Below are 144,179 nucleotides of genomic sequence, written 5' to 3' on the forward strand. Positions count from 1 at the left end.
TACATGCCCTTGCATTACAACAAAACAAAGCAGATGCTAACTTCTATCATCCTCATCATGCTCCTCACCTTGGCACTCTCAACTCCCCTGATGGAGAAGCCAGGGCCCCCGGAGGAGTCTGATAGTCCGGTGGGCTCGGCCAATGCTGCCCTAAAGCAGGCCAGGCTAAGAAAAGTGTGGGAAAGGTTACCAGGACAAATAGGGGTGGCTGGGGACCGAGTATGGACACCCGGCCACCCCTGGAGGCTGGGGAGCAAGTGGGGACACCCGGCCACCAGGCGGCTGGGGACTGAGTATGAATACCAGGCCGCCGACACAGCCATGGCGTGGTGGCCAAATTCCGCCTCCACATGCCTAAAAGGCCCAATTTAAAGTGCAAGCAAGCAAGCAGTATGGTATTGCAGCCTGGGGGTGGGTGGGTGGCAGGCTGCATACTTGCGCTTGCATTGCAAGGAATGGGAGAGGTACAATTGAACACTGCCCTGGGACAAGGACTTCAATGGGGATAGCTGCAAGTCTGCAACGACAGGTGCAAGGTGGGAGGCATCTTCGCATGTAGCATGAACAGGGGTTTGGCATGCACACACTACAGCGGAATAGGCTCTCCTTCCCATTAAATGCACTGGGGAGGGCACAGGTAATGTTTTGGTATACGCGCTTAATCTTATGTATAAGGCACACCAGGACAAATATGGGCTGCTGGGGACTGAGTATGGATACCTCGCTGCCGATGCAGCCATGAGGTAGTGGCCAGCTTCGGCCTCCTCCAAACTAAAAGGCCCCATTTTAATGCACACTTACACTTGCATTAAAAGAAAACATAGCAGATGCTAACTTCTGTCATCATCATCATGCTCCTCACCTTGGCACTCTCAACTCCACCGATGGAGAAGTCAGGGCCCACTGGAGGAGTCTGGTTCTCTGGTGGGCTCGTCCAATGCTGCCTAAAGCAGGCCAGGCTAAGAAAAGTGTGTGGGGGGATGTTCCAAGGAGAAATAGGGGCGGCTGGGGACCGTGTGTGGAAGCCCGGCCGCGGGGCGGCTGAGGACCGAGTATGGACACCCAGCCGCCGGGCGGCTGGGGACTGAGTATGGATTCCAGGCCACCAACACAGCCATGACGTGGTGGCCAGATTCCGCCTCCACATGCCTAAAAGGCCCAATTTCAAGTTCAAGCAAGCAAGCAGTATGGTATTGCAGCCTGGGGGTGGGTGGGTGGCAGGCTGCATACTTGAGCTTGTATTGCAAGGAATGGGGGAGGTACAATTGAACACTGCCCTGGGACTAGAACTTGCATCGGGATAGTTGCAAATCTGCATCTTCTGATGCGGTAAGGATCACTTATGATGGGCACACTTTTAGACAGTGACCTGGGAGTCAGAGATGCTTCCAGGGGTCTTCCCCATGCTGTTCCCTTGTCTTTTCAGCACTTTATGCATGTGTCACACAGCACATGGCCAGATAAGGTTGTAAAATGTTAAAATGACATTTCACGGTGAATGCATTTGTCATAGTTGAAAGCAATACAAAAGTGCAAAAACGCATAAAAAATGCTACTTGTGAACATAGCCGAAGGTGTGGAGGAGTATTTTTGTTGTTTTCGGTCATTTATTTTAACTTATACACAAGTCTTTATCCTGGAAAGGATGTTCCTTAACATATTTCACAGGAAAAAAGTTTCACTTTCGTTTTTGAACGTTTTATTGTGAGCCCGTAAAAGTGGCTTAATACCTCTGACCACGTTGTTGACAACAGTGACCTGGGGGTCAGAAATGCTTTCTGGGGCGATCCCCATGCTGTCCCCATGTCATTTGAGCACTGTCACTATCGTTTTGGGCACTTGTTAGGCTTTTAAAAGACTGCCGGGGGTGCCACCGCAAAAATGCTCGAGTCTCCCATAGACTAACATTGGGCACGTTGCTCGGGTCGAGCACCCGAGTATCACAGTGAGCTCGGCCCGAGCTTCGAGCACCTGAGCATTTTAGTGCTCGCTCAACACTACTAGTGATGTATTGGAGTCTTCTTTTGTGTGTTTGTTTTTCATGATTCCATAATTTTTTCCTCAGAATTGAGTGATTCCATAATTTTTTCCCTCTGCTTAGTCTGAAAAAATTACCCTTACTGAGTACCACATTTTTAATCTTGATTTCTTTTAGTGTTTCTTAAAGCCCTAAAGTTGCCATTTGAAATGACTTTAGTTTTGTGCCATGTCTGTGATCTGCTTTTTTTCAACAACATTAAACAACGGAATGAACATCCTCCGAGCCCGGTGATTCCATAATTTTTGCCAGGGGTTGTAGTACTGGTGGATAAAACAAGACTGAACACAAGACCTTCACAGCCGTCTACACATCATAGGGGAGATCTCATGACACCTTCTCTCCATCTACCTGATGATCCTGAGAAACATTGGGATCTTCTTGTTTATAGTCATGTCAGCACTCACTAGAGGTCTTCACTACTGTGTAATCCTGGTTATGGAGAGACACACTATCTAATCTATCTCTATAGCCAATAGACAACTTCATCCAGCACCATGACAACCAGCACAGCAGAGTCCTGCATCCACTGAGGCCCCTGATCATGTGACCCCTGACTCCTCCCCTCCTGTGACCTCATCAAAGGTCCTGTGCGCACACAACAGCCATATATGTGGTGGCGGCTCTGCAGGTGGAGGTATGTGGAGACCCCCATTACTGGGCGCAGGGGGCATTAACCCCTTTAGCACCGAGGCTCTTTTGGGGTCTTGTGTTGCCGCTTTATAAGAATCATAAGGTTTCTGTTCTGTTTCCTGTAATAGATACATACGACCCAACTATGGAGACAGGAAGGGAGGAAACATATTGTTCTCAGAGTACAGGACCCCCACAGTGTAATGCCCCCATTATTCCCCTTATGTAGTATGTATGATGCCCCCACACAGTGTAATGCCCCCATTATGCCCCTTATGCAGGATGTATGATGCCCCCACACAGTGTAATTCCCCCATTATACCCCTTATGCAGGATGTATGATGCCCCCACACAGTGTAATGCCCCCATTATGACCCTTATGTAGGATGTATGATGCCCTCACACAGTGTAATGCCCCCTTTATGCCCCTTATGCAGTATGTATGATGCCCCCATACAATGTAATGCCCCCATTATGCCCCTGTAATCAGGTAACCGGATGCAACGCACAGACAAACACCAGGCTGAAGTAACCAATATAATTATTTATGTCCCTGATATGGGGGACTTGTAATAATTATAGCAACATAATGCAGAACAGGGAGATTACAAGGTGAAATCTACAGTATGAGATACTGTATACAATGAATTCTCCGGCTCACTCTAACTGTAATTGCAGCCTATGTTACTTTATCTACTGACAAGGGTGATGATCCGGACACATATAGGCCATTATGATCTCCGGCGTGGAACATGTAACTACAGGCATGCTCAGTCTAGGGTACGAGTGGTGCAGCGTTAATCCGTTTACCGGCGTTTCAGTGTGAAGCGCGTCACTTCAGGACATGCACACTAGAGGATGGATATTGTCGGACCTCTAGCGCTTGAGAAGTAGCGCAGGCGCAGTACATTTTTGTAGACAGACTCCATTCTATATATCCTATGACAATTCACCTTTAGGAATGGGAATGGGTCTCCTAGTCTGGGGAGGGGTTTGGATGCAGTGAGATATTTATACATGGACACCTGGCTATTAGGCACACTATGCTGAACATCATGGATTATCATCCCTGTTTCAAGCCTGCTGATGAAGCTGTTGGGGATACGCATTGAGGCAGATTATTGAACCATTCTCTGATGAGTACCAAACCCTTTCTTTTATATATACCTTGAGACATATCTGGTTCTATTTAATGTATCCGTGCACTTTTTAATATATATATCAGAATTAACTAGGGTTTCTGAGGGACACTCACCGGTGAGTGGCGGCACCATTGGCATTCCTTGGGGTGCCAACATCCGTGACTAGGCAGTATCAGCTTTGTTTAGGTACAGGATTGGATACAGTAGTGACTGTATCAATTTTTCAGCAGCATCATTGTTTAGATCTGTTTATATACTTCTATGACAAGCCATTCAGCTTGTAATTTTGCTAGTTTTAAGTGTCACCATTTCCGGTGACTACCTCTTGAAGCTGTGCAAAGCAGTCATCAAAGCAAAAGGTGGCTACTCTGAAGAACCTAGAATATAAGACATATTTTCAGTTGTTTCATTCTTTTTTGTTAAGTATATAATTCCACATGTGTTAATTCATAGTTTTGATGCCTTCAGTGTGAATGTACAATTTTCAGTCACGAAAATACAGAAAAATCTTTAAATGAGAAGGTGTGTCCAAACTTTTGGTCTGTACTGTATATATCATTCATTTCCTAAGATCCACAAAAACATATTTCCACCACCACTCAGACCAATATTAGCGGGCATAGGTTCTATGGGAGAGAGACTGGGTGCATGGATAGATTTCTATCTACAACCACTAATGCAAGACTAAAACTGGAAGAGAAAAGGTTTCAGCACCAGCATAGGAAGGGGTTCTTTACGGTAAGAGCAGTGAGAATATGGAATTCACTGAGTGAGGAGACGGTAATGTCGGATTCACTAAACCAGTTCAAGCGGGGACTGGATGCATTTCTAGATACCAGGCAGATTTCAGCATATACTTAAAAATAAAATAAAATAGTAGGTTGATACAGGGATTTATTCTGACTGCTGGTTTCAGAGTCGGGAGGGAATTTTTCCTCAGGTGAAGATTGGCCAAATCATTTGGGGTTTTTGCCCTCCTCTGGATCAACTTTAGCAATTACAGAACTAACAGGTCGAACTTGATGGACGCAAGTCTTTATTCGGCTTTACTAACTATAAGACATCCCCAGCTACATTAGGGACTCTAAATTTTTGGCTACTGTATATGAAGACTTTTCTATAGCAAGAAAATTATCACTGGCTATCATGCGATGTTATAGCTCTATATCCATCCATACCACACAGTGTATCATTAACTAGCCTGAGCTATCACTTGGATACCAATGCTACGTATACAGTAGGAATTAAAGATTTCATTATCATGTCAGTTAAATTTCTTCTGGATCATAATTATTTCTGCTTTGACAATCAGTTTTTTTTTTACAAACGAGGGGAGTAAGTATGGGTAGCAAATTTTCACCGTCATTGGCTAATGTAATAATATCCAAATGGGAGGAGCAACACATTTACAATGAGAGCAATATTTACAGCCCCAAAATCATATGGTACAGTCGATTTATCGACGACCTCCTCCTTGTGTGGGGAGGCACACAGGAGGAGGCATTGAAATTTGCAGAAAATCTCAACAATGTTTTCAATTTGAGATTCACACTTTAGTTTGATCCTAGAGAAATACATTTTTTGGAACTTAAATTGAACGGTGATAAATATCTCAATACAGTAAAAATAATACCCTATAGAAAAGAGACTGCCAGTAATAGTATTCTGCAGGCCAATTCTTGCCACCCCCTGCATATCAAGCGCAATATTCCATATGGGGAATTAATTAGGGCTAAACAAAATTGTACGGATAATACTGCCTTTGATATGGAGGCCAGAGAAGTTTGTGACAGATTGGCAAAAAGAGGTTATCCTGATTGGAATCTTAAAAAAGCATACAAAATGGTATTGAGCCTAGAGCGTAAGGATCTTCTCAAAAATAAGGGACGAAAAAAAATATTTGGGATGTGAAACTTCCAGTGTGACATTCTCTACAACTTATAGTCCACCGTAAAACAAAGTGGTGTCCATTATAGAGAAAAAAACTAATGCTACACCAGGATATGGGGCTTAATAAAATTCTTACCAAGGATATTTGGTTTGTGGCTAATAAAGCACCCACGGTGGGTACCATCCTGTCCCCCTGTCTTTTCCTGAAAAGTGAAAAGCACACTCTGAATCTACTACCTGGTTAAACCTTAGTGTTTTTTTCAAATGCGGAGCGAACCGCTGTAAAACCAGGGCTGTGGAGTCGGTAAGCCAAACCTCCGACTCCTCAATTTCCATGTCTCCGACTCCCTCATACCCGGCTCATGTTTAAGTGATAAATTTACTGTAGCACAGATTAATCTCAGCTAAAAGTCTAGAACCTTTGATCAGGAATAGGACAGATATTTATAGCACATTTCATTTCTTTCCCAAAGTCTTATGAAAAAAATTCCCCACAAACTGCATTGAACTACTGCATTGAACTACTACTACGGTCCATTTTATACCGACTCCGACTCCACCAAAATGGGCTCCGACTCCACGACTCCGACTCCACAGCCCTGTGTAAAATGCAGTGAAAAGGATTTTTATCTCACTGCATAATAATCGTATGTACAAAATACATGACTTTATTAATTGCAGCACACCCTTGGTTATATACCTTGTTGAATGTATTACATGTAACATCCAATACATTGGTTGTACTACCGTCCCTTTAAAACTTCGGATTAGAAGACATACCTGATGCGGTTAATCCTTTGGCCACAAATATTTCAGCAGTGTCGAAACTTCCAAATGTTCCATAAAGGGGAAGATTCAGCACTGAAATTTCAAGGCATAGAAAAAGTATATAGACCTATCCAAGGAGGGAGACCATAGACGCAAACTGCTAAATAGGGATCATATTGCATTTTTATGTTAGAAACCCGAGTACCCTTTAGATAGGATCTAATACTACAATATTAAAGACAGTTTTGTTTACAGCTTGGACATGGTATATCTCTAGTATTTATATTTATTCTATATTTGTATCACAAATATTTTTATTTTTTCTACATATCAATGATATTAATTTTAGAGGATAATAATATATGTGTGTCACTAACGTTTTTATTTAACTTTTGTCTATGCCAATCATACTGACCTCCGAGACTAGTGAGCACATGATAACTTTTCTTTAATTACAACCTACCTTTATATGCTCACTAGTAGTGTTGAGCGAACATGCTCGACACTGCTCCGTACTCGCCCGAGCATCACGCTACTCGGGATGTTCGGCGAGCACCGAGCACTTCCGGGTTACTCGGGCGGGAGCTCGGGTCTCTGCCCTGCATGTTTGGCGCTCTTTACAGAGCCAATGAACATGCAGGGACTGCCAGCCAGTCACTGTAATGCCGCAGTCATGTTGGTTGTGGGCATTACATTGATTGGCTGGCCGCACAGCGCCACCTCGAGTATTTAAAACCGGGTGCCGCCATCTTGGACACGAACGGCTGGGATCAGACAGTGTAGGGACAGCGCTGCTGATTTAGGGAGAGATATATACTGCGAAATAGTTAGTGTAGGGTCTGTAAAGGCTGCCAGATCAAACAAACAGTCCTTCTCAGGACTAATATCCATCCCAGATATCAGGCAGGCAGGCAGGCTGTATAGGAGACGCAGTGGTTATACCAGCAAACGCTGTATTACAGTCCTGTGTGCTCCTGTTGCTGAAATTGCTGGACTTAACTCCAGGTCTCGGGGGCCAGGAAAAATCCATTTTTTTTCATCTAAGTCCTCTTTTTTTTTTCCTCCTTCACACTGTACAAATACCCGTCTTATTAACCTTTTGGTGTCCTCCCCCCCCCCCAAAAAAAATAAAATAAAAAAAGTGTCTCCCTGATTTTTCAGACACAAATATATCTGTTGAAAATAGTCTGGTGTAGGCCAGAGAAACAGAAGTGTGGTTTTGCAGTTCCACGGTTCAAACCTCTGTATTATCCACTTTTGGGCCATTTGTATCTAAAAAAAAACAGTTTGAGTGTGTCGCTCACTGTTCAACCGCAAATATATATATTTTAAAAAGTCTGGTATACACCAGTAAATTATAACTGTGGTTTTGCTGTTCCACGGTAAAAAAATCTCTATTATCTTGCTCTTGGCATTTTATGCCGTAAAAAAAAAACTAATAGTGTCTCCCTGATTTTTCAGATTGTTTAAAAGAGTCGGGTGTAGGCTAGAGAAATAGAACTGTGGTTTTCCTCTTCCACGGTTCTAATCTACTTTTTATTACCCTTTTTCCATTGATAGTGCGAGTGTAAGCTATTTTACTTCCTTTACAATGGGCAAGGCACGTGGCAAGGGACGTGGAACTGGACGTTCTGGTGATGGTGCGTGCAGAGGATGGGGCTGTGGCCAAGGTGAAAATGTGCCACAACCAACAGCCACATCTTCTCGCTCCCACTTCTTGACCGAATTACTAGGGAAGCACAGAACAACACCAGTATTGCGAACTGATCAGTGTGAACAGGTTATTAATTGGATAGCAGATAATACTTCCAGTTACCTGGGCACCACCACCTCCGGTCTGTCTTCCACATGGTCAACTCTTAGTAGCCGTGAGTCTCAACCGCATACTCCTCCTCACCCTGATGCTCCTTCCTCCCACCATGCCGAGTGTCATTAGACAGCAACTGATCCCACACTTGGACACTCTGAAGAGCTGTTCACTGGTCCATTTCCAGATTTGTGCCCCTTGCCTGCTCCGCTTGAAGTGGTGGAAGAGGAGATCCCATGTAGTGATGCCCAAATAGTTACATAGTTACATAGTTTATAAGGCCGAAAAAAGACAAGCGTCCATCCAGTTCAGCCTATTTCTTGTGCACTGCAGCTATTCCGCAGCATTGATCCAGGGAAAGGCAACAAAAAAACATGCGGCATAGGCCAATTTACATCATTGAGGAAAAATTCACTTTCCGACACCAATCTGGCAGTCAGATTAAATCCCTGGATTAATTAACTAAGCATAAGATGTAATTTTATTGTTCTCAAGAAAGGCGTCCAGGCCTCTCTTGAACTCTTTAAGTGAGTTGGACATCACCACTTCCTCTCCCAGAGAGTTCCAGAGTCTCACGGCTCTGACCGTAAAGAATCCCCTTCTATGATGGTGCAGGAACCTCCTTTCCTCCAGACGCATAGTGTGCCCCCTCGTCTTTGTCACCATCCTTGGTATAAACAGGTCATGGGAGAGATCTCTGTACTGCCCCCTGATGTATTTATACATGTTTATGAGGTCTCCCCTAAGCCTTCTCTTTTCCAATGTAAATAGGCCTAATTTTGACAACCTCTCTGGGTATTCTAGTCCCTCCATTCCCTTTATTACCTTAGTCGCCCTCCTTTGTACCCTCTCTAGCTCCAATATGTCTTTCCTGAGCACAGGAGCCCAGAACTGTGCACAATATTCTAAGTGCGGCCTTACCAGCGCTTTATACAGAGGAAGAACAATGTTCTCATCATATGCCCCTATTCCTCTTCTGATGCATGCCATGACTCTATTTGCCTTCGCAGCTGCTGCCTGACACTGGGCACTCCAATTTAATTTGCTATTAACCAAGACGCCCAGGTCCTTCTCCATGTCAGATTTCCCCAACGGTTTCCCATTTAATATGTATGGGTGACTGCTGTTTTTCTTTCCCATGTGCATGACCTTACATTAATCGGCATTGAACCCCATTTGCCATTTTTTGGCCCAACTCCCCAATTTATCTAAATCCTCCTGTAGCTGTGCCCTATCCTCATCTGTATTAACTACTTTACAAAGTTTAGTATCATCTGCAAATATTGCTATTTTACTATGCAACCCTTCCACTAGATCATTAATAAATATATTAAATAATATAGGGCCCAAGACAGACCCTTGAGGCACCCCGCTAGTAACCCTGACACACCCTGAGCTTACTCCATTGATAACCACCCTCTGCTTTCTATCACTCAGCCAGCTATTTACCCACTTGCACACATTATCCCCCAGACCAAGCATTCTCATTTTATATACCAACCTTTTGTGTGGCACGGTATCAAACGCTTTGGAGAAGTCAAGGTATACAACATCCACTGACTCTCCCCGGTCCAGCTGTGAGCTCACCTCCTCGTAGAAGGCCATCAGGTTTGTTTGGCAGGAGCGATCCCTCATGAATCCATGTTGATATGGAGTTAGACAGTTATTATCATTAAGATATTCTACAATAGCATCTCTAAGAAATCCTTCAAACAATTTACCCACAACAGACGTTAAGCTTACTGGTCTATAGTTCCCAGGGTCACTTTTAGACCCCTTTTTGAATATTGGTACCACATTTGCTTGGCGCCAGTCTAGTGGGACAGTCCCTGTCCATAAAGAGTGCTTGAATATAAGATACAGCGGTCTGTCTATCACATTACTTAATTCTTTTAGTACCCGGGGGTGTATGCCATCTGGGCCTGGTGACTTGTCTATTTTGATATTATTTAGGTGGGTGATATTTAGCGGAGGGTTTACTTTATCACTCTGCATTTCCTCCGATAAATTGTTTTCTTTTGTGAAAACAGTGGAGAAGAAGCTATTGAGTAGGTTTGCTTTACCCTCATCGCCCTCTATGATTTTACCCAGGTTATTTTTCAATGGGCCAACTCCATCAGTTTTAATCCTTTTACTGTTTATATAGTTAAAGAACAGTTTGGGATTCGTTTTACTTTCCTTGGCAATTAGTCTCTCTGTCTCCTCTTTTGCTATTCTTATTTGTTTCTTACAGATTTTGCTTTTTTCCCTATAAGATATTAGCGCTTCCTCGCTGCCTTCTTGTTTAAGTTTACCGAAAGCCCTTTTTTTGTTTTTCATTGCCCTCTTGACTTCCTTATTTAGCCACATTGGCTTCCTCCTATTCCTAGCCCTTTTATTCCCATAAGGTATGTACCTTCTACAGTGACTATGTAGGACTGTTTTGAAAATTTCCCATTTTCTATCCGTGCTCCTATTACTAAAGATACTATCCCAGTCTATAAGGTGAAGGGCATCTCTTAGCTGATCAAACTTTGCCCTCCTGAAGTTCAGTGTTTTTGTGACTCCCTTGCTGGGCACCCTACTGAAGCACATATGGAATTGTATAATGTTGTGGTCACTATTTCCCAGGTGCCCCCCGACCTGCACCTCAGTTATTCTGTCTGGCCTGTTAGTTAATATTAAGTCTAAAAGGGCCGTCCCTCTAGTTGGTTCCTGCACAAGTTGTGACAAATAATTGTCTTTGATAATTGACAGAAACCTGTTTCCTTTCTGAGATCTACAGCTTTCGGTTTCCCAGTCTATATCGGGGTAGTTGAAGTCCCCCATAATAATCACCTCGTTATTTTTTGCTACTTCGTCTATTTGTCTCATTAATAGACTTTCCGTGGCTTCTGCTATATTTGGTGGTTTATAACAGACTCCTATGATAATTTTATTATTGTTTTTTGCCCCATGTATCTCCACCCATAAGGACTCGACCTCCTCATTTCCCTCCCATACATCCTCCCGTATTGTAGGCTTTAGACACGTCTTTACATATAGACAGACTCCACCCCCTTTCCGACTTCTTCGATCCCTTCTAAACAGACTGTAACCCTGTAAGTTAACTGCCCAGTCATAGCTTTCATCTAACCATGTCTCGGTTATTCCCACTATGTCATAGTTACCTGTAGATATTTCTGCTTCCAGTTCATCCATCTTGTTTGTCAGGCTCCTGGCATTTGCTAGCACGCAGTTTACACAATTTTGTTTTGTTCCAATCTTCTCCCTGTGGATTGTATTAGAAATTTTCTTACCGCCCTTCCAAGCATCTTGTCTTGGACCTTCTTTGTCGCGCTTCATATCTTTCATTAGTATGTTCTCTGGTTTCATGTTCGTGTCCGGCGTTTTTCTTCCCATCCCCTCTTCTTCTAGTTTAACGCCCTCCTGATGAGTGTTGCGAGTCTCCTGGCGACGTAAATATTTGAACAGCCACGGCCACAGGAAGTCGACGCTGGCAATTTGTCACAAGAGGTGGACGATGACGAGACACAATTGCCAGGAAGTGAGGAGGAGGATCGTGGTGCGCAAGTGGAAAAGGAGGAGGTGGTGGATGATCTAGTAACTGACCCAACGTGTCAGGAGGACACGCAGAGCGAGGCCAGCAGCACACAGGGTGATGGAGCCAGAGTACCCCAACAGGCAGGAAGAAGCAGTGTGGTGGCCGCACACAGAAGGCAGGCAACAGTTCCCCGTAACAACAACACGATGGACGTTGCCAGTACAACCTGTAGGTCTTCCAGAGTCTGGAATTTTTTTAAAGACTCTGCTGATAACCCCAAAAAGGCCATTTGTACCACCTGGCAGGCCAGCATCAGCAGGGGTGACAAAACTACAAGCTTGACCACCACCAGCATGATCAGGCACATGGCAGCAAAGCACCTGACTATGTGGAGCGAACCCCAGGGTCCACGACCAGTGTCAGCGGGTGTCACCACTGCTTCTTCCGCTGTTGTGCGTGCAATAGAACCCCCTGTTGTGTGTGCAAGGCAATCCCCTGTCCATACTGCATGCAAAGATGCCCCCTCCTCTCAGTCTTCACTTGTTATGGCAGTTTCTCAAGAAACAGCATCAACGTCCACGTCTACGTCCCACCGCAGCGTTCAATTGTCCATATCCCAGACCTTTGAACGAAAGCGGAAATTCGCAGCTAACGCCCCACAGGCCAGAGTCCTAAATTCGCACATTTCACGACTGCTTGCGTTGGAAATGCTGCCTTTTAGGCTGGTGGAGACGGAATCCTTCCGCAACCTTATGGCGGTGGCCGTCCCTCGGTACTCGGTCCCCAGCCGACACTATATTGCCCGGTGTGCCATCCCTTCACTACACAAGCACGTGTCCCAAAACATCTGCCGTGCCCTCAACAACGCAGTTACTGGGAGAGTCCACCTGACAACGGACACGTGGACAAGTGCTTGTGGCCAGGGACGGTACATCTCCCTGACGGCACACTGGGTAAACATAGTGGAAGCCGGGACCCAGTCGGACCTTGGGACAGAACACATCCTCCCTACACCGAGGATTGCGGGCCCTATGTCAGTCAGAGTTGACCCCACAGTGTACAGCTCCTGCGCATCATCCTCCTCCTCCTCCTCATGTTCAGCCTCCATCTCAGATATCACCACATCAGTTACAAGCTGGAAGCACTGCAGTACTGCCTCCGCCAAGCGGCAACAGGCTGTGCTGAAACTCATAAGCTTAGGTGAGAAACCTCACACTGCTTGTGAGTTGTGGACAGCTGTGAAAGAGCAGGCAGATCTGTGGCTGACACCGCTGAACCTACATCCAGGCATGCTCGTGTGTGACAATGGCCGTAACCTGGTGGCGGCTCTGAGGCGAGGCGAGATCACACACGTACCATGCCTGGCTCATGTGCTCAACCTCGTGGTTCAGCGGTTTCTTAAATCGTACCCCGAGTTGCCAGATCTGCTCATCAAAGTACGCCGCCTGTCAGCTCATTTTCGCAAGTCGGCTACAGCTTCCGCCGCCCTTGCTGTGTTGCAGCAGCGTTTGCAGCTTCCGTCGCACCGACTGGTGTGTGATGTCCCCACACGTTGGAACTCTACCCTCCACATGTTGCAAAGGATTTGTGAGCAGAAGAGAGCAGTTGTGGAGTACCAGCTGCAACAAGGCCGTCGATATTCAGGTCAGACTCCACACATAAGACCTCAGGAGTGGACCTGGATGTCTGACTTATGTACCATCTTGACAAACTTTGAGGAGTCCACCAAGATGGTGAGTGGCGATGACGCCATCATTAGCGTCAGCATTCCACTTGTCTGTCTTGTGCAACGCTCTCTGCAGAGAATTAAAGAGAAGGCATTGCAGCCAGAGTGTGATGGGATGGATCAAGAAGCCATATCGGTCGAACTTTCACTCTCTTATTCCTGAGGTGGAGAGGTCTATAAAAATGGGGTAGTACCAGAAGGCCCCTGCTGCAGAACTGTTAAAAAAATTCCCATCTGAACACGCTAGCGGCAGAGGTCACAGTTCGTTGCCCAACCAAGGCGTACAAGCGAGAGAGAGGCAACTCCAATCCAGCAGAGGCAGGGGAACACTGTCAACGTTCTGGGACAGTTTTCTCAGACCCTCCCTTCGGACAGACCCTGAGGCGCGGGGTACTCTCACAAGGAGTGGAAAGTTTCAAAAGATGGTGAGGGAGTACCTTGCCGACCGTACCAGCGTCCCCTGTGATTCATCTGTGCCTTTTAATTATTGGGTATCCAAGCAGGACACTTGGAATGAACTCGCTCTGTATAGCTTGGAGGTCCTGGCCTGCCCTGCCGCTAGCGTGTTATCGGAGCGTGTTTTTAGTGCCTCTGGGGGAATTATAACTGATAAGTGAACTCGCCTGTCAACTGATAATGCTGACAAGCTGACCCTTATCAAAATGAACAAGGGCTGGATTGGGCCAGACTTCTCATCACCACCAAATGACAGCAGAGTAACATAAAGTCAAATCCACTGTGTTATTTCGGGAGGTGTATTCACATGCACCGCTTCATACCCACACATGGGTATACGCTTCCTCATTTCGGCTGTTTTATGTTCTTCTCCTTATCCTCAGCCTCCACCACCACTATACCACCAGGGTGACCGTGGTCTGTGTTGCCATTAGTGAAAATTCCTCCGTCTTCATTTTTGTCTTCTTTTGCTTGGAAGGCATAAGCAAAGACTGTGGGAGACCCACTCCCCAATAATGGGAATAATATTCTCGAGATGCTGTACTGTATGGCTCTTGTAAGGGGCATTAAAACCGTCTTGTTAAGCTACTGTGACCTCCACCACTTTTCCGAGGGGCATTAAAACCGTCTTATTAAGCTACTGTGACCTCCACGTCTCTTCCAAGGGGCATTAAAACCGTCTTGTTAAGCTACTGTGACCTCCACTACTTTTCCAAGGGGCATTAAAACCGTCTTGTTAAGCTACTGGGACCTCCACGTCTCTTCTGAGGGGCATTAAAAGCGCCTTGTTAAACCACTCTGAACTCCACGGCTCTTCCAAGGGGCATTGAAATGTTGTTTTTAATTACCTCTAACCTCCACGACTCTTCGAACGGGCATTGCATTTCCTCCTAATTTTTGGCAGCTTTTGCTTGGAAGGCATAAGCAAAGACTATGGGGGACCCACTCCCCAATAATGGGAATAATGTTTGTAATATGCTGTACTGCATGGCTCTTGTAAGGGGCATTGCAAGTTCCTCCGTCCTAATTTTTGGCAGCTTTTGCTTGGAAGGCTTAAGCAAAGACTATGGGAGACCCACTCCCCAATAATGGGAATAATGTTTTTAAGATGCTGTACTGTATGGCTCTTGTAAGGGGCATTAAAACCGTCTTGTTAAGCTACTGCGACCTCCACCACTTTTCCGAGGGGCATTAAAACCGTCTTGTTAAGCTACTGTGACCTCCACGTCTCTTTCGAGGGGCATTAAAACCGTCTTGTTAAGCTACTGCGACCACCACTTTTCCAAGGGGCATTAAAACCATCTTGTTAAGCTACTGTGACCTCCACCACTTTTCCAAGGGGCATTAAAACCATTTTGTTAAGCTACTGTGACCTCCACGTCTCTTCCGAGGGGCATTAAAACCGTCTTGTTAGGCTACTGTGACCTCCACATCTCTTCCGAGGGGCATTAAAACCATCTTGTTAAGCTACTGTGACCTCCATGTCCCTTCAAATGGGCATTAAAAGCATCTTCTTAAGCCACTCTGAACTCCACAGCTCTTCCAAAGGGCATTGAAATGTTGTTTTTAATTACCTCTAACCTCCACGACTCTTCCAACGGGCATTGCATTTCCTCCTAATTTTAGTCAGCTTTTGCTTTTCAATGCAAAGGCGAAAACTAAGGGAGACCCACTCCCCAATAATGGGTAGAAGGTTTTTAGTATGCTGTAATCCACGTCTGTTTCAAGGGGCATTGCAGTTCCTCATAATTTTTGGAAAGCCTTCCATTCATTGCTTAGGCCAACAGTGTACAGGAGACCCAGTTGCTATAAATGGAAAAAACAGTTTAGTTAAGGCCCTCTGACCTCCATGTCATTTCCAAGGGGCATTTGAGTGCCTCGAAATTTTTGGTAGGCATTGCACTCACTGTATGCCCTATAACTGTGTAGCCGAACCGCTCCTTTTGTTACAGAAACATATCCTACAAGACATATGTGGTTGACTGGCCTGATATTGATGTGAATGGTCCCTGTTCCTCCTGCTCTTTCTCCTTTGCCACCACCTCATCCATCATTTATCACCTGAAGCTTTGTTTTAACGGGAGTCATAGAACTGGGATAGTAGCAGGAAAACATCTAGCAATCCTCGGAGGAGGTAGGATATGCGCCAAAACGCTGACCACCTCAGGCCTAGCCGCTACTACATACATGTGCTTGCATTCCAAGAAAACAAAGCAGATGCTAACTTCTATCATCATCATCATGCTTCTCACCATGGCACTCTCAACTCCCCTGATGGAGAAGCCAGGGCCCACCGGAGGAGTCTGGTTCTCTGGTGGGCTCATCCAATGCTGCCCTATAGCAGGCCAGGCTAAGAAAAGTGTGTGGGGGGAAGTTGACAGGAGAAATAGGGGCGGCTGGGGACCGTGTGTGGACAACCGGACGAGGGGCGGCTGGGGACCGAGTATGGACACCCGGGCCCCCCCTGGTGGCTGGGGACTGAGTGTGGACATCCGGCCGCCGGGCGGCTGGAGACTGAGTATGGATACCAGGCCGCCAACGCAGCCATGACTTGGTGGCCAGATTCCGCCTCCACATGCCTAAAAGGCCTAATTTCAAGTGCAAGCATGCAGTATGGTATTGCAGCCTAGGGGTGGGTGGGTGGCAGGCTGCATACTTGCGCTTGCATTGCAAGGAATGGGAGAGGTACAATTGAACACTGCCCTGGGACAAGGACTTGAACGGGGATAGTTGCAAGTCTGCAACGACAGGTGAAGGGTGGGAGGCATCTTCGCATGTACCATGAACAGGGGTTTGGCATGCACACACTACAGCGGAATAGGCTGTCCTTCCCACTAAATGCCCTGGGGAGGGCACAGGTAATGTTTTGGTATGCGCGCTTAATCTTATGTATAAGGCACACCGGGACAAATAGGGGCGGCTGGGGACTGAGTATGGATACCTCGCTGCCAAAGCAGCCATGAGGTAGTGGCCAGCTTCGGCCTCCTCCAAACTAAAAGGCCCCATTTCAAGTGCAAGCAAGCAGTATGGTATAACAGCCTGGGGGTGGGTGGGTGGCAGGCTGCACACTTACGCTTGCATTCCAAGAAAACAAAGCAGATGCTAACTTCTATCATCATCATCATGCTGGTTCTCTGGTGGGCTCGTCCAATGCTGCCCTAAAGCAGGCAAGGGTAAGAAAAGTGTGTGGGAAGGTGACAGGAGAAATAGGGGTGGCTGGGGACCGTTTATGGACACCCGGCCGCCCCCTGGCGGCTGGGGATCGAGCATGGACACCCGGCCGCCGGGCGGCTGGGAACTGAGTATGGATACCTCGCTGCCGAAGCAGCCATGAGGTAGTGACCAGCCTCGGCCTCCTGCAAACTAAAAGGCCCCATTTCAAGTGCAAGCTAGCAGCATAGTATTTCAGCCTGCTGGTGGGTGGGTGGTTGGCTGCATATTTGCGCTTGCATTGCAAGGAATGGGGGAGGTACAATTGAACACTGCCCTGGGACAAGGACTTGCACGGGGATAGTTGCAAGTCTGCATCTTCTGATGCGGCAAGGATGACTTCTGATGGGCACACTTTTAGGCAGTGACCTGGGTGTCAGAGATGCTTCCAGGGGTCTTCCCCATGCTGTTCCCATGTCTTTTCAGCACTGTATGCATGTGTCACATAGCACATGGCCATATGAGGTTGTAAAATGTTAAAATGACATTTCCCTGTGAATGCATTTGTAACGGTTGAAAGCAATACAAAAGTGCAAAAACACATAAAAAATGCTACTTGTCAACATAGCCCAAGGTGTGGAGGAGTATTTTTTTGGGGTTATTTATTTTACCTTATACACAAGTCTTTACTCTGGAAAGGAACTTCCTTAACATATTTCACAGGAAAGCAGTTTCAGTTTCGTTTTTGAACGTTTTATTGTGAGCCCTTAAAAGTGGCTTAATACCTCTGACCATGTTGTTGATAGCAGTGACCTGGGGGTCAGAAATGCTTCCTGGGGCGATCCGCATGCTGTCCCCATGTAATTTGAGCACTGTCACTATCGTTTTCGGCACTTGTTAGGCTTTTAAAAGACTGCCGGGGGTGCCGCCGCAAAAATGCTCGGGTCTCCCATAGACTAACATTGGGCTCGTTGCTCGGGTCGAGCACCCGAGTATCACGGCGAGCTCGGCCCGAGCTTCGAGCACCCGAGCATTTTAGTGCTCGCTCAACACTACTCACTAGTCCACAGTTCAAACAGACCATGATTAAGACTGCACGTCGAAACACGCAGGTCGAGACAGCTGTGATCCTTCTGTGCACTAAGACTTATTATGGTGCTAGCAGCATATTTTAATGGCTCAATAAAAGCTATGTTTTACTCAAGTTTATAGCCTCATACGCCGGATCATTCCTGCTATTTCTGATTTTAATATCTGCTTTTTTATGGAGTTTTTCTTGTCATATAGGAAATCCTAAGGCCAGAAATAAACCCCATAAAACACTGTACATGGAGACTTTGGTATCAAATAACTCCTATCTTGGTGTTCTTCCAAACAAGCTTTTATAAATGCCTCAAACTTTTGTGTGTCAATCAGACCTGAGATCTAACGTTATAGAAATTGACAGTCTGGTGAAGACGGGAAACATATAGTGATGTAGTCAGTGGCCGACTCTGGCCAAATACGTTTATAGAGCCGTAGTTGAAGATGAAGATTTCGTCCTCAACATGAAGTAGTTATTTCTCATGTCACGTGTAATGAATTTCTCCTGCAGTATTGCTAATGCCGATTCCAGTGTCGGTAAATTAGATAAGAATTAAAAATAAGGAAGATGAGTCTATGAGAAAGGTATTCACCTGCAGATTCTGTGGAAGAAACTGCTTGTTGTCTGTGGCCTAAAATATATAGGTTTTATTAGTAGATGTAAAGAAGAAAACTAGATACTGTAAAACATAAATCTCCTCAAATGTTTCCCTTATTATCTCCAGTAATTGTATTATTACACAGGATATTTATGACGTTACATCAGTTCAACTTCTCATTCAGGTCTCTACAATATCGGATCCTCTCAGTGAATATCTTCTATGTAAGAGAATTTTCCTTATTTACCCATCAAAGATGAATATGGACAGAGACAAAATGGCGGAGCAGATATTACACCTCACCCTAGAGATCCTCTTCTGGTTTACTGGAGAGGTGAGAGATTCTGATGACGTCACATTACATCATTCTTATCTATAGGAATAACAGATGGACAGAACTGGAGAGGTGAGGACTCTGGAAATGTCTATAGTGAGATGTATTAATGTGTCTCTCTATAACCAGGATTACATAGTAGTGAAGAAGACCTCTAGTGAGCGCTGTCAGGACTTTTTGTCTGAGGGATGGGAAAGAACCCTGAGCCCAATCACGGAGCTTTCACCTCACCCCCTGATGCATGAGGACATCAATGACCAGAAGATCCTAGATCTCACCTACAAGATGATTGAGCTGCTGACTGGAGAGGTGACACTGCTAGGAATGCTGGGACATTTTACAGTAAAGCTATGAAGGGATCGGAGGGATAACTCTATCATTGTATGTGTCAGGTTCCTATAAGGTGTCAGGACGTCACCGTCTATTTCTCCATGGAGGAGTGGGAGTATTTAAAAGGACACAAAGATCTGTACAATGACATCATGATGGAGGTTCCCCAGCCCCTCACATCACCAGGTAATAGACAGGACTGAATACACACGGCCTATAATTATCCATATTTAAAGAATGAATTCAGTCCCTGTATGTGTTTTCTCCAGATCTATCCAGTAAGAGGACAACACCAGAGAGATGTCCACGTCCTCTTTTACAACAGGACTGTAAACAAGAAGATCCCAATATTCCTCAGGATCATCAGGTAGATGGAGAGAAGGTTTCATGAGATCTCCCCTATGATGTGTATACGGCTGTGAAGGTCTTGTGTTCGTTCTTGGTTTATCCACCAGTATTATATGGTTTATACTTGTGCAATGCGAACGGTGGATTAGAGCTGATCATAGGTGTGACTTCTCCATCTGTCTGTGACTTGTACAATATTTGTTTCAGGGTGAAGATCTGACCCATATTAATACTACAGAAACATATGTGAGGGGTGATGAGCGGTCTAAAGAGGAGATCCCTACAGATAGCAGTCCAGGTGAGTAGTAACCACTAAATGCAGAGAAGTCACAGATTCTTCTCAGTCACAGGCTCATTTACCGGTCATGTAGTCAGGCCATATCACAATCGTGTGATCACCATTTTGCATCTAGACCAATACATTGTCCTCCACCAAAAACTGTTCAAATGACTTTGGGCATTGAAACCCCTTTTCTATAGAACTTACAACCTGGAAGATCCACCTACCAACTGAAATGAGAAGATCCTGACTCTTATCTGCCCAGATCTGTAAATTACCAATCCAAATGACAGCATATGTAGAAAGTGCTAACAAGTTAGAAAATCACTTGAAGATATATATTATGATGGGCCTGTGAGAGAAAGCGGAGTGTAATGATGCTGTTGGCTTCCTAGAATCCTGATATCTTATTGGATGAATCTACCTTCTCTCCCTTCTGTGCCGCTGAATGTGCTCATATGGTCCCTACAAGACCAGGTCCAGGCTTTGTAACCAAACCTTGCTTTTGCGATTGACAACTTTAAACATGCAGTGAGGGCCAAGTGTGAATTTCTGTACAATAACAACAGAGTTTCCCTTTATCCTGACTTTTCAATTTAATTTTAAACCAAATAAATTCAAATAGAATCGCGATGAAGTATACAAAAAACATTACACCTGTACCATAATATATCTCTAAACTGTGCATGGCTGATGGCTGTAATATACATTTATTCATGCCTGTAGGAGATAATTTAGCATGAGTTGAGCCCTGGTTTCATGGATTCACTCCACGTCATAAATTATATTATCAATCCTAAAGAATTCAGATACAATCTATCCTGAAATGGGGAGCACTAATACTTTCTCTACTCTTCTGGTCAGGACTCATAGTAGCTCCAATGGTCCACCATAAATAAGTGCAACTCTGGTTTAGTGTTGGAGTTTTCCCCCCTAAACATACGTTCTTGTTGGGGATGTAACGTGTTTTTGTTTTTTTTTTATTCTGTCTTTTTTTTACAGGTTCATTCTCCATGGTAGTTTGATTATGGTCGGATAGGCCTGCCTCACTTATGTGAGTTTGTAACTCCCTGGTAGTCTTTAAAAAAAAAAGGTCTCCATTGTCTCTTCCAAATGCCCAAGATCTAAATTTAAGACACCTCAGCTCTGCACTATTATAAAAAGTTCTCATTAAATGTATATTTCTTCTTGAAACTCATCTGATAGAAAATATTGGCCCTTACTATAGTTCAAAATGCCAGGAGCTACCAAGAAACATACTCTATTTACCCCAGAGAGGTTTCACCACTAGTTACTCTTTTTTTTTTTTTTTCATTAGATGTGTTATTATCTATAGTCAAAGTTTTGCCCATCACCCTTTAACCCCTCTACATGGATCTGTACTTGCACAAAGACCCCTAGGCTTTGGCTACAGTGTAGCCTGCTGTTTTGTGAGATGACAAGAAGTCTAGTCAGGTGGCCGGATCAGAACCAGGAGGGCAGAGAAAATACAAAATCTGAAGACACAATAGGAGTCAGTAAACAGGCTGGGATCACAAGAAGAAACTAAGAAGAAAATACACAACACGGGAGCTGCACAGAGAGAACTTAACCAGCAGAGAGCAAGGCTGTATCTGGCAGCTTCCGGCATTATGCATGAGCTTTAGTAGGGTGTAGTGCTTTACATTTGAGTTAAGTAGGAAGTATATTTGATTTTGGAAGAGCGGATTTTGCTGGATTGGTTTCTTGAAGCCATGTTGCTTTTCAAGAGCCTTTGAGCCACTAATGATGTGGAAACCTCTGTTTTTCCATTGACAGATGATGGACCTGAGTGGGAGCTTGTGTTTTTGTGAGAGGACTAGAAATTTTTATTGGCATCATTTTCGCATATTTCATATTTGGGAGGCAGAATGAACAAACAGTTGAGCACCGCTGTTTGTTCATTCACAGTTTAGACTGTGAACTGTCATTGTCTAGGTGAATAATTCAATATTTTTACATAACTTGCCATTTGTACCAACAGTTTATGTAGAAATATTCAAAAATATAAATTTCAAGAATATTTTATTCAAATATAATATTTTTTTTTACTTAGATGACTGTACCAGGAGATCAGAGGGACAGCTGACATCTTCAATTTTCAAATCAGATGAGCTTGAGATCCCACAGGATACAATTGAAGGAAATGCCATTACTCCAGATATACCATCATCCCTTCACAGCAAAGATGTGTCATCTGATCCTTTGAAACAGGTCCGGTCTTCTGATTCATTACCGACTACTAAAAAAAATCAAAGTCACAAAATAAGCATTAAAAAACTAACTGCTCCTAAAGCTAAGAAGCCATTTTCATGTTCAGAGTATGGAAATAGTTTTCCCCTCAAAAACTTTTTTCTTAAACATCAAAGAATTCACACAGCAAAGAATAGATTTTCTTGTTCCAAGTGTATGAAATGTTTTAACAAGAAATCAGATCTTGTTAAGCACCAGAGAACTCACACAGGTGAGAAGCCTTTTTCTTGTTCAGAATGTGGGAAATGTTTTAACCAGAAATCACATCTTGTTACACATCAGAGAATTCACACAGGGGAGAAGCCTTTTTACTGTTCAGAATGTGGGAAATGTTTTAACCAGAAATTGAATCTTGTTACACATAAGAGAACTCATACAGGGGAGAAGCCTTTTTCCTGTTCAGAATGTGGGAAATGTTTTAACAAGAAATCAAATCTTCTTAGTCACCAGAGAACTCACACAGGGAAGATGCCTTTTTCCTGTTCAGAATGTGGTAAATGTTTTAACAAGAAATCAAATCTTCTTAGTCACCAGAGAACTCACACAGGGGAGAAGCCTTTTTCCTGTTCAGAATGTGGGAAATGTTTTAACCAGAAATCAGATGTTATTAGACATAAGAGAATTCACACCGGGGAGAAACCTTTTTCCTGTTCAGAATGTGGGAAATGTTTTAACCAGAAATCAGGTCTTGTTATTCATCAGAGAAGTCACACAGGGGAGCAGCCTTTTTCATGTTCAGAATGTGGGAAATGTTTTAACCAGAAATCAGGTCTTGTTATACATCAGAGAAGTCACACAGGGGAGCAGCCTTTTTCCTGTTCAGAATGTGGGAAATGTTTTAAACAGAAATCAGCTGTTGTTAGACATCAGAGAAGTCACACAGGGGAGAAGCCTTTTTCCTGTTCAGAATGTGGTAAATGTTTTAACCAGAAATCAGCTGCTGTTAGACATCAGAGAAGTCACACAGGGGAGAAGCCTTTTTTATATCCTAATTTGGAAAATGTTTTACTTGAAAAGACACACTTTTAGCAAGAAAAAATATTGCTAATAAGTGAGTGTGTCCTATAGACTGGGGGTAGCTTCATGTGACCGAGAACAATGAGACAGTGTCCTTACTGATCAGTGAGAGAACTGCTCTCTCCTCCAGCTCTGCACTTATCTAACTGATTGGTGCAGAGCAGGAGAGGAAGGTACCGGGACTTGTACAGAGGCTGCACGTCCTGACTGAGCAGCTGAAGAACCTTCCACCCGACTAGCTCAAGGACCTTTCAGATCATGTAACACTGTTTTACATATTTTTAAAAGTCGTTAGGTTCTTTTATGAACTGAACCATTTCTTAATGAGTTTGACCTCCTGAATTCAAATTGGACAATGAGTTTTCCTTTTACTGCTACATATAATTAATGATAAAAGTTTCAGTACCTTGAGACATTATTCTTTTTGTAAATATACAGATGCAGAATATTTTGTTATGACAATTTTCTGATATTTATTTAGAGAAAACTTAGCAACAATTCAAATAACTAAAACCTGTCTAAACACTATTGCAAATTATAAACAGTTACAGAAATTGCACTACAAAACTTGGTCCTCGTTCAGTGACAACTGTTTTTTGCTTGTTTCTTGTATTGCTGCATTGGATCATCTCTTAAAATTATGCAACAGTAATCTGCAAGCATTGATGGATTCCATTTTCCTTGATATATTTTCTCCATAGCTTCAATATCTTGGTTACATCATCACCATCCTCATCTCACTACTCCGCAGTTTGATGGAAGAAAGTCTAGAATGTAAGAAATTAATCGTTAAGGACATGTTACTGCCAAGATCCTTATATGTTTTGAGGAGAAATAACACCAACTCTGCTCTTGAGTTTCCCAAAAAGTTAGTTACCACAAATGAAAATGTAAACCATACAGCCTTTTCCTTGCCCTGCAACAAACGAAGAAGATGGCCAGTCCCTTTTATTGTAGCAATATTCTCTTGCGCGACTACCCCACTCACACAGTAAGTTGGTGTCCAGTGTATCCACCCTGGAGACCAAATAAGAGGGCAACAACCGTAACGACATGTGTGAACAAGCACATGTAGGAGCTCCTGCAGAGCATCTAGCTATTTATCCGATATTGGACCTGATGACCATCCTGAAAATTGTCATACATCTACCAGATAACTTTCTGAGTGTGGAGGTGCTTTGCTCCAGGGGAAAAAATGACCAAGAAAAGCCACAGAGACTGTGGGAGAAGCAGGCTCTCAGCTCCAAGATGACACCACAGTCATCACACTGGAGACAGATTGAGCAGGGAAGATTAGCAGGAGGGAAGTGGTGGCGAGGCTGGAACAGTTTGCCTACACAGAAAGGCAGGTCTCAGCAGGTGACAGTGGCCATCTTATAACAGCTACCTTGCACCTGTGCATGGGCTCCAGAGTGGAGGAGTTGGGTGAGCAGGAGATGGGAGAGGCAGCCGCGTTGAAGGGGGCAAAAAGACTACAAAATTACATGTGGCACAATACTTACTGCCTCACTGCCTAATCTGCACCAATGGGACATACAGGTACCTGAGGAACCTACTTTAAAAGACGTTTTCATTGCAGTGGTACATTGTAAATTCTCTTTCTGCTTTGAATGTACATTTTGGTGGTCTTAACCCCTTTAAAGCCTGGGGTGTATTAGTACGCCCCAGGCCATCACCCCTGGTTCAGTGAGGGCTCTGGCGGTGAGCCCGGACTAAACCGAGCACATGTCTGCTGAGTATTACAGCTGACGTGTGCCCACAACAGCCGCGGGTGGAATCATGATCCAACCGCAGCTGTTAACCAGTTAAATGCCACTGTCAATCTATGACAGCGGCATTTAACAGCGCCGCACCGGAAGCGCGTCACTTACCCCGCCCATCGGTAACCCGTCATGTGATTGCGGGTCACTGATAGGTGGGCATGACAACCCTGGGTCTGCAGCAGACCCCAGTGGTTGTCATGTAATGATCGCTATGAGCGCCACCTAGTGGTTGGCAGTCATAGCACAGGAGCATTTCTGCTACATAAAGGTGATCTGTTCATCACCTCTATGTAGCAGAGGCGATCGGACAGTTGCTGCTTCTAGTCTCTTATGGAGACTATAAAAGCAAGCAAAAAGTGTAAAAAAAAATGTTTTTAAAAAAATTAAAAAAATATAAAAGTTTAAATCACCCCCCTTTCGCCCCATTCAAAATAAAATAATAATAAAAAACAACCCACATACACATATTTGGTATCGCCGCGTTCAGAATTGCCCGATCTATCAATATAAAAAAAAGAATTAATCCGAACAGTAAACGGCGTAACAAGAAAAAAATTCTAAATGCCAGAATTACGTTTTTTGGTTGCTGCAACATTGCAATAAAATGCAATAAGGGGCGATCAAAACATCGGATCTACCCCAAAATGGGGCCCCAGATTCCTAAAAATGGAGATGCTATGGGTCTCGGAAAATGGTGCCATTTTTTTTTTTTTTTACCAAACTTTGGATTTTTTTTCACCACTTAAATAAAAAAGAACCTATACATGTTTGGTATCTACAAACTCGTAATGAGCTGGAGAATAAGAATGATGGCAGGTCAGTTTTAGCATTCAGTGAACGTGGTAAAAAAAACAAAAAAACATCTGTGGTATTGCAATTTTTTTGCAATTTCACCGCACTTGGAAAATAAGCCCTCACACGGCCATATTGACCAAAAAATAAAAACGCTATGGCTCTGGGAACAAGGAGAGCAAAAAACGAAAATGCAAAAACAGAAAATCCCAGGGTCTTTAAGGGGTTAAAGATGAGATAGCAGGTATATGACACAAACTGCAGAAAATAGAGCAGGGGCAGTGGAAGTCAGAGTCAGCACCATTGATGATCAGATAGCCGATACAAGCAATGAGAGCTGGCTTGCAGCACAGCAAATATCAGCACTGCTGGCAGAAACAGATGATCTTGAAAATAGGTCAAGGCTCAATGATATACCACTTATTGGTGTGCCTGGAAAAATAGAAGGCTCCTTTCCTACTGAATTCTTTGAAAACTGGCTGAAATTAATAATCAGGCTTGAAACCTTAACCCCTTATAAGCTGTAGAACAAGCTCACAGGATGCCTACCCATCCTCTTCCTCCTGGGCTTCCACAAAGACCTGCGCTGGCTAAAGTTTTACCGGGACAGAGATATTATCCTGCGACAGGCAAGGGATCACCCAGATGTAACTATCAATGGGTCCAAAATCTCGATCTTTCCAGATTATTCTATAGAAGTGCAGAGACAAAGAGCCAGATTCATTGATATCAAAAAACATCTGAGAGATCTGCATGTTCCATATTCAATTATTATATTTAATAAACCTTTCTGAATTGACGTCTTCAATAAACCAGCAGCGCGGGAAGTATCCACAAATTTCTCCAGATCCTGATATTCATCAATTTTGACAAACCTATGGATCCGCAGCAACTGAACATCAAACTTAAAACACCAAAGAAAAGAATATGGATCAGGTTAGCACAATCTGATACAAATACTCTTAAATGTTTGTTGGATAAGACCCTATTTGCGCTACCTTCCTCTTTGTGTTTTTTCTTGGATACAGCAGCAATACCTTGGAACCGTCTCCCGGTCTGGCAATTGTCAAATGAGAGCCCGGCAGCAGAGGGAATTATCTATATATCTACATCATGGAATATTTTTACAATCGACTATCATCAAGGGAACGGCTCATGTTAGAAACTATTGGACAAACAGGTGGATTCATTATGGACATGGACAGTTCTACAAACTCATTTAGTGAGGAGGACACAAATGTTTTAAGAAACACTTTTTATCACTTCAAAGATGCATTAAAAGAGGAACTTCATTTTGGTCTGGATGCCCGGTTTTTAACTATATGGATGAAAAAATATGTCTGAGGGGCCTCAGGTTGGTACATACCTCTCCATTTCCTAATGACAATACGTTTACACTTGAATGGGACCCTAATTTAAATAATTGTATGCACATTATGTTAACATGTTTCCCTAAAAAGAGAACACAATTGTGTGAAACTGCAACTGAAAAAGTTCTATCTTTAGCTAAGGACTGTGAAGACCCGGTGTCTTCCGTGGGCAAAGAGACAGGGATGATTATCGTATTATAAAAAAGAAAGAAACACAAAGTGTGCCCCGAGTGATAGAGCAAAAATCTAAAAATTCTCTACATATACAACTAAAGGACAAGGCTAATGAATGTATTGATACAAACAAAAAAAAATATTGAAAAAAATGAAAATAAGATTGAACCGAAGATAACAAATAACAAAATAATTGAGATAGTCCTACCACAAAGAATTGAACCTTTATCAATTGCAACAGTTAAATCTACAAAAAGTACAGTGAGCAAGAGCAGAAATTTGACAAACACTCCTCCTATACAAAATTCAAATATACTACTTCCATCTTCTGAATGGAAAACCTCTACCTTCATTTTGGTTTTTAATGCAAAAAAACATCTAGACAACATTAGACTACATATAAATAGAATCAATGAAGAAAGGAAAAGAGCTTGTCTAAGTAAAAATGAAAAACGGAGACAACTAGTGGCAATAAACTAAATAAAAGTCTAATTCCACCTAAGGAAATTGAATCTCTTGCTCTAATCAAATTCTCAGATCCCATTTCTACTCCACTACTGTACCTCTCGATATATGACACTACATCAGACATTGTTTCCTCTACTAAAATAACAAGCAATACTATTTGTGAAGACCCGGGGTCTTCCGTGGGTGTAACGCTACTCAGACAACACAGGGTGATGGTAAAACAGCGTGGCAATACTTTATTGAACCACAAAGTGGACAATAAACACACAGAACAGTCCCAGCATATACCCAAGATGGTACAACATTACACAGTCTCACCCTTCCTTCTCCGCCCGCTTGGGATTGAACAGCTCCCACTTTGGAGACTTCCAGGGCCGACTACCTCAACCAGTTGCCCCCCCCCTGCTTCTGGTGGGTCACCACAGAGAGGAGGTAGCGGCAAGCATAGAAAGCTAGCAGTCCATCGAGGTACAGGACCAGGAGACCCAAGGGTCCCACCCTGGCCTCTCCGAGAGTTTCCATGGGCTCTAAGCGACCGGTGGGTCCCTCTTAGCAACCCCAAAACAACATATCCATGGGGCCAAGTGACTTCTTCGTCCTCTCCCAGACTCCCCAAAAGTATCCATGGTCTCTAATGGTTAATGGAGCAGATCCAAATCTTTTCAGTCAGGGCCAGTACCCTTAGGCTAGAATCATGTAGAATACAAATCTGTGTCTCTTTCGATAATGCCATGCAATCCATCTATTGTCCTGAAGGATGTCTCTCATTCTCCTTCTAAAGTCTTTCTGATGTTCCTTGATTCTCTGTCCCAAGACTCACTGCTACAAAAAACACATGTCCCTTCTGCTTCTCTTTGCTTCTGACTACAGACATCCCTGTTTATATTAATCTCTGTGTGAGGTCATCAGGCACAGGTAAGAGGTAATGGTGCAGGTCTCAGTTATTATTGAGCTAATCTATTTACATAGTTGGTATCACTGGGCTGTTGTAAAAAGCTGGCTTTTAGTACAATTAGCATATTAGCAAACAGCATTGTTTCCAAGAGGAGACCGCAATCAGGGTTAGACAAATACTAATCTGACCTTTAGAAATACACAAACATGTACAAGACAATTTAAACACAATAATGTACTGTAAACACAATAGTGTATTCTCTTGACTTAACAAATCTAATCTGGCTTATTAAGATTTTACTCTGTATCGTCACACTATTAGGCTGTGTGCCCACAATGCGTTTTTTAAGCGTTTCCGCAGCGGCAAAAACGCTTAAAAAATGCATGGTAGAAGGCCTGCCATGTTCCCCAATGATAGTCCGCATGTGCTGTGCACATGCTGTGAAAATTTCCGCTGCGGATTATCATTGCGGAAAAAAACGCAGCACTACCAATTATTTTGCAGAAATGCTGCGTTTTTGCCGCCATTGACTTGCATTAGACCGCATGGATTACGCATCACTGCATAAGTAGATGCGCATTCCATGCGTTCTAATGTGTGGATGGTACCCAGGTCTAGAGAAGAGGAGACTCTCCTCCGGACGTGGGTACCATTGAAAACTGTAAAAAAAAGAATAAAATAAAAAATAATAATATATATACTTACCTTCTGGCGGCCCGCGGTGCGCTCCTCCTTGCTTGGCAGCAGTTCGCGATGGAATGAAGGACCCGCGCTGACGTCAGAGTCATGTGACGGGTCATGCGACGCTGACGTCGGCAGGTCCTTCAGTGTACCGCAGCCGGGACGGTGAAGCAAGCCAGCGCGGGCCATCGGAGGGTAAGTATAGATTTATTTTTTTATTTTTTGACATTCTCTCGGGTCACAGTATATAAATCCATGCTGTTTGTATGGATTTATATAGTGTGACCAAGTTGACAAGCACTTTCCAAGTGATGCTGATCGCTTGGAAAGCGCTTGTCAACCCGCAAGCGGAAATGCAAGTGAAGAACGCTTCACATCCGCATGTCCCTGGCAGGAAAACGCATGTACAATCCGCATGTACAATCCGCATGCACAATCCGCATGTACAATCCGCATGTACAATCTGCATGTACAATCCACATGCACAATCCACATGTACAATCCGCATGCATTTTTTTCTGCCAGGGAGATGCAGAAACGCTCAGGAAAAAATCCTGAGCATTTCTGCATCGTGGGCACATAGCCTTATAGTGGAAAATACCACAACTGGTACTAAAGGTCTGGTATCTTTTTTACCCCGGGCTATATCTCTCAAGAAAGGGCAATTAGCCAATACTTCTCCCCCAAACCAGGGAAAAGAAAAAAAACTACTAGAAGAACGTGAGGAGGAAGAAGAAAAAAAAAGAAAAGAGGGAAAATAAACCTACCCCAAGCCCCAAACAATAATACCCACAAATGTTTTAATCTGTCGACTACCTTTTATCAAATGATGAGAAATTAATATTATCAAAAGAACTTTCCTTTTGTCCCACAAACAAACCCAAAGACTTTGATCTTTTTTTTAAATCTTTAGGTATTTACGAGGAAAATTACACTGAGAAGACATTTTACAATAAAAGTGCGAGAACAGCCTGTTGTTTCTTTATCACAAACTGTTTTCCAATTTCATGTGAATGTAAAAACAAAATCCAATTGTTATCCAATAGAGAGTGAGGGACATCACATTAGCACCTTCCATGATATAGTTCTTGATAAATTAAAAGAACTTACAATTAAAGGAGGTCCACCACAAAAAATAAAAATAATCTTTCAATATCTGAGAAGAAAGCCCTACAATCCTTATGTATTAATGACAACTTAGTCATTAGAGCTGCTGATAAAGGGGGTATAGTAATACAAAACTGCACAGATTATTGCAAAGAAGTATGCAGAATAATATCAGAAGTATAATACTATCGGAAAATTCCTTCAGACCCATTACCTAAAGTGATAGTAATATATAATAATTTGATCAACAGAGCAATGGAGGAAAATATATTAAATCTAAAAGAAAAAAAGTTTCTCAATCAAAAATCCCACTACTCCCTTCTTTTATCACCTTCCAAAAATCCATAAGAGTCTTCCCAGTCCCCCTGGGAGACCTATAGTATAAGGCATTGGATCTCTGACTAGCAATCTGTCAGAATATATTGACAAAATAATGCAGGATCATGTGTCAAAATTACCTAGCCATCTAAAAGATTCTACACATCTAACTCCACTTCTACAAGTGATACAATGGGAACCGAATTATGCTTTTCTCACTTTAGATGTATCATCTTTATATTCAAATATATCATATCAGATTGACATGTTTAAAAAAAAAATTGACGGATGTCAGATTGTCCAGTAGACAAAAATAATTCATCTACACAGGGCTATCCTTTATTTTAAAAAAATAATTATTTTACATTTGAAGGTGAACATTACCATTAGACACGAGGCACTGCGATGGGTTCAAAGGTCGCACCAACCTACGCAAATCTATTCATGGGGGTATTTGAGGAGATGTTTATTAAAAAAAAAAAATTGAAAAAGTATATAACTTTATATAAAAAATAGCAAAAGGCAATGGTACTTACCAGCCAAGATTTCAATAAAAATGCACACCAGCCGGCCCCCTTTTGTTAGAAGTAGGTAGCACAGGTGCGGAATGCTGATGAACAATCACTCTCATCCCCTCTCACTGGAGGAGCAACTGCCTAGCACTAAAACTGCACACAGATGAAACTTGGAGTAGGGTGCAATTCACACACATGCGGCACCGTGCCTAGTCAGCATCCTATTACAAGCCCCTGCTATTCGATTAGGCGGGATGCCCGGCACCCTATCCGTGCATCGCAGAGGTGCAAAGCCCCAACTCACAAGGTCACCATTAATGGGCCTGGCTGCGCCCTGGCAGATAAAAAAAGTGCATTCTACTCTGTGGAGGCCAATGGGGAGTGCATTCTACTCTGTGGAGGTCGAAGGGGAGTGCATTCTACTCTGGAGGCCGATGGGGAGTGCATTCTACTCTGTGGGGGCCGATAGGGAGTGTCGCGCATGATGATGGAATTGGATACATCGGTCTGGGGAACAACGCACATGATGGGATGAGGTACACCGGTCTGGGGAACATCGCACATGATGATGGGATTAGATACACTGGTCTGTGGAGTATCGTGCATGATGATGTGATTAGATACACGGGTCTGGGGAGTATAACACATTCAGGGATTAGATAGTTTTTCACTTTATGCTGTATTTCTTACTTGAAGTTGTGATAATCTGATCTCTACTATACATAGCAAAATACACATGCGCTCATACACACAGGAAAACAGAAAAATTCTCACACACAGGAAAATACGCAGGCTCACACACACCAAAAAATGCACACGCACGCTTGCACACAGAAAAATACACATGCACTCTCATACACACAGGAAAAAACACATGCACGCTCATACACACAGAAAAATACACATGTGGTGTAATACATGACCCCGCTCCGTCCACTTCTATAGGTGCAGGGGTGTAATAAGATAGAATAGATAAATGTCCTGTAAATATATAATTTCACATGCCCCTACATATAATAAACTTACCTTTCATGTGGCACTAAAAGGTGTTTACCCTAATAAATGAAAAAAAACAGCGCCTATTTTTGGTAACCAGCCAAGGTAAAGCAGACAGCTGTGGGTTTATATTATCAGGCTGGAAAGGTACCTGGTTATTGGGCCCTACCCAACCTAAAAATAACAGCCCGCAGTCGCACCAGAAGTGTCGCATCACATTAGATGCGAGAATTCTGGCGCTTTGTCCGCCTCTTCCTGATTGCCATGGTGTGGTGGCAATCAGGGTAATGGTAGTTGGGGTTGATGACAGCTGTGATTTGTCAAAAATCATAGCTGCCATCAACACCAGTAACGGAGAGGCATCTATCAGACACTCCGACTACTAACCCACTAATGGAAAAAAAACCAGAAAGATAAATGTTATTTGAATAAAGACTCCCCGATACTTACCCTGGTTCACCAATTTATTTTTGAAAAAAAAAAAAAATCCCAAGCAGGTCCGACATAGTCCATAGTGTTCCCATGACGATCCCTGAATCCGACGTCAAAAGGCTATGGAGCCTTTTTCAGAGAACGAGGGTTTATAGGCCGTAGCAGCAGCCCATCTGAGGCCCACTGCGCTCCACAAGACCCGACGGCTGTGATGAGCAGTGGCGTCAGTAACTACACCGCTCATCAGAGTCGCAGAGCCCTTTGCAAAATGGCCCCATATAGTGCCCCACAGTATAATGGCCCCTTACAGTGCCCCACAGTCTAATGGCACCATATAGTCCTCTATACAGTATAATGGCCCCATATAGTGCCCTACATAATAATGGCGCCATATAGTGACCTACACTATAATGGCCCCATATAGTGCACTACAGTATAATGGCCCCATATAGTGCACCATACTATAATGTGCCTCACATATTGCTCCACAGTGTAATGTTGTCATATAGTGCCCCACAGTAGAATGTGCCCCATAAAGTGCATCCTGGTGTATATGGCCCCCATCATCTTTCTCCCAGCATGTGTGGCCCCCATCATCCACCTCCCTGCGTGTATGGCCCCCACCATCCACCTCCCGGTGTGTATGGCCCCCATCATCCTCCTCCCTGCGTGTATGGCCTCCATCCTCCTCCTCCCTGCGTGTATGGCCCCCATCCTCCTCTTCCCTGCGTGTATGGCCTCCATCCTCCTCCTCCCTGCGTGTATGGCCTCCATTTTCCACCCAGCATGTATGGCCACCATCCTCTTCCCCCGGGCGTGCATGGCCTCCATCATCATCCTCCCGGCGTCCATGGCCCCAATCATCCTCCTCTGTGTCTTCCTAAACTTAATCTCCCAATGCAGTACAGACCCACAGGGAAATTAAAACCCTTTTGGTTGCAGGTTATAGATCTTAAGGGGAAAATTGAAGGGGAACTAAAGGAGTATCTTGTGATTAATAAAAATACAATTTATTTTTTATATGTATGGGAAGCCATGAAGGCCGACCTTAGAGGAATATTTATAAAAGAAATCTCAGCAGCTAAATCCCGGACTAAGCAGCAGGATCAGTTGGTGTTTCAGGAATTGGGAGCTGCAGAGAGTGCGATGATTACAGATCCAACGCCGGCTGCGCAAAACAGAAAGCAGCTCAGGACCTGCTGAATCAGGGAACATTGCAGCTGCAGGAAGGAAGAAGCTGTTTCACAAGGTGCAATAACGTGAAGAGGGGGAAAAGCAGGTTAATTATATCTGTGATAGCTGCTGCCCAGAGGGACTCGGCCTTTATATCCAGTCTGGAGACTAGGGAGGATAATGTGTACAGTCCACAGTGGACATACTGAAAGTGTTGGAGGAATACTATGCAAAGTTGTATACTTCTCAGGCTCAACTCTCAGAAGAACAGACCCTGACCTTCCTAGATAAAGCTCAGCTCCCGCTCCTTTCCTTAGACTCTCAGAATTTATTAGATGAACTACTTGATATAGAAGAGTTAGAATGGGCACTGAGCTCAATGGCCAACGATAAAGCACCGGGAATGGACAGTCTTCCAGTGGAAGTATATAAGAGATATAAGGAAGTATTACTACCAGTATTATTGGAGGTATACAATTCGAAGGAGGATCATTGCCACATCCATGCATGAAGCCATAATTACAGTGTTACCTAAATAAGGCAAGGCCCCAGCATGCCGGCATCCTATAGACTCATCTCTCTTTTAACAGTAGACGTCAAACTTCTTGCTAACAGACTCTCAAAAGTAATCTCAATAATACACCCCGATCAGTCTGGGTTTATGCCTGATATGTCCACCACAATCAATCTCAGAAGGCTTTATATTAATATACAAGCAAGGGCTGATAATATTGGTCAAAGGGGGATCCTGTCTTTGGACGCAGCTAAGGCCTTAGACCAGGGGTCTCAAACACGCGGCCCGCGGGCCGCATGCGGCCCCTGAGGCTGCTTTATGCGGCCCGCAGGCACAGACCCCTTGACGATCCCGACCAGGTCCAGGAGGAGCCGCCGACAGCAGCGCTGCATTGCCGCACAGAGACTGTTTCCCAGCACTGCATTTCCAATGCCAGCCGCTGGCCAATCAGAGGCCAGCAGCTGATATCTGCGTGTCGGCGCAGCGAGTATGACGTCATTGCCATACGCAGCTATCAGCTGCTGGCCTCTGATTGGCCGGCGGCTGGCATTGGAAATGCAGTGCTGGGAAACAGTCTCTGTGCGGCAATGCAGCGCTGCTGTCGGCGGCTCCTCCTGGACCAGGTCGGGATCGTCAAGGGGTCGGACTCTGTGGTGCCTGCGGGCCACATCTGCAGGAAGGCCGCCGAGGGAACGGAGGACAGGTGAGAATCCATCTTTTTTTTTTTTTTCTATTTTATGTGTGTGAAGAACAGGGGGCACATAGCCACAAGAGGGGACCTGAATGGGCCACATAGCCACAAGATGGGGACCTGGATGGGGCACATAGCCACAAGAGGGGACCTGGATGGGGCACATAGCCACAAGATGGGACCTGAATGGGGCACATAGCCACAAGATGGGGACCTGGATGGGGCACATAGCCACAGGATGGGGACCTGGATGGGGCACATAGCCACAGGATCGGGACCTGGATGGGGCACATAGCCACAAGATGTGGACCTGGATGGGGCACATAGCCACAGGATGGGGACCTGGATGGGGCACATAGCCACAGGATGGGGACCTGGATGGGGCACATAGCCACAGGATGGGGACCTGGATGGGGCACATAGCCACAGGATGGGGACCTGGATGGGGCACATAGCCACAGGATGGGGACCTGGATGGGGCACATAGCCACAGGATGGGGACCTGGATGGGGCACATAGCCACAGGATGTTTGCCATTATTACTATATGATGCTAATTGTAAGACAATATTACTGAATGTGGCCAATTGGGGGAAACAAAATTGTAAAAATCAAAAAAATAAAAATAAAGCATGAAAAAATATTGGGCACTAAAAATGCTGTTTTATATGTAAACTAAAGTAAACACAAAAAAGTGCACGTTTATTATCACCACATCCATAACGACCCAAGCTATAAAAAAAATAAACACGGAAAAAATGTTCAAAAGGTGTATACAAAAAAAAATGGTGTCACATTGAACAAAGAATGCGGCCCCCCAAATTCAAATTTTTTCCATGTGCGGCCCATATACCCAGCCGAGTTTGAGACCCCTGCCTTAGACAGTGTAGAATGGCAATATTTGTGAGCTACATTGCGGCAGATGGACAAATTTATATGATGGGTGCAACTGCTTTATTCGGACTCAAAGGCCAAAATACGGGCGAATGGCTCTATGGCTAATCGATTTTTTGTTGCACAGAAGTAAAAGACAAGGGTGCCCCCTGTCTATCATTGTTTTCAATAGCAACTGAACCTCTTGCGGCAGAAATTAGTAAAATGTCTGAGATAAATGGATTTAAATATGGGACCAAGGAAGAGAAGGTGGCATTGTTTGCCGATGATTTACGATTATTCCTTGGGGATGCTCGGAGGTCTCTGGAGAGCATGATGGCAACTATCTCTAGCTGACTTATTCCTTCCAAAGACCATACTAAGGACTAGGGAGCAATTAATACGGGTGGAGAAATGGCCATTCGGGCAAACAGGAAAGAGAAAGGAAAATTCAAAAAAATGGGGATGATCACGATAATTACAATAAAATGGCGAAGTTCCAGCAGACTGACTGATACGACTGTTAGGCCACAACTCCACTGTCAGTATTTGGTCAGTATTTTTCCTCGGGAGTGGAAGCCAAAACCAGGTGAAGAACAATCAGAGTAAAGGTATAATAGAAAAAAGTCACCAATTCTACATTTATCACCCCCTCCCGGTTTTGGCTACCACTCCTGAGAAAAAATACTGGCCAAATACTAATAGTGGGGCGGTGGCCTTAAAGGCAAACTCAGCAAGAAGTAAGAATGAAGTCACAACAAAACACTGAGCTGCAACAAAACACCTTAAAATTTGTTACAGAGATTGATTAGTCCTTTCTGTCTGACCATTGGTTTCAGGGTGGTAGGCACAGGAAAATAAATGAATTCCCAGTTTATTACAAAAATCTCTGCAGAATTTGGAGACAAATTGAACTCCCCTATCAAACACAGTGTTAAGAGGGATCCCATGTACCCTTACTGTATGAGAAATAAAAAACCTGGAGAACGTCTCTGCATTAGGTAATCCTCTGACAAAGGAATAAAATGAGCCCGTTTAATGAATCAGTCAACGACCACCCAAAGACAATCTTTCCACAAGACAGAGGCAAATCTGTGATGAAATCCATGGACAGATGAGTTCACTGTCTTTCTGGAATTGCAATGGAGCCAATACTCCAACCGGACTGCTATGACAGACTTTAGCGCGTGTGCAAACTTCCCAAGCTGATACAAAATTTTTAATATAATTATAATTATACATAGATGGCCACCAAAAAAGGCTAGTACTAGCTTTCTGCATAGCTGTGAACCGCAGATGACCACTCATGATTAAATCATGAAACTCCTGCAACAGACGCAATCTTAGGTACACAGCTACAAATAATTTGGACCTAGGCGTGGCGAAAAGAGCAAACAATAGTGTTCTGCCTTCCTCCACGTATGATGCTGTGGGGGATTTAGCTTAACCCTCATTCATACTCAATTAAATAGACTGTAGCGTTCTGCAATCTTGATTTAATGGTGATGGTATGAACTTGATAGTGTGGTAAAAACTATAACACAATACAAAATGATGACAGTCAGTACTGGGTACATTAAAGAAACTAGCACTAACATAGTGATAATACAGGTTACAGTAAACAGGAATAAATGAGGTAAAGATCACAGCCACAGGCTCTATTCTATACAGAATGCATCAACCTGAGTACAGTGCAAGAGGCATTAACTAAATGGTATATCTCAGAGCACAATACACTTCACTTTACAGTATTTCACACAAAACATGAAACTGTATTTGCTCTTACCGGAATCATCTGACAAGGGAAAAGTTGTAGAGAGTGTAGAGCCAGTCACACGTCTTATCTGCTTCCCTGAAAGCCAGGAAAACTGATTACAGGAACTCTTTCACCCTGAGGAAGGAGGGGGGCTTTCCCTCAGCACACATTATTCTTAAAGGGGACAGACTCTTGTGACTATAAGAGTATTACTAGATGATGTGCAGCTTCTAAACAACATAAACAGACAACTGGTGACCTCTACAGGTCGCAACTAGAATAACTCTATGAACATTCCCTTAGCTGCTCATGAGTAGACAGAACACTCCCAGCTTGGCATCAATGGATGCCACCATTTGACTCTTTCGGGGAAAGCAGCAGCACGAGTTCAGTAACTGGCCTGAGGAACAGTTAGTTCTCTCCAAGCTTACCCACTCTAACCTCCACTTTGCATACTTTCCCATCCCATCAAAGGATTTGGTGACTAGGCCGAGTGGCCACTCGTTTCGATGCGATTGACTGTTTTTCACGAATACAACATCGCCGGGTTTGATGTTAGGATGGTCTTTCTGCCACTTCTTCCTGGTTTGTAGAGTGGAGAGATACTGTTTTCTCCATCTGTCCCAAAAGGCATTAGACATGCTTTGTACTTGCCTCCATTGTGTTCTGTAGAGGTCTTTGTCGTTGAACTCTCCAAGTGGAGCACTTGGGACACAGGTTTCCTGTGTGAGCAATACTGCAGGAGTAAAGACTATCGGGTCTCCAGAATCGCTGGAAAGTGCTGTCAGCGGCCTGGCATTTATGATATCTGAGACTTCAGCCAAGAATGTAATCAAACTTTCATGTGTGAGTCTCGTGTTCACTTGCAAGAAGATAGCACGCAAAATACTAGACTATCCCTATCATCCTTTCCAAGGCACCTCCCATGTGCGAATAATGTGGTAGGTTGAAAGTCCAAGTGCATCCTTGCTCACCTAAGTACATTTCTACATTAGTAACGTCTAGATTGGAAGGGATTTGGAGTTGTCTGGCTGCTCCAACGAAGTTCGTGCCTCTGTCAGAGCGAATATGCTTCGCAGGGCCTCTGATCGCGATGAAGCTTCGAAGTGCATTTATGAAGCTCGATGTGTCCATAGATTCGATTACTTCAATATGGACAGCTCTGATGGACAGACATGTGAATAGAACTGCCCAACACTTTGCTTCGGCATGGACTTTCCTAGTGCGTCATGTAGCTACGGACCAAGGGCCGAAAACGTCTAGTCTGACGTTGGTGAACGGGGGTTCAGTACTAAGTCTGTCGGGTGGAAGATTGGCCATCTTCTGCTTTTGAAACATGGAGTTTCAATGCCATGCCATGAAGTGTGCGGCACGTAACACAGTTAAAGATGAGTTTGCTTACTCTTCTCTTCGCTCCAATTATCCATAGTCCGGTAGGTAGGTTCACTTCGGTAAACAAACATCCTTGGTGTCTCACTAGGACATGATGATGTTGTATGAGAAGGGTTGTGACATGATGACGTCCCGGAACTATTACCGGGTGTTTCTCTGAAACTTCTATCTTGGCTTCTTGAAGGCAGCCACTTATTCTCAACAGTCCGTTTTGGTCGACTATCGGGTCGAGCTTCTTCAGCACGCTGTCTCTAAAAACAGGTTGTCCCTTGTTGAGGTTGTCTATTTCTTTGTCCTAGACTTCCCTTTGTACTACATGAAGTATTGTAATCTTGGCCTTTTCTAGGCTGGGGGCGGTGAATGCATGTTTGCAGTGATGTTAACCTTTACAAGGTCTCTGACTCGTAGGTATTGCAGACTTGTAGGACTGAGCCACGTGAAGTAGGCAAGTGATGGATTGAATGAGTAACTTCCAGGTTGAGAACCTGCTGAACCGATGAGATTCAAGGCGATGACCTGAAATCACTGTATGTAGGACAGACACTTGAGAACGAAGCTCTTTGTCGGCATCCGGATCCACTAGTTCGATTGTATCAGGCTTGCTGCGATGGGGCATCGAATAGTACAAGGAGGAAAGGCCTGTGAACCACGTAGTGTCCTTAAGATGACTGGGTGCGACGGATCTAGTTGCATAGTCTGCAGGATTGTGGTGAGTAGACACGTAGTGCTACTGATTAGGGCAAATGGATCTTCTTATCCTCAGTACCCGATTGCTAACGTAGACGTAGAAGCATCGCGTCTCGTTGCAGATGTATCCCAGTACCACCTTGCTATCCGTGTAGAATTTGGAATTTTTGATCTGCATATTCAACCCATACGAGATAAGTTTGGCCACCTCAACTGCAAGGATGGCAGCACAGAATTCCAGTCTGGGTATCGTGTGTTCACGGAGTGGCGCCAGCTTTGTCTGACTCAAGACGAACCCGATATGGCTTTGTTCGTTCTCGTCTGTGGTCTTTAGATACCCTACTGCTGCGATCGCTTTGACTGATGTGTCACAGAAGATACAAAGTCTTTGAGTCTTGACTTCTGAGGATGGCACGAGAGCATAGGGCCGTTTCACACGAAGGTCGGTCAAGGCTTCAAGAGACTTCCTCCACTCTGTCCACAAGTCTGCCTTTTCTGCTGGGAGTGGATCATCCCAATCAAACTTCCCTTGGGTGAAGTCTCTCAGCATCATTTTGCCTTGGATAGTTACTGGAGTTACGAACCCCAAGGGGTCGTACAGGTTATTCACGAAGGAAAGAACTCCTCTGCGCATGAAGGGTTTCTTGTCTTTGTTGATCTGAAAGGCGAAGGCATCAGTCTTCAAATCCCAAAGCAATCCTAGGCTCCGCTGCATGGGAAGGGAGTTGATGCTTAGGTCTAAGTCCTTCAGATCACTGGAATAGTCTTGAAAAGGAAAGGCTTCCATCAATTCTCTGCTGTTGGAAGCGATGTTATGTAACCTCAGGTTAGACAGAGCGAGCATTTCTTGAGCCCTCTTCAGGAGGCTGATTGCAACCTCGTTTGTTGGTGTGGACTTCAGACAGTCGTCAACGTAGACGTCATTTTCTACTAAGGATCTGACATCTGATCCGTACCTTTCTTCACCCTCTTTGGCAGAATTTCGAAGGCTGTAGATATCGACTGCTGGGGAGGGACTGTTTCCGAAGATGTGGACCCTCATCCGGTACTCTGTGATGTCCTTATCGGGGTCGTTATCATGGTACCAGAAGAACCTCAAGTAGTTTCTGTGGTCCTCCTTGACAAGGAAACAGTGGAACATCTGTTATATGTCAGCCATAAATGCCATCGTATCTCTGCAGAAACAGAGTAGCACCTCTAGGAGCCTGTTGTTGAGGTCTGAGCCTGACAGTAGGACATCTTTAGACGAGAAGTCTTCTCATTTTGTGCTTTAGTCGAATACCACTCTTATCTGACCTGGCTTCTTAGGATGGTATGCTCCGAAGATGGGTAAGTACCAACACTCCTCTGAATGCCGAAGTGCAGGTGCAATCTCCGCGTGGTTGTTCTGGAATATCTTCCCCATGAAGGTAAAGAAATGTTCCTTCGTCTCAGGCGACTTCTGAAGCTTGTGTCCGAGGGAGATGAATCGACTGTAGGGCAGTTCCCTGTTGTTGGGTAGACGTCTTCTCCGGGGTAAGAATAGTAGAGGTGCGACCCAACTGTTTGACTTGTCTTTGACTATCTCTCGATCCATTATATCCAATAACATCCTGTCTTCTATGGACACCGCTGTCTTGTTGTCTTCCTTTGTCCTGTGGAAAACTGCACATCCTATGTGGTCTTGTTCACCTTCTCAGGCGTGGTCTTCGTTGGAAGGAGATGAGAAAGGGCAAGGCAGGTGAGTGCTGCTTGGTAACTCCTTTACCAGCAGACTATTTGGACATGGCTGGAAGAGAGATGGATGTCCATTTTCTAGCTCGCTGGTGAGCATACTGTTGACTGAGGTCAGCTTGTGTGCTCCTCCTAGACAGACGTCTCCTATTATGACCCAACCAAGGTCAAGCCTCTGTGCGTACAGAGCGTTCTGGAAGCCATTGATAGACTCTAGACTTGTGGACTCTTAGTATATCTCTTCCCAATAGTAAAGCTATTTGAGCTTCTGGGTCCAACTCAGGTATCAGGTGAGCTATACATTTCAGATGGGGGTGATGTATCGCCACCTCCGGTGAAGGTGTCTCAGACCTGTTGTCGGGAATTTGGTTGCACTCCAGGATGGTCGGTAGCGATAGGCAGGTCTGGCCATCTATGCACTCCACTTTGTATCCGGTAGCTTTCCTCCCCGCCGTTTCAACGTTACCTAAATACATGTTTTCAGGGTGTAGGGAGAACCGGGGCCTACAACGCTGAAATTATCAAAGAAGATGGACTTGGCTAAAGACCTGTTACTTTGGTCATCCAGGATCGCGTATATCTTGATCGCTTTGTCCCTGTGGCCTGCTGGGTAGATTCGGACAAGGCAGATTTTTGAACAGGATCTTCCTCCCATGAGCCCTCCGCAGATCTCTGCACATTTAGAGGTGACCTCGGGGGTGCCTTCGTCAGTGTTGTTCTGTCTCCCATCGTGCTCCTCTGGCTGCGACAGCACTCGAGAGGGTTGTCCAGGGTGCAAGGCTGTATTGTGATCCGTGCTGCTGCATTCTGCACATTTCACGCTGGCTTCACAGTTCCTGGCAAGGTGAGAGGTTGTGGCACAACATTTGAAGCAGATGTTATTTTCCTTAAGGAAACCTTTGCGCTCCTCTAAAGACTTCTTACTGAAGGCTCTGCATTTTGGGAGACGATGTGGTTTCCTGTGTAGAAGACACTTCTTACTGACATCTTGAGGTTTATTCTCTTCTGGAGGGGACCTATTCGCCTTGTGAGGAGGACCTGTGGAAGCAATGTTAGTTTTGTGGACTGCCACTGGTGTTCTACTAGCTTTGACACCGGGGGCAGTGGGACATGACAAAGTGAAGTCGAAGCTAGGGTCGTTTCTGATTTTAGCTTGTTGGGCGACAAAATCGACAAACACTGTAAAAGGGGGGAACGGTACATTATGAGTCTGTTTATAACGCGAACCATATGTGACTCACTTATCTTGTAGGTTGTCAGGAAGTTTTTGAACAATCGGATTGACAGCCCTGGTGGTGTCCAGGAATGCCAATCCAGGTAAATCTCCTTCTGCTTGAGCCACCTGTAGCTCTGCTAAAAAATCGCTTAGTTCCCTGAGCTTTTGGTAACCCTTAGACACTATTTTGGGAAAATCATCAATTCTCTTATATAAAGCATTTTCTGTTTCTTCTATTGACCAATAACACTCATCAAGTCTTTCCCACACCTTACGTAGACCTGTGTGTGGATGCTTTATATTAATGTCTCTGATTCTTTTGGCATGTTCAGCGGACTCGCTTCCAAGCCACTTTACTAGTAAGTCTAACTCCTCGCTGTAAGAAAGTTCCAAACCTCTGATGGCATTCTGGAATGAGGCTCGCCATGACCTATAGTTCTCAGCTCGATCGGTGAACTTTACAAGTCCCTGTTTAATCTGCTCCCGGCGAGCAAGGAGCTTTACAAAGTCCATGGTGGCTTGGTTATCACTGATACGAGCTGGTGTGTTATAGTGATGTCTAGTGTGTGGTGTATCACCATACCTGTCGGACGTTTCTGGCTTCGGATAGTCTGTATGATACCTCTCTGGAGAGGAAGGTGTCTCTTTGAGGCGGGATGGGGACTGTACCTTCTGCTCGGCAGAACTGTGGTTGTGGCCGAAATTTCCGTGCTGGACGTCTTCTCGCTTGTAGTAGCAAAGTTCGGGGTTGGATCGCTGGTAATCGGCGTAGGCTGGTCGATGTAATGCGTGAGGGCTGTCATCTCTTCCGTGATGTCGGTTGACGTACTCTGAAACGCTGTACTGGATCCTGCTGATCTAGATCTGGTCCCAGAACATTGCTGTGTTTCTCATAATCAGTAGAGTTGAGCCACCCCCATAGTGTTTGGGTTCGGTTCATCGAACACCGGTATGTTCGCCGAACTGTTCGTCGAACTGTTCGTCGAACACCGTTAAAACCAATGGTAGGCAAACAAAAACACATACAAACACCTTCAAAAGGTGTCCAAAAGCTGACAAACTGCTCAGAGGACACAACTAACACATGGAAAAGTGACAAGTACATATAGTCATGCGAAAAGAAAAGAGGTGGAGGAGTAAAAGGAGGGGGAGACACAGATATAGGCATGTCATGCCCTTCTAAAATCAAGAAAGACTGGAGTAAAAATCTAAAATAAGCCTAACAACACCCAGACGCCGTGACAAGAAAATTAAAAAAAGAAATATCTTTAGGTAGAATGGCGGTTCCATTCAGAACACTTTCCTTACAAGACGTAGTGGTATCCCCGTTGTGAGTTGTGCCAAAAACGGAACCCAATACATTCGGACTAATCCACCATTTGTCATATCCAAGGGGCAGGTCAGTAAACAACAACATCGACGCGGAACCAAGTACAGTAGTATATACTGTACCTCCTTTGACAAGGCAATCAGGCGGGTCAAGAAGTTGGGAAGGGGCACCCTAATGGCCAAAACAGACATTGAAGGGGCGCCTATTGGGCTGCTTCTGGGAAGGAGCATACTATATAGATCGCTGTTTGCCCATGGGGTGGTCCAGATCCTGCTCACTATTTGAGGCGTTTAGTTGCTTCCTCGAATGGGTTGTAATGGACGTTTCTAAGGGAGCACATATTATCCATTACCTCGACAACTTCTTATGCCTGGGCCCAAAAGATTCGCCACAGTGTGAATACACGCGGTAGTCCACATGTGAGAAGGAGAGAGCTGCAGGGAGAGCGGACACCACAGATCCGAGGGGCTAGATGGAGAACGGAAGAAGGAAAGAGGGCGAGGGAGGTAAGGGAGTACGGTGAAAGGCTGACCTGAGCTCCCCCATGTTCCTGCTGGGCGGGGAACAGCCCTGGGAAGAAAAGCTGCTTGCGCATCCCTTTGAGGTTACGGGCGTGAGCGGGCAGAGGGACTACGCTGGAGTGCGAAGCCGACGTGGCCAGTCCGTTCCTGCCCGTGCGACCTCCGTGTCACCGGGTTTGTGCCAGAGCCGTGGTGGACCCTGATGGCGAGCCCCCCTCTCCCAATACTGGTGCCTGTCCGCTGGTGGGTCGAGCCCCCCTGTGGCGGGGGGGGGGGAGTAACATCTGCAGAAGAAAGACCATCTTCCAGCCAAACTAAGATGTCTACTTCTTTTCGTGGTCAATGTGATACGATCCCTTTCTTACGGACATGCCCATCGTTACAAATTCCAGATGAGGCACAAAAACAGCAGGTGCTTCAACGGATATTAAGTGCTCTTTCAAGTGGGCTCTCCTCCACCTCAACTTCAACATCACAAATACTCCAGTCCTCAGAGGTGTCACCCCAATCGCACTTGCTTCCTCACAGCTGCCAAGTAGTGTTGAGCCACCCCCATAGTGTTCGGGTTCGGTTCGGTTCGTCGAACACCGGGATGTTCGAGGAACTGTTCGTCGAACTGTTCGTCGAACACCTTAGAACACCGTCGAACACCGTTAAAACCAATGGCAGGCAAACAAAAACACATAGAAACACATAGAAAACACCTGCAAAGGTGTCCAAAAGCTGACAAACTGCTCAGAAGACACTCTCTTTAAAAAAGCCGGCCGGCAAATTCAGCAGCGGCATACACCGGTACCCGACAATTTAGACAAGAAGGAATAGAGCATCACACATAGATTAGATAGATAGAAACATGTCAGTCACATATATAAGAAGTACAGTGACAGTGTTGGTTACTGTACTTGCCATTTAGTGTAAAGGATTTATAAAAAAAAATAATAGTGTTTTCATGCACTGTCTCTTTAAAAAAGCCGGCCGGCAATTCAGCAGCGGTACCGGACAATTTAGAATGGAAGGAATAGAGCTTCACACATAGATTAGATAGATAGAAACATGTCAGTCACATTTATAATAAGTACAGCGACAGTGTTGGTTACTGTACTTGTCATTTAGTGTTAAAATAAAGGATTTATTAAAATAAAAATTGGCGTGGGGTTCCCTGTAATTTTAGTCTCTAGCGGAGGTTAAGCAGACGGCTGGGGCAGATGTTTGAAGCCTGGGAAGGGGGTAATACCCACGGAGCTTCCCAGGCTACTAATATCAGCCCCCAGCTGAATACCTAGCCTTTACTAGCTATTAAAATGGGGGACCCCCCCAAAAAAAATGACGTGGGGTCCCCCCTATGTTAATAGCTAGCAAAGGCTAGGCAGACAGCTGGGGGCTGATATTAATAGCTCAGGAAGGGTGCCATGAATATTGGCCCCCTCCCAGGCTAGAAACACCAGAAATGGCGCATCCATAGGATGCGCCAATTCTGGCACTTAGCCTCGCTCTTCCCACTGCCCTGTAGCGGTGGCAGTGGGGTAATAGGGTTGGGGTTGATGTCAGCTTATAATGCCAGCTGACATCAAGCCCAGGTTAGTAATGGAGAGGCGTCTATAAGACACCCCCATTACTAACCCCATAGTCAAAGTTAAAAGAAAACACAAACACCCAGAATAAAGTCCTTTAATTGAAATAAAGACACAATCCTTTATTGTTCTAAATTAAACCATACTTACCGTCACGCCCATTCCAGCTGAAGCCAACGATCTCCTGTAATAAAAATAAAATAATAAACCAACATCATCCTTACCTTTCGATGGTTCCCAGGACAGCTCCAGCTCTGCTACATCGAGATGACAGGCTGGACCGCAGGAGAAAGCTGCCATCCAGCCTGTCATCCCGCGGACACTGAGAAGCGCAGGCATGCTTGCGCTCCTCAGTGTCTCGCTGTGACGGCATCCAGATGAGCCGAGGTCATGTCCAAGCCTGTCATCTCGATGTAGCAGAGCTGGAGCCGTCCTGGGAACCATCGAAAGGTAAGGATGATGTTGGTTTATTATTTTTCTTTTATTGCAGGAGATCATTGGCTTCAGCTGGAATGGGCGTGATGGTAAGTATGGTTTAATTTAGAACAATAAAGAATTGTGTGTTTATTTCAATTAAAGGACTTTATTCTGGGTGTTGTGTTTTTTTAAATACTTTACTAGAAATTCATGGCGGTCATGTCTAATACTGGCGTGACCCCATGAATTTTGGGCTTAGGGCCAGCTGATAATACCAAGCTGGCCCTAACCCCTTTATTACCCAGTGAGCCACCGCACCAGGGCCCTGGATGAGTTGGGTACAGCGCCAGAAGATGGCGCTTCTATGAACGCGCCATTTTCTGGGGCGGCTGCAGACTGCAATTTGCAGCGGGGGTGGCCCAGAAAGCTTGGGTCTCCCTGCGCTGCAGATTCCAGCCCCCAGCTGCCTAGTTGTACCTGGCTGGACACAAAAATAGGGCGAAGCCCCACGTATTTTTTTTTTAATTATTTCATGAAATTCATGAAATAATTAAGAAAAAAAGGGCTTCCCTATATTGTTGTGTCCGGCCAGGTACAAATAGGCAGCTGGTGGTTGGGGGCAGCCCGTTCCTGCCTGCTGTACCTGGCTGGACACAAATATAGTGCGAAGCCCCACTTCAATTTTTTTTTATTATTTCATGAAATTCATGAAATAATTAAGAAAAAAAGGCCTTCCCTATATTGTTGTGTCCGGCCAGGTACAAATAGGCAGCTGGTGGTTGGGGGCAGCCCGTTCCTGCCTGCTGTACCTGGCTGGACACAAATATAGTGCGAAGCCCCACATCAATTTTTTTAAATTATTTCAGGAAATTCATGAAATAATTAAAAAAAAATTGACGTGGGGCTTCGCACTATATTTGTGTCCAGTCAGGTGCAGCAGGCAGGAACGGGCTGCCCCCAACCACCAGCTGCCTATTTGTACCTGGCCGGACACAACAATATAGGGAAGCCCTTTTTTTCTTAATTATTTCATGAAATAATTTAAAGAAAATTGACGTGGGGCTTCGCCCTATTTTTGTGTCCAGCCAGGTACAACTAGGCAGCTGGGGGCTGGAATCCGCAGCGCAGGGAGGACCAAGCTTTCTGGGCCACCCCCGCTGCAAATTGCAGTCCGCAGCCACCCTGGAAAATGGCGCGTTCATAGAAGCGCCATCTTCTGGCGCTGTACCCAACTCATCCAGGGCCCTGATGTGGTGGCTCACTGGGTAATAAAGGGGTTAGGGCCAGCTTGGCATTATCAGCTGGCCCTAAGCCCGAAATTCATGGGGTCACGCCAATATTAGACATGACCGCCATGAATTTCTAGTAAAGTATTTAAAAAAAACACAACACCCAGAATAAAGTCCTTTAATTGAAATAAACACACAATTCTTTATTGTTCTAAATTAAACCATACTTACCGTCACGCCCATTCCAGCTGAAGCCAACGATCTCCTGAAATAAAAGAAAAATAATAAAGCAACATCATCCTTACCTTTCCATGGTTCCCAGGACGGCTCCAGCTCTGCTACATCGAGATGACAGGCTGGACCTGCAGAACGCTGCCATCCAGCCTGTCATCCCGCAGACACTGAGAAGCGCAGGCATGCTTGCGCTCCACAGTGTCTCTCTGTGAGGGCATCCAGATGAGCCGAGTTAATGTCCAATGAACTCGGCTCACCTCATGCACGTCACTGACAGCGTGGGAAAATTCTCCTGCACTCAGCGCTTCAGCGTGGGAGAATTCTCACGCTGAAGCGCTGAGTGCAGAAGAATTTTCCCACGCTGTCAGTGACGTGCATGAGGTGAGCTGAGTTCATTGGACATGAGCTCACCTTATGCACGTCACTGACAGCGTGGGAGAATTCTCTTGCACTCAGCGCTTCAGCGTGAGAATTTTCCCACGCTGTCAGTGACGTGCATGAGGTGAGCCGAGTTCATTGGACATGACCTCGGCTCATCTGGATGCCGTCACAGAGAGACGCTGAGGAGCGCAAGCATGCCTGCTCTTCTCAGTGTCCGCGGGATGACAGGCTGGATGGCAGCGTTCTGCTGCGGTCCAGCCTGTCATCTCGATGTAGCAGAGCTGAAGCTGTCGTGGGAACCATGGAAAGGTAAGGATGATGTTGCTTTATTATTTTTCTTTTATTGCAGGGGATCGTTGGCTTCAGCTGGAATTGGCGTGACGGTAAGTATGGTTTAATTTAGAACAATAAAGAATTGTGTCTTTATTTCAATTAAAGGACTTTATTCTGGGTGTTTGTGTTTTTTTTTAACTTTGACTATGGGGTTAGTAATGGGGGTGTCTTATAGACGCCTCTCCATTACTAACCTGGGCTTGATGTCAGCTGGCATTATAAGCTGACATCAACCCCAGCCCTATTACCCCACTGCCACCGCTACAGGGCAGTGGGAAGAGCGAGGTTAAGTGCCAGAATTGGCGCATCCTATGGATGCGCCATTTCTGGGGAGGCTGACGGCTGGTGTTTCTAGCCTGGGAGGGGGCCAATATTCATGGCACCCTTCCTGGGCTATTAATATCAGCCCCCAGCTGTCTGCCTAGCCTTTGCTAGCTATTAAATTACGGGGGACCCCACGTCAATTTTTTGGGGGGTCCCCCATTTTAATAGCTAGTAAAGGCTAGGCATTCAGCTGGGGGCTGATATTAGTAGCCTGGGAAGCTCCATGGGTATTACCTCCTTCCCAGGCTTCAAACATCTGCCCCAGCCGTCTGCTTAACCTCCGCTAGAGCCTAAAATTAAGGGGAACCCCACGCTATTTTTTTTTAAAATAAATCCTTTATTTTAACACTAAATGACAAGTACAGTAATCAACACTGTCACTGTACTTCATATATATGTGACTGACATGTTTCTATCTATCTAATCTATGTGTGATGCTCTATTCCTTCCATTCTAAATTGTCGGGTACCGCTGCTGAATTGCCGGCCGGCTTTTTTAAAGAGACAGTGCATGAAAACACTATTATTTTTTTTAATAAATCCTTTACACTAAATGGCAAGTACAGTAATCAACACTGTCACTGTACTTCTTATATATGTGACTGACATGTTTCTATCTATCTAATTTATGTGTGATTCTCTATTCCTTCTATTCTAAATTGTCGGGTACCGCTGCTGAATTGCCGGCCTGCTTTTTTAAAGAGACGGTGCATGAAAACACTATTATTTTTTTTTATAAATCCTTTACACTAAATGACAAGTACAGTAATCAACACTGTCACTGTACTTCTTATATATGTGACTGACATGTTTCTATCTATCTAATCTATGTGTGATGCTCTATTCTTTCGGTTCTAAATTGTCGGGTACCTGTGTACGCCGCTGCTGAATTGCCGGCTTTTCATGTTTCACTGTGAGCACTGTTCCCATCCATTTGGGCAATCACTCTAATGCCACAACTACCATGGCTGTGGCATTACAGTGAGTGGCAGACAATCCCTGCATGATTGGTGCTCTAAATAGCGCCAGACATGCAGGACACGCTTTTGGTGCACGAACAGTTATCGAACATAACCTCGAACAGCTGAATTTTTTGCAAATCGTTCGGGTTCGTCGAACAACTCGAACACCGCCCAAAACAGCTCGAATTTGAGATTGGCGAACAGTTCTAGTCGAACACCGCTCATCTCTACTCCCAAGTCTCCAGCTGCCCGTCTGAGTATGGGGTAACACAGATGGTTGAGTCTGCAGAGCTGTTTACTCATACTATAGACTGGGAATCAGAGGTCTGCTCCAGAGCTTCTGTGAATCCAAACGAAATTATCTGCACTGAGGCCCAGAATGTTTATGAGTCGGATCCAGGCCCAGATGAAGAATGTTCTGAGCATAATGTAGACCCTCGTTCCAAAACTGTAACTCCTGTTGGTGGAGACAATGAGGAGAACGATGATGAGACTCAGATACCTGATTGGAGCGACAACTTGACATTTCAGTCAGGGCAGGAAGAGGTTGGCTCTGAGGACGACGGGTGTGAGAACACACAGGGTGATGATGATGAGGTTGGAGATCCCACTTACTGTCAACCCACAGTCAGCCAGTCGATGAGGTCAGCTTAGGAGGTGGAGGAGGATGCTATTGACGACGAGGTTAGGTTGCACCTTCCTGGACAGAGACGGAGTACTGGAAGCACGTCAACAATTGCATCCTCAACCACAACTCTGCCTCTGACCACAAGTCGTGGTGGCTCTTCAGGTCACATGGGTTCTAAGCCTTGCATAGCCTGGGCATTTTTGGAGATCGATAAGGATGACCCAACTCATGTTATCTGTAACATTTGTCAACAAAACCTAAGTAGAGGCCAAAAAATACATAGTTTGAGTACTTCATGCATGAACCGTCACATGGATATGAAGCATAAGTTGCAGTGGGAAGCTCACTGTGCTACAATGCGGCCTAGTGGGACGGGCCAACCACCATCTTCCCCATCTGGTGCATCCGCGGCCTCTTCATCCTCTGTGACTGGGGGGACAGCAGTCACACATGTTTTTGGACGCAGACCTGCCACCTCTTTATCCGCAACAGTCAGTGTGATTGGGAGGTCGTCAGTTCATTTGGAAGTGGAAACACCTGCTGGTGTTGAGCGCTCTCCGACATCGAGAGCACCACCTTTGGATCAAGGCAACATAACATGTCCGCCTGCATCTTCCTCACAGACTGGCAGTTTGCCGGGGACACCCTACTCAACCCCATCTAAGCACAACAGCCAGCCCTCGGTCCCTCAGATGTGGACAAGTAAAAGACCATTTCCTCCTAGCCATGACAAAGCTAAGAGGTTGAATTTCACCATCTGCAAGCTGTTGGCTACAGAAATGCTGCCTTTCCACCTGGTGGACACAGAGGATTTTCGAGACCTTATGTCCGTCGCAGTGCCCCAGTACCAGATGCCCAGTCGGCACTACTTCTCAAAGAAATCTGTGCCTGCGCTACACCAGCATCTCGCACACAACATCACCGCTTCTTTGAGAAACTCTGTGTGTGACAGGGTGCATTTCACCACAGACACTTGGACGAGTAGGCATGGACAGGGGCGTTACATGTCGCTGACTGGGCACTGGGTAACTATGGTGACAGCAGGACAAGGGGCTGCTGTCCAAGTCTTGCCGTCCCCACGAGTTGTGCGTCAATCCTCTTTATCTAGAAGTTCCTCCACTGCTTCTGCCTCCTCAACCTCCTCTCGGTCCTCCACCTGCAGCCATAGCCTGTCTGGTAATACCACCCGCTTTCTAACTGCGCAGAAGGAATCCTGCACACCTCCTTACTATGCTGGCAGCAGGGCTCAACGTCATGAGGCGGTTTTTACTTTGAAATGTCTGGGAAATGTGAGTCACACAGCTGAGGAGTTGTGGTCAGCTCTGGAGACCCAGTTTCATGAATGGTTGTCTCCACTGGACCTGCAACCAGGGAAGGCAGTGTGCGACAATGCTGCAAACCTGGGTGCGGCCTTTTGCCGGGGCAATGTCACACACGTGCCTTGTATGGCTCACGTGTTGAACCTGGTTGTCTAGCAATTTTTAGCCCACTATCCCGGACTAGATGGCCTTCTGCAGAGGGCACAGTCACTGTGTGCTCACTTCCGCCATTCGCATCCCGCAGCTCAACGACTTACATCTCTACAGAAGTCGTTGGGCCTGCTAGTTCACCGGCTAAAATGCGATGTGCCGACACGGTGAAATTCAACTCTGCACATGTTGCAGCGACTGTGGCAGCACCGACAAGCCCTGGTGCAATACGTTCTGACGTATAGCCTGGGCCAACGAGATCCAGAGGTGGGGCAAATCACGCTGCAGGAGTGGTCTCAGATCAGGGACCTATGCACCCTTCTACACAGTTTTGAAATGGCGACGAAGATGTTTAGTGCTGACGATGCCATTATCAGCATGACTATTCCCGTGATTTACATGCTGGAGCACACGTTAAACAGAATTCGGAGTCAGGTGGTGGGACAAGAGGAGGTGGAGGAAGTAGAGGAGGAGTCGTATGCGGAAGGGATAACATCTCCAAGGTCCAGACGGTTGGCAGCACCAAGGCGGCAGGCATGGGAGGGTGGGGGAGAGGGATTAACCAGGGCGCATGGTAGCAGCCAAACTGTTGAGGAAGGTGCAGGAGCTGAGGAAGAAATGTAGGACGAACTGGCGATGGGCATGGAAGACTCATCAGATGAGGGAGACCTTGATCACATTTCTGTTGTGCGAGGTTGGGGGGAGAGGGCAGAGGAAGGAAGCATGATTCTTACCTCGCCGCCAACACAACAAGGACTTGGTCCTCCTGGATGCGCAAGACACATGAGTGCCTTCTTGCTGCACTACCTGCAACATGACCCTCGGATTGTCAGAATTCGAAGTAATCCCGACTACTGGGTTGCCACACTCTTAGATCCCCGGTACAAAAGTAAATTTGCCAAAATAATTCCTGCCATAGAAAGGGATTCACGCATGCAGGAGTATCAGTAGAGGCTGTTGCAGAATCTTACATCTGCTTTTCCACAAAACACCAGTGGTGCACGTAGTGAATCTCACAGTTCTAACTTGCCAACCGTGGGACTGTCGAGTCTTCATCACTCAAACCTTAACAGTAACACTGTATCTGCTGGTAACAGCAATTTTGTGGAATCGTTTCACCAATTTTTTAGACCATCCTTTGCAAGGCCACAGGAGACAAGAAGTCTGACACATAGTCAACGCCTAGAGAGGATGGTACAGGAGTATCTCCAAGTGAACATCGAAGCCATGACTGTGTCACTGGACCCTTGCTCATTTTGGGCTTCCAATCTGGAAAAATAGCCGGAGCTCGCCACTCACACCTTGGAGATCTTGTCATGCCCTGCAGCCAGCGTTCTCTCTGCACGTGTATTCAGCGCTGCTGGTGGTGTGCTGACAGATAAGCGCACGTGGCTGTCCACTGAGAATGTAGTCAGACTCACGTTCATAAAGATGAACAAATCATGGATCCGCAAGGACTTTTCTACCCCTGTGTCATCCTGGGGAGACTAAAAGCTTGAGGATTTGGTAAAATCACCTCACCAACCGTTTTAAGCAACTCTGGGGCAATTGATGCCACTTAAGTGGTGTCTGTGCCACAATTTTTGGAAAAAATGGAGACTCTGTTTGGAGTCCCCTTGCTGTGTTTTACTTGACATTGGCATCGTCAATTCCAGGTGGGTTGGGTCGCTCCTCCCCCCTTTTAACCGTAAGAAACTACATACACTACACTGTGTGCCGAATTATTAGGCAAGTTGTATTTTAGAGGATTATTTTTATTATTGATCAACAACTATGTTCTCAATCAACCCAAAAGACTCATAAATATCCAAGCTTAATATTTTTGGAAGTTGGAGTGGTTTTTTTTTTAGATTTGGCTATCTTAGGAGGATATCTGTTTGTGCAGGTAACTATTACTGTGCCAAATTATTAGGCAACTTAATAAAAACCAAATATAATCCCATCTTAGTTGTTTATTTTCACCAGGTAAACCAATATCAGTGCACCAAATTTAGAATTAAACATTTCTGACATGCAAAAACAAAAACCAAAATAATTAGTGATCAATATAGCCACCTTTCTTTATGATGACACTCAACAGCCTTCCATCCATAGATTCTGTCAGTTGCTTGATCAGTTTTCCATCAACATTGCATGCAGCAGCCACCACAGCCTCCCAGACACTGTTCCGAGAGGTGTACTGTTTTCCCTCCCTGTAGATCTCACGTTTTATGATTGACCACAGGTTCTCTATGGGGTTCAGATCAGGTGAACAAGGGGGCAATGTCATTATTTTTTCTTCTTTTAGACCTTTACTGGCCAGCCACGCTGTGGAGCAGTTGGATGCATGTGATGGAGCATTGTCCTGCATGAAAATCATGTTTTTCTTGAACAATACCGACTTCTTCCTGGACCACTGCTTGAAGAAGTTGTCTTCCAGAAGCTGTCAGTATGTCTGGGAGTTGAGCTTCACTCCATCCTCAACCCAAAAAGGTCCCACAAGTTCATCTTTGATGATACCAGCCCATACCAGTACCCCACCCCCACCTTGTTGGCATCTGAGTTGGAGTGGAGCTCTCTGCCCTTTACTGATCCAACCTCTGGCCCATCCATCTGGCCCATCAAGAGTCACTCTCATTTCATAGAACCTTTGAAAAATCAGTCTTAAGATATTTCTTGGCCCATTCTTGACGTTTTATCCTTTGTTTCTTGTTCAAAGGTGGTCGTTTTTCAGCCTTCCTTACCTTGGCCATGTCACTGAGTATCACACACCTTGCGCTTTTTGATACTCCAGTAACGTTGCAGCACTGAAATATGGCAAAACTGGTGGCGAATGGCATCTTGGCAGCTTCACGCTTGATTTTCCTCAATTCATGAGCAGTTATTTTGCGCCTTTTTTGGCCAACACTCTTCTTGTGACCCTGTTGGCTATTTGCCATGAAACGCTTGATTGTTCGGTGATCACGCTTCAAAAGTTTGGGAATTTCAAGACTGCTGCTTCCCTCTGCAAGACATCTCACAATTTTGGACTTTTCAGAGCCCATCAAATCTCTCTTCTGACCTATTTTGCCAAAGGAAAGGAAGTTGCTTAATAATTAGGCACACCTTATATAGGGTGTTGATGTCATTAGTCAACACCCCTCCTCATTACAGAGATGCACATCACCAGATTTACTTAATTGGTAGTTGGCTCTCAAGCCTATGCAGCTTGGAGTAGGACAACATGTATAAAAAGTATCATGTGATCAAAATACTCATTTGCATAATAATTCGGCACACAGTATATGGCTTGGGGTAACAAAGATGGTTGAGTCTGAAGAGCTGTTTACTCAGAGGGCTGCTCCAAAGCTTCAGTGTCTGCTAGTCAGGGTAGTAGCCCAGCTCTGAAGCAAGCTACACCGCCTGTGTATCTAATAAGAATTTTTAACTGCATCTAGCCTAGGCAGACTGTGGGGACCCCAACCAAACCCAGACGCTCAGCCCCCCTACCGCCCCCCTTTCCTTGACAATACAATAATGTAACTCTTACAACTGGATGGGTGAGGATCGGTCACAGCTTTATTAACTCTTTATACTCATTCCATTAGAAAGGCATTTTATTTCTAAAATATTTCAGCTTGTTGCAGCATGCCCTGTGTCTCCACACTGGCAAGTTGGCAGACAAGTGTAACTCTCCAACATGTCCTTTCTATTTCCAGGCCACGGAGGATCCTGCGTACTCTTATGCAGGACTCACCCCCATCCATCACTCTTAACGGTTGTTCCACTCCGTCCTGGAGTCCTGACAGGAATGTGTCCAGTCCAATATCCATTAAGTGAACACAGGCGGGCCGTATGAGGCCTGCTTTATCTCCTTCCAGTTGTCGGTGTCGTATCACTACACCGCCTCTGTCTCTTCTAAATTTTGCCATCCGAATGTTTATTACCTGCCTTGTCCGTTCGATGGCCGGGTACACACGCGGCTCGGCTCCGTACACCTCGTACACACACGGCTCCGCTCACCTCGTACACACACGGCTCTGCTCCGTACGCCTCGTACACACTCGGCTCCGCTCCATACACCTCGTACACACGCGGCTCCACTCCGTACACCTTGCACACATACGGCTCCGCTCCATACGCCTCGTACACACACGGCTTTGCTCCGTACGCCTTGTACATGCGCGGCTCCGTACGCCTCGTACACACGCGGCTCGGCTCCGTACACCTCGTACACACGCGGCTCGGCTCCGTACACCTCGTACACAAGCGGCTCCGCTCGCCTCGTACACGTGCGGCTCCGTACACCTCGTACACATGCGGTTCCGCTCCGTACACCTCATACACACGTGGCTCCGCTCCGTACACCTTGTACACGCGCGGCTCCGCTCACCTCGTACACACGCGGCTCTGCTCCATACACCTCACACACATACGGCTCCGTACACACGCGGCTCCGCTCCGTACACCTCGTACACACACGGCTCTGCTCCCTACGCCTCGTACACACTCGGCTCCGCTCCATACACCTCGTACACACGCGGCTCCACTCCGTACACCTTGCACACATACGGCTCCGCTCCGTACGCCTCGTACACACACGGCTTTGCTCCGTACGCCTTGTACATGCGCGGCTCCGTATGCCTCGTACACACGCGGCTCGGCTCCGTACACCTCGTACACACGCGGCTCGGCTCCGTACACCTCGTACACACGCGGCTCCGCTCGCCTCGTACACGTGCGGCTCCGTACACCTCGTACACACGCGGTTCCGCTCCGTACACCTCATACACACGTGGCTCCGCTCCGTACACCTTGTACACGCGCGACTCCGCTCACCTCGTACACACGCGGCTCTGCTCCATACACCTCACACACATACGGCTCCGTACACACGCGGCTCCGCTCCATACACCTCGTACACACACGGCTCCGCTCCGTACACCTCGTACACACGCGGCTCTGCTCCATACACCTCACACACATACGGCTCCGTACACACGCGGCTCCGCTCCGTACACCTCATACACACGCGGCTCTGCTCCATACACCTCACACACATACGGCTCCGCTCCGTACGCCTCGTACACACACGGTTCCGTTCCGTACGCCTCGTACATGCGCAGCTCCATACACCTCGTACACACTCGGCTCCGCTCCGTACACCTCGGACACACTCGGCTCCGCTCCGTACACCTCGTACACGTGCGGCTCCGCTCCGTACACCTCGTACACACGCGGCTCCGCTCTGTACACCTCGTACACGCGCGGCTCTGCTCCATACACCTCACACACATACGGCTCCGTACACCTCGCACACATACGGCTCCGTACACACGCGGCTCCGCTCCGTACTCCTCATACACATACGGTTTCGCTCCGTACACCTCGTACACGCGCAGCTCCGTACACCTCGTACACACACGGCTCCGCGCCGTACAAATCGCACGCACTCTGCTCTGCTCCGTACACCTCGTACACGTGCGGCTCCGCTCCGTACACCTCGTACACACACGGCTCCGCTCCGTACAACTCGCACACACTCTGCTCTGCTCCGTACACCTCGTACATGTGCGACTCCGCTCCGTACACCTCGTACACATGCGGCTCTGCTTCATACACCTCACACACATACGGCTCCATACACACGGGGCTCCGCTCCGTACACCTCATACACACGGCTCCGCTTCGTACACACTCGGCTCCGCTCCGTACACCTCGTACATACTCGGCTCCGCTCCGTACACCTCGTATACACTCGGCTCTGCTCCGTACACCTCGCACACATACGGCTCCGTACACACGCGGCTCCGCACACCTCGTACACACTCGGCTCCGCTCCGTACGCCTCCTACACGCATGGCAACGCTCCGTACGCCTCGCACACGCGAGGCTCCGCACCGTACGCCTCGTACACGCGCGGCTCCGCACCGTACGCCTCGTACACGCGCGGCTCCGCTCCGTAAGCCTCGTACACGCGCGGCTCCGCTCCGTAAGCCTCGTACACGCTTGGCTCCGCTCCGTAAGCCTCGTACACGCGCGGATCCGCTCCGTAAGCCTCGTACACGCGCGGATCCGCTCCGTAAGCCTCGTACACGCGCGGATCCGCTCCGTAAGCCTCGTACACGCGCGGATCCGCTCCGTACGCCTCGTACACGCGCGGATCCGCTCCGTACGCCTCGTACACGCGCGGATCCGCTCCGTACGCCTCGTACACGCGCGGCTCCGCTCCGTACGCCTCGTACACGCGCGGCTCCGCTCCGTCCGCCTCGTACACGCGCGACTATGCTCCGTACACCTCGTACACGCACGGCTCCGCTCCGTACACCTCGTACACGCGCGGCTCTGCTCCGTACGCCTCGTACACACGCGGCTCCGCTCCGTACACCTCGTACACGCGCGGCTCTGCTCCGTACGCCTCGTACACGCGCGGCTCTGCTCCGTACACCTCGTACACGCGCGGCTCCGCTCCGTACACCTCGTACACACACGGCTCCGCTCCGTACACCTCGTACACGCGCGGCTCTGCTACATCCACACTGTAAACCCCTCCTGACCCCACACATAAACTTCAGCTCATCCAGCACCATGACAACCAGCACAGCAGAGTCCTGCATCCACTGAGGCCCCTGATCATGTGACCCCTGACTCCTCCCCTTCTGTGACCTCATCACAGGTCCTGTGCGCACACAACAGCCATATATGTGGTGGCGACTCTGCAGGTGGAGGTATGTGGAGACCCCATTACTGGGCGCAGGGGGCATTAACCCCTTCAGCACGGAGGCTCTTTGGGGGTCTTGTGTTGCCCCTTTATAAGAATCATAAGGTTTCTGTTCTGTTTCCTGTAATAGATACATACGACCTAACTATGGAGACAGGAAGGGGGGAAACGTATTGTTCTCATAGTACAGGGCCCCGTTCTTGGCCCCACATAGTGTAATTTTCCCATAGTACCGCCATCCCCCCACACAGTACAATCAGAGGCATAACTAGGGTCTGATGGGACCCGTTGCGAGATTTCGACCTCCCCCCATCCTCATACGTGCTGGATTGCAGATCCTAGCAGGATTCTCTGGCCTGTTGATATCCGTTCATTCGACTGAGTCCTGATTTTGCGGATCGTTAGCGTTCTCCGGCTGTGACTGGCTGTACATCTGGAGTCACAGCCAGAGAACGCTACTACAATCCGAAAATCAGGACGCTGCCAGGAACAAAGGGACGGAATTGCTACAACGTGGCCTTCTTTTAAACCAAGGCCGCCCAATCAGAACGCAGTAGCGTCCACCAATCGGAGATGAGGGGGCGCGAAAAAGTGATTTTATGCATGCCTTTGTGACACAGTACAGTCCCTATCAAGGTGTGGATCGTTGAAATAGCTGCTGTGTGAAAGCGTCCCAACGACCGCCGAGATCGTTAGTTAGATCGCTGGGGTGGCCGAAATCGTTGGGAAGTTCTGCATGTTTGACAGCTCCCCAGCGATCCCAAAACCGTGACGTAATAACGATCTCGCTAGCGATCTCGTTATGTGTGATGGGACCTTAAGTCCACTGGTTATTAAATTGAGTAACAAAGTGTGTATATGGGAAACACTACCTGTGTCAGCCTTGGGCAGAGTAAACCTCATTAACATGTGTAGCACCCTGAGGATTCGGCTGCTACAGGGGTATTACACCTCAAGCCAGAGGTGTGGTATTCCACTCCCGGGTAAGGATGGAGTGTGGAACTGAGCTCAGTAGGCTGCATGCACTACATACATCCCATTTCCGGGGGACAGACCAATGGTACTCCCACTAGAGAAATGTGCAGGTACGACAGTGTCTGTCCCTGGCTGGAGTGGGAGGGGGGTGGAACATCCCAGTAGTGTAGGGGCAGATAGGGGGAGCAGTCTGGGTAGTGCTAGGAGCCCATTGGGTGCTGGTCACCTGGGCTCACACATAGAGGGAGTATATAAGGTGGGAACCATCTGAGATCAGAGTCAGTCAGTCTGTCAGTCTTTTGTAGAGTGAGTCAGAGGAAGAGAGCAGAGGAGAAGAGCAGCTCCAAGGCCCAGAGAGAGAGAGGAGAAAGAAGGACCCAGAGGGGGAGAAGAGAGAACTCCAAGAACCCAAGATTAGATCAGCGGGTGAAGAGCTGGCACAAGGGTACCGGATCCCAAGCTGGTGGAGGGCCCTAATCCTTAGCCAGAGACCGGAGGTCGTGGGCAGGATCTGCCACGACCACCCACTAAATCCACCCGGAAGGCAAACCAAGAATAGGGTCAGGGAACCCAGAGACAAGGGTTTACCAACAAGAGGCCCGAGGGAGCCGGACTTAGGTGGATCCCTGGTGGGGAAGGCCAGAGAGAAGGAACGTCAGAAAGGGAGCTCAGGACCACGCTCCAGAATTACTTGGGAGTTGGCCGAGTCCAGGACCTGGTGGACGCAGCACGGCTCGGGCGGTCACTCAAGGCCGGAGTGACCAGCATAACAGCAGTAAGTAAAGACCCTGAACTGCACAGCCCGACTCTGAGTCTCATTACCATCCTCACTGCACCTCCACAACCACCATCCTCTACACCTGACCCCCTGAGGCTATACCCCTCCCGTTGGGGGTTATACTACCTGAGCTGCACACACATCACCAGCCTCAGTGGACCCTGCTGCAGCGGCGGCCGTATTGACCGCAATTCAACGGGTGGCGTAGTCGACACTAAAAGAACATCCAGCAACATCTGTAGGACTGCCACACACTGAGCTTGACACCCTGGGCACGGACCGGGTCACCGCCACTCGGAGACTACAACCCCCATCTGATCCGGCTCCGGGTTTCCCCCAAACAACACTGGCCCAGGGGGCGCGTCAACTTTGGCGTAGTCGGCAGGATTACGTGCCCGCAACAACCGGGTACTGCGTGCCTGAAGAAAAGTTCACCGTTACCTTAAAAAGAAGTCTCCCGCCGGTTCCGGAGGGTCCCCGCCAACGGACCCCATCACAGGTCTTTTCCCGCCGGTTGTCCGCCATTTGCAGCTTTTTCCCGCCATCCATGGAGTTTCCCGCCACTGGGAGACGATTCCCGCCATTTCCAAAGATTTCCCGCCTTGGAAGAGCGGACGCCATTATGGGCGTGCCAGAGGGTGGCAAGAGGTCACCTCCCATCGTGGGCCAGGTCGAAGAATGGCGCCAAAAGCGGAAACCGCGCCCACCAACAGAGACTGTGATGCTGGAAGTGTCCATCAGCGTAAGAGAACTGCCCCTGGAACTGACAATCACAAAGTTGCCCCGGGACCACCTTCAATGTGGGCGGAGACTGAAGAAAAGAACGAAGATGGGTGCAGCCTGGAGGAGTCTGGAGAGAGCGCACCCGGAGACAAGAAGTCTGGAGAGGAGTCCAGAGAAAGCCTACCCGGAGATGGAGGGAGAGTCAGGCAGCACCGACCCAGTGGTCAGGAGCCTGCTACAAGCCACATTCCCCCCGTGGCACCCCAGGGGTCTGGTTTCCACAGTAATGCAATGTTATGTCTGAGAGCAGGTGGGAGGTCTCTTGGTCAGGAATCCTATGCATGCCACACCTCCTGCCCAGTCCTGGGAGGGGAAGGACTTCCCCTGTATAAACCTGCGGCTGAGGCAGGGTTAGGGAGTTCAGAGGGAAAGTTGAGCCAGGAGGGCTGACAGGGAGCTGCGGCTCCGGCTGGGCCCAGCTCCTGGGCCATGCCAGAAGTAGAGACAGAGAAGAGAAGCAGCTATGGGAAGAAACAACAGGAGCTCTGTGGGAGCAGTGTTACAAGGAGTCAGGGGCTGGCAGCTGCAGAGCTCGCCCTGACTGAGAAGATTTCTTACCGGACCCGGAGTCCGAGGCTGTGGGGACTAACTCCTACCCAGCAGCAGAATCCGTCAGGCAGGGGATTTCAGGTCCTCTGGCCAAGAAACCTGAAGGCACGGTCACACGCATGGGACCAGCACCGCCGTCGTGGAGCGGAAGCTACTAGAAGGCCCCGAGTCACCGGCCATACGGGTGAGCACCACACGGTACACTCAGGGACGTGGGCTACTTATACTCGCTTCTAGCAAGGTAGCCAGAAGAGTATCGTTAGTTTGGGAGGCCTACAACTCCGCCTGGCCAGGGGAGATCCCATCTGCTCAAGGACTGACCAGGCCCCAACCGCTAGCCAGTACTCCGGGAGGGTCTATCTTTGTCACCAGTAAAGACCCTGAACTACACCGCATCGTCTCTGAGTGGTTCCTGCTACCCCCATCATCCACGTCGGCTGCCCTGAGGCCATACCCCTCCCGTTGGGGGTTATACTATCACGCTGCACAATCCTACCACCGGCCTCAGCGGTCTGCCCTGCAGCAGCAGCTCCTTAGCTGTACTCAACGGGTGGCGTAGTCGTCCAACATCTACCGCTAATACAGCACCACTTAGTCTGACTCCCTGGGCACGGACCGGATCACCGCCACGAGACTACAACCCTCAAGAGATCCGGCTCCGGGTAAGCTCCCGCATGCGCAACGCAGCGCGACACAGGCCCAGGGGCGCGTCAGCTTTTGGCGTAGTCGGCAGGATTTCGTGCCCGCAACCACCGGGTACTGCGTGCCTGAAAAAGACTGTTCAAACTTACCAGTGGTGAAGATTCCCGCCATCTTCAGCCTTCCTCCCGCCATCGGTGAAGATTCCCGCCATCCGGCGCCATTTTCAGCCTTCTTCCCGCCTTCCGTGGAGTTTTCCCGCCGTTGGACGCCATCTTGAAGACGCCGCGCGGGAAGAAGAGGGGCGTGGACTGCGAAAGCGCGCGAGAACTGAAGCCCCGCCTCACGTCCGGACGTTGCGTAAGGTCCTGGAAGGAGCCCAGCAGATGCCGACGTCACAGGAGCGCGACGGAAGGTCCTCAACCCTGACGATCCACTGCGGAGCCGCGGCCTACGGAAGAGGATCATCGCAAGGTAGGCCACGGTCCACTAGGGGGGAGAAGGATGTCGGATACGGAGGAGAGCTTCACCGCTTCAACCCCCGCCAGCGCCACCGCTGTTGCGGTCATGCCTTTCACCATGCCCTATATCCCGGGGGCAGCCTGGCTACCCCAGTACTCAGGGGAGTCACATACCCTGCATGACTTTAGAGAAAAGCTGGATAGCCTCTTCCAGGTGTACCCCCTCACAGAGGAGCAAAAAGTGAGCATCCTGGTGGCCCAATTAACCGGGGCAGCCCAAAGGGAGGTAAAGTCCTGGCCACCTGGGAGGAGGACTGTCGCAGAGATACTAACCCAGCTAACCGAGGAGGAGCTGCAGTACTACCAATACGAGGAAAGCCAAGAGGACCCGGACGGGTCTGAGGACTACCCTCAGGAGGGAGCACAAAGAGGACATAGCTACTGAAGGGAAGTAGCGTGAATAAAGAGCTTTAAATAGTTACCCGTAAGGGTACAAGGACTGCTGCTAATTAAAATATGGTCCCCGTTGGGATTAGTGAATTGTTCCCCATGTGCCCCTATCTTAAACCAGGCTGAGGACTGTGAGCAGCCATTCCTTATCCCCACTGGCCGAGGACTGAGAGCGGCCATATCCTGTAAATAATTATGTGTTTCTAGTAATTTATGGGAGTCTTTGGTGGATTTGCCGGGAATCCTTTGTACATAGTTGGAGCGTAACCCAGGACGGACTAAAGACTGTTAAGGACTCGGGGCAGGACAGACCCCTACCTTGTTACGTCTCCCTGTTTTGGTGAAATGGACACCTTTGTTTCCTTCAAAGACTGCACCCGGTTGCGGACATGCCGTGACCACCTTTATGTGTTTTTCTTATTGTATTATTATTGTTTATACCTTGTTATGTTTTTCTAAAAATATGTTTAGTCCCGGAGTACTAAATTTCACTAGGGGGGAATGTGGCACCCCAGGGGTCTGGTTTCCACAGTAATGCAATGTTATGTCTGAGAGCAGGTGGGAGGTCTCTTGGTCAGGAATCCTATGCATGCCACACCTCCTGCCCAGTCCTGGGAGGGGAAGGACTTCCCCTGTATAAACCTGGGGCTGAGGCAGGGTTAGGGAGTTCAGAGGGAGAGTTGAGCCAGGAGGGCTGACAGGGAGCTGTGGCTCCGGCTGGGCCCAGCTCCTGGGCCATGCCAGAAGTAGAGACAGAGAAGAGAAGCAGCTATGGGAAGAAACAACAGGAGCTCTGTGGGAGCAGTGTTACAAGGAGTCAGGGGCTGGCAGCTGCAGAGCTCGCCCTGACTGAGAAGATTTCTTACCGGACCCGGAGTCCGAGGCTGTGGGGACTAACTCCTACCCAGCAGCAGAATCCGTCAGGCAGGGGATTTCAGGTCCTCTGGCCAAGAAACCTGAAGGCACGGTCACACGCATGGGACCAGCACCGCCGTCGTGGAGCGGAAGCTACTAGAAGGCCCCGAGTCACCGGCCATACGGGTGAGCACCACACGGTACACTCAGGGACGTGGGCTACTTATACTCGCTTCTAGCAAGGTAGCCAGAAGAGTATCGTTAGTTTGGGAGGCCTACAACTCCGCCTGGCCAGGGGAGATCCCATCTGCTCAAGGACTGACCAGGCCCCAATCGCTAGCCAGTACTCCGGGAGGGTCTATCTTTGTCACCAGTAAAGACCCTGAACTACACCGCATCGTCTCTGAGTGGTTCCTGCTACCCCCATCATCCACGTCGGCTGCCCTGAGGCCATACCCCTCCCGTTGGGGGTTATACTATCACGCTGCACAATCCTACCACCGGCCTCAGCGGTCTGCCCTGCAGCAGCAGCTCCTTAGCTGTACTCAACGGGTGGCGTAGTCGTCCAACATCTACCGCTAATACAGCGCCACTTAGTCTGACTCCCTGGGCACGGACCGGATCACCGCCACAAGACTACAACCCTCAAGAGATCCGGCTCCGGGTAAGCTCCCGCATGCGCAACGCAGCGCGACACAGGCCCAGGGGCGCGTCACATGTACTTAATGCCATGCATTCTGTACATTGTACATAAGCCACCTCTCTGGATTCCTAAATACTGGTTTAGGCAAATGCACAACAGCTTTAGAGACTTTGTGTAGAAGAGAGGGACCCTTAGAATAAAGACAGAAAAATTGCAATTACCAAAAAATCAGGGGAGTAGCTTTGTCTTATATACAGTGGGTACGGAAAGTATTCAGACCCCTTTAAATTTTTCACTCTTTGTTTCATTGCAGCCATTTGGTAAATTCTAAAAAGTTCATTTTTTTCTCATTAATGTCCACTCTGCACCCCATCTTGACTGAAAAAAAACAGATGTACAAATTTTTGCAAATTTATTAAAAATGAAAACCTGAAATATCACATGGTCATAAGTATTCAGACCCTTTGCTCAGACACTCATTTAAGTCACATGCTCTCCATTTCCTTGTGATCCTCCTTGAGATGGTTCTACTCCTTCATTGGAGTCCAGCTGTGTTTAATTGAACTAATAGGACTGGATTTGGAAAGGCACACACCTGTCTATATAAGACCTCACCGCTCACAGTGCATGTCAAACCAAATGAGAATCAAGAGCTCAAAGACATAATTGTGGCAAGGCACAGATCTGGCCAAGGTTACAAAAGAATTTCTGCATTACTCAAGGTTCCTAAGGGCACAGTGGCCTCCATAATCCTTAAATGGAAGAAGTTTGGGACCACCAGAAGTCTTCCTAGACCAGCCAAACTGAGCAATCATGGGAGAAGAGCCTTGGTGAGAGAGGTAAAGAAGAACCCCAAGATCACTGTGGCTGAGCTCCAGCGATGCAGTAGGCAGATGGGAGAAAGTTCCATAAAGTCAACTATCACTGCAGCCCTCCACCAGTCGGGCCTTTATGGCAGAGTGGCCCGACGAAAGCCTCTCCTCAGTGCAAAACATATGAAAGCCTGCATAGAGTTTGCTCAAAAACACATGAATGACTCCCAGACTATGAGAAATAAGATTCTCTGGTCTGATGAGACTTTTTGGTGATAATTGTAAGCGGTATGTGTGGAGAAAACCAGGCACTGCTCATCACCTGCCCAATACAATCCCAACAGTGAAACACGGTGGTGGCAGCATCATGCTATGGGGGTGTTTTTGTCACGCTATCTCGGCGTTCAGGAGGTCAGGAGCCTATGCTGATCCTACACTGAGGCCCTGCCTAATCCCTCTACCTGGAGGTACTGTTGATGGTACAGAGGTCCAGGCCACCAGCGTAAACCTACCTCCTGAGAATCCCTGAACCTCAGTAATCAAGTCCTGAGAAGGACCCCGATCACAACAATTGGGGACAGGACCGTATATGCCAAACACAGTACAAGACGAACGAGACAGTACAAGGGGCAAACCAAAAACCACCTTGCATACAAATAACTTACACCACTACAACGGAGGGAACACCAACGGGTAAGGGGATAAAGAATAAAGCGAGGAAGGGAAAAAACCACACCGAGTACACTTCGCTCCTACTTCACAATACCACGTATCACTCCGATAGTCTGCATGAAAAGCTTTCACCGACAACCACCCTATCAGAACGGCAGGTATTTGAAGGAGTCCCAATACTGCAGAATTAACTGCAGCTGGGCGAGGCTGGGCCTCGTCTAGCACAGAGAGAGAGAATTAACTCCCTCCCTGCCGAAAAACACCAAGCACCAAAAACTCAGCTGCGAGAAGTCAGGCTGTGTAATCGCGACGATCTTCATGGCGACACACCCGTGACAGTACTCTCCCTTCTACGAGGGGCCTCCGGACCCTCAGGGCTAGGTTTATCCGGGTGAGTCGTGTGGAAGGCCCGAATTAATCGGTCTGCGTTAATATCCGATGCAGGAACCCACATCCTCTCCTCAGGACCATACCCCTTCCAATGAACCAGGTACTGAATCGACGACCTTCGATACCTGAAACTCCAGGTTACCATTGACCACCACAGGAGGAGGAGGTAAAGGTGACGGTATCACCAGCGCCACATACCTTTTAAGCAAAGATCTGTGGAACACGTTGTGAATTTTAAAAGTAGAGGGGAGGTCAAGACGAAATGCCACTGGATTAATTATAGAGCAGATCCTATACGGCCCAATGAACCTGGGACCCAGTTTCCAGGAGGGAACCTTAAGTTTTATATTCTTGGTAGACAACCATACCCGATCGTTCACACTTAGGTCCGGACCAGACACTCTCTTCCTATCAGCCATACGTTTGTATCGGTTCCCCATAGAACTTAGATTATACAGCAACCCTTTCCATATCGAAGCGAGTGATGACGAAAATCGTTCCTCCTCAGGAACCCCCGAAGAGCCCCCCCTACTGAAAGTACAAAACTGGCGGTGAAAACCATATGCCCCAAAAAACGGGGACTTACCAGTGGACTCACTCCGCCTATTATTAAGAGCAAACTCCGCCAGAGGTAAGAAAGAAGCCCAGTCCTCCTGGTTCTCTGACACAAAACACCGGAGATATGTCTCCAAACTCTGGTTCAGACGTTCCGTCTGACCATTGGTCTGAGGATGAAAAGCCGAAGAAAACGATAAATGCATCCCCCGCTGTGTACAAAATGCCCTCCAGAATTTGGACACAAACTGAGACCCCCGATCAGACACCACATCAGAGGGTACACCGTGAAGCCTTACAATCTCCCCAATGAACACCTGCGCAAGAGTTTTAGCATTAGGAAGAGCGATAAAATGTGTCATCTTGCTGAACCTGTCCACTACAACGAGTATGACCGTTTTACCCGAAGATGGCGGGAGATCCGTAATAAAGTCCATAGACAGATGAGTCCAAGGACACTCCGGGATCTTCAAAGGTAAGAGAGCCCCAGACGGACGGGTACGTGGGGTCTTAGAGCGCGCACAAACCCCACAGGACGCAACAAAAGTTCCCACCTCCCTATGTAAATTAGGCCACCAAAACCGACGCGAAAGGAGATCCACAGTTGCTTTACTCCCTGGGTGTCCTGCCAAAGCTGAGTTATGGTGTGCCTCGATCACCTTTTGTCGCAACTGATCTGGAACAAACAGTCTCCCAGGAGGTCCAACAGGGGCATCCCCCTGAGCCTCCAATACTTCCTCCTCAAGCTCAGAGAATACTGCCGACACCACCACCCCCTCCTGAAGGATAGGAACTGGGTCATCCGTATTCCCGGCCCCAGGGAAACTACGAGATAAGGCATCCGCCTTTACATTTTTTGATCCAGGACGATATGTGACGACAAAATTAAACCTGGTAAAAAACAATGACCACCTAGCTTGTCTGGGATTCAGACGTTTTGCGGACTCCAGATATAGCAGGTTCTTGTGATCGGTGATGACGGTGACCGGATGGATAGCCCCCTCCAAAAAATGGCGCCACTCCTCAAAAGCTAACTTAATGGCCAAGAGTTCGCTATTGCCGACATCGTAATTCCTCTCAGCGGACGACAATTTTTTAGAGAAAAAAACGCACGAACGCCATTTACCAGGAGACGAACCTTGTGATAATACTGCCCCTACCCCTACCTCAGAAGCGTCTACCTCTACAATGAATGGCTGTGACGCATCAGGTTGAATGAGTATGGGTGCCGAGGCAAAACATTTTTTCAAGGAGGAGAAAGCTTGACAAGCCTTGTCAGACCACCTAGAAAAATCCGTCCCTTTTTTTGTTATGTCTGTGAGAGGTTTAACCATGGACGAGAAATTACGAATGAATTTCCGGTAATAATTAGCAAACCCCAGAAAACGTTGTAGTGCCTTAAGATTCTCTGGCAGATCCCACTCAAGAACTGCCCGCACTTTCCCAGGGTCCATACGAAAACCAGAAGCTGACACCAGGAAGCCTAGAAACTGGAGTTCCTGAACGGCGAACACACACTTTTCCCACTTGGCGTACAGTTTATTATCCCGCAAGATCTGTAACACCTGCCTAACATGCTCCTGATGAGACACAAGATCAGGCGAGTAAATTAAGATGTCATCCAGATAAATAACAAGAAACTGACCCACCAGGCAGCGAAAAATGTCATTAACAAAGTGTTGGAACACCGCCGGGGCATTAGTCAGACCAAATGGCATGACCAGGTTCTCATAATGTCCCTCCGGAGTGTTAAAAGCCGTCTTCCACTCATCCCCCTCCTTCATCCTTATCAGATTGTATGCCCCCCTGAGATCCAATTTAGAGAACCATTTGGCGCCCATGATCTGATTGAAGAGATCGGGGATAAGTGGGAGCGGATACGGATCTCGGACAGTAATCCGATTAAGTTCACGGAAATCCAGGCTTGCGAAAAACTTCCCTGACCGAGAGGCCTGGCGTCGATCGAGAATATGGGGATGGGTTTAGCCAACACACTCAATCGCATACCTTGAACCCGAGCAAACCGAGCGTCCACCAGATTAGCCCCGGCCCCACTATCCAGAAGAACAGATAACCTCTCAGTTCTCGTACCCACCACCACCTCCGCCGGTACAAGAAACTGAGACGAACCTAGGGACGAAATACCTACTCCCAGATTGCCGTCCACCACACAACCTGGGATCAATAGTTTTCCGACGACTCTTTGCTCTGCGAAGGATGGCAAGGACACCCCCCAATAAAATGTCCCTTTCTCACGCAGAAGAAACATCTTCCTGTCTTGTGGCGCACCGCCGGTCCCCTCCCCCGAAAGGATGTCCCTCCTAACTGCATAGGCTCCTCTGGACTGACCAGGGGAACCTCCATATAAGGGACCCTTGTAGAAGGTGGAGTCATCACAGGGGGTGGAGTTATCCCGCACCTCTCCCGAAGCCGTCTGTCAATGCGAATAGCAAGGGCCATAGCGGCTTCCAGCGACACGGGAGAGTCATACTGTGCCAACATATCCTTTAATTTGTCAGATAAATCTTGACAAAACTGGCTCCGAAGAGCCGGGTCATTCCACTGGGTGTCCGTGGCCCACCTACGGAACTCTGAACAGAATTCCTCCGCTGGACGATCTCCCTGCTGGATCCTACGTAACTTAAATTCAGCAAGGGAGATCCGATCCGGGTCATCATATACAAGACCCAGAGCAGAGAAAAACCCATCCACTGTCCGGAGAGCCCGGGGGAAGAGAGAACGCCCAAGATTGGGGGTCCCCTTGAAGGAGCGAGATGACTATTCCCACCCTTTGTTCTTCACTCCCCGATGACCGAGGTCGCAGCCGAAAGTACAACTTACATGCCTCCCGGAAAACAAAAAACTTGTCCCGCCCCACCGTGAACCTGTCAGGGAGAGCTACTTTGGGTTCTGATCCGGCTTGCTCCAGGGGATACAAAACCTTGGACTTAACGTCCGGCAGCTCCAAGGACAAACTCTGCAACTGCCGAGCTATATTGGCTACTGGATCCATGGTGGCTGGAGAGAATCTTTTAGTGGGTCGGTGAAAATGTCACGCTGTCTCGGCGTTCAGGAGGTCAGGAGCCTATGCTGACCTTACACTGAGGCCCTGCCTAATCCCTCTACCTGGAGGTACTGTTGATGGTACAGAGGTCCAGGCCGCCAGCGTAAACCTACCTCCTGAGAATCCCTGAACCTCAGTAATCTAGTCCTGAGAAGGACCCCGATCACAACAATTGGGGACAGGACCGTATATGGCAAACACAGTACAAGACGAACGAGACAGTACAAGGGGCAAACCAAAAACCACCTTGCATACAAAAAACTTACACCACTACAACGGAGGGAACACCAACAGGTAAGGGGATAAAGAATAAAGCGAGGAAGGGAAAAAACCACACCGAGTACACTTCGCTCCTACTTCACAATACCACGTATCACTCCGATAGTCTGCATGAAAAGCTTTCACCGACAACCACCCTATCAGAACGGCAGGTATTTGAAGGAGTCCCAATACTGCAGAATTAACTGCAGCTGGGCGAGGCTGGGCCTCGTCTAGCACAGAGAGAGAGAATTAACTCCCTCCCTGCCGAAAAACACCAAGCACCAAAAACTCAGCTGCGAGAAGTCAGGCTGTGTAATCGCGACGATCTTCGTGGCGACACACCCGTGACAGTTTTTCAGCTGCAGCGACAGGACGACTGGTTGCAATCAAAGGAAACATGAATGCTGCCAAGTACAGAGAGATCCTGGATGAAAACCTCTTCCAGAGTGCTCTGGACCTCAGACTTGGCCGAAGGTTCACCTTCCAACAAGACAATGACCCTAAGAACACAGCTAAAATAACAAAGGAGTGGCTTCAGAACAACTCTGTGACCATTCTTGACTGGCCCAGCCAGAGCCCTGACCTAAACCCAATTGAGCATCTCTGGAGAGACCTGAAAACGGCTGTCCACCAACGTTCACCATCCAACCTGAAGGAACTGGAGAGGATCTGCAAGGAAGAATGGCAGAGAATCCCCAAATCCAGGTGTGAGAAACTTGTAGCATCATTCCCAAGAAGACTCATTGCTGTACTAGCTCAAAAGGGGGCTTCTACTCAATACTGAGCAAAGGGTCTGAATACTTATGATCATGTGATATTTCAGTTTTTCTTTTTTAATAAAATTGCAAAAATTTCTACATTTCTGTTTTCTTCAGTCAAGATGGGGGCAGAGTGTACTTTAATGAGAAAAAAATGAACTTTTTAGAATTTACCAAATGGCTTCAATGAAACAAAGTGTGAAAATTTTAAAGGGGTCTGAATACTTTCCGTACCCACTGTATATGTATGTCCCTTATCCTGGGCCTCAACCTAGTATATGTCCCCCGTTCTGCCTCTGTTCTTTAGTGTATAGAAAAAAATAAACTATTACATTCACCATGGGCGAACATAGAAGTGATGGGGCCCCATAACAGAAGTATAATTCACTCCCCATAATCCTCCATACAGTATAATGCACAGCTCATAGTCCATACATGTAGTATAATGCACAGCCCATAATCATCCATGTAGTATAATGCACAGCCCATAGTCCGTACATGTAGTATAATGCACAGCACATAGTCGTACATGTAGTATAATGCACAGCCCACAGTCTGTACATGTAGTATAATGCACAGCCCACAGTCCATACATGTAGTAAACTGCACAGCCCATAATCATCTATGTAGTATAATGCACCGCCCATAGTCCACACATGTAGTATAATGCACCGCCCATAGTCCACACATGTATTATAATGCACCGCCCATAGTCCACACATGTATTATAATGCACCCGCCCATAGTCCACACATGTATTATAATGCACCTTCCCATAGCCCACACATGTAGTATAATGCACAGCCCATAGTCATCCATTTAGTATAATGCACAGCCCATAGTCATCCATGTAGTATAATGCACAGCCCATAGTCATCCATTTAGTATATTGCACAGCCCATAGTCATCCATGTAGTTTATTGCACAGCCCATAGTCATCCATGTAGTATAATGCACAGCCCATAGTCATCCATGTAGTATATTGCACAGCCCATAGTCCATACATGTAGTATATTACACAGCCCATAGTCATCCATGTAGTATAATGCACAGCCCATAGTCATCCATGTAGTATATTGCACCGCCCATAGTCCATACATGTACTATAATGGACAGCCCATAGTCTGTACATGTAGTGCAACAAAAGAGCATGGACCGCACCTCCAAAAATCATACATTTGATCTAATGCCTCTCGGCAAAAATATATATAACTGAACATGAGGTTCTTAGTTTAACATTCTGATCAAACAGTATGAAGCCCACTGCCACGTCACGGCAAACCTCGTAGCGGGTCCTAACATTTCCTACCTGAACGGGAGTGGAGCCGTGCGCCAACCACCGCCACAGCGACCAATGCACCAGCAGGGCGGGCGGCCTGGTGCCTCACAGCACCCATACTGCAAGACCGAGTCCCCATGACTCCAGGCCACGCTGCCCCACAAGCACAAAACCACAGTAACAATGGCCGACACACTGCACCAACACCACAAGAAGGGAGCATTGTGACTCACCTTCCTCAAGCTCTCAAATGAGAGCAAAAATAGGCTAGACCCTCTTTGCAGTCTCCTGCTAATTAAAATCACCTGTGCCAAATGGGAGGAGTGCTGGTCCAAGAAAGGGGAAAGAATATGCAATGCAAAAAAAAGGAGCATGGACCGCACCTCCAAAAATCATACATTTGATCTAATGCCTCTCGGCAAAAATGTATATAACTGAACATGAGGTTCTTAGTTTTACATTCTGATCAGACTGTATGAAGCCCACTGCCACGTCACGGCAAACCTCGTAGTGGGTTCCTACATTTCCTACCTGAACGGGAGCGGAGCCGTGCGCCAACCACCACCACAGCGACAATGCACCAGCAGGGCGGGCGGCCTGGTGCCTCACAGCACCCATGCTGCAAGACCTAGTCCCCATGACCCCAGGCCACGCCGCCCCACAAGCACAAAACGACAGCAACAATGGCCGACACACTGCACCAACACCACAAGAAGGGAGCATTGTAGCTCACCTTCCTCAAGCTCTCAAATGAGAGCAAAAATCGTCCGGTTGTTGCCTACTCATATAATAAATGGTTCGAAAAAAAGGAGAAAAAATTTGTTTTACAGCATAAAGAACATGATTTTATTAGGTAAAATTTACAAAATAGCACATACAAAATTATTTCATATAAATTACAACACAAGGGAAGTAAGGTGCAGAGTGCCGGATGCCGGGGGGTCGCACGGATAGTGTGGCAACCGGGCTATATGTGTAAGTGGCTGCATATATAGATTCAGGGTGGGCATGAGGACATTCATCCAAAGGGATTATGGTAACAAAAACCACAGCAAAATGCTAGACTGCTTATGCAGATAGTAAAGAGTAATAGTAAGATATGCAGACAGTCCCATTCGCGGTCCAGCCCATCCCACACAGGTCAGAGTAGCATCACATGTAGAACTCACCCAAGTTAGGCGCCCGCACGATCCCCACGTCAATAGGACCCCCCCGCCACTGGTGATGATGAAGGTGGCGCGCCCCAACTCATACCTGTAGTATAATGCACAGCCCATAGTCCATACATGTAGTATAATGCACAGCCCATAGTCATCCATGTAGTATAATGCACAGCCCATACTCTTACATGTAGTATAATGCACAGCCCATAGTCCATACATGTAGTATAATGCACAGCCCATAGTCATACATGTAGTATAATGCACAGCCCATAGTCCGTACATGTAGTATAATGCACAGCCCACAGTCATCCATGTAGTATAATGCACAGCCCATACTCATACATGTAGTATAATGCACAGCCCACAGTCATACATGTAGTATAATGCACAGCCCATAGTCATCCATGTACTATAATGCACAGCCCATAGTCATCCATGTAGTATAATGCACAGGCCATACTCATACATGTAGTATAATGCACAGCCCATAGTCATCCATGTAGTATAATGCACAGCCCATACTCATACATGTAGTATAATGCACAGCCCATAGTCCAAACATGTAGTATAATGCACAGCCCATAGTCATCCATGTAGTATAATGCACAGCCCATACTAATACATGTAGTATAATGCACAGCCCATAGTCCATACATGTAGTATAATGCACAGCCCATAGTCCATACATGTAGTATAATGCACAGCCCATAGTCCATACATGTAGTATAATGCACAGCCCATACTCATCCATGTACTATAATGCACAGCCCATACTCATCCATGTACTATAATGCACAGCCCATACTCATCCATGTAGTATAATGCACAGCCCATACTCATCCATGTAGTATAATGCACAGCCCATACTCATCCATGTACTATAATGCACAGCCCATAGTCATCCATGTAGTATAATGCACAGCCCATACTCATCCATGTAGTATAATGCACAGCCCATAGTCATCCATGTAGTATAATGCACAGCCCATAGTCATCCATGTAGTATAATGCACAGTCCATAGTCATCCATGTAGTATAATGCACAGCCCATACTCATCCATGTACTATAATGCACAGCCCATAGTCATCCATGTAGTATAATGCACAGCCCATACTCATACATGTAGTATAATGCACAGCCCACACTCATACATGTAGTATAATGCACAGCCCATAGTCCTTACATGTAGTATAATGCACAGCCCATACTCATACATGTAGTATAATGCACAGCCCATAGTCCTTACATGTAGTATAATGCACAGCCCATACTCATACATGTAGTATAATGCACAGCCCATACTCATACATGTAGTATAATGCACAGCCCATACTCATACATGTAGTATAATACACAGCCCATAGTCCTTACATGTAGTATAATACACAGCCCATATTCCTTACATGTAGTATAATGCACAGCCCATACTCTTACATGTAGTATAATGCACAGTCCATACTCATACATGTAGTATAATGCACAGCCCATACTCATACATGTAGTATAATGCACAGCCCATACTCATACATGTAGTATAATGCACAGCCCATACTCATACATGTAGTATAATGCACAGCCCATAGTCCATACATGTAGTATAATGCACAGCCCACACTCTTACATGTAGTATAATGCACAGCCCATAGTCATACATGTAGTATAATGCACAGCCCATAGTCCATACATGTAGTATAATGCACAGCCCATACTCATACATGCAGTATAATGCACAGCCCATAGTCCATACATGTAGTATAATGCACAGCCCATACTCATACATGCAGTATAATGCACAGCCCATAGTCCATACATGTAGTATAATGCACAGCCCACACTCTTACATGTAGTATAATGCACAGCCCATAGTCATCCATGTAGTATAATGCACAGCCCATACTCATACATGTAGTATAATGCACAGCCCATAGTCATACATGTAGTATAATGCACAGCCCATACTCATCCATGTAGTATAATGCACAGCCCACACTCATACATGTAGTATAATGCACAGCCCATACTCATACATGTAGTATAATGCACAGCCCATACTCATCCATGTAGTATAATGCACAGCCCACACTCATACATGTAGTATAATGCACAGCCCATAGTCCATACATGTAGTATAATGCACAGCCCATACTCATACATGTAGTATAATGCACAGCCTATAGTCATCCATGTAGTATAATGCACAGCCCATACTCATCCATGTAGTATAATGCACAGCCCATACTCATCCATGTAGTATAATGCACAGTCCACAGTCATACATGTAGTATAATGCACAGCCCATAGTCATCCATGTAGTATAATGCACAGCCCATAGTCATCCATGTAGTATAATGCACAGCCCATACTCATACATGTAGTATAATGCACAGCCCATAGTCCATACATGTAGTATAATGCACAGCCCATAGTCCATACATGTAGTATAATGCACAGCCCATACTCATACATGTAGTATAATGCACAGCCCATACTCATACATGTAGTATAATGCACAACCCATAGTCCATACATGTAGTATAATGCACAGCCCATACTCTTACATGTAGTATAATGCACAGCCCACACTCTTACATGTAGTATTATGGCCAAGGGCACCGTGTACTCGCTGATTTAAAGAAAACAGAACATTATACTCGCCTTCTCTCTGCTCCCTCGCCGCTCGGTGTCTTCTTTCTGGAGCTGCCGCTGACTTCAGCTGGAAGTGACAGGAGAGCATGATGTTACTTCCATGCGCCCCCTAATGGCATACATGCCGATGTCAGCTGCTGGCCTCTGATTGGTCAGCAGCGTGTATTATGGCACTTCAGCTGAATGTCAGTCCGAGAACACACATCCAGCTGAAGTAGGGGTCGGTCGCAGGAGCCACTGCGGTCATTAAGCCTCTCAATATAATGCTCTCATAGTACCTCTATTTCCCCACACCGTATAATGTTCTCACAGTACCGCCATCCCCCCACATACAGTATAATGTTCCCACATTACCACCATCCCCCCCACATACAGTATAATGTTCCCACAGTACCGCCATCCCCCCACATACAGTATAATGTTCTCACAGTACCACCATCCCCCCACATACAGTATAATGTTCTCACAGTACCGCCATCCCCCCACATACAGTATAATGTTCTCACAGTACCGCCATCTTCCCACATACAGTATAATGTTCTCACAGTACCGCCATCCCCCCACATACAGTATAATGTTCCCACATTACCACCATCCCCCCACATACAGTATAATGTTCTCATAGTACCGCCATCTTCCCACATACAGTATAATGTTCCCACAGTTCCGCAATCTTCCCACATACAGTACAATGTTGTCACAGTCCCGCCATCCCCCCACATACAATATAATATTCCCACATTACAACCATTCCCCCCACATGCAGTATAATGTCCCCACAGTGCCACCATCCCCCCCATATACAGTATAATGTTCCCACAGTTCTGCAATCTTCCCACATACAGTATAATGTTGTCACAGTACCGCCATCCCTCCACATACAATATAATATTCCCACATTACCACCATCCCCCCCGCATACAGTATAATGTTCCCACAGTGCCACCATCCCCCCGCATACAGTATAATGTTCCCACATTACCACCATCCCCCCACATACAGTATAATGTTCCCACATTACAACCATCCTCCCCCACATACAGTATAATGTTCCCACAGTACGACCATCCCCAGTTTTATTTTATGTTTTAACACTTGGTTTTCTTTTTTTGGTGTTTTTCATGTAATATATGGAAGCCTACAGGAAAATGCTAAAAGAAACATAATATCCAGGAATAAAACCACTGTACATGGAGACATTAGCATCAAATAACTGTCTTGTTCTCACAAACACGCTGTTATAAATGAGATCTAACGTGATAAAAGATTACAACCTGGGGAAGACGGGAAACATTCATACAGACGGTCGGTGATGATGGAGTCAGTGACGGACTTTGGCCAAATTTGTTTCTAGAGCCGTATTAGAAGATGAAGATGTCGTCCTCATCATGAAGTTGTTAAAGTTGTTATTTCTCATGCCATGTGTAATGTATATGATGAGAATTAACGTTATGGAAGATGAGTCTATAAGAAACGTATTCAGCTGCCGACTCCGAGGAAGAAACTGCTTGTTGTCTGTGGCCTAAAATACACTGCTCAAAAAAATAAAGGGAACACTTATACAATAGAATATAACTCCAAGTATATCAAACTTCTGTGAAATCAAGCTGTCCACTTAGGAAGCAACACTGATTGACAATCAATTTCACATGCTGTTGTGCAAATGGAATAGACAATAGATGGAAGTTATTGGCAATTATCAAGACACAGTCAATAAAGGAGTGGTTCTGTTGGTGGGGACCACAGACAACATCTCAGTACCAATGCTTTCTGGCTGATGTTTTGGTCACTTTTGAATGTTGGTTGTGCTTTCACACTCGTGGTAGCATGAGACGGACTCTACAACCCACAGAAGTTGCTCAGGTAGTGCAGCTCATCCAGGATGGCACATCAATGCAAGCTGTGGGAAGAAGGTTTGCTGTGTCTGTCAGCGTACTGTCCAGAGGCTGGAGGCGCTACCAGGAGACAGGTCAGTACACCAGGAGATGTGGAGGGGGCCGTAGGAGGGCAACAACCCAGCAGCAGGACCGCTACCTCCGCCTTTGTGCCAGGAGGAACAGGAGGAGCACTGCCAGAGCCCTGCAAAATGACCTCCAGCAGGCCACAAATGTGCATGTGTCTGCACAAATGGTTAGAAACCGACTCCATGAGGGTGGTATGAGGGCCCGACATCCACAGATGGGGGTTGTGCTCACAGCCCAACACTGTGCAGGACGCTTGGCATTTGCCACAGAACACCAGGATTGGCAAAGTCCCCACAGATGAAAGCAGGTTCACACTGAGCACATGTGACAGACGTGAAAGAGTCTGGAGACGCCGTGGAGAGCGATCTGCTGCCTGCAACATCCTTCAGCATGACCGGTTTGGCAGTGGGTCAGTAATGGTGTGGGGTGGCATTTCTTTGGAGGGCCGCTCAGCCCTCCATGTGCTCTCCAGAGGTAGCCTGACTGCCATTAGGTACTGAGATGAGATCCTCAGACCCCTTGTGAGACCATATACTGGCGTGGTTGGCCCTGGGTTCCTCCTAATGCAGGACAATGCCAGACCTCATGTGGCTGGAGTGTGTCAGCAGTTCCTGCAAGATGAATGCATTGAAGCTATGGACTGGCCCGCCCGTTCCCCAGACCTGAATCAGATTGAGCACATCTGGGACATCATGTCTCGCTCCATCCACCAATGTCACGTTGCACCACAGACTGTCCAGGAGTTGGTGGATGCTTTAGTCCAGATCTGAGAGGAGATCCCACAGGAGACCATCTGCAACCTCATCAGGAGCATGCCCAGGCGTTGTAGGGAGGTCATACAGGCACGTGGAGGCCACACACAACACTGAGCCTCACTTTGACTTGTTTTAAGGACATTACATCAAAGTTGGATCAGCCTGTAGTGTGTTTTTCCACTTTAATTTTGGGGGTGACTCCAAATCCAGGCCTCCATTGGTTAATAAATTTGATTTCCATTGATGATTTTTGTGTGATTTTGTTGTCAGCACATTCAACTTTGTACAGAACAAAGTATTCAATGAGAATATTTCATTCATTCAGATCTAGGATGTGTTATTTGAGTGTTCCCTTTATTTTTTTGAGCAGTGTATATAGGTTTTATTAGTACGTCACGGACAAAAGCAGAATGTTGTAAAATAATAAAAATACCATTGCTGCTTGGGTTTCTGGGTGATTCTTACTGAAGCAGTGGCCAACTTAGCCAGTGATTGAAAGTATGGAGGAGATGTCTAAGTCAGCAATTCAACTTATGTTCCAGTCCATAAAAACTAGAGAACACAACATCTACACATTCTATCTCCTGATATATTTCCCTTATTATCTCCAGTAATTGTATTATTACACAGAATTCTTTATGATGTTACATCGGCTCATCTTCTTCTCATTCAGGTTTCTACAATATCAGATCCTCTCAGTGAAGATCTTCTATATTAAGAGAATTTTTCTAAATCACCTATCAAGGATGGACATGGACAGAGACAAGATGGCGGAGAGGTTATTACACCTCACCCTAGAGATCCTCTTCCGGCTTACTGGAGAGGTGAGAGATTCTGATGACGTCACATTACATCATTTTTATCTATGGGAATAACAGATGGACAGAACTGGAGAGGTGAGGACTCTGGAAATGTCTGTAGTGAGATTTATTAATGTGTCTCTCCATAACCAGGATTACACAGTGGTGAAGAAGACCTCTAGTGAGCGCTGTCAGGACCCTGTGTCTGAGGGTTGGGGAAGACCCCTGAGCCCAATCACAGGGCCTCCATCTCACCCCCTGATACATGAGGACATCAATGACCAGAAGATCCTAGAACTCACCTACAAGATGATTGAGCTGCTGACTGGAGAGGTGACACTGCTGGCAATGCTGGGACATTATACAGTAACGCTATGGAGGGATCGGGGGATGACGGTATCATTGTATGTGTCAGGTTCCTATAAGGTGTCAGGATGTCGCCGTCTATTTCTCCATGGAGGAGTGGGAGTATTTAGAAGGACACAAAGATCTGTACAAGGACATCATGATAGAGGTTCCCCAGCCCCTCACATCACCAGGTAATAGACAGGACTAAATACACACGGCCTATAATTATCTGTATGTAAAGAATGAATTCAGTCCCTGTATGTGTTTTCTCCAGATCTATCCAGTAAGAGCACAACACCAGAGAGATGTCCCCGTCCTCTTCTTCCACAGGACTGTAAACAAGAAGATCCCAATGTTCCTCAGGATCATCAGGGAGATGGAGAGAAGGTTTCATGAGATCTCCCCTGTGATGTGTAGATGGCTGTAAAGGTCTTGTGTTCGGTCTTGTTTTATCCACCAGTATTATATGTTTTCTACTTGTGTAATGAGACCGGTGGAGATGGCAAGATTAGAGCTGATCATAGATGTGACTTCTCCATCTGTCTGTGACTTTTACAATATTTGTTTCAGTGTGAAGATCTGACCCATATTAATACTACAGAGACATATGTGAGGGGTGATGAGCGGTGTAAGGAGGAGATTCCTACATATGACTACCCAGGTGAGTAGTGACCACTAAATGCAGAAAAGTCACAGATTCTTCTCAGTCACAGCCGGTGGCTGCTTTATCAGTCGTGTGTAGTCCGGCCGTATCACAATCGGGTGATCACCATTTTCCCTCTAGATCACAACATTTTCCTCCATCCCAAACTGTTCACATTACTTTGTGTAATTGTAAAAGCCCTTTTCTGTAGAATTTACAACCTGGAGGATCCACCTACCTCCCGGGATTAGAAGACGCTGACCGTTACCTGCCCAGGTCTGTAAACTACAAAGTCAAATGACAGCGTACGTAGAAAGTGCTGACAAGTGAGAAAATCACTTGTAGAAAAATATTCTGATGGGCCTGTAAGAGAAAGCGGAGGGTGATGATGCTGTTGGCTTCCTAGATCCCTGATATCTTATTGGATGAATCTACCTTCTCTCCCTTCTGTGCGGCTGAATGTGCTCATATGGTCCCTACAAGACCAGGTCCAGTCTTTCTGACCAAACTTCACTTTTATGATCGACAACATTAAATGTACAGTGAGGGCCAGGTGTGAATATCTGTACAATAACAACAGAGTTTCCCTTTATCCCGACTTTTCAAACTATCTTCAAGCAGGATTGCGATAAACTACATAAATAACATTACACCTGTGCCATGATATATCTCTAAGCTGTGCGTGGCTGATGGCTGTAATATACATCTATTCACGCCTGCAGGAGATGTGGTGGCATGGCTCGAGTGCTGGTTTCATGGATTCACTCCACGTCATAAATTCCATTATGTTTTCAATCCTAAGGAATTCAGATTCCTGCACAATCTCTCCTGAAATGGGGGCACTAATACTTTCTCTACTCTCCTGGTCAGGACTCATCATACCTCCAATGGCCCACCATAAACGAGTGCGACTCCGGTTTAGTGTTGGAGCTCTCCCTTATATATACGTTCCTGTTGGGGATGTAACAAATCTTTCATTCTGTCTTTTTTACAGGTTCATTCTCTATGATAGCTTGATTGTGGTGGGATCGGCCTGACTCACTTATGTGTCTCTGTAACTCCATGGTGGTCTTTAAAAGAAGGTCTCCATTACGTCTTCCCAATGCCCGAGGTCTAGATTTAAGACCCCTCATCTCTGCACTATTATAAAAAGTTCTCTTTCCATGTCTAATATTTCTTCTTGAAATTTATCTGACAGAAAATATTGTCCCTTACGATAGTTTAGATGATGAAGAGCCACCGAGCCCCAGACTCTAATTACCCCAGAGAGGCTTCACCACTAGTTACTCACTATTTACTGAGAAGACTGTTCAGTTTGATCATTTCAGTAGATGTGTTACTGTCTATACTCACAGTTTTTGACTACAGCAGTTCGTTCCCAAAATACTCTGATTTAACTCCTTCCTGCAGACAGTTTTTTGTTCCTAATCAGGTTCCATTTTTCAAATCTGACGTGTGTCACTTTATGTGGTGATAACTTTGAAATTCTTCACAAAGGATAATAGGAAACAAATGGACCTTACAAATTATTTCCAGATACTCTTGAATGTGACAATCCCCTATATACGGTTGTAGACTACTGTCTGGGCACATGGCAGGGTAAGAAGGGAAGGAGCGCCATTTAGCTATTTGAATGCAGATCTTGCAGATCCCAGAGGAGATGGGACACAACATTTGCAGAAACCTTAATATGACAAAATGGCAGAAAACCAGAGCAATAGAAATCCCCATAAAGTGACTGCATTTTGGAAATGATAACCCTCAGTGAATTAATCTATAGGAGTAGTGACTATTTTGACTCCACGGCCACTTTCTGGACATTAGCTCGCAGTCGATGTTGGAGAGTAAAAATTGCACATTGGCCATTTTATTCCCCAACACATAGTGCCCAGATTGTGCTCCAGGAGACGCACACCGTAAATAAAGAGGGTTCTTCTCACTATAGTAATGCCAAATACATGGATGATAAATGTGGTTTGGACGCACTGCAAGGCTCAGAAGAGAGGGGGAGATCTGACTTTGGGAGAGCGGATATTGCTGGATTGTTTTTATTGGTATCATTTTCATCTACATAACATTGTTTGGTGGCTTCTTATTCCTTATTTTGGAGGCAGAATGAACAGTTGAACACCACGATCCAATGGTTCATCCTATGAAGCTTTCTATTAGACTGTGAATTGTCATTCACTGTCATTCTGTCAATAAGTTGTCATTTCTACAGACATTTTAAGTAAAAATGTTCAAAAATATAAATTTCCAGGTTGTTTTATTCAAAATTAATAATTGTTATTTTTTCTTGGCAGATGACTGTACCAGGAGATCAGAGGGACAGGAGATTTTTATATCAGATGATCTTGAGATCCCACAGGATACAATTGAAGTGAATGCCATTACTCCAGATATCCCATCATCCCTTCACATCAAAGATCTGTCATCTGATCATATGAAACACGTCCCGTCTTCTGATTCATTACCGACTACTAAGGAAAATCAAAATAAAAAAATAAGGATTGAAAAACGAACTGCTCCTAAAGCAAAGAAGCCATTTTCACTTTCAGAAAATGTAAATAGTTTTACCCTCGAAAAGTCTATAAGTCAAAAAATACACACAGTGGACAATAGATTTTCTTGTTCCAAATGTGGGAGATGTTTTAACCGTAAATCAGTTTTGGTTATTCACCAGAGAACCCACACAGGGGAGAAGCCTTTTTCATGTTCAGAATGTGGGAAATGTTTTAACCGGAAATCTGAACTTGTTAGACATCAGATAATTCACACCGGGGAAAAGCCTTTTTCATGTTCAGAATGTGGGAAATGTTTTAACTGGAAATCCAAACTTGTTAGACATCAGATAATTCACACAGGGGAGAAGCCTTTTTCCTGTCCAGAATGTGGGAAATGTTTTAAACAGAAATCATATTTTGTTATTCACGGGAGAACTCACACAGGGGAGAAGCCTTTTTCCTGTTCAAAATGTGAGAAATGTTTTATCCAGAAATCAGATCTTGTTAGACACCAGAGAACTCACACAGGGGAGAAGCCTTTTTCATGTTCAGAATGTGGGAAATGTTTTATCCGGAAATCAGCTTTAATTAAGCACCAGAGAACCCACACACGGTAGAAGCCTTTTTCCTATTCTTTTTTTTTTTTAATCCAATAAATTTTTCAGTTTTTTTCATTAGTTTTTTTTTTCCAAAACAAGAAACCAGTACATACAATAATAAAATAACATACATGCATCTCTCCGATATATCCTTTCAGCTTGCCCATTACCGTCTGATAACTTGCAGTTACTATATCTTACAATTAACATTCCACATTCTTGAAATCTCTTATTAGCATAATATTGTAATAAACATTATAATCCTATACACATATAGGTGTGCTATATTATCCAGACCACATGTTAAGGAATTCCAATACACAATGAAACATTAGACCTCGTCAATGCCTCCCTTCCTCCATAAGTCAAACTGTCTCTCCAGCAATAACCCCCTTGATGGCATTCCAGGTGTATCCAACCATAAGTCTCGTATTTTCTCAAATGTATCCATTGAGTTTCATTTTTGATATACCCCATTTTTCTAATCTTTTATACCGTATTTTTCTGAATATAAGATGCACTTTTTTCCTCCAAAATTTTGGAGGAAAGTAGGGGGTGCATCTTACAGTCCGAATGTGGCATATATATATATATATATATATATATATATATATATATATCAGTACAGACCAAAAGTTTGGACACACCTTCTCATTTAAAGATTTTTCTGTATTTTCATGACTATGAAAATTGTACATTCACACTGAAGGCATCAAAACTATGAATTAACACATGTGGAATTATATACTTAACAAAAAAGTGTGAAACAACTCAAAATATGTCTTATGTTCTAGGTTCTTCAAAGTAGCCACCTTTTGCTTTGATGACTGCTTTGCACACTCTTGGCATTCTCTTGATGAGCTTCAAGAGGTAGTCACCGGAAATGGTCTTCCAACAATCTTGAAGGAGTTCCCAGAGATGCTTAGCACTTTTTGGCCTTTTTGCCTTCACTCTGCGGTCCAGCTCACCCCAAACCATCTCGATTGGGTTCAGGTCTGGTGACTGTGGAGGCCAGGTCATCTGGCATAGCACCCCATCACTCTCCCCCTTGGTCAAATAGACCTTACACAGCCTGGAGGTGTGTTTGGGGTCATTGTCCTGTTGAAAAATAAATGATGGTCCAACTAAATGCAAACCGGATGGAATAGCATGCCGCTGCAAGATGCTGTGGTAGCCATGCTGGTTCAGTATGCCTTCAATTTTGAATAAATCCCCAACAATGTCACCAGCAAAGCGCCCCCACACCATCACACCTCCTCCTCCATGCTTCACGGTGGGAACCAGGCATGTAGAGTCCATCCGTTCACCTTTTCTGTGTCGCACAAAGACACGGTGGTTGGAACCAAAGATCTCAAATTTGGACTCATCAGACCAAAGCACAGATTTCCACTGGTCTAATGTGCATTCCTTGTGTTCTTTAGCCCAAACAAGTCTCTTCTGCTTGTTGCCTGTCCTTAGCTTTGGTTTCCTAGCAGCTATTTTACCATGAAGGCCTGCTGCACAAAGTGTCCTCTTAACAGTTGTTGAAGAGATGTGTCTGCTGCTAGAACTCTGTGTGGCATTGACCTGGTCTCTAATCTGAGCTGCTGTTAACCTGCGATTTCTGAGGCTGGTGACTCGGATAAACTTATCCTCAGAAGCAGAGGTGACTCTTGGTCTTCCTTTCCTGGGGCGGTCCTCATGTGAGCCAGTTTCTTTGTAGCGCTTGATGGTTTTTGCAACTGCACTTGGGGACACTTTCAAAGTTTGTCCAATTTTTCAGACTTACTGACCTTCATTTCTTAAAGTAATGATGGCCACTCGTTTTTCTTTACTTAGCTGCTTTTTTCTTGCCATGATGCAAATTTTAACAGTCTATTCAGTAGGACTATCAGCTGTATATCCACCAAACTTCTGCACAACACAACTGATGGTCCCAACCCCATTTATAAGGCAAGAAATCCCACTTATTAAACCTGACAGGGCACATCTGTGAAGTGAAAACCATTTTCGGTGACTACCTCTTGAAGCTCATCAAGAGAATGCCAAGATTGTGCAAAGCAGCCATCAAAGCAAAAGGTGGCTACTTTGAAGAACCTAGAATATAAGACATATTTTCAGTTGTTTCACACTTTTTTGTTAAGTATATAATTCCACATGTGTTAATTCATAGTTTTGATGCCTTCAGTGTGAATGTACAATTTTCAAAGTCATGAAAATACATAAAAATCTTTAAATGAGAAGGTGTGTCCAAACTTTTGGTCTGTACTGTATATGTATGTATATATATATATATATATATATAAATAATACTCTGGCTGGTTGAGGACCGGGGCACAGGAGGCAGGAGCCGCCTGCTGCAGCCTACACTGTGCTCGCTGCTAAAGAAAATTACTATTCACTGCTCCCCACACCCATGGGAGTGAATATTCATGGTCTTTAATAGCGGGCACACGCGATCGCTCAGCAGCAGCAGTATCCGCGCCGCGGCTACACTGTGTGCCCCGGCTATTAAGGAGAATGAAGTTACTGCTCCCCATGCACACAGTTCCGGCAAACTCTGTGGTGACTCTTCCCGCAGCTCATCTCACCTTGTGAGGGCGCATGGCAGTGAGATCAGCTGCTGGTAGACAGGATTCACGTCGTACACACGCGGCTCCGCTTTGTACACCTCGTACACACAGGGCTCCGGTCCGTACACCTCGTACACACGCAGCTCCGCTCCGTACACCTCGTACACACGCGGCTCCGCTCTGTACACCTCGTACACACGCGGCTCCGCTCCGTACACCTCTTACACACACGGCTCTGCTCCGTACACCTCGTACACGAGCGGCTCCGCTCCGTACACCTCGTACACGCGTGGCTCCGCTCCGTAGACCTCGTACACGCGCGGCACCGCTCCGTACACCTCGTACACGCGCGGCTCCGCTCCGTACACCTCGTACACGCGCGGCTCCGCTCCGTAGACCTCGTACACGCGCGGCTCCGCTCCGTACACCTCGTACACGCGCGGCTCCGCTCCGTACACCTCGTACACGCGCGGCTCCGCTCCGTACACCTCGTACACGCGCGGCTCCGCTCCGTAGACCTCGTACACGCCCGGCTCCGCTCCGTACGCCTCGTACACGCGCGGCTCCGCTCCGTACGCCTCGTACACGCGCGGCTCCGCTCCGTACGCCTCGTACACGCGCGGCTCCGCTCCGTACGCCTCGTACACGCGCGGCTCCGCTCCGTACGCCTCGTACACGCGCGGCTCCGCTCCGTACGCCTCGTACACGCGCGGCTCCGCTCCGTACGCCTCGTACACGCGCGGCTCCGCTCCGTACGCCTCGTACACGCGCGGCTCCGCTCCGTACGCCTCGTACACGCGCGGCTCCGCTCCGTACGCCTCGTACACACGCGGCTCTGCTCCGTACACCTCGTACACACGCGGCTCTGCTACATCCACACTGTAAACCCCTCCTGACCCCACACATAAACTTCAGCTCATCCAGCACCATGACAACCAGCACAGCAGAGTCCTGCATCCACTGAGGCCCCTGATCATGTGACCCCTGACTCCTCCCCTCCTGTGACCTCATCACAGCTCCTGTGCGCACACAACAGCCATATATGTGGTGGCGACTCTGCAGGTGGAGGTATGTGGAGACCCCATTACTGGGGCAGGGGGCAATAACCCCTTCAGCACGGAGGCTCTTTTGGGGTCTTGTGTTGCCCCTTTATAAGAATCATAAGGTTTCTGTTCTGTTTCCTGTAATAGATACATACGACCCAACTATGGAGACAGGAAACGTATTGTTCTCATAGTACAGGATCCCCACAGTGTAATGCCCCCGTTATGCAGTATGTATGATGCCCCCACACAGTGTAATGTTCCCATAGTACCGCCATCCCCCCACACAGTACAATCAGAGGCATAACTAGGGTCTGATGGGACCCGTTGCGAGATTTCGACCACCCCTCATCCTGATATATACAGTGGGTATGGAAAGTATTCAGACTCCTTTACATTTTTCACTCTTTGTTTCATTGCAGCCATTTGGTAAATTCTAAAAAGTTCTTTTTTTTCTCATTACAGTACACTCTGCACCCCATCTCGACTAAAAAGAAATGTAGAAATTTTTGCAAATTTATTAAAAAGAAAAACTGAAATATCGCATGGTCATAAGTATTCAGACCCTTTGCTCAGACACTCATATTTAAGTCACATGCTGTCCATTTCCTTGTGATCCTCCTTGAGATGGTTCTACTCCTTCATTGGAGTCCAGCTGTGTTTAATTAAACTGATAGGACTTGATTTGGAAAGGCACACACCTGTCTATATAAGACCTCACAGCTCACAGTGCATGTCAGACCAAATGAGAATCATGAGCTCAAAGGAACTGCCCAAGGAGCTCAGAGACAGAATTGTGGCAAGGCACAGATCTGACCAAGGTTACAAAAGAATTTCTGCATTACTTAAGGTTCCTAAGAGCACAGTGGCCTCCATAATTCTTAAATGGAAGAAGTTTGAGACCACAAGAAATCTTCCAAGACCTGGCCGTCCAGCCAAACTGAGCAATCGTGGGATAAGAGCCTTAGTGAGAGAAGTAAAGAAGAACCTCAAGATCACTGTGGCTGAGCTCCAGAGATGCAGTAGGGAGATGGGAGAACGTTCCACAAAGTCAACTATCACTGCAGCCCTCCACCAGTCGGGCTTTTATGGCAGAGTGGCCCGACGGAAGACTCTCCTCAGTGCAAGACATATGAAAGACTGCATAGAGTTTGCTCAAAAACACATGAAGGACTCCCAGACTGTGAGAAATAAGATTCTCTGGTCTCATGAGATGAAGATAGAACTTTTTGGTGATAATTCTAAGCGGTATGTGTGGAGAAAACCAGGCACTGCTCATCACCTGCCCAATACAATCCCAACAGTGAAACATGGTGGTGGCAGCATCATGCTATGGGGGTGTTTTTCAGCTGCAGGGACAGAACGACTGGTTGTAATTGAAGGAAACATGAATGCGGCCAAGTGCAGAGATATCCTGGATGAAAACCTCTCCCAGAGTGCTCTGGACCTCAGACTTGGCCGAAGGTTCACCTTCCAACAAGACAATGACCCTAAGCACACAGCTAAAATAACAAAGCAATGGCTTCAGAACAACTCTGTGACCATTCTTGACTGGCCCAGCCAGAGCCCTGACCTAAACCCAATTGAGCATCTCTGAAGAGACCTGAAAATGGCTGTCCACCAACGTTCACCGTCCAACCTGACGGAACTGGAGAGGATCTGCAAGGAAGAATGGCAGAGGACCCCAAATCCAGGGGTGAAGAACTTGTTGCATCATTCCCAAGAAGACTTGTGGCTGTACTAGCTCAAAAGGGGTCTTCTCCTCAATACTGAGCAAAGGGGCTGAATACTTATGACCATGTGATATTTCAGTTTTTCTTTTTAAAAAATGTGCATAAATTTCTACATTTCTGTTTTTTTTCAGTCAAGATGGGGTGCAGAGTGGACTTTAATGAGAAAAAAATGAACTTTTTAGAATTTACCAAATGGCTGCAATGAAACAAAGAGTGAAAAATTTACTGTTATACCAATTAAATATGTGAATAGAGTTGTTATAGACCCAGTCTGCGTACGGGCACTCTGACCTCTCTATGTACCAGATTAGATGTATGTTATGTATTTATGTTTTGAAAAATAAAATAAAAATGATGTTGAAAAAAAAAGAGTGAAAAATTTAAAGGGGTCTGAATACTTCCCGTACCCCCTGTATATGTATGTCCTTTATCCTGGGCCTCAATCTAGTATATGTCCCCCGTTCTGCCCCTGTTCTTTAGTGTATAGAAAAAAATAAACTATTACACTCACCAGGGGCGAACATAGAAGTGATGGGGCCCCATAACAGAAGTATAATGCACACCCCATAATCCTCCATACAGTATAATGCACAGCTCATACTCATACATGTAGTATAATGCACAGCCCACAGTCATCCTTGTAGTATAATGCACAGCCCATAGTCATACATGTAGTATAATGCACAGCCCATACTCTTACATGTAGTATAATGCACAGCCCACAGTCATACATGTAGTATAATGCACAGCCCATAGTCCATACATGTAGTATAATGCACAGCCCATAGTCCATACATGTAGTATAATGCACAGCCCATAGTCCATACATGTAGTATAATGCACAGCCCATACTCATACATGTAGTATAATGCACAGCCCATAGTCCATACATGTAGTATAATGCACAGCCCATAGTCCACACATGTAGTATAATGCACAGCCCATACTCATACATGTAGTATAATGCACAGCCCATAGTCCATACATGTAGTATAATGCACAGCCCATAGTCATACATGTAGTATAATGCACAGCCCATAGTCCGTACATGTAGTATAATGCACAGCCCACACTCTTACATGTAGTATAATGCACAGCCCACAGTCATCCATGTAGTATAATGCACAGCCCACACTCTTACATGTAGTATAATGCACAGCCCATACTCATACATGTAGTATAATGCACAGCCCATACTCATACATGTAGTATAATGCACAGCCCATAGTCTGTACATGTAGTATAATGCACAGCCCATACTCATACATGTAGTATAATGCACAGCCCATAGTCCATACATGTAGTATAATGCACAGCCCATACTCATACATGTAGTATAATGCACAGCCCATAGTCTGTACATGTAGTATAATGCACAGCCCATACTCATACATGTAGTATAATGCACAGCCCACACTCATACATGTAGTATAATGCACAGCCCACACTCTTACATGTAGTATAATGCACAGCCCATAGTCCATACATGTAGTATAATGCACAGCCCATAGTCATACATGTAGTATAATGCACAGCCCATAGTCCGTACATGTAGTATAATGCACAGCCCATAGTCATACATGTAGTATAATGCACAGCCCACACTCTTACATGTAGTATTATGGCCAAGGGCACCGTGTACTCGCTGATTTAAAGAAAACAGAACATTATACTCGCCTTCTCTCTGCTCCCTCGCCGCTCGGTGTCTTTTTTCTGGAGCTGCCGCTGACTTCAGCTACAAGTGACAGGAGAGCATGATGTTACTTCCATGCGACCCCTAATGGCGTACATGCCAATGTCAGCTGCTGGCCTCTGATTGGTCAGCAGCGTGTATTGTGGCACTTCAGCTGAATGTCAGTCCGAGAACACATCCAGCTGAAGTAGGGGTCGGTCGCAGGAGCCACTGCGGTCATTAAGCCTCTCACTATAATGCTCTCATAGTACCTCTATTTCCCCACACCGTATAATGTTCTCACAGTACCGCCATCCCCCCACATACAGTATAATGTTCTCACAGTACTGCCATCCCCCCACATACAGTATAGTGTTCTCACAGTACCGCCATCCCCCCACATACAGTATAATGTTCTCACAGTACCGCCATCCCCCCACATACAGTGTAATGTTCTCACAGTACCGCCATCTTCCCACATACAGTATAATGTTCTCACAGTACCCCCATCCCCCCACATACAGTATAATGTTGTCACAGTACCGCCATCTTCCCACATACAGTATAATGTTCCCACATTACCACCATCCCCCCACATACAGTTTAATGTTGTCACATTACCGCCATCTTCCCACATACAGTATAAAGTTCCCACATTACCACCATCCCCCCACATACAGTATAATGTTCTCACAGTACCGCCATCTTCCCACATACAGTATAATGTTCCCACAGTACCGCCATCCCCCCACATACAGTGTAATGTTCCCACAGTACCGCCATCCCCCCACATACAGTATAATGTTCTCACAGTACCGCCATCCCCCCCACATACAGTATAATGTTCTCACAGTACCGCCATCCCCCCACATACAGTGTAATGTTCCCACAGTACCGCCATCCCCCCACATACAGTATAATGTTCTCATAGTACCGCCATCCCCCCACATACAGTATAATGTTCTCACAGTACCGCCACCCCCCCACATACAGTATAATGTTCTCACAGTGCCACCATCCCCCCCACATACAGTATAATGTTCTCATAGTACCGCCATCTTCCCACATACAGTATAATGTTCTCACAGTACCGCCATCTTCCCACATACAGTATAATGTTCTCACAGTACCGCCATCCCCCCACATACAGTATAATGTTCTCACAGTACCGCCATCTTCCCACATACAGTATAATGTTCCCACAGTACCACCATCCCCCCACATACAGTATAATGTTCTCACAGTACCGCCATCCCCCCACATACAGTATAATGTTCTCATAGTACCGCCATCCCCACACATACAGTATAATGTTCTCACAGTACCGCCATCCCCCCACATACAGTATAATGTTCTCATAGTACCGTCATCCCCCCACATACAGTATAATGTTCCCACAGTTCCGCAATCTTCCCACATACAGTATAATATTCCCACAGTACCGCCATCTTCCCACACCGTATAATGTTCTCACAGTACCGCCATCTTCCCACACACAGTATAATGTTCTCACAGTACCGCCATCTTCCCACATACAGTATAATGTTCTCACAGTACCACTATCCCCCCCACATACAGTATAATGTTCTCACAGTTCCGCAATCCCCCCACACCGTATAATGTTCTCACAGTACCACCATCTTCCCATATACAGTATAATGTTCCCACAGTTGCGCCATCCCCCCACATACAGTATTATGTTCCCACATTACCACCATCCCCCCACATACAGTATAATGTTGTCACAGTCCCACCATCTCCCCACATACAGTATAATGTTCCCACATTACCACCATCCCCCCACATACAGTATAATGTTCCCACATTACCACCATCCCCCCCCACATACAGTATAATGTTCCCACATTACCACCATCCCCCCACATACAGTATAATGCTCCCACAGTGCCGCCATCCCCCCACATACAGTATAATATTCCCACATTACCACCATCCCCCCCACATACAGTATAATGTTCCCACAGTACCACCATCTTCCCATATACAGTATAATGTTCCCACAGTTGCGCCATCCTCCCACACCGTATAATGTTCCCACAGTTCCACAATCTTCCCACATACAGTATAATGTTCCCACATTACCACCATCCCCCCACATACAGTATAATGTTGTCACAGTCCCACCATCTCCCCACATACAATATAACATTCCCACAGTACCGCCATCCCCCCACATACAGTATAATGTTCCCACATTACCACCATCCCCCCACATACAGTATAATGTTCCCACATTACCACCATCCCCCCACATACAGTATAATATTCCCACATTACCACCATCCCCCCCACATACAGTATAATGTTCCCACAGTGCCACCATCCCCCCACATACAGTGTAATATTCCCACATTACAACCATCCCCCCCACATACAGTATAATGTTCCCACAGTACCACCATCCCCCCACATACAGTATAATATTCCCACATTACAACCATCCCCCCCACATACAGTATAATGTTCCCACAGTACCACCATCCCCCCACATACAGTATAATATTCCCACATTACAACCATCCCCCCCACATACAGTATAGTGTTCCCACAGTGCCACCATCCCCAATTTTATTTTAGGTTTTAACACTTGGTTTTCTTTTTTTGGTGTTTTTCATGTAATATATGGAAGCCTACAGGAAAATGCTAAAAGAAACATAATATCCAGGAATAAAACCACTGTACATGGAGACATTAGCATCAAATAACTGTCTTGTTCTTACAAACACGCTGTTATAAATGAGATCTAACGTGATAAAAGATTACAACCTGGGGAAGACGGGAAACATTCATACAGACGGTCGGTGATGATGTAGTCAGTGAAGGACTCTGGCCATATCTGTTTCTAGAGCCGTATTAGAAGATGAAGATGTCGTCCTCATCATGAAGTTGTTATTTCTCATGCCATCTGTAATGTATATGACGAGAATTAGCGTTATGGAAGATGAGTCTATGAGAAACGTATTCAGCTGCAGACTCCTAGGAAGAAACTGCTTGTTGTCTGTGGCCTAAAATATAAAGGTTTTATTAGTACGTCAGGGACAAAAGCAGAATGTTGTAAAATAATAAAAATACCATTGCTGCTTGGGTTTCTGGGTGATTCTTACTGAAGCAGTGGCCAACTTAGCCAGTGATTGAAAGTATGGAGGAGATGTCTAAGTCAGCAATTCAACTTATGTTCCAGTCCATAAAAACTAGAGAACACAACATCTACACATTCTATCTCCTGATATATTTCCCTTATTATCTCCAGTAATTGTATTATTACACAGGATTCTTTATGATGTTACATCGGCTCATCTTCTTCTCATTCAGGTTTCTACAATATCAGATCCTCTCAGTGAAGATCTTCTATATTAAGAGAATTTTTCTGAATCACCTATCAAGGATGGGCATGGACAGAGACAAGATGGCGGAGAGGATAATGCACCTCACCCTAGAGATCCTCTTCCGGCTTACTGGAGAGGTGAGAGATTCTGATGACGTCACATTACATCATTCTTATCTATGGGAATAACAGATGGACAGAACTGGAGAGGTGAGGACTCTGGAAATGTCTGTAGTGAGATTTATTAATGTGTCTCTCCATAACCAGGATTACACAGTAGTGAGGAAGACCTCTAGTGAGCGCTGTCAGGACCCTGTGTCTGAGGGATGGGGAAGACCCCTGAGCCCAATCACAGGATCTCCACCTCACCCCCTGATACACGAGGACATCAATGACCAGAAGATCCTAGAACTCACCTACAAGATGATTGAGCTGCTGACTGGAGAGGTGACACTGCTGGGAATGCTGGGACATTATACAGTAACGCTATGGAGGGATCGAGGGGATGACGGTATCATTGTATGTGTCAGGTTCCTATAAGGTGTCAGGATGTCGCCGTCTATTTCTCCATGGAGGAGTGGGAGTATTTAGAAGGACACAAAGATCTGTACAAGGACATCATGATGGAGGTTCCCCAGCCCCTCACATCACCAGGTAATAGACAGGACTAAATGCACACGGCCTATAATTATCTCTATGTAAAGAATGAATTCAGTCCCTGTATGTGTTTCTTCCAGATCTATCCAGTAAGAGGACAACACCAGAGAGATGTCTCCGTCCTCTTCTTCCACAGGACTGTAAACAAGAAGATCCCAATGTTCCTCAGGATCATCAGGTAGGTGGAGAGAAGGTGTCCTGAGATCTCCCCTATGATGTGTAGGCGGCTGTGAAGGTCTTGTGCTCAGTCTTGTTTTATCCACCAGTATTATATGTTTTATACTTGTGTAATGAGACCAGTGGAGATGGCAGGATTAGAGCTGATCATAGATGGGACTTCTCCATCTGTCTGTGACTTTTATAATATTTGTTTCAGGGTGAAGATCTGACCCATATTAATTCTACAGAGACATATGTGAGGGGTGATGAGCGGTATAAGGAGGAGATTCTTACATATGACTACCCAGGTGAGTAGTGACCACTAAATGCAGAGAAGTCACAGATTCTTCTCAGTCACCGGCTGTGGCTGCTTTATCGGTGGTGTAGTCCGGCCGTATCACAATCGTGTGATCACCATTTTCCCTCTAGACCACAACATTTTCCTCCATCCAAAAATGTTCACATTACTTTGTGTAATTGTAAAAGCTTTTTTCTATAGAACTTACAACCTGGAGGATCCACCTGCCCCCTGGGATTAGTAGACGCTGACCTTTACCTGCCCAGATCTGTAAATTACAAACCAAATGACAGCGTACGTAGAAAGTGCTGACAAGTGAGAAAATCACTTGAAGAAAAATATTCTGATGGGACTGTAAGAGAAAGCGGAGGGTAATTGTAACGGGTCTGGGAGGCGGAACCTCTGAGCTACTATACAAGGGGGCGGTCCTTGTAAGGGAGCGGGTGGCGACCAGGGAAGACGGGCAGGCAGTCACAGCAGGTGACCGGGACAGTCTCTGAGTGAACGGGCTGGAGGTCACGGCAAGTGACCGGGGCAGTCTCTGGATGAACGGGCAGGAGGTCACGGCAAGTGACCGGGGCAGTCTCTGGGTAAAGGGTAGGTACGACCTGTGATGGCAGAGCCTCCAGGTAGGCTAGCAGGCAGATGGTTGATGTGTGCTCCCAGGTGAGCAAGCGAGAGTCTCTGGAATGGCAGGTGGTCACAGCACGTGACGGCGGAGCCTCCAGGTAGGCTAGCAGGCAGGTAGCAGATGTGCGCTCCCAGGTGAGCGGGCAAGCTGGTCCATAGACAGACTGACAGGAGTTGGAGGGCAGACCGTCGGACCTCAGGCTAGCAGGCAGGTAGCAGAGGAGCGCTCCCAGGTGAGCGGGCAAGCAGGTCCTTAGACAGACTGACAGGAGTCGGTAGGCAGACCGTCGGACTTCAGGCTAGCAGGCAGGTAAGCAGAATATCAGGCAGGAATCAGACAGCAAACTGGCAGGAATCTGGCAGGTAACTGGCAACGGGACCTGAGGGCTGAAGCAGAGTAGTGAACAGTGCAACAACATTGCTCCGGCACCTCCATTTTGGAGGAGGTGCCTTATATATGGTGAAGTCCTCCGGCCATTGGCCGGGGACTCCTTAGGACGGCGCGCGCGGCCCCTTTAAGAGGGAGGGAGCGCGCGCGCGCGCGCCCTAAGCACAGTGGCCGGGAAGGAGCGCGCGCTGCCAGCAGAGCGGGAGGAGGACGCCGGGCTCGGAGCAGAGGGGTGAGGGGAACAGCGTCCCTGCCTAGCAGAGGGCAGGGACGCCGGCGCTACAGTACCCCCCCCTTTAGGCCCCCCCTTTTTTAGGCCAGAGAGAAATTTAGCTAGGATGAGAGGGGCATGGATGTTCTCCCGGGGCTCCCACGTTCTCTCTTCAGGACCAAACCTCTTCCAATCTACTAGAAAAAAGGTCTTCCCTCTTACCCTTTTGGTGGCCAGAATGTTCTCTACCTCAAATTCGTTTTCAGCGGAAACCGGAGCAGGAGGCGTACCTGTAGACTTGGAAAAAGAGTTAAGTACCACAGGTTTGAGGAGAGATACATGGAAGGAGTTAGGGATCCGCAAGTTGGCCGGGAGTTTCAATTTATAGGCCACCGGGTTGATCTGACTGATGACCTCCAGAGGACCGATGAACCGAGGCCCTAACTTATAGGAAGGAATCTTGAGCCGGACATACTTGGACGAGAGCCAGACCTTATCTCCTGGACGGAATTGAGGAGGATCCAGACGTTTTTTGTCAGCATGTCTTTTCATACGCTCGGATGACAGAAGGAGTGCGGATCGGGTACTCTCCCATATGGAGGAAAATTTGTTAACAAGAGATTCCACAGCCGGATTGTCCACCGAGGTGGAGACGGGAAATGGGATCCGAGGATGCTGACCGAAGACAACAAAAAACGGGGATTTGGAGGAAGATTCGCTCTCGTGATTGTTGTAAGAAAATTCGGCCCATGGCAGGAGATCCACCCAGTCTGAATGGTGGGCATTAACGAAGTGCCGGAGGTAACTGGTCAGGTTCTGATTGATCCGCTCCACTTGACCATTAGACTGTGGGTGGTAAGCGGAGGAGAAGTCCAGGGTGACGTCTAGCAGTTTACAAGTGGCTCTCCAGAAGCGTGACGTGAACTGTACCCCACGATCCGACACGATGTGGAGGGGCAGGCCATGAAGACGGAAGATGTGGCGGATAAAGTCTTTAGCCAGCTCGGGTGCAGACGGGAGGCCTGGCAGGGGAACGAAATGAGCCATCTTGGAAAAGCGGTCAGCGACCACCCAAATGACCGTACAACCGGCAGAGACGGGGAGATCAGTTATAAAGTCCATTGCTATATGCTGCCAGGGGGCAGCAGGTACTGGGAGCGGAAGGAGGCGACCGGCTGGCAGATGTCTCGGAACCTTGTTGCGGGCGCAGGACACACAGGCAGAAACAAAGTCTATTACGTCCTTGTGCAGGGTAGGCCACCAGTAGTGCCGGGTAATAAGCTGGAGGGTCTTTTTCTGACCGGCGTGGCCAGCTAGTTTAGACGAGTGACCCCAGTGTAGGATCTTCTCCCGATCAGGTACTGATACGAACGTCTTACCGGGAGGGAGACGATTTAGACTCACGGGAGCCACCTGCATTACTCTGGCGGGATCGATGATGTGTTTCGGTTCCTCCTCGAGATCAGACACCAGAAAGGCTCGGGACAAGGCGTCCGCCTTGATGTTTTTGTCAGCCGGGCGAAAATGAAGAATAAAATCAAAGCGAGCAAAAAACAAGGACCACCGAGCTTGGCGCGGGTTAAGTCTCTGGGCATGCTGGAGGTAAGCCAAGTTCTTGTGGTCAGTGTAAATTATTACCGGGTGAAGAGCCCCTTCGAGCAGGTAACGCCACTCCTCCAATGCCAGCTTGATGGCCAATAACTCTCGATCTCCTATGGAATAGTTGCGCTCAGAAGAGGAGAAGAGTTTGGAGAAGAAGCCACAAGTTACCATTCTCCCGGAAGATGATTTTTGGGTAAGTACCGCTCCGGCTCCAGAGGAGGAGGCGTCAACCTCCAGGAAGAACTGCTTGTTGCCATCTGGGCGATGCAGCACCGGGGCGGAAGAGAAGGCCTGTTTTAAGGAAAGAAAGGCCTCCTCTGCTTCGGGCGGCCACTCTCTGGGATTAGTGCCCTTACGGATGAGCGCGGAAATTGGGGCAGTCCGGGAAGAGAAGTGCGGAATGAAGAGGCGGTAGTAGTTGGCGAAGCCCAGGAACCGCTGAATGGCCTTCAACCCCTCCAGTCGGGGCCATTTCTCGATGGCAGACAGTTTCTCTGGATCCATTCGAAGGCCGGTCTGAGAAATAATGTAGCCCAAAAACGGAAGCGAGGTCTGCTCAAAGAGGCACTTCTCATATTTAGCGAAGAGGTGATTCTGCCTGAGCCTGAGCAGGACCTGACGAACGTCTCTCCGGTGAGTCTGGAGATCCGGAGAGAAGACCAAGATGTCGTCCAGGTACACCACTACGCAGGAGTAGAGAAGGTCCCGGAAGATGTCATTGACCAACTCTTGAAAGACGGCAGGAGCGTTACAGAGACCAAAGGGCATTACCAGATATTCATAGTGGCCGTCCCGGGTGTTGAATGCAGTCTTCCATTCATCCCCTTGACGGATACGGACCAGGTTGTACGCCCCACGGAGGTCCAGTTTGGTGAAGATTCTAGCCCCCCTCAGACGATCAAATAATTCTGGAATGAGCGGAAGGGGGTACTTATTCTTCACCGTGATCTGGTTAAGGCCTCTATAGTCTATACAGGGACGGAGAGAGCCGTCCTTCTTTTTTACGAAAAAGAAGCCTGCTCCCGCCGGGGAGGTGGATTTCCGGATGAATCCCCTGGCCAAATTCTCCTCAATATATTCGGACATCGACCGGGTCTCAGCAGCGGACAATGGGTAAATACGCCAACGGGGAGGCGTAGTACCGGGTAACAGGTCGATAGGACAGTCGTATGGTCTATGAGGGGGTAATGTCTCTGCCTCCTTTTTATTAAAGACATCAGCAAATGACCAATAGGGAATCGGAAGTCCAGGCAGATTAGTTGGGGTAGGAGAAGGACGGGCGGGATGAACAGGAACCAAACAAGTCTTATGACAGTCCTGTCCCCAGCGAAGGACTTCTCCGGTCTGCCAGTCAAGCACGGGTGCATGTCTCTGGAGCCAAGGTAGACCTAGTAAGAGGGCGTGAGAGAGTCCAGGCAGAACATGAAAAGAGATGCTCTCAGAATGCAGCATTCCCACCTGCAGAGTTACGGATTCGGTGATGAGTTGGATGGGACGTGGTAAGAGGCCCCCATCCACAGCAGCGACAGATAATGGTATAGCCAGAGGTTTGGTGGGAATGCGGTATTTTTCTACCAGGGCCTGTGAAATAAGATTCCCGGCCGCTCCAGAGTCAAGTTGAGCCAGTTCGAAATAACGATTCTCCCCGCAGATAATTGCGACTGACAGCAGCAGAGATGGAGAGGATTTATTCTTGTCTAGGTCGACCTCTCTGAGCGAACCTAGACACAGGCGTTTCCCGACCTCTCCGGGCAGGTACGGATCCGGTGCTCCTTACTGCCACAGTAGAAGCAGCTCCCCTCGGCACGGCGTAAGTCCTGACGGGTTTTGACCATCTTGGTCTGGTCGACCTGCATAGGCTCAGGAGAGTGTACCTGGGGAGAAACGGAGGGAGTGACGGATTTCTGAAAAGTAGGAGCTAGACGTGGAAACCTCCTCTCACGGGTGACTTCTTTGGCACGCTCCTGGAACCGTAGGTCAATCCGGGTGGCAAGAGTTATTAGGTCATCGAGAGTGGTAGGAATGTCTCGACCGGCAAGTTCATCTTTAATACGGCCGGACAGACCTTCCCAGAAGACAGATACCAGAGCGTCGTTATCCCAGGCCAGCTCCGAGGCAAGGGTACGGAACCATATGGCATATTGGCCCACGGTGAGACTTCCCTGACGGAGGCGTAGCAGAGATGACGCGGATGAGGTCTTCCGTCCAGGTTCGTCGAAGACTTTCCGGAAAGCCGTGAGAAAGGCAGGCAAGTCGGACACCAGGGGGTCTCCTCTCTCCCATAGAGGATTTAGCCAGGCCAGGGCCTCCCCGGTGAGATGGGACATGATGAAGGCAATTTTGGCCCGGTCGGAGTTAAACTGGTGGGACAGGAGTTCAAAGTGCAGGGTGCACTGATTTATAAAGCCCCGAGCCTGAGCGGGGTCGCCTCCGAAGCGAGGAGGTGCGGAAAGCCGGGGTCCGGGGTAGGATACCATAGTATTGGTGGGCAGCGGAGCTGCCGGATTGCGAGTCATGGCTCTGGCGGTGGTTGCTGGTGGAGCAGTCAGAGTGTCCAGGCGAGTATTGACATTCCGCAGGTGACCCAGGATGGACTCCTGTTGGGACCTCTGACGGGACAGTTCATGACACAGGTCCGAGAGTGAGGGAGCTTGGGTGCCACCGGGTTCCATGGCCCGAGCAAACTGTAACGGGTCTGGGAGGCGGAACCTCTGAGCTACTATACAAGGGGGCGGTCCTTGTAAGGGAGCGGGTGGCGACCAGGGAAGACGGGCAGGCAGTCACAGCAGGTGACCGGGACAGTCTCTGAGTGAGTGGGCTGGAGGTCACGGCAAGTGACCGGGGCAGTCTCTGGATGAATGGGCTGGAGGTCACGGCAAGTGACTGGGCCAGTCTCTGGATGAACGGGCAGGAGGTCACGGCAAGTGACCGGGGCAGTCTCTGGGTAAAGGGTAGGTACGACCTGTGATGGCAGAGCCTCCAGGTAGGCTAGCAGGCAGATGGTTGATGTGTGCTCCCAGGTGAGCAAGCGAGAGTCTCTGGAATGGCAGGTGGTCACAGCACGTGACGGCGGAGCCTCCAGGTAGGCTAGCAGGCAGGTAACAGGTGTGCGCTCCCAGGTGAGCGGGCAGGAGTCTCTGGAATGGCAGGTGGTCACAGCACGTGACAGCGGAGCCTCCAGGTAGGCTAGCAGGCAGGTAACAGGTGTGCGCTCCCAGGTGAGCGGGCAAGAGTCTCTGGAATGGCAGGTGGTCACAGCACGTGACGGCAGAGCCTCCAGATAGGCTAGCAGGCAGGTAGCAGATGTGCGCTCCCAGGTGAGCGGGCAAGCTGGTCCATAGACAGACTGACAGGAGTTGGAGGGCAGACCGTCGGACCTCAGGCTAGCAGGCAGGTAGCAGAGGAGCGCTCCCAGGTGAGCGGGCAAGCAGGTCCTTAGACAGACTGACAGGAGTCGGTAGGCAGACCGTCGGACTTCAGGCTAGCAGGCAGGTAAGCAGAATATCAGGCAGGAATCAGACAGCAAACTGGCAGGAATCTGGCAGGTAACTGGCAACGGGACCTGAGGGCTGAAGCAGAGTAGTGAACAGTGCAACAACATTGCTCGGGCACCTCCATTTTGGAGGAGGTGCCTTATATATGGTGAAGTCCTCCGGCCATTGGCCGGGGACTCCTTAGGACGGCGCGCGCGGCCCCTTTAAGAGGGAGGGAGCGCGCGCGCGCCCTAAGCACAGTGGCCGGGAAGGAGCGCGCGCTGCCAGCAGAGCGGGAGGAGGACGCCGGGCTCGGAGCAGAGGGGTGAGGGGAACAGCGTCCCTGCCTAGCAGAGGGCAGGGACGCCGGCGCTACAGTAATGATGCTGTTGGCTTCCTCGATCCCTGATATCTTATTGGATGAATCTACCTTCTCTCCCTTCTGTGCGGCTGAATGTGCTCATATGGTCCCTACAAGACCAGGTCCAGTCTTTATGACCAAACCTCGCTTTTACGATCAACAACATTAAATGTGCAGTGAGGGCCAAGTGTGAATTTCTGTACAATAACAACGGAGTTTCCTTTTATCCTGACTTTTCAAACTATCTTCAAACAGGATTGCGATTATCTATATAAATAACATTACACCTGTGCCATGATATGTCTCTAAGCTGTGCGTGGCTGATGGCTGTAATATACATCTATTCACACCTGCAGGAGATGTGGTGGCATGGCTCGAGCCCTGGTTTCATGGATTCACTCCACGTCATCAATTCCATTATGTTTTCAATCCTAAAGAATTCAGATTCCTGCACAATCTCTCCTGAAATGGGGGCACTAATACTTTCTCTACTCTCCTGGTCAGGACTCCTCATACCTCCAATGGTCCACCATAAATGAGTGCATCTCCGGTTTAGTGTTGGAGCTCTCCCTTATATATACGTTGTTGTTGGGGATGTAACATATCTTTTATTCTGTCTTTTTTACAGGTTCATTCTCTATGATAGTTTGATTGTGGTGGGATCGGCCTGACTCACTTATGTGTCTCTGTGACTCCATGGTGGTCTTTAAAAGAAGGTCTCCATTACCTTTTTCCACTGTCGAGGCCTAAATTTAAGACATCTCAGCTCTGCAATATTATAAAAAGTTCTACTTCAATGTCTAATATTTCTTCTTGAAATTTATCTGACAGAAAATATTGTCCCTTACGATAGTTTAGATGATGAAGAGCCCCCGAGCCCCAGACTCTAATTACCCCAGAGAGGTTTCACCACTAGTTACTCACGATTTACTGAGAAGACTGTTCAGTTCGATCATTTCAGTAGATGTGTTATTATCTATATTCAGTTTTTGACTACAGCAGTTCGTTCCCAAAATTCTCTGATTTAACCCCTTCCTGCAGCCAGTTTTGTGTTCCTAATCAGGCACCATTTTTCAAATCTGACGTGTGTCACTTTATGTGGTGATAACTGTGAGATTCTTCACAAAGGATAATAGGAAACAAATGGACCTTACAAATTATTTCCAACTACTCTTGAATGTGACAATACCCTATATACGGTTGTACACTACTGTCTGGGCACATGGCAGGATAAGAAGGGAAGGAGCGACATTTAGCTGTTTGAATGCAGATCTTGCAGATCCTAGAGGAGATGGGACACAACATTTGTAGAAACATTAATATGACAAAATGGCAGAAAACCAGAGCAATAGAAATCCCCATAAAGTGACTGAATTTTGGAAATTATAACCCTCAGTGAATTAATTTATAGGAGTAGTGACTATATTGACTCCACGGCCACTTTCTGGACATTAGCACGCAGTTGATGTTGGAGAGTAAAAATTGCCCATTGGCCATTTTATTACCCAACACATAGTGCCCAGATTGTGCTCCAGGAGACACACACCGTAAATGAAGAGGGTTCTTCTCACTATAGTAATGCCAAATACATGGATGATAAATGTGGTTTGGACGCACTGCAAGGCTCGGAAGCAAGGGGGAGATTTGACTTTGGGAGAGCGGATATTGCTGGATTGGTTTATGGATGAGTAAAATTAATTATTGGTATCATTTTTGTCTACATAACATTGCTTGGTGGCTTCTTATTTCATATTTTGGAGGCAGAATGAACAAACAGTTGAACACCACGATCCAATGCTTCATCCTATGAAGTTTTTCCCCTTCTCCCATGACAGCACCACCTGAGAGAGGGTATCCACCCACCAAGGACAGAAACCTACTGAATAAAAAGGAGGTACCTCTCTTCCGCATCAGTTTTGGTTCCTGTCCTTGATGGGAGCCTCTCTAGGTGGTGCCTCGCCTACCTGATCGTGGGGTCTGGACCGTGGATCCCGGGATCGATGCGGCCTGGAGGCCATGAAGATGCAGCAGATGGTCCTCTGTTCCCAGCCCCATCTTGCTGATACCTGGGTCTGCGTGCGGGGGGGTGCCTTCCGGGGTCCTCTCCCATGTGCGCTGGGTCCTGCAGCTGGGTCTGCGCTCACATGGTGGCCCTGGCTGAGCGCGCCGGCAGGCAGGTCTTCCGGGCTGCGCATGTGCAGGGTTGCGTCGCGCCCTGTGACATAGCGCGCCGGGTTGTCCCCATTTGCAAGCGCGCCGGGAGCCGCTGGGCTGCGCATGCGCATGAGGGATCCTGCGGCGTAGCGCGCCAGCTGGCATTAAAAAAAAAAAAAAGAGTATATTTAATTTAGTAAAATAAAAATATATATAAAAATATATATATATATATATATATATATATATATAAAAAAATCCTGCATTAAGCAGAAAAGAGAGAGCACACTGCTGCCGGAAGGGGAGGAGCCCAAAGGAAGTGGAGTCCCTTATGCTTTTTAAGGATGGGAAGCAGTCGAGATGGCGGTGTCTGCATCCCCGTCATGATGAGTGAGGAGCCGCAGTCACCTGGGCAGCAGCTGTCACCGCCGCAGGAGGAACAGCAGCAGCCACAGCTGCCAAAGCAGCATAAACAGCTCAAGCAACCGGAGCATCGAGAGTCTTCCCATCATCGGAGCCACAGCAGTGGGGGTCGTACTAGTGCCGGCAGAACCAGTCAGAAGAAATCTCGTCAATCCACCTCCGCCAGATGGGAGCCTTCATGTGAACGGCAACCACCGCCTCCGGTACCCTGGTCTGAACGGCAGTGTGGTGAGTGATCTTCGTGAAAGTTCACCTTAGTAATGTGCTCTTCTCTGTTTTTTTTTTCTCTTTTCTCTCCTTTCAGTTCTTTCTGGTTGTTAGGGACCAAAAAAGTGTAGTTCCAAGAATAAAAATAAGGAGTGTGCATTATGTAAAATTAACTTTCTCACCTCCTACGCTAAAAACCTTTGCTCGGATTGTATCCAGAGAACCACAGCAGAGGAGTCCCCTAGGTTTTCTATGGAATTAAAAACTTTGATCCAAACAGAGGTCAGGGATTCCTTAAAAGGCTTGACCTCGCGTAAGAAGAGGAAGCAGAAACAGGTTTCCTCGGACTCAGAGGAATCAGTAGAGTCCCGTTTCACGAAAGAATATCCTTCCCCCTCTGACCTCTCCTCATCATCGTCATCAGAGTCTTCGGATGATGATGGAAGGGGTAGGCCTTGTTTTTCGGTGGACAATACTGAAAGACTGGTTAAGGCTATTAGAGTGACTATGGGTATTGCTGATACCAAAGCTCCCAGAACAGTTCAGGATGTCATGTTCGGGGGCTTAGATCAGAAGAAGAGATGCACATTCCCAGTAAACGAGAGAATCAAGTCTCTTATAGATAGAGAATGGAAAAAAACAGAGAGGAGATACCCTTTTGAAGAGGAGGATGCAGCTAAGTGGGACAAAACCCCTAAAATTGATGTGGCCATCGCGAAGTCCTCAAAAAGATCCACACTGCCCTTTGAGGATTTGGGGACCCTAAAAGATCCGCTTGATAAAAAGGCGGAATCTTTTCTTTAACAGGCCTGGGAGTCAGCAGGGGCTCTAAAACTGGCAGTGGCAGCCACCTGCACCGCCAGGTCTATGATGATCTGGCTTCAACAGTTAGAAGACCAGATCAAAGGGAATGTCTCTAGAGAGAAAATTCTGTCAGATCTTCCTCTCGTGCAGGGGGCGGCTGCATTCCTTGCAGATGCATCGGCAGATTCAGTTAGGCTGGCTGCCAGCAAATCTTTCTAATGCAGCCCATAGGGCATTATGGCTCAAAAGCTGGCCAGGGGATGTGCAGTCAAAATCTAAACTCTGCTCAATCCCTTGCGAGGGGGACTTTCTTTTTGGGAAGGCCTTAGATGATATCCTGGATAAAGCCGCAGACAAGAAACATGGGTTTCTGTGTCTGTTCCCCGATATAAGAGCTCCTTTCGGAAGAGGAAATAGAATCGGAGCAAGTTTCCCAGAGACCAAAGTGGCTGGAGAGACAGGAAGCCGAATAACAGAGGCTTCATGTTCGGGGGTCCATCCTCCGAGAGTAAGAAAGCCCCTAAGTGACAGACCTCCCCAGGTGGGAGGAAGGTTGTCCCACTTCCTTCCTGCCTGGGAAAAAATCTCGTCCAGTACTTGGATTTTAGGGATGATCAGGAGGGGGCTCAAGTTGGAGTTCAAAAACATTCCCAGAAACACCGTCAGGATTTCTGCCCCCAGAGGCCTAAGGGAGCAGATGGCCCTGCAGCAGGAAGTACTCACTTTTGTTGTGAAGGGGGTTCTAGTAGAAACACCTGTACCCGAGCAAGGAAGAGGGTTTTACTCAACTCTCTTCCTAATAAAGAAGCCGGATGGTTCCTTCAGAACCATTGTCAACTTGAAGAAGCTGAACGACCATTTGATCTACAGGCCATTCAAGATGGAATCAATAAAATCGGCCATAAAAATGTTGTTTCCGGACTGTTATATGCACGTCCTCGATCTGAAGGACGCTTACTACCACGTCCCAATCTTTCCTGCACACCAACAGTTTCTGAAGGTAGCTGTACAGTTCGGCAAGCACATAAGGCATTTTCAGTTTGCAGCTCTTCCCTTTGGCATCTCCATGGCTCCAAGGGTTTTTACAAAGATTATCCTGGAAGTCACAGCGTATTTAAGGGAAAAACATATCCTAGTCATCCCTTACCTGGACGATTTTTTAGTGGTGGGCAGATCAAAGCAACTCTGCGCACTGACTCTGGCGGAAGTCATGGCCAGTCTAAATGGCCTGGGTTGGATGTTAAATTTAGAAAAATCGAGACTAGAACCAAAAAAGGTTAAATCATTCCTGGGTCTCATTTTGGACTCCGAAAACCAGACCTGTCTTCTGCCAGAGGACAAGAAACTGAAGATCAGTTCCCTAATATCACGGGTAATCAGCAATCCAACCATGACCTTGAGAAATTCAATGTCTCTATTGGGTACAATGACAGCTTGTATCCCAGCAGTTCAGTGGGCCCAGTTCCATTCCAGACGTCTTCAGCAGGAGATCCTGACAGCAGACAGGCGACTAAGAGGTTGCCTGGATGGGAGAATATACCTTCCAAGTGTAGTAATCAACTCGCTGGACTGGTGGAGGATTCCGGTAAATCTATCTCTGGGGGTTCCTTGGTCTTTCCAGGTGTCAGATACAATTACGACAGACGCAAGTGCAGAAGGCTGGGGTGCTCACCTGAGAGATCATTCAGTGCAAGGCCTCTGATCGGACAGCGAGACGGGTCTCTCCTCCAACATGAGGGAGCTGTTGGCAGCCAGAAATGCACTAGTAGAGTTCAGTTCTTTTCTCCAGGGTCATCACATCCGGATCATGTCGGACAACCGAACGACAGTCGCCTACATCAATCATCAGGGGGGTACCAGATCCCTTCCTCTGATGTTAGTAGCGGATCAGATCTTTCGTTTTGCAGAGAGTCATCTGTTAACGCTCTCGGTGCTGCATATAAAAGGAGAGGAGAACGTAAAAGCCGATTTTCTAAGTCAACACATCTTGAAACGAGAATGGGAGATGAATCCAGCGGTGTTCCAGCAGATTGTCGGCCGATGGGGACAACCTCAGATAAATCTGTTTGCAAACAAACACAATCGGAAAACCAAAATCTTTTGCTCCCTGAATCCAAAAGAGAGGCCGTTTGCGGTGGACGCACTGCAAATTCCTTGGGATTTTTCCCTGGCCTATGCCTTTCCCCGTCTAATGCTGATCCCTACCATCCTAAGGAAGATCCGAGAAGAACAGGCGAGGGTTATATTGATCACGCCGTTTTGGCCCAAGAGACCATGGTTCACTTGGATGAAGAGAATGTCCCAAGCGGATCCATGGGTTCTTCCGGACACCCCAGATCTCCTCAGGCAGGGCCCAGTCTTCCATCCCCAAAGATCGGGCCTGCATTTGACGGCCTGGATTTTGAAAGGTTGCTACTAGCGCAAGAGGGGTTTTCTCCAGATCTAGTTACTACTCTACTGGCGAGTAGGAAGCAGGTGACGACTAGGATCTATGGCAGAACCTGGGCTAAATTTCTGTCTACCTCAGGTCAGTCCGCCAAAGGGAGGGTTCCTATTGGGGCCATACTGGAATTCCTTCAGAAGGGTTTAAGCATGGGGTTAGCCACCAGTACCCTTAAGGTACAAGTATCAGCTCTGGGGGCACTATATAATTGCGACTTGGCGGCGAATAGGTGGATCATCAGATTCATTAAAGATTGCAGTAGATCCAGACCTATTCCTACTCCAAGGATGCCTCCTTGGGACCTTAATCTGGTTCTAGAAGCGCTAACAAAACCTCCCTTTGAGCCCTTAGATGAAGTTTCAGAAAAAATTCTAACTTTAAAGACAGCCATGCTGGTAGCTCTAACGTCAGCTCATAGAATTAGTGATCTGCACGTTCTGTCAGTTAACAATCCGTTCACTCAAGTGTGTATGGATAGAGTAATCTTAAGACCAGATCCGGCCTATCTTCCAAAGGTAGCCTCCAATTTCCATAGAACACAAGTAATTACTCTCCCTTCCTTCTATCCTAACCCTAGAGATTCTGAGGAACATAAGCTTCACACCTTAGATGTTAAGAGGGTATTAGTCCAGTATTTGGAGGTGACGAAGGCCTGGAGGAAAAGTGACGCCTTATTCATCTCCTTTCAGGGGGCTAGGAAAGGGCTTAAGGTTACAAGGGGGACCATAGCTAGGTGGGTCAGGGACACCATGGCTTAGCATACTCTTCTAGCAATCTGCCAGTTCCAGAGAACCTGAAGGCCCACTCCACCAGAGCTGTAGCTGCTTCCTGGGCTGAGAAGGCGGATGTGCCCATCGACATCATATGATCATATGTAAGGCGGCAACTTGGTCATCCCCCACTACATTTTACAAGCATTACCGTCTTGACCTTTCCTCTTCTACTGATCTGTCCTTTGGGAGGAAGATTTTGCAAGCGGTGATCCCTCCCTCTGGTGTCTGATCTCTCTAAATCTCTCAGGTGGTGCTGTCATGGGAGAAGGGGAAAAGTGTTATGATCTGCTACAGAGACTAAGGAAAGACAGGAGATCTGTCCCTACAATAGAACTAAACTAGATCCCTACGATGTAATGGGGAACCTGATCCTGCGATCAGACCCGCTAAAGTCCTCGGCTAGTCTGTACGAAGACCTATAGATGTGAGGGAGGAATCCCTACAAGAACTAGGGACTGGGATAAGTTGGACACCTCCTAGCAGAAATAGTAGCAGTCAAAGACAAACACACAACAAAAAGCATAGAAGTCAGAAGACCTAGCAAAACTAACAGAGAACGGCAACAGAGCACCAAGCTAGCTCAAGAGTAGTAAATACAATGAAGTCCAGCAAGGCAAGGAGGGCGGAGCCGGATTAAATAGGCAAAAATGGTCATGTGACCAGCAAACTCAAAAAAACCTAACAGGAGAGTTCTAACAAAAAGATCCTAGTTACTTACCGGTAACGGGATTTTACAGAGCCCATGACAGCACCCTATTAATTCCCTCCCCTTTATCACTTATGGTGTGCACTTCTTAGGGTGTTTTATTAGAAATGTTTAGGTGACAGTTATGTACTAACCTATTTTTCGGAGGCCCTCTCATGCTCTGAAACAAAAACTGATGTGGAAGAGAGGTACCGCCTTTTTATTCAGTAGGTTCCTGTCCTTGGTGGGCGGATACCCTCTCTCAGGTGGTGCTGTTATGGGCTCTGTAAAATCCCGTTACCGGTAAGTAATTAGGATCTTTCTATTAGACTGTGAATTGTCATTCACTGTCATTCTGTCAATAAGTTGTCATTTCTACAGACATTTTAAGTAGAAATGTTCAAAAATATAAATTTCAAGGATGTTTTATTCAAAATTAATAATTGTTTTTTTTCTTGGCAGATGACTGTACCAGGAGATCAGAGGGACAGGAGATTTTTAAATCAGATGATATTGAGATTCCACAGGATACAATTGAAGTGAATGCCATTACTCCAGATCTACCATCATCCCTTCATAGAAAAGACCTGTCATCTGATCCTATGAAACAGGTCCTGCCTTCTGATTCATTACCGACTACTAAGGAAAGTCAAAATAAAAAAATAAGAATTGAAAAACAAACTGCTTCCAAAACAAAGAAGACATTTTCACTTTCAGAAAATGGAAATAGTTTTACCCTCGAAAAGTCTATAAGTCAAAAAATACACACAGTGGACAATAGATTTTCTTGTTCCAAATGTGGGAGAGGTTTTAACCGTAAATCAGTTTTTGTTATTCACCAGAGAACCCACACCGGGGAGAAGCCTTTTTCATGTTCAGAATGTGGGAAATGTTTTAACCGGAAATCAGTTCTTGTTAGACATCAGATAATTCACACAGGGGAGAAGCCTTTTTCCTGTTCAGAATGTGGGAAATGTTTTATCCTGAAATCAGATTTGGTTCATCACCAGAGAACTCACACAGGGGAGAAGCCTTTTTCATGTTCAGAATGTGGGAAATTTTTTAACCATAAATCAACTTTGGTTAAGCACCAGAGATCTCACACAGGGGAGAAGAAGCCTTTTTCATGTTCAGAATGTGGGAAATGTTTTTACCATAAATCAGCTTTGGTTAAGCACCAGAGAACTCACACAGGGGAGAAGCCTTTTTCCTGTTCTGAATGTGAGAAATGTTTTATCCAGAAATCAGATCTTGTTAGACACCAGAGAACTCACACAGGGGAGAAGCCATTTTCATGTTTAGAATGTGGGAAATGTTTTAACCATAAAACAGCTTTGGTTGACCACCAGAGAATTCACACAGGGGAGAAGCCTTTTTCATGTTCAGAATGTGGGAAATGTTTTAACCGTAAATCAGATCTTGTTAGACACCAGAGAATTCACACAGGGGAGAAGCATTTTTCATGTTCAGAATGTGGGAAATGTTTTAACCGGAAATCAGCTTTAATTAAGCACTAGAGAACCCACACAGGGTAGAAGCCTTTTTCCTATTCTTTTTTTTAAAATCCAATAAATTTTTGAGGTTTTCTCATTAGTTTTTTTTTTTTACAAAACAAGAAACCAGTACATACAATAATAAACTAACATACATGCATCTCTCCGATATATCCTTTCAGCTTGCCCATTACCGTCTGATAACTTGCTGTTACTATATCTTACAATTAACATTCCACATTCTTGAAATCTCTTATATAAGCATAATATTGTAATAAACATTATAATCCTCTACACATATAGGTGTGCTATATTACCCAGACCACATGTTAAGGAATTCCAATACACAATGAAACATTAGACCTCGTCAATGCCTCCCTTCCTCCGTGAGTCAAATTGTCTCTCCAGCAATAACCCCCTTGATGGCATTCCCGGTGTATCCAACCATAAGTCTCGTATTTTCTCAAATTTATTCATTGAGTTTCGTTTTTTATATACCCCTTTTTCTAATCTGATAATATTATTTATCCTATTTTTTAGTTCACTAATTTCTGGGGGTGAGGGGTTTATCCATTTGGATGCAATATGTTTCCTAGTTTGAAATAAAATACGTGAAATCCCTATTGAAATTGGGTCAAATTCCATATAATCTTCTAATATACCTAATAGGCATTTTTTGGGTCTGGTTGAATATCTATTTTATATACCCTCTTTATAATAGACAGAACTCCTTTCCAGCATTTACCTGACTCCCGGCATTCCCATAGCGTATGTAATAGGCCCGCAGCATCCATTTTACATCTTGGACATTCAGCATCAGTCCGGTATCCTATGTTACATAGGAATCTTAGTATTTCCCTTCTCTAATACCAACTTAACAAAAGTATTATGTTTTACCCAAAAGGGAGTCCATTTTGATTGTGCATTAAATGAACGCCGAAACTGTAAATATCTATAGAATTGTGTCAACCCAAATCCCCCCTTTAATTGATCAAAGCACTTAAGTATCCCTTCAGACAATATGTTTTATATCGTATATACCGTATTTTTCGGACTATAAGATGCACTTTTTTCCTTCAAAATTTTGGAGGAAAGTAGGGGGTGCATCTTACAGTCCGAATGTGGCTTATAAATAATACTCTGGCTGGTTGAGGAGCGGGGCACAGGAGGCAAGAGCCGCCTGCTGCAGCCTACACTGTGCTCGGTGCTAAAGAAAATGACTATTCACTGCTCCCCACGCCCATGGGGGTGAATATTCATGGTCTTTAGTAGCGGGCACACGCGATCGCTCAGCAGCAGTATCCGCGCTGCGGCTACACTGTGTGCCGGCTATTAAGGAGAATGAAGTCACTGCTCCCCATGCATACAGTTCCGGTGTGGGGAGCAGTGACTATTCCCGCAGCTCATCTCACCTTGTGAGTGCGCATGGCAGTGAGATCAGCTGCTGGTAGACAGGATTCAGCGATGGAGCAGAGGGGAGGAAGGTGAGTAGAAGCGTTTTTTGTTTTCTTTTTGCAGCGTGATGGAGATAAGGGTTGCCATGCATACCAGGAAGAGGGACGAGGGGTGCCATGCATGCCAGGAAGAGGGATGAGGGGAGCCATGCTTACCAGGAAGAGGGACGAGGGGTGCCATGCATACCAAGTAGAGGGATGAGGGGGACCATGCATACCAGGAAGAGGGATGAGGGGGGTCATGCATACCAGGAAGAGGGATGAGGGGGACCATGCATACCAGGAAGAGGGATGAGGGGGACCATATATAGATGGATAAGGATGAGGGGGGCCTTGCATTCCAGGATAGGGATGAGGGGTGCCATGCATACCAGGATAGCGATGAGGGGGCCATGCATACCAGGAAGGGGGATGAGTGGTGCCATGCATACCAGGAAGAGGAACGTGGGGGGCCTTGCATACCAGGATAGGGTTGAAGGGTGCCATGCATAGCAGGATAGGGATGAGGGGGCCATGCATACGAGGAAGGAGGATGAGGGGTGCCATGCATACCAGGAAGAGGGACAAGGGGTTCCATGCATACCAGGAAAAGGAACGAGGGGGGCCTTGCATACCAGGATAGGGATGAGGGGTGCCATGCATACCAGGATAGGGATGAGGGGGCCATGCATACCAGGAAGAGGGACAAGGGGTGCCATGCATACCAGGAAGAGGGATGAGGGGGCCATGCATACCAGGATAGGGATGAGGGGGGCCTTGCATACCAGGATAGGGATGAGGGGTGCCATGCATACGAGGATAGGGATGAGGGGTGCCATGCAAACGAGGATAGAAACGAGGCATCCCATGCATACCAGGATAGGGATGAGGGGGGCCTTGCATACCAGGATAGGGATGAGGGGTGCCATACATACGAGGATAGGGATGAGGGGTGCCATGCAAACGAGGATAGGAACGAGGCATCCCATGCATACCAGGATAGGGATGAGGGGGGCCTTGCATACCAGGATAGGGATGAGGGGGCCATTCATACCAGGAAGGGGGATGAGGGGTGCCATGTATACCAGAATAGGGATAAGGGGTGCCATGCATACCAGGATGGGGATGAGGGGTGCCATGCTTACTAGGATGGGGATGAGGGGTGCCATGCATAACAGGATGGAGGGGTGCCATGCATACCAGGAAGAGGGATGAGAGGGGCCTTGCATACCAACAGGGATTCGGAGTGCCATGCATACCAGGATAAGGATGAGGGGTGCCATGCATACCAGGATAGGGATGAGGGGGCCATGCATACCAGAAGGGGGATGAGGGGTGCCATGCATACCAGGAAGGGGGATGAGGGGTGCCATGCATACCAGGAAGAGGGACGAGGGGTGCCATGCATACCAGGAAGAGGGACGAGGGGTGCCATGCATACCAGGAAGAGGGACGAGGGGTGCCATGCATACCAGGGGTGCCATGCATACCAGGAAGAGGGACTAGGGGTGTCATGCTTACCAGGAAGAGGAATGAGGGGTGCCATGCTTACCAGGAAGAGGGATGAGCGGGGCCATGCATACCAGGAAGAGGGATGAGCGGGGCCATGCATACCAGGAAGAGGGATGAAGGGTGCCATGCATACCAGGATAAGGATGAGTGGTGCCATGCATACCAGGATAGGGATGAGGGGGTCATGCATACCAGGAAGAGGAATGAGGGGTGCCATGCGTACCAGGAAGAGGGATCAGGGGTGCCATGCTTACCAGGAAGAGGGATGAGCGGGGCCATGCATACCTGGAAGAGGGATGAGAGGGGCCATTTATACAAGGATATGGATGAAGGGTGCCATGCATACCAGGATAGGGATGAGGGGTACCATGCATACCAGGATAGGGATGAGGGGGTGCATGCATACCAGGATGGGGATGAGGAGTGCCATGCATACTAGGAAGAGGGATGCCATGCATACCAGGAAAAGGGATGCCATGCATACCAGGATAGGGATGATGGGGGCCATGCATACCAGGATAGGGATGAGGGGTCTCATGCATACGAGGATAGGGATGAGGGGGTCCATGCATGCAAGGATAGGGATGAGGCATGCCATGCATACCAGGATAGGGATGAGGGGTGCCATGCATACGAGGATAGGGATGAGGGGGGCCATGCATGCCAGGATAGGGATGAGGCATGCCATGCATACCAGGATAGGGATGAGGGGTGCCATGCATACGAGGATAGGGATACGGGGGGGCATGCATCCCAGTATAGGGATGAGGGGTGCCACACATACCAGAAATGGGGGTGAGAGGTGCCATGTATACCAGGAAGAGGGACGAGGGGTGCCATGCATACCAGGAAGAGGGACTAGGGGTGCCATGCTTACCAGGAAAAGGGATGAGGGGGGCCTTGCATACCAGGATAGGAATGAGGTGGGCCTTGCATACCAGGATAGGGATGAGGGGTGCCATGCATACAAGGATAGGGATGAGGGGTGCCATGTATACTAGTATGGAGGGGTGCCATACATACCAGGGTGAGGAGTGTCATGCATACCAAGATGGAGGGTGTCATACATACGAGGATGAGGGGTATCATGCATGCCAGGATGAGGGGTGCCTTGCATGCCAGGATAGGGATAAGGAAGGGGTACCATACATACCAGGGCTGTGGAGTTGGTAAGCCAAACCTCCGACTATGACTCCTCAATTTCCATGACTATGACTCCTCAATTTCCATGACCACGACTCCGACTCCCTCATACATGGCTCATGTTTAAGTGATGAATTTACTGTAGCACAGATTAATCTCAGCTAAAAGTCCAGACCCTTAGATCAGGAATAGGACAGACATTTATAGGACATTTCATAACTTTCCCAAATTCTTATGAAAAAATATTCCACACAAACTGCATTGAACTACTGTACCCAATTTATTATATATCGGGTCCATTTTATTCCGACTCCACCAAAATGGGCTCCGACTCCACAGCCCTGATGCATACCAGGATGGAGGGGTGCCATGCATACCAGGATAGGGCATTGGGGTGTCACGCATAATAGGAAGGGGGGCATATACAGTATACCAGGGTGGGTGATATTAACAGAATTGGGGGACATTACCCCTATAACAGTGTCAGCAGCAGACTCCCTCCCCCATAACAGGGCATCATGACCACATTTTTTGCTTACATTTTTTTTCTATTTTCCTCCTCGAAAACCTAGGTGCGTCTTATGGTCCGGTGCATCTTATAGTCCGAAAAATACAGTATACCTTTATCCATCCAACTGCGAAATCCCTCTAATTTATAGGACTCAGCATATTTATTATTAAACCATATCTATAATATAAGGCGGGATGCGTGTCTCTGTCTGAAGCCTCTATAGACTGCGCATGCGTGATTCGCAGTCTGGCTCCAGAGAGAAGCAGGCATCCAGCCGTTACAGGTAAGAGGAGTATATGGTGCTGGAGATCACGGTATGCATAGACACTGAATGTATACCGCGATCTCCGGCGCCATACTTACATACTTACCTGACCGGGAGGAGCGTTGCCACGGCGCCTCTCTTCGCTGGGACCGGAGGCGGAGTGAAGGCGTCGGACCGGCACGTGCGCATTGCGCTATCCGGCGCCATTTTACTGAAGACACATTTGCAGTGCTCCAGCGCCGCACTCCTCCCCCGGCCTCCGGCAGAAGAGGACACAGCAGCGCTGGAGCACAGAGAAGAGAGGTGAGTATAACTGTTTATTTTTTTTGTATGTGTGTACAGTGTGAAAGGGATGAGGGGGCCACACATAACAGGATTGTGGGGTAAGGGGACCATGCATATACCAGGATTGGGGGGTGAGGGGTACCACACATAACAGGATTGTGGGGTGAGGGGACCATGCATATACCAGGATTGGGGGGTGAGGGGTACCACACATAACAGGATTGTGGGGTGAGGGGACCATGCATATATCAGGATTGGGGGGTGAGGGGTACCACACATATCAGGATTCGGGGTGAGGGGTGCCATGCATACCAGGATTGGGGGTGAGGGGTGTCACGCATAAGAGGATTGGGGGTGAGGGGTACCACGAATACCAGGATTGGATGGTGGGGACAGGATGGGGGCAGCACAAATACAAGGAGGGGGGCAGCACATACCAGCATGGGAGACCATATACCAATAAAAATGCTCGCCACCCGGGCGTAGAACAGGTTCAATAGCTAGTAGGTGTATATTCACTGCAGTCTCCTATTTCCATTATATGGTTACCCCTATCCCAGACCTTGTAGAGAGTAGAGCAGGTGTAGGGTATATTGATTTCTTGTGCTCGAGCTCATTCAGTTCAACTATATGAATAGGAATATTCCACGGCGTTCCTGAGGTAATTAACCCCTTAATATTATTTGGGTTTGCAGCGCTATGTCACCCACCCAAATGTTGCAGTTGCGCTGCAGTATAATATATTAGTGCATTAGGAATCGCCAATCCACCAGATTCCTTGTCACTTTGTAGATATTCACATTTTATCCTAGCCAATTTATTTTTCCATATAAGAGAATGAAACTTACTATGAATTTTCTGAAAATGGGAATTATGGATCCAAATAGGGGCATTATGCAGAATGTATAAGAGTTGGGGCATCAATATCATTTTTAATACGTTCCCTCTTCCTACAGCCGATCATGGTAATCTGCACCAAGCATCGATTATCTTTATAAACTTTTCCAGAAGAAGAAATAGATTCAGTGCAATGTAATCCGGAGTTCTTTTTGTTATAGTTTTACCCGGTATTAGAATTTCTCAACCGTTTGTATTCGTGTATGTTCTAATATGCTCGAATTAGGGATATCATCAAATGGTGGAATAACCGACTTATCCCAATTAATGGACAGTCCTGACCATTCACCAAACTCTCCAATAATGATCGGAATAGGTTCAATAGACTTCTGGATATCACCTACAGTGTATATATATCAGTAAATCGTCAGCATAGAGTGAAACTTGTTCATCTAAGTTACCATATTTAAAGCCTACAATATCCGGACCAGCACATAACATACAGGCCAAAGGTTCAATGGCGATCGCGTAAAGGAGGGGAGACAGGGGACATCCCCGCCGTGTGCCCCTCCCCAACACGATTGAAGCAGATAAGAGACCATTTGTTCTTATTTTAGCCTGAGGTCCAGAGTACAAAACCTGTATGTATGATAGGAATTTGGGACCGACCCCAAACCTTTTAAGAACCTCGCAAAGGTATTTCCATTCTACGCTATCGAATGCTTTAGCCGCATCGAGAGAAAGAATAGCTTTATGCCCCATTATTACATCTGATTTCTGAATATTCAAAAAAAAGCCGTCGTAAATGTTTTGCTGTGGACCGGTCTGGCATAAAGCCTGATTGATTCTGATGAATAATCTCCATAATAATGCGAAATAATCTATTTGCCAGGGCCTTTGCAATTATTTTAGTGTCTACCTATAGAAGAGCAATGGGACGATATGACTCGGGGTGCAGCGGGTCTTTCCTTGGTTTCAAAAGGGCCACTACAATAGTGTCATTCATAGATTTTGGTATGTGACCCGATTCTAATGCTTGATTAAAAGTATCTAATAGTTTAGGGATTAGGAGATTCTTATATTTTTAAAAAAATTCAAATGACAGTCCATCAGAGCCGGGCGCCTTTCCATTAGCAAGGGACTGTAATGCATCCTCAAGTTCAGACATTGTCAGTGGGTTTTCTAGGTAGGACCTACTTTCCTCTTTAAACTTTAGGTAATTTTATATCATCAAGAAACCATCCAAGTTCATCCTCATTAGCTCCAAATCTTGATTCATAAATATTAGAATAGTAAGTATGAAAGGCATTGAGCACATTATTGTTTCCCGTTATGGTATCTCCATTTTCCATAATCAACTGAGCAACATCAGATGGACCCTCCTGTGATTTAACTATGGTAGAAAGAAGATGCTCCACACTTTCCCCCTGTTAAAAATACTTTTGCTCTGTAAAGAACTGCGTGTTTTCCGCCTTAGAGATAAGATGATCATGAAATAATCTCTGAGCTGCTTCCAGCTCTCGCCCATTACCAGCTGATGGGTTTAGGATGTATTGCACCTCAGCCTGTTGCTCCCCATTTTGGAGATCTTGTATGAATTCTTTACTTTTAGCTTTGTATCTAATAATATCTCCTAAGTGTTCCTATAACATACGCCTTCATGGCATCCCACATTATTATTATTATTATTATGTTTTTAAACATATTTTATTGGTTTTATTGTAAAGATAATTCAAAACACATCCAACCATAAACACAAGAAAAAATCAATCCAAATGGGTCTTTCTGTTGATTCTTGAGCTTTCAGCCATACATTGTGACACATACCAATCCGTCCTTTCTAATTTGTTCGTATTCTCATCCTCCTTCCTTTCCCTGATCTACATGCTATAATCTTTGTCTAACCATTTCACACCTTTATGCAAGTTGGTTTCTCATTATGTGTTCTAATATCAATTACTTTTCCCAATAGATTGTTATGTATCATACAATATTTACAGTATCAACTGTTGGGTCTTGTAGGGGTTTTCCTAGGGACCCTCTCAGTTTCTCAGTGTGACACCAAACAGAGTTAACAAACGACGTTACAATATGTGTGATTTCTTCTTGATTACAGTGTTTTTCAATAAAAGTTTTCCATTTCACAAAGTATTTGCTCGTGAGTTTCTTATTTTTTTCTGGATTGAAGGTTCCAATCAACAGAACCAAAACATATAATAATGGGGGATCTTAAAACGAAAAAAGGAAGTTCTTCATTTATCTCTAGGCCAGTACTGAAACAATATCATCATAAGAGGGAGTTGTGTTTTTAAAGTTCAAAATTTTTTTAATGAATAGAATAGCCCCCCAGAAGATGCGTAATTTTGGACACAGCGAAAGCCCATGTAATAACTCTAAAGAAGGGGTTTTACATTTAGGACAATAAGTAATTCTATCAGGTTTAAGGGGCGTTTTGGGGAGAACAAAGGTGTATCTTCCTTTATGAATGATCTTAAAATGGGTTTCCCTCCATATCTCATTAGTTATTGCTTTTCAGGTTTTTTTTCCCAACCTTCTCTTATGTCTACTCTAATGCCTTGATCATTAAATTGTTTCTCCCAGTGTTTGAAAAAAATTTCAAGATTTACTCCCAACATCACATCCCTCATTGCATTGTATAAGAAAGAGATAGATGATGATGTTCTCGTGGCCTTCACTAAGCAATCAGTCATTAGTAGTAATTTATTGGTCAACCATGACAGCACCACGAGAGAGGGTCCGCCCATCAAGGACAGGAAACCTACAGGCTTAAAAAGGGCAGCAACCCTCTCTGCCTCAATTGGCTTCCTGTCCTTGATGGGCCACCTGTGGCAGGCTTACCTGTCGAAGATTGAAGATTCCAGCTGGCTGTTCGGGCTGGCTCTGGATCCTGGCTATGGTGCGCCCAGGGGGATGTCACCGTAGCTAGTGGAGGAACTGTTGAGCAGCGCCCCTGTCTAGGATTTTGCAGCTCCGGCGTCATGGCTGTGGCTTCCGGGATCCCCCCCTCCATGGTTCGGCTACTGCGCGCGTCAGGACTTGTCTGAGAGTAGAGGTCGCGGCATGATGATGCAGTGGGCGCCCCCGGCAGTCACGTGAACGGAAGTGCTGGTCATGTGCGGCCACAATGCAGGGGAGCACGAGTTTTTTTGCCTTCTGACCACTTCAGGTGACGCTCCCGCTGGGCAGCGCACCTGCTAACAGATGGGGGCGGAGAAAATCACCCGGGCTCAATTAAAGGAAAAAAAAAGAATAAAAAGGGGGGCTGGTGCACCTATAAATTAGGTCTTGCTCCATAGCCATGTGCTTCCCAGTTACTTCTGACTCATATTCTAAATGGAGACAGAGAGTGAGCAGCAACAGCAGCCGCCATAACCATTTCAGCGGCTGCTTGGGAAGCCCCAGGAGAAATGGCGCCTTCGGGTGAGCGCTGGTAACAAGACCTCAGAAAGGCATGGATCTGCAAGCAGGTCCAGTCATCTTAGCTCCAGCAGGATAGATGAATCTGCAGCCAGGGATGATTCCCAGACTGAGAAAGATCCTTCCTTCAAACCGGTACCAGCCATTTGAGTTATGGGTAAGTGATCTTCGAGAAAGTTCACTTAATAATAGGGTGTCCCTTCTTCTTGTCTATCTTTTACTAGAGGAAGAAGTGCGTCACCGAAACTAGGCACAAGGAATGTGCATTGTGTAAAGCCCTGTTAGCGGACTCATACCCAAAAAGGCTGTGTCAGTTCTGTATCAACCAGACTCTGGCAGACGAGACCCCTAGTTTTTTATCAGAATTAAGATCCTTGGTTATGTCAGAGATCTGCAAGGCCCTCTCTAAAAGAGAAAGAGGAAGGAGGTTTCGGATTGGGAGGGTTCCCCGGTTTCGGACGTCCCCCTCCCATCGGACTATGAGAAGAGTCTGATGGCTCTTCTTCCTCATCCTCGTCCTCAGATATTGGGGCTGGGCAACACTGTTTACCATTAAATGAGATCGATGGTCTGTTTAAAGCTAGACCAGAGAAATCTGTCCAGGACGTCATGTTTAGGGGCCTAGAACAAAGGAAAAGAAAAGGTTTTCTGGTTCATGATAGGGTTCAGAGCTTGATACAAAGAGAGAAGGAAAGACTTGATAGAAAGGGCTCTCTCCCCCCTTCCTTTAAAAGGAAATACCCCTTTGAGGACTCGGCCGCATCCTCTTGGGAGAAAGCCCCAAGACTTAATGTAGCAATAACAAAAGCATCTAGGAAGTCATCTCTTACCATTGATGATATGGGAGCCCTCAAGGACGCTTTGGACATAGAAGCCGATGCCTTTCTTAAGAGGACCTGGGAGACAACTGCTGGAGCCTTAAAGCCGGCGGTCGCAGCAACCTGTATGGCCAGGTCTCTGATGATATGGATGGAACAGCTTAAATCCCATATGAAAGATAGGATGCCTAGGAAAGATATATTGTCTAACATCCCACTCATGCAAGGAGCTGCTGCTTTCCTAGCGGACGCCTCGGCAGATTCAGCCATGTTGGCAGCAAGATCAGCTGTCCTGTCCAATGCGGCTCGTAGAGCTTTATAACTCAAGTGCTGACCGGGTGATATCCAGGCCAGTACGAGACTGTGCTCTATTCCATGCGAGGGAGATCATTTCTTTGGGCCGGCTCTAGATGAAATTTTGGGCAAAGCAAGCTATGCGAAAAAGGGATTCCCTAATCTATCCATGTCTACCTATAGACGCTCATTTCACAAAAGAAAATTTGTCTGTAAAAGACTGCAAAAAGATCAAGACAAGTGGGAGGATCCCAGGCCGAAAAGTAGAGGGCTTCTGTTCGGTTCTTCTTCCCAGGGACCCCAGAAGCTGAGTAAATGACTCATAGCCCAGGTAGGGGGGAGGCTGTTGGGCTTCTTACCTGCCTGGATGATTATTTCAGCCAGTAACTGGATCCTTGATCTGATAGGTTCGGGTCTGAGGTTTGCGTTCCAGGCGATCCCTCACGAGAGATTCATCTTGACAACGGTCCGTTCATCTGAGAAAGAACAACTAGCCCTACAAAAAGAGGTGCTGGATTTAGTGCAGAAGGCAGTCCTTGTGGAGGTCCCAGCATCAGAAAAAGGGTTGAGGTTCTACTCTCCCCTCTTCCTGGTCTCTAAACCTGACGGTTCCTTTACAGCTATCATTACCCTGAAAGCCCTAAATAGTTTCTTGAATGTTCACCCATTTAAAAGGGAGTCTATTAGTTTAACAATAAAATTACTTTTTTCTGGGTGTTACATGGTAGTATTGGATTTGAAGGATGCACAGTATCACGTCCCTGCACATCAAGAATATCAAAGATACCTGAGGGTGACCATAATTATGGACTGAGAAATAAAACATTTTTCCGTTCAGGGCCCTACCATTTGGTCTTACCATAGCCCCTCGGGTGTTTACTAAAGTAGTGGTAGAAGTTATGGCTCATATCCGCGAACGTGATATTCTAATTATTCCTTATCAGGATGATTTTTTATTGGTAGGGAATTCGGCCTACCAATTTAAAGAACACCTAAAGGAGGTGATGTCCATCCTTAATAATCTGGGCTGGGTGCTGAAGTTAGAAAAATCCAGATTGGTCCCCTCAAGGATTCAGCAATTTTTAGAAATTATGCTGGATTCAGTAGTTCAAAAATGTTACTTTCCGGAAACTAAAATACAAAGGATTAAGAGCCAGGTGAAGAAACCATAGCCAATCCGGTCTTGTCCTTTAGAGGAGCAATGTCCCTGTTTAGGTACCCTCACGTCGTGTTTCCCAGGGTTTTTATGAGCACAAAATCATTCCAGGGTTTTGCAATGGGATGTGTTGCATAATGAAGTTTCTCTTAAAGGGCGCTTAGAAGGAATTTTCTCTTTATCGCCTCGGTCAGTGAAAGCCTTACAATGGTGGCAAGATGAGGTAAATCTACCCTGAGGGGTTTCCTGGGCACCCAAAGTTGCTAGGATAAATCACTACCGGGTGGGGAGCCCATTTGGGGGATATGGTGATTGAGAGTACTTGGTCAGATAATGAGAAGAACCTTTCCTCCAATGCAAAAGAACTTCTGGCAGTGGAAAAGGCAGCGAATAGTTTCTTAGTCTCCCTCCAAGGTCAAAACGTTAAGGTTCTCTCAAATAATCAAGTTACAGTAGCTTATATGTGTAACAACGTGTCCCTCCCCCGGCTTGTGTTCCTGGACTGCAATGTAATCATGCCTGGGTTAACATCTAGTGGGGGACTCTGTCTTTGTCTTTGTTCTTTTCAGCATAGGACTCATCCAATATACGCCTGTAGCTTCTGGAAACTTCTCAAGGTAGCCATATGTTCAAAATAGGTGGTACCCCTCCCCCATCGATGGGCTGATCCCAGGACACAGAACGATAGACACATGGTTTTGACCAGTTAGTTGTGTGCTGCCGTGCAAAGGGCTAGGATCCTACGCTGAGGCGAGATCCTGGTGCCCATGTGTGGATGGTTAGAAGCTGCCACATGGGATTGTGTTGTGTCCCTCATCTGTTGGATCCATCAAACTCATCCCAGGATTATTTCTACCTTTTCCCTGGCGTCGGATTGCCCGGTGGCGCCCCCGGAACTGTTCCCCTTTTGGTGTGGACTCATTGTGGACTCTAAGGAACAATATTGATATTTGATGTTCTATGTTCCCTGCCTCAATAAATCTTGTTGGATTGATCATCGGTCTGGTGTCCCTTCCTGCTCGGTCGCACACCCCGTCACAAACTGGCTGGCCACCGTGGGATCAGAGCAGAAGGAATGGAGGACAGCGGCCCATCAACATCTGGAACCAGAACCTCAGGATACAGGAAATGGACTGTGTTGAGCCTACAAACAAAGGCCTGTGAATTTGAAGTCAGCTACAAAGGACTGTCCACAGAGCAATTAATTGAGGCTTTGGAAGAAGCTTGCTTGCAAGATGGCACCGAGGAAGGATTTCCACAGCAAGGGGAGGAAAGACGGGAGCTGGAGATAAATACCCAAAAAGTCAGTGGGTTGTGTGGTATGAGGAGGAGATGGCATTGCTTGGAGATGAGGCCACCATAGAAGATAAGAGGGAGGCCATCCGCACAGCTAAGGAGAGTCAGCGCATGGTGGAAGCAGCTAGAAGCTCCAGACAGACTGTAACCACAGACAGCACCCACCATGAGGGAATTCCCAAGAGTGTCCCGTAAGGACTTTAAGCCGTTTAATGAGGCTGCATGCGACATTGAGGGCTTCTTCCAGGACTTCGAACATCAATGTCGATTAATGTAAGTCTCGGAAAGGGAGCGAGTCAGACATCTAGTGGGGCTTTTAGAGGGGGGGAGCTGCTGAGGCTTATAGAGTTATGGACTCTCAGTGGAACAAGCTGCTGCTCTAGCTGATGAGGTTCTCACCATCAAACCTCAGTGGAAAAAACTACTAGTCAGTGAGAAGAAAACTACCAGCTCCCCAACATTGTCAGCCTTCAATGTTCACCGTCCCACTAGACTACCAACTTAGGCTGTGTTCACACGATGCGTATTTCATGCGTTTCCGCGGCGTTTTTGCAGTTGCGTAAACGCCGCGGAAACGCATGAAAAACGCATGGTAGAAGGGCAGCAATGTTCCCCAATGGAAATCCGCATGTGCTGTGCCCATGATGCGGATTTTTCCGCAGCGTTAACGCTGCGGTCAAAAATCCGCAGCATGTCAATTAATTTTGCGGAAACGCGGCGATTTCGCCGCCATTGACTTGCATTAGAACGCGCCAATTCCGCAAGACTGCATTTGTACTTGCGTAATTGGTGCGTTCTAATGTGCGGATGGTACCCGGGTGTGGAGGAGAGGAGAGTCTCATCCACACCCAGGTACCATTAAAAAAGCTGTAAAAAGAAGAATAAAATAAAAAATAAATGTATTCTTACCATCTGTCGGCCCGCGCAGCGCTCCCGCTTGGTTCCCGGCACTTGCAGTGAGTTGTAGGACCTGCGGTGACGTCAGAGTCATGTGACGGGTCACGTGACGCTGACGTCGGCAGGTCTTTCAATTCAAAGTTGCCGGGAGAACGGAGTGAGCAGGACAGCGCGGGCCATCGGAGGTAAGTATATACACTCTCTCGGTTCACACTGTATAAATCCATGCTGTTTCCATGGATTTATATAGTGTGACCTAGTTATCAAGCACTTTCCAGGTGATGCTAACATCGCCTGGAAAGCGCTTGTCAATCTGCATGCGGAAACGCATGTGAATCTGCATGTGGATCCGCATGTATTCTGCAGGAAAAACGCATGCACAATCTGCATGCGTTTTTTCTGCCAGGGAGATGCAGAAATGATGCAGAAATTTTCTGCTTCATTTCTGCATCGTGTGCACATACCCTTATGGGGGACCCCGTGTGAATGTGCCTCCCATTACTCCTGCCTCCTCTTTGGGAATACGACGTGGAGAAAAAAATCATAGAATGCAGATGTGGGCAGCCTGTTCATCTGCAAGCCACCTGTCCAGTTGTTCAGAGGCAGAACAGCTATATACCACCTTTGCCTGTCCATTATCTACAGACACCTTCACCAGGAGAAGAGCTGGTTTCACCCCCTGATGATTTGACAAGTGACTCTAATATATTGGCTCCCTTACCAGGAGTCTATGGGGTGCGAGCCACAGCCACCTGTTCGTCTGATCTGCAGCACAAACATCTACAGGAGGTCGTGCTAGATGGCCAAAAAGTTGTTGGCTTTCGTGACACTGGGGCTTTTCTCACCATAGCAGATCCCCGAATAATTCAACCAGAAGCAATTCAAAATGGGCCAGGAATTGCCATTGAATTGACTGGAGGTACTCAAAGATATATTCCAAGAGCGAGTGTGACCCTGGATTATGGCTTTGGGGCAAAACAATGCCTGATTGGTGTGATGAGCGGCCTTCCTGCAGATGTTCTTGTAGGAAACGATGTGGGGAATCTTCAATGTGACTTTGTCGGTGTGGTAACTCAAAGTCAAGCCAAGAGAGCTGCAGATGTGGACATGTCACCCTGTCAATGGAAGTAATGCCACCAGAACAGCCGTCACGGCCGGTGAGTGACTCTTCTTGTGGGGATCATATGAGTGTCACTTGGGATAAAGTTCAGTTTAGACAAGAGGTAGAGACTGACCCCACCCTAGCTAGTTTTAGAGCTCGGGCTGAAATAGGGCAGTTAGGGGAAAACGAGGAAAAAAATATCAGAGAAAATTGGCTTCTATATCGGGTAACCAACCCTGACTCCCTAGATAAACCCTGGACTTAGAGCAAGCAGCTGATTGTCCCTCAGAAATACAGAGTCTCCCTATTACACTTTGCTCATGACATTCCTACTGCTGGCCATCAAGGGAAAACCCGCACTGAGAGACGATTGACTCAAATTTTCTATTGGCCTGGGATTTCTCAGGCCGTGGCGATTTTTGCCGAACGTGCGACATATGTGAGCGTAGAGGGCGACCAGGAAATCACCCAAAGGCACCCTTGCAACTGCTCCCTATATTAGAATAACTCTTTCAAAGAGTAGCTGTCAATATCATTGGACCCCTGGCTAAACCAAGTAAATCTGGAAAGCAGTACATTCTTGCTGTTGTGGACTATGCCACCCGATATCCAGAAGCTGTGGCCTTGTCAAGTATTTCTGCAGCCAAAGTGGCCGAGGCCCTGGTTACCATTTTCACCAAAGTAGGATTCCCAAGTGAGATCCTGTCAGACCAAGGCTCACAGTTCATGTCAGAGCTGGTACAGTGTCTGTGGCGCACTTGTTGAGTACGAGCGATCCGAACGACACCTTATCATCCTCAAACAAATGGACTTTGTGAATGATTCAATGGCACTTTGAAGAATATGCTAAGATCCTTCACTGACAGGCATTCAGACTGGGAGAAGTACCTACCCCATCTCCTGTTCGCTTATTTGGAAGTCCCCCAGTAGTCCACTGGGTTCTCCCCCTTTGATCTTCTCTATGGAAGAAAGGTCAGAGGACCTTTAACCCTGCTAAAAGAATATTGGGAGGGGCAAGTTGAAGATACAGGAACCCCTGTTGTTCCATATGTCCTGAAGCTTCGTGAAACCCTGGCTCAGATTACATAGAATACTGATTAGAATAATGGACAAAATTCACACTAGTGGTCACCACTGATTCAAATAGCTAATGTAAATTGGAAAGGGTATAGGGAAAGGAAAGATGTGTGACTAAAATGTAGCTTTTATTAATATAATTAAAAACTCTTGTTTTATAAAAATTGTTTATAAATGAGTTATCATACATCTAAGGATGTATATAGGGCTGCTGCTATATAGTTGTGAGCAGTTTTAGCCCAAAAGTTCCTATTTTAAATGTGAGGACACAGAGATAAATTATCCACAGCCAATGTCCCTATAATTGTTGGCTGGGTATAATAAGTTATATATCCCAAATATCCCAACCCTCTCTGTCAGATAATTTTATTATTATTGATTCCATATATGGGATACCGTAAGAATGTGAGGGATGATCATTTGTTCTCCACTAGTGAGCCTCTTGTGGCTTCTTATATTCTCTAAGCTGTTAGTGAATTAGTAAGAGTATTGCATAGGGAGATATAAATGTTATGCTGGTACAATCTCACTGCTGCAGGTGGCATTAAAGCAACAGCTATTATGTCTGAGCTTACATCTAAGAGCCAAGCATTAATCTCATATGGGTAATGTATGCGGTTAATACCGCTGGTCTACTAAATCATACCCCTAGAGATAAAAGTGCTCTGTCTCTCCTACAGCGTGTACGTTCTGACTGTGTGAGGGTGGTCTGCTTGCAATCACTGTTGTTAGTTACAGAGATTAAGCGTGCGGTTAACCGCCAGTTTGTATCATTAGCTTAAGCACATGGAGGTCAGAGCACCCTACCTCCCCCACAGCGTACTCAATCAGGTCGCGTGCAGATAACCTGCACGCGATCAATGCCGCTTTATATATTAAGCCGGCAGAGTGGAAATTGGAGTGAGATAGCGACGGCACACAGCATGGCAGAGAGTGGTATATGTATTTTGGAATATGTCACCACATTAAGAATATTAGGATAAATGTCCCTGACGCGCGTTTCACAGGGGTTACCGGCTTTTTCTAAGGGCCCCGGCGACACGCGCGTCAGGGACGTTTTATCTCTAGGGGTATGATTTAGTAGACCAGCGGTATTAACCGCATACATTACCCATATGAGATTAATGCTTGGCTCTTAGATCTAAGCTCAGACATAATAGCTGTTGCTTTAATACCACCTGTAGCAGTGAGATTGTACAACTATATAGCAGCGGCCCTATATACATCCTTAGATGTATGATAATTCATTTATAAACAATTTTTATAAAACAAGAGTTTTTAATTATATTAATAAAAGCTACATTTTAGTCACACATCTTTCCTTTCCCTATACCCTTTCCAATTTACATGTGAAACCCTGGCTCAACTTGCTAGTTTTGCTCAGGATCATGTGCGGATGGCTTAAACCAGACATAAGACGTGGTATGACCGCAAAGCACGCTATCGGGAGTTTGTAGAAGGACAACAGGTATTAATGATTGTTCTCCATTGGCAACATAAACTGCAGACAACATGGGAGGGTCCCTTCCGGGTTCTCAGGAAACTTATTGACACCAATTACCTTCTTGCTTTATATGACCAGGGTTTAAGACAAAAGACTGTCCATGTGAATATGATTAAGGAGTACCATGACCGGTCACTACCAGTGATAGCAAGCTGTCGGCTTGCTTCAGAAGACAGTCAGGAGGAGGAGAACTCACTACCTGATCTTGTGGAAGCAGCGAGTGCCCCATCCTCTGTGGAACAGGTTCCTCTGAGAGATCACCCAGATGCTGGGAGTGCTCCATCAAAGACAGGCTGCTTTCTCATCCTGACCAGGTCGAACCACAGTAGCCCAACATCATGTGGACACTCCGGGCATCCGTCCCATACAGCAGGCCCCTTTCTGAGTACCAGAATCAGTTAGAACCACCATGCAGCATGAACTGGAGGAGATGTTACAGCTCGGGGTAATTCATCAGTGATACTTACCCAATGCCCCGTATTGATGAACTTCTAGACCGGCTAGCTGGGGCACGATATGTCACTACCTTGTATCTCAGTATGGAATACTGGCAAATCCCTCTAATGGAGGGAGGGAGAGAAAGGTTGGCTTTTATAATCCCCTTTGGTCTGTATGAATTTCTAAACATGCTTTTCGGAATGAAGAATGCCCCTGCAACCTTTCAGAGAATGGTGGACCAGATCCTCCGGGGATGTGGCGACTTTGCTTGTGCCTACTTAGATGATATTGCCATCTTCAGCCAGACATGGGAGGAACATTTGAATCAAGTAGCAGTTGTTCTTGACCGGATTCTTGCAGCAGGCCTAACCATTCGACCAGATAAATGCCAGTTGGGGATGGGTGAAGTCCAGTACCTAGGGCATAGAGTAGGAGGGGGGAAGCTACGGTCTGAACCTGTCAAAATCCAGGCTATTAAAGATTGGCCTGTACCCCAAACCAAGAAACAAGTTATGGCTTTTTTGTGCACTGCTAGTTATTACTGAAAATTTGTTTCTCATTTCAGCACTGTGGCCAAGCCTCTTACAGACCTCACCAAGAAAACAATGCCCCATGTGGCCTGGACTCCATCCTGTGATGAGGCTTTTAACCGGCTGAAGAATGCCCTGGTCTGCAACCCTATTCTGGCTGCTCCAGACTACAATAGGATATTTATTGTGCAGACGGATGCCTCTTCTTATGGACTTGGAGCTGTACTCAGCCAGGTGAATTCAGCTGGAGAGGAGCACCCCATTGCCTACCTCAGCAGGAAACTGCTGGACCGGGAAGTGGCCTATGCAACTGTTGAAAAGGAAAGCCTGGCTGTAGTATGGGCCCTTAGGAAACTAAAGCCATATCTGTATGGATGAGAATTCACTGTGGTTACTGATCACAATCCTCTCACCTGGCTGAACAGAGTTTCTGGGGACAATGGATGCTTACTACGATGCAGCCTGGTTCTGCAACCCTATAACTTTACAATACAATATATACTGTGTGCAGAATTATTAGGCAAATGGGTATTTTGATCACATGATACTTTTTATACATGTCGTCCTACTCCAAGCTCCATAGGCTTGAGAGCCAACTACCAATTAAGTAAATCTGGTGATGTGCATCTCTGTAATGAGGAGGGGTGTTGACTAATGACATCAACACCCTATATAAGGTGTGCTTAATTATTAGGCAACTTCCTTTCCTTTGGCAAAATGGGTCAGAAGAGAGATTTGACGGGCTCTGAAAAGTCCAAAATTATGAGATGTCTTGCAGAGGGATGCAGCAGTCTTGAAATTTCCAAACTTTTGAAGTGTGATCACCGAACAATCAAGCGTTTCATGGCAAATAGCCAACAGGGTCGCAAGAAGCGTGTTAGCCAAAAAGGTGCAAAATAACTGCCCATGAATTGAGGAAAATCAAGCGTGAAGCTGCCAAGATGCCATTCACCACCAGTTTTGCCATATTTCAGAGCTGCAACGTTACTGGAGTATCAAAAAGCACAAGGTGTGCGATACTCAGGGACATGACCTAGGTATGGAAGGCTGAAAAACGACCACCTTTGAACAAGAAACATAAGAGAAAATGTCAAGAATGGGCCAAGAAATATCTTAAGACTGATTTTTCAAAGGTTTTATGGACTGATGGAATGAGAGTGACTCTTGATGGGCCAGATGGATGGGCCAGAGGCTGGATCAGTAAAGGGCAGAGGGCTCCACTCCGACGCCAGCAAGATGGAGGTGGGGTACTGATATGGGCTGGTATCATCAAAGATGAACTTGTGGGACCTTTTCAGGTTGAGGATGGAGTGAAGCTCAACTCCCAGACCTACTGCCAGTTTCTGGAAGACAACTTCATCAAGCAGTGGTACAGGAAGAAGTCGGTATCGTTCAAGAAAAACATGATTTTCATGCAGGACAATGCTCCATCACATGCATCCAACTACTCCACAGCGTGGCTGGCCAGTAGAGGTCTAAAAGAAGAAAAAATAATGACATGGCCCCCTTGTTCACCTGATCTAAACCCCATAGAGAACCTGTGGTCCATCATAAAATGTGAGATCTACAGGGAGGGAAAACAGTACACCTCTCGGAACAGTGTCTGGGAGGCTGTGGTGGCGGCTGCACGCAATGTTGATCGAAAACAGATCAAGCAACTGACAGAATCTATGGATGGAGGCTGCTGAGTGTCATCATAAAGAAAGGTGGCTATATTCATCACTAATTTTTTTGTTTTTGCATGTCAGAAATGTTTATTTCTAAATTTTGTGCACTGATATTGGTTTATCTGGTGAAAATAAACAAGTGAGATGGAATTATATTTGGTTTTTATTAAGTTGCCTAATAATTCTGCACAGTAATAGTTACCTGCACAAACAGATATCCTCCTAAGATAGCCAAATCGAAAAAAAAAAAACACTCCAACTTCCAAAAATATTAAGCTTGGATATTTATGCGTCTTTTGGGTTGATTGAGAACATAGTTGTTGATCAATAATAAAAATAATCCTCTAAAATACAACCTGCCTAATAATTCTGCACACAGTGTATAGTGCACTACACTATAATGGCTCCATATAGTGCAGCATACTATAATGTGCCTCACATATTACTCCACAGTGTAATGGTGTCATATAGTGCCCCACAGTAGAATGTAATGTGTCCCATAAAGTGCATCCTGGTGTGTATGGCCCCCATCATCCACCTCCCTGCGTGTATGGCTCCCATCCTCCTCCTCCCTGTGTGTATGGTCCCCATCCTCCTCCACCCGGCGTGTATGGCCCCCATTATCCTCCTACCTGTGTGTATGGCCCCCATCCTTCTCCTACCTGTGTGTATGGCCCCCATCCTCCTCCCGGCGTGTATGACCCCCATCCTGCTCCCTGCGTGTATGGGCCCCATCCTCCTCCTGGCGTGTATGGCCTCCATTTTCCTCCTACATGTGTATATGGCCCCCATCCCCATCCCAGCATGTATGGCCCCCATCATCTTCCTCCTGGCGTGCATGGCCTCCATCATCATCCTCCCGGCATGCATGGCCTCCATCATCATCCTCCATGTGTGTATGGCCCCCATCATCCTCCTCCCGGCGTGTATGGCCCCCATCATCCTGCTCATGGCGTGTATGTCCCCCATCCTCTTCCTCCCGGCGTGCATGGCCTCCATCATCCTCCTCTCGGCGTGTATGGATCCCATCTCCCTGCGTGTAAGTGTCCTGCTCAGACACTTACACCCCCACCAAATTAAAATGGCAGCCCCCAGTGGCTGAAATAAAAATGTATAAATAAAAAAGCTAATAAATTGGTACATTTAATTTTGTATTAAAAATAATTGATTATATAATCAATAATTATTAATACAAAATTAAAAAATCGTGGCTCCTTCCCTTTAAGACACTCCCAATGTGAGCATCTTAAAGTGATAATAGATGCAGAGGGTCAGTACGTGTATTTGTTCTGTAAGTTATTACTAAATCTCTATTAATAATCTCTATCTACATGTCACCCCCATATTCCAGGAGAATCATACATACAATTCTCACCATTATTTCCGGCTTCTCGCACACCCCCCTATATTATAATAGGGGACTTTAATAATATACCGGACTCTCTCTGGGATAGAGGGAGACATGAAGCTAAGAGGGTAATAGGCAATTGTGCCCCTTTTGGTCACTTAAGGAGACAGTCATAATTGCTCTTTGGAGAGCCCGTCATCCTAATGTATACCAATACTCCTGCTCCTCCTCCACATTCTCCTCATTGTGGAGAATGGATTTGGCTCTTGGAAATGATCTGATGCAGGGTCTTATATCTGACTCCAGCTCCTGCCCAGAACGCTATCCCATCATTCTCCTCTGTGTCTCCCTAAGCTTAATCCCCCAATGCAGAACAGACCCACAGGGAAATTAACCCCTTTTGGCTGCAAGTTATAGACCTTAAGGGGAAAATTGAAGGGGAACTAAAGGAATATCTTGTGATTAATAAGAATACAACTTATTTTTTATATGTATCGGAAGCCATGAAGGCCGACCTTAGAGGAATATTTATAAAAGAAATCTCAGCAGCTAAATCCCGGACTAAGCAGCAGGGGCGATTGGTGTTTCAGGAATTGGGAGACGCAGAGAGTGCGATGATTACAGATCCAACGCCGGCTGCGCAAAACAGAAAGCAGCTCAGGACCTGCTGAATCAGGGAACATTGCAGCTGCAGGAAGGAAGAAGCTGCTTCACAAGGTGCAATAATGTGAAGAGGGGGAAAAGCAGGTCACTTATATCTGTGATCGCTGCCGCCCAGAGGGACTCGGCCTTTATATCCAGTCTGGAGACTAGGGAGGATAATGTGTACAGTCCACAGTGGACATACTGAAAGTGTTGGAGGAATACTATGCAAAGTTGTATACTTTTCAGGTTCGACCCTCAGAAGAACAGACCCAGACCTTCTTAGATAAAGCTCAGCTCCCGCTCCTTTCCTTAGACTCTCAGAACTTATTACATGAACTACTTGATATAGAAGAGTTAGAATGGGCACTGAGCTCAATGGCCAACGATAAAGCACCGGGAATGGACGGTCTTCCAGTGAAAGTATATAAGAGATATAAGGAAGTATTACTACTGGTGTTGAGCGAGCATGCTCGACACTGCTCGGTACTCGCCTGAGCATCTCACTACTCGGGATGTTTGGCGAGCACCGAGCATTTCCGGGTTACTCGGGCGGGAGCTCGGGTCTCCGCCCTGCACGTTTGGCGCTCTTTATAGAGCCAATGAACATGCAGGGATTGCCAGCCAGTCACTGTAATGCCGCAGCCATGTTGCTTGTGGGCATTACAGTGATTGGCTGGCCGCACAGCGTCACCTCGAGTATTTAAAGCCGGGCGCCGCCATCTTGGACACAGTCGCTCCGGATCAGACAGTGTAGGAAGAGTGCTGCTGACCTAGGGAGAGATTTATACTGCGAAATAGGTAGTGTAGGGTCTCTAAAGCCTGCCAAATCAAACAAACAGTCCTTCTCAGGACTAATATCCATCCCAGATATCAGGCAGGCAGGCAGGCAGGCTGTATAGGAGACACAGTGGTTATACCAGAAAACACTGCATTACAGTCCTGTTTGCTCCTGCTGGTCAAATTGCTAGACTTATTCCCCGGTCTCAGGGGCCAGGAAAAATCCTTTTTTTTTCATCTAAATCCTGTATTTTTTTTTTTCTCAGTCAGACTGTCCAAATACGCATCTTATTAACCTTTTGGTATCCCCCCCAAAAAAAAAAAAAAATTGAATGTGACTGTTCAGACACCAATATATCTGTTTAAAAGAGTCTGGTGTAGGCCAGAGAAATATAACTGTGGTTTTGCAGTTCCACGGGTCAAATCTCTGTATTGTCCTGTTCTTGCCATTTTTTGCCGTAAAAAAAACAGTAATAGTGTCCCTGATTGTTCAGACACAAATATATCTATTTGAAAGATTCTGGTGTAGGCCAGAAAAATATAACTGTGGTTTTGCAGTTCCACGGGTCAAATCTCTGTATTATCCTTTTTTTGGCATTTTTTGCTGTAAAAAAAAAAGGTAATAGTGTCTCCCTAATTGTTCAGACACAAATATATCTGTTTGAAAGATTCTGCTGTAGGCCAGAAAAGTATAACTGTGGTTTTGCAGCTCCACAGGTCAAATCCCTGCATTATCCTTTTTTTGGCATTTTTTGCCGTAAAAAAAACTGTAATAGTGTCTCTCTGACTGGTCAGACACAAATATATCTGTTTAAAAGAGTCTGGTGTAGGCCAGAAAAATATAACTGTGGTTTTGCAGTTCCACGGGTCAAATCTCTGTATTATCTTTTTTTTGGCATTTTTTGGACGTTCTGGTGATGGTGCTTGTAGAGGACGGGGCCCTGGCCAAGGTGAAAATGTGCCACAACCAACAGCCACATCTTCTCGCTCCCAGTTCTTGACCAAATTACTAGGGAAGCACACAACAAGACCACTATTGCGAACTGATCAGTGTGAACAGGTTATTAATTGGATAGCAGATAATACTTCCAGTTACCTGGGCACCACCATCTCCGGTCTGTCATCCACACGGTCAAGTTTTAGTAGCCGTGAGTCTCGACCGTATACTCCTCTTCACCCTGATGCTCCTTCCTCCCACCATGCCGAGTGTAGTCAGACAGCAACTGATCCCACACTTGGACACTCTGAAGAGCTGTTCACTGGTCCATTTCCAGATTTGTGCCCCTCGCCTGCTCCGCTTGAAGTGGTGGAAGAGGAGATCCCAGGTAGTAATGCCCAAATATTTGAACAGCCACGGCCAGAGGAAGTCGACGATGGCAATTTCACACAAGAGGTGGACAATGACGAGACACAATTGCCACGAAGTGAGGAGGAGGATCGTGGTGCGCAAGTGGAAGAGGAGGAGGTGGCGGATGATCTAGTAACTGACCCAACGTGGCAGGAGGACACACAGAGCGAAGCCAGCAGCAAACAGGGGGAGAGAGGCAGAGTACCCCAACAGGCACGAAGAAGCAGTGTGGTGGCCGCAGACAGAAGACGGGCAACCGTTCCCCGTAACACCAACACGAGGGACGTTGCCAGTACAACCGGTAGGTCTTCCAGAGTCTGGAATTTTTTTAAAGACTCTGCTGATAACCCCAAAAAGGCCATTTGTACCAGCTGCCATGCCAGCATCAGCAGGGGTGACAAAAATACCAGCCTGACCACCACCAGCATGATCAGGCACATGGCAGCAAAGCACCCGACTTTGTGGGGTGAACCCCAGGGTCCACGACCAGTGTCAGCGGGTGTCACCACTGCTTCTTCCGCTGTAGTGCGTGTAATAGAACCCCCTGTTGTGCGTGCAAGGCAATCCCCTGTCCATACTGCATGCAAAGATGCCCCCTCCTCTCAGTCTTCACTTGTTATGGCAGTTTCTCAAGAAACAGCATCCACGTCCACGTCCCACCGCAGCGTTCAATTGTCCATATCCCAGACCTTTGAACGAAAGCGCAAATTCGCAGCCAACGCCCCACAGGCCACAGTCCTAAATTCGCACATTTCACGACTGCTTGCATTGGAAATGCTGCCTTTTAGGCTGGTGGAGACTGAGTCCTTCCGCAACCTTATGGCGGTAGCCGTCCCTCGGTACTCGGTCCCCAGCCGACACTATTTTGCCCGGTGTGCCATCCCTGCACTACACAAGCACGTGTCCCAAAACATCTGCCGTGCCCTCAACAACGCAGTTATTGGGAGAGTCCACCTGACAACCTACACGTGGACAAGTGCTTGTGGCCAGGGACGGTGCATCTCCCTGACGGCACACTGGGTAAACATAGTGGAAGCCGGGACCCAGTCGGACCTTGAGACGGAACACATCCTCCCCACACCCAGGATTGCGGGCCCTATGTCAGTCAGAGTTGCCCCCACAGTGTACAGCTCCTGCGCATCCTCCTCCTCCTCATGTTCAGCCTCCATCTCAGATATCACCACATCAGTTACAAGCTGGAAGCACTGCAGTACTGCCTCAGCCAAGCGGCAACAGGCTGTGCTGAAACTCATAAGCTTAGGTGATAAACCTCACACTGCTTGTGAGTTGTGGACAGCTGTGAAAGAGCAGGCAGATCTGTGGCTGAGACCGCTGAACCTACATCAAGGCATGGTCATGTGTGACAATGGCCGTAACCTGGTGGCGGCTCTGAGGCGAGGCGAGATCACACACGTACCATGCCTGGCTCATGTGCTTAACCTCGTGGTTCAGCGGTTACTTAAATCGTACCCCGAGTTGCCAGATCTGCTCGTCAAAGTACACCGCTTGTCAGCTCATTTTCGCAAGTCGGCTACAGCTTCCGCCGCCCTTGCTGTGTTGCAGCAGCGTTTGCAGCTTCCGGCACACCGACTGGTGTGTGATGTCCCCACACGTTGGAACTCTACCCTCCACATGTTGCAAAGGATTTGTGAGCAGAAGAGAGAAGTTGTGGAGTACCAGCTGCAACAAGGCCATCGATATTCAGGTCAGACTCCACACATAAGACCTCAGTAGTGGACCTGGATGTCTGACATATGTACCATCCTGACAAACTTTGAGGAGTCCACCAATATGGTGAGTGGTGATGATGCCATCATTAGCGTCAGCATCCCACTTGTCTGTCTTTTGCAACGCTCTCTGCAGAGAATTAAAGAGGAGGCATTGCAGCCAGAGTATGATGAGATGGATCAAGAAGCCGTAGCGGGCGATTACATACAGCCCAGCCTCATCTCATCCCAACGTGCATTGGGGGACAATGAGGGAGAGGAGGAGGAGGAAGAACAGGAGCTGGTATCATGCGCTGTAGACGATAGTACCTGTACAACTGTCATACAGTCGGTTCAGCGTGGGTGGCCTGAGGACAGGGGGGAGGAGGAGGAGAGCATAGTCAGTCGTCATCTTGGTGAGGACACGGAAGTCTTGCCCGTTACCAGTCTGGCACGCATGGCTGACTTTGTTACGCTGCCTTAACCGTGACCCTCGCGTTGTCAAAATGTTGGTGACACTTTTAGACCCCCGCTACAAGCACAACTTTCACTCTCTTATTCCTGAGGTGGAGAGGTCTACAAAATGTGGCAGTACCAGAAGGCCCTTGCTGCAGAACTGTTAAAAAAAAATTCCCATCTGAACACGCTAGCGGCAGAGGTCACAGTTCGTTGACCAACCAAGGCGTAGAGGCGAGAGAGACGCAACTCCAATCCAGCAGAGGCAGGGGAACACTGTCAACATTCTGGGACAGTTTTCTGAGACCCGCCCAGCATACAGTCCCTGAGGCGCGGGGTACTCTCACAAGGAGTGGAAAGTTTCAAAAGATGGTGAGGGAGTACCTTGCCGACCGTACCAGCGTCCTCCGTGATTCCTCTGTGCCTTTTAATTATTGGGTATCCAAGCTGGACACTTGGAATGAACTTGCTCTGTACGCCTTGGAGGTCCTGGCCTGCCCTGTTATCGGAGCGTGTTTTTAGTGCCGCTGGGGGAATTATAACTGATAAGTGCACTCGCCTGTCAACTGACAAGCTGACCCTTATCAAAATGAACAAGGACTGGATTGGGCCAGACTTCTCATCACCACCAAATGACAGCAGAGTAATATAAAGTCAAATTTACTGTTATTTTGGGAGGTGTATTCCCATGCACCGCTTCACACCCACACATGGGTATACGCTTCCTCATTTCGGCTGTATTTTGCTCTTCTCCTTATCCTCAGCCTCCACCACCACTATACCACCAGGGTGACAATGGTCCATGGTGCCAGCATTGCAAGTTCCTCCATCCTAATTTTTGCCAGCTTTTGCTTGGAAGGCATAGGCAAAGACTATGGGAGACCCACTCCCCAATAATGGGAATAATGTTTTTAATATGCTGTACTGCATGGCTCTTGCAAGGGGCATTAAAATCGTCTTGTTAAGCTACTGCGACCGCCACCATTCTTCCAAGGGGCATTAAAACCGTCTTGTTAAGCTACTGCAACCTCCACGTCTCTTCCAAGGGGCATTAAAACCGTTTTAAGCTACTGCGAACTCCACCATTCTTCCAAGGGGCATTTAAACCATCTTGTTAAGCTACTGCGACTTCCACGTCTCTTCCAAGGGGCATTAAAACCGTCTTGTTAAGCTACTGCGACCTCCACGTCTCTTCCAAGGGGCATTAAAACCGTCTTGTTAAGCTACTGCGACCTTCACGTCTCTTCCAAGGGGCATTAAAACCGTCTTGTTAAGCTACTGCGACCTCCACGTCTCTTCCAAGGGGCATTAAAACCGTCTTGTTAAGCTACTGCGACCTCCACGTCTCTTCCAAGGGGCATTAAAACCGTCTTGTTAAGCTACTGCGACCTCCATGTCTCTTCCAAGGGGCATTTAAACCATCTTGTTAAGCTACTGCGACCTCCACCATTCTTCCAAGGGGCATTTAAACCATCTTGTTAAGCTACTGCGACCTCCACGTCTCTTCCAAGGGGCATTAAAACCGCCTTGTTAAGCTACTGCGACCTCCACGTCCACCAACGAAAGTAAGTGTGTGACTTGTTTTTCAGTGAAGAGGTATTTTGGAATCCTGCAGAAAATACCTGTGTGAATTGCGGTGAGTTCCTGCATTGTGACCTGCTGAGTGCTTTTCTACCTGTTTAGTTTTATTGGGCTTTTTAAAACCTATTTTCTCACTACAGTTTTACAGTTTCTTAGTTTACTACCTGTGTATTTAAGGGTTAACTACATTGCACTAAAATCCTGAGGTGTAGCTATACTCACAAGGGGTTAATTAAGGGGGAGGGGTCATAATTAAGGGTTTATAAGGGGCAGCTGGTTCGGCATCCAGTCCTTTGGAAGTGCATTGAGCTGTAGGGTGCATTGCTGGAGAAGGGAAAAAAAAAAAAACTCTTTATATCTCTTAGTTTGCGAGTGTGAACGAGCTGAGTGTGACCGGAGCGTAAGTGCGAACTAAAGTAAGTGTGTGACTTGTTTTTTAGTGACTTTGGATTCAGGGAGTTTGGAAGGGAGGACTTTGGACTGAATTGCTGTCTGTATTTTATTAATTCTTTACTTTTCTTTTTACTTAACATTCTGTCTATTGCAATCCCCATTAGGAAATGAGCTCCATTATTGACAATGTTATCCAGTGTACATCTTGCCACATGTATGAATTCCTTGAACAGCCGGTCGGGGTTGCTTACTGCTGCGCAAGATGTGTGCACGTTGTGCGTTTGGAAGCCCAGGTACTGGATCTAAATGAGCAGCTGGCAACACTGAGATCCATTGACAATATGGAAAGGAGTCTGCTGCTCACTGAGCAGCAGCTCACTGAGGTAGATGTGGGGGAGGGTGGTAGTCGGGAGCTGCAGGACAGTGAGGCCATTAGTTGGGTGACAGTTAGAAGGGGGGTAGAGGGAAGAGTGCCAGGGAGGCTAGTCCTGATCTGGCACACCCCAATAAGTTTGCAAAGTTGGCAGATGAGGGGAGTGACGGTACAGGGGTAGCACTGCTGCAGCAAGGCATGTCCCCTGAAAGCCGGAGGAGTGTCAGCTCCAGTAAAGAGGGAAATAGGAGAGCAGGGCAGGCCAGGCAGGTGCTGGTAGTGGGGGACTCAATTATTAGGGGAACAGATAGGGCAATCTGTCACAAAGACAGGGATCGTCGAACAGTGTGCTGCCTACCTGGCGCTCGAGTCCGGCACATCGCTGATCGGGTTGACAGATTACTGGGAGGGGCTGGTGAGGACCCAGCAGTCATGGTGCACATTGGCTCAAATGACAAAGTTAGAGGTAGGTGGAAGGTCCTTAAAGATGATTTCAGGGAATTAGGCTGCAAGCTGAAAGCAACGACCTCCAAGGTGGTATTCTCTGAAATACTACCGGTACCACATGCCACGCCAGAGAGGCAACGGGAGATTAGGGAGATAAATAAGTGGCTCAAGAACTGGTGTAGGAAGGAGGGATTTGGGTTCCTGGAGAACTGGGCCAACTTCTCAGTTGGCTACAGACTCTACGCTAGGGACCGGCTGCACCTCAATGGGGAGGGTGCAGCTGTGCTGGGGGAGAAAATGGCTAGAAGGTTGGAGGAGTGTTTAAACTAGGGATTGGGGGGGGAGGGTATTCATTTTATAGGTGGGGAAGATAGTGCAGATAGTGACCTGGGCACAAATAAAGAAATTGGGGTTAGGGTTAGAACAGTCAATAAATTAAGAAGGAATAGAGGTACAGAGAGATACATAAAATGCATGTACACTAATGCTAGAAGCCTCACCAACAAAATAAAGGAATTAGAATTAATTTTGTTGGAAAATAATTATGATATGGTAGGGATATCTGAGACGTGGCTGGACGAGAGCCATGACTGGGCAGTTAATTTACAGGGCTATAGTCTGTTCAGAAATGACTGTACAAACAAGCGAGGGGGGTGTGTGTTTATATGTAAAATCATCCTTAAAACCCGTCTTGCGGGAGGATATAGGTGAATCTAATGAAAATGTAGAGTCCCTGTGGGTGGCGATAAGGGGAGGGGGAAAAATAATAAATTACTGATAGGGGTTTGTTATAAGTCTCCAAAAATAATGGAAGTTGCGGAGAATATCCTCGTAAAGCAAATAGATGAAGCAGCGACTCAAGGAGAAGTCATTATTATGGGAGACTTCAACTACGCTTAAATACATTGGGGGACAGAAACATGTAGTTCAAGCAAAGGTAATAGGTTTTTGACAACTATGAGAGACAATTACCTTTCACAACTGGTTCAGGAACCAACAAGAAGGGGGGCACTGCTAGACCTAATATTAACCAATAGGCCAGACCGCATATCAAATATACGAGTTGGGGGTCACTTGGGTAATAGTGATCACAAAATAATAAGTTTTCATGTAACCTTTAATAAGATGTGTAGTAGAGGGGTTACAAGGACACTAAACTTCAGGAAGGCAAATTTCCAACGGCTGAGAGATGATCTTAGTGCAATAAACTGGGACGATATCCTGAGACATAAAACTACACAAAGCAAATGGGAGACATTTATTGATATCCTGAATAGGACCTGTGCACAATATATACCCTTTTGGAATAAACATGCTAGAAATAGGAGGAAACCACTATGGCTAAATAGAGCTGTAAGGGGCGCAATAAGTGACAAAAAGAAAGCATTTAGAGAACTAAAGCAAGTAGGTAGCGATGAGGCATTAAATAAATATAGAAAATTAAATAAATTATGTAAAAAACAAATCAAAGCAGCAAAGATTGAGGCAGAGAGAATCATTGCCAGAGAAAGTAAAAATAATCCCAAAATATTCTTTAACTACATAAATAGTAAAAAACTAAAAAATGATAGTGTTGGTCCCCTTAAAAATAGTCTGGGTGAAATGGTGGATGAGGATGAGGAAAAAGCCAATATGCTAAATGATTTTTTTTCAACTGTATTTACACAAGAAAATCGCATGACAGAAAACATGATTAGTGATAACAAAAATTCTCCAGTAAATGTCACTTGCTTAACCCAGCAGGAAGTACAGCGGCGTCTAAAAATCACTAAAGTTGACAAATCCCCGGGCCCGGATGGGATACACCCGCGAGTACTGCAGGAATTAAGTAACGTCATAGATAGACCATTATTTTTAATCTTTAAAGATTCCATAATAACAGGGCCTGTACCACACGACTGGCGTATAGCAAATGTGGTGCCAATATTCAAAAAGGGGACAAAAACCGAACTTGGAAATTATAGGCCAGTAAGCTTAACCTCTACTGTGGGTAAAATCCTGGAGGGTTTCCTAAGAGATGCTATAATAGAGTATCTGAAGAAGAATAACCTCATGACCCAATATCAACATGGGTTTACCCCATTCCTGTCAGACTAATCTGATCAGTTTTCATGAGGAGGCAAGTTCTGGACTGGACCAAGGAAATGCAGTGGATGTTGTGTATATGGACTTTTCAAAAGCTTTTGATACGGTTTCACACAAAAGGTTGATACATAAAATGAGATCAATGGGGATAGGGGAAAATATATGTATGTGGGTTAAGAATTGGCTCAGTGATAGGAAACAAATGGTGGTTATTAATGGAAAACACTCAGACTGGGTCTCAGTTAACAGTGGGGTACCACAGGGGTCAGTATTGGGCCCCCTTCTTTTAACATATATATTAATGACCTTGTACGGGGCATACAGAGTAATATTTCAATATTTGCAGATGACACTAAACTCTGCAGGGTAATCAATACAGAGGAGGACAATTTTATATTACAGGAGGATCTATGTAGACAAGAAGCTTGGGCTGATAAATGGCAAATGAGCTTTAATGGGGATAAATGTAAGGTAATGCACTTGGGCAGAGGAAATAAAATGTATAATTATATGCTTAATTGTAAAACACTGGGCAAAACTGTAACTGAAAAAGACCTGGGTGTATTAGTGGACGACAAGCTCACGTTTAGTGGACAGTGTCAGGCACCTGCTGCAAAGGCAAATAAAATAATGGGATGCATTAAAAGAGGCATAGATGCTCATGAGGATAACATAATTTTACCTCTATACAAGTCATTAGTGCGACCACACTTAGAATACTGTGTACAGTTCTGGTCTCCGGTCTATAAGAAAGACATAGCTGAACTAGAGCGGGTGCAGAGAAGAGCGACCAAGGTTATTAGAGGACTGGGGGTGTCTGCAATACCAAGACAGGTTATTACACTTGGGGTTATTTAGTTTGGAATAACGAAGGCTTAGGGGTGATCTTATTACTATGTACAAGTATATGAGGTGACAGTACAAAGACCTTTCTACTGATCTTTTTACTCTGATGCCTGAGACAGGGACAAGGGGGCATCTTCCACGTCTGGAGGAAAGAAGGTTTAATCATAATCACAGACGGGGATTCTTTACTGTAAGAGCAGTGAGACAATGGAACTCTCTGCCGCATGATGTTGTAATGAGTGATTCACTATTCAAATTTAAGAAGGGCATGGATGCCTTTCTTGAAAAGTATAATATTACAGGTTATATATACTAGATTCCTTGATAGGGCGTTAATCCAGGGAACTAGTCTGAATGTAGTATGGAGTCAGGAAGGAATTTTTTCCCCAATGTGGAGCTTAGTGTTTGCCACATGGGTTTTTTTTGCCTTCCTCTGGATCAACATGTTAGGCTATGGGGTGAACTAGATGGACTAAAGGCCCCGTCACACTTAGCGACGCTGCAACGATCCCGACAACGA

At 46.6% G+C, this 144,179-nt stretch overlaps 3 protein-coding genes across 5 annotated transcripts; all 3 read left to right on the forward strand.

The window, feature by feature from the left end:
* Positions 1–2,589: 2,589 nt before the first annotated feature.
* LOC141203909 (uncharacterized) lies at positions 2,590–24,089 on the forward strand. Its single transcript, XM_073663880.1, has 7 exons — positions 2,590–2,675; positions 19,000–19,149; positions 19,279–19,458; positions 19,542–19,665; positions 19,749–19,846; positions 20,035–20,125; positions 22,182–24,089. Exons 2-7 carry the CDS (start codon positions 19,072–19,074, stop codon positions 23,405–23,407), a joined length of 1,797 nt encoding a protein of 598 aa, XP_073519981.1. The 5' UTR covers positions 2,590–2,675; positions 19,000–19,071; the 3' UTR covers positions 23,408–24,089.
* Positions 24,090–24,399: 310 nt separating this feature from the next.
* On the forward strand, positions 24,400–84,808 carry LOC141203910 (uncharacterized). Of its 3 annotated transcripts, XM_073663881.1 has the most exons (8): positions 24,400–26,886; positions 26,979–27,304; positions 80,124–80,274; positions 80,404–80,583; positions 80,666–80,789; positions 80,873–80,985; positions 81,169–81,259; positions 83,545–84,808. In XM_073663881.1, exons 2-8 carry the CDS (start codon positions 27,273–27,275, stop codon positions 84,360–84,362), a joined length of 1,509 nt encoding a protein of 502 aa, XP_073519982.1. In that variant the 5' UTR covers positions 24,400–26,886; positions 26,979–27,272; the 3' UTR covers positions 84,363–84,808. The 3 variants fall into 3 exon arrangements, with proteins under 3 accessions (XP_073519982.1, XP_073519983.1, XP_073519984.1); XM_073663882.1 differs by having other exon boundaries at positions 24,400–27,304; XM_073663883.1 differs by lacking the exons at positions 24,400–26,886; positions 26,979–27,304 and adding an exon at positions 58,926–59,004 and having other exon boundaries at positions 83,545–84,807.
* Positions 84,809–86,927: 2,119 nt separating this feature from the next.
* Positions 86,928–111,894, forward strand: LOC141203892 (uncharacterized). The gene is made up of 6 exons (XM_073663865.1): positions 86,928–86,933; positions 94,958–95,137; positions 95,221–95,344; positions 95,428–95,525; positions 95,724–95,814; positions 110,421–111,894. The coding sequence occupies exons 1-6, from the start codon at positions 86,928–86,930 to the stop codon at positions 111,473–111,475; spliced, it is 1,554 nt and encodes a 517-aa protein (XP_073519966.1). The 3' UTR covers positions 111,476–111,894.
* Positions 111,895–144,179: the final 32,285 nt, after the last annotated feature.

This window comes from Phyllobates terribilis, unplaced genomic scaffold, assembly GCF_046119375.1.
Source record: "Phyllobates terribilis strain yellow unplaced genomic scaffold, ASM4611937v1 Scaffold_130__1_contigs__length_5004896, whole genome shotgun sequence".
NCBI lineage: Eukaryota > Metazoa > Chordata > Amphibia > Anura > Dendrobatidae > Phyllobates > Phyllobates terribilis.

Excerpts from the sequence above, each read along its gene's own strand:
- LOC141203909 (XM_073663880.1), top strand. The coding sequence starts at position 19,072 with ATGAATATGGACAGAGACAAAATGGCGGAGCAGATATTACACCTCACC. Across the intron at positions 19,459-19,541 it reads TTGAGCTGCTGACTGGAGAG|GTTCCTATAAGGTGTCAGGA; the intron begins GTGACACTGCTA and ends TGTATGTGTCAG. Across the intron at positions 20,126-22,181 it reads CCCTACAGATAGCAGTCCAG|ATGACTGTACCAGGAGATCA; the intron begins GTGAGTAGTAAC and ends TTTTTTACTTAG.
- LOC141203910 (XM_073663882.1), top strand. The coding sequence starts at position 27,273 with ATGGATGAAAAAATATGTCTGAGGGGCCTCAG. Across the intron at positions 80,790-80,872 it reads CCAGCCCCTCACATCACCAG|ATCTATCCAGTAAGAGCACA; the intron begins GTAATAGACAGG and ends TGTTTTCTCCAG. Across the intron at positions 80,986-81,168 it reads ATCAGGGAGATGGAGAGAAG|TGTGAAGATCTGACCCATAT; the intron begins GTTTCATGAGAT and ends TATTTGTTTCAG.
- LOC141203892 (XM_073663865.1), top strand. Across the intron at positions 95,345-95,427 it reads CCAGCCCCTCACATCACCAG|ATCTATCCAGTAAGAGGACA; the intron begins GTAATAGACAGG and ends TGTTTCTTCCAG. Across the intron at positions 95,815-110,420 it reads TCTTACATATGACTACCCAG|ATGACTGTACCAGGAGATCA; the intron begins GTGAGTAGTGAC and ends TTTTCTTGGCAG.